Source organism: Tursiops truncatus, chromosome 1, assembly GCF_011762595.2.
Source record: "Tursiops truncatus isolate mTurTru1 chromosome 1, mTurTru1.mat.Y, whole genome shotgun sequence".
NCBI classification, from domain to species: Eukaryota; Metazoa; Chordata; class Mammalia; order Artiodactyla; family Delphinidae; genus Tursiops; species Tursiops truncatus.
Window position 1 is genome coordinate 303661 of NC_047034.1, and position 141130 is coordinate 444790.

Sequence of the window (141130 nt, forward strand, 5' to 3'; positions counted from 1 at the left end):
CCCCTCACTGGGGACTTCCCTGGCGATCCAGCGGTTAAGACACCGCGCTTCTAATGCAGAGGGCGAGGGTTCGATCCCTGGTCAGGGCACTGTGATCCCACATGCAGCGTGGCCGCAGCCAGAAAAAAAACCCCAAAAACCTCAATGGCGCCCCATCGCCGGTGCAATGATGTGCATACTCTCCCGACTAGCATCCAAGGCCCTTTCCATCTCCAGCCACGAGTCCTCTTGCATCTGCCTCAGGCAGCCTGGACCCCTCGCCCTTTGGGGGACTGAAGTCACCTGAACTGGAGCAGGGGCCCCAGTCAAAGGGCAGGTAAGGTTTTTTTTTTTTTTAATTAATTGATTTTTGGCTGCGTTGGGTCCTCGTTGCTGCGCAGGGGCTTTCTCTAGCTGTGGCGAGCGGGGGCTACCCTTCGTTGCTGTGCAGGGGCTTCTCATGTTGCCAAGAAGGGCTCTAGGCGCGCGGACTCAGTAGTTGTGGTGCGCGGGCTCTAGAGCGCAGGCTCAGTAGTTCTGGCACACGGGCTTAGTTGCTCCACTGCATGTGGGAATCATGCCGGACCAGGGCTCGAACTCATGTCCCCTGCATTGGCAGGCCTATTCTTAACCACTGCGCCACCAGGGAAGCCCCCAAGGGCAGGTAAGTTTCAGTCACCAGCACCTGCGATGCTCTCCCCACAGCTGTCTGCCACCCCTCCCCCAGCCACATTCTGTCCCGCCTTCGAACCTCCCCGCACCTGGTTCTCATCACAGCATCTCTCCCTCTCTGGTGGTTGCGCACCTCAAGTCTGCACCACCCTCCGGTTACGCACTTTTCCGACAGGTCTGCGGTGTTACCCTAAGATAAAAACGGAACGAAGGCTCTGGCCAGCGCTTCAAGCTCTCAGCCCAGCACACAGGCCACCGGGGAAGTGGGTCGAGCTGGCCAGAGGGACTCGACGCTCGCGGCTTTCCCTCCCTTGGGCTACAACCTGCCCAGTGACCGGCGGGGCGGGGCTCTTTCATAATCGGCCGCCCAATAGCGGCGCGAGGGGGCCTCGTGTGGGCGGGCAGCGCGAGAGCGCGGGGTAGGGGCGGCAAGGCGGCCGCTGCGGGGAGGTAGGCTCCTCTAGGCAGCCGGTGCCTGGGTTGGGGGCGCCGCTCGGGGTAGCGCGTCTGCTTTGAGGTTCTCGGAGTCCGCGGTGCGGGGCTGGGCACCGTCGGGCGTCCGCAGCGACTGCACGCTGCGCGGAAAGGCGTGTGGCGTGGGACGCACGCGCCGAGGAGCCCGGGCGCAGCGGCGGGAGTTCGCGGGACCTCTCCGCCCCCGGGTGGGCGGGGCTCCCGCGGGCTGTCCAGTTCCGAGCCGGCTCTTCTGCACTCCGGCCCGAGGTCAGAGGCGCCCGACCTTTGGCCCAGCTAACCAGGGTGTTCCCGGCGGCCCTCTCTCCGCCGTCGGTGCCCAGGACGCGAAGTCCCTCCGTGGAACGAAGAGCCCGGGTGTCTCCCCGGGTCCCGGCGCCTCTCGGGAACCTGTGATCCCACCCCGTGCCGAGCCCCTGCCAGGGCCCTGAGGCCGTCCTGAGGGAGCTCCTAACTAAACGGTTGAACGGCTGCGGGTGTAGACGATCCGACCAGCTCCAGCGGGCTGCGCGCAGGACCAGAAGCGGGAGTCCGCCGGGCTCCGGACTCGCTGGAGTGAGGAGAGCTGACATGGGGGGTGAGTCTTCTGCCTCCGCGGTGACCCCCGAGCAGTCCTCATCTGGATTAGCTCTTCTGCACTGCAGGGGACCGCGACAGGTGTCCAGAGTAGGGGCACAGCCCCCAAAAGAGGACCGTGTGGGCGAGCTTTCAAACCGGCTTCACTCCGGAGCCTCTGCCTCTGTTAGCCCACGGCCCTGAACTCAACCCTCTGCCCCTCGGGGTGTAGGGGTCACAGGGTGCCGGCGTGGAGACCCCTCTCCGAGGGACCCGGGGCTAGAAGCACGCAGGGCTCTGGGCCTCCCCAGCCGCTCCGACCCAGCAGACAGGGAGGGGGGCCAGGGGGTGCTGCTTGGTGTCGGTTTTCTCTAGTTCCTGCCCCTGGAGACCTCAAGCCCTGAGCGCATGAAGAGAAAACGAGGGCCTTAAAGCAGGGAGGGGGGCCTGGAAAGGGAGTCCAGTCTCTGGGTTTCAGACTAGGTAACGCACTAAGAGGCGTCAGACTCCTGGAGAATCTCAGGCCCCCCTCCTCTCCCCACGCCCTGCTCGGATTCCCCCGCCCCTACCTCCACCCGGGGGCGGGGCCAGGCGGGCAGTGCCAGCCCGAGGGCGCCATGCCCAGGCACACGACCTGGGGACCTAAGAGGCCCCTCACCACCCTGGCCAGCCCCGCACAAAGCTGCCTCCTCTGTGGACCTGGAGCCTGGAAACTCTCTCTCCTACCCTCAGACTCTTGAGCATAGCGTGGCCGAAGGAGAACATTCCCAGGGGCCCCTGCTCGGCCTGAACTGAGGCGGCCCTGGTAGAATGTGCCGCCAGCTCCCGGGGTCCTGGCCGTCTCCCTTCTGCATCTGGATCCTCCTCAGTTTCCTGTTCCTGGAAAACCCTCCCCGTCTTTCTAAAGACATGTTGTAGGTGTTAAGCTGTGGCCTGGGCTTTCTACATTAGCCTGTGTTCTTATCCCAATCAAAAGTCAAGTGAGGGGCTTCCCTGGTGGCGCAGTGGTTGAGAGTCCGCCTGCCGATTCAGGGGACGCGGGTTCGTGCCCCGGTCCGGGAAGATCCCACATGCCGCGGAGCGGCTGGGCCCGTGAGCCATGGCCGCTGAGCCTGCGCGTCCGGAGCCTGTGCTCCACAACGGGAGAGGCCACAACAGTGAGAGACCCGCATACGGTAAAAAAAAAAAAAAAGTCAAGTGAGATCTCCCTAAACACCCCGATTCCTCACCAAGCAGGATGAGGTGTCTGTGATCTGAGGGACGGCTGGTACGGGACCTCTGAGTCCCCCTCCCTGCCCAGGCAGGAGGCAGGACTGGCTGAGAAGTGGGCCTCGGGTCCCTCACGCCCTGTGGTGGGCTCCACCTGGGGGCTTAGCCGCACAGTCCTCGTGCCCCGTGTCCTTGTGGGGGATGGACCTCGCTTCGCCTCTGGATGGGGTAAAAATTGGCATTTACAGGCACCCACCCTGAGCCGCTGGCATCTTGTGAGGAAGATGCAGCCAGCAACTCTGCCCGAGGCCACCGCACACAGGGAAGGAGATGCTCCAGCCAGTGCTGGACCAACTGGACATTGGTGAGTGGACCATGTGCCCTGGGCACCTGCAGGAGATCAGCATGTCTGGAGCCTCCTCTCGGGCCCAGGAGGCTGGATGCATGTGGAAGCAGAGGAACCACAGGATGTGGGCTGTGGCCGGTGCCAGTGGCATCCACATGCTTCCTCTGGCCTGTCTGTCCACTCAGCTTCCCCTGGGGCTGCTGTGTGTCCCGGGTGTGGATCAGGGACAGAAGCCTGAGCTGCCAGCCCTGCCCTGAGACTGTGGACGCAGGCCGTGCCGGCTGGCTCCTGGCTTTGCCGTCTGACTGTCTGATCCGAGCCTCCTTTGAACTCTGGTCCGTGTCTAGCCCAGCAGGTGGGAGGAATTGGCCGTGATGCTCTGCTTGTTCTTAGACTCCTGAGCAGGGCTTTCCAGGTGGGAGGAGCTCCTGCTTACCTTCTAGCCCATTCTCCAGGTCACCCCATCCCCTGCCTGAGGCCTGGAGAGCCAGGGGTGGGGCCGGCTGGGAGCCAGCAGTTGGTACTGGACCTTTAGAGGCATGTCCAGATACTGTCTGCTGCTTGGTGACCTGAGGACATAACACACCCCTAGGCTTAGATCTTTCTTAAAAGGAGAATTTTCTTTTTTTTAGTCAACAGCTTGCATAAAACCTGCTTTTTCTTTCTTTCCTTTTGCTTTTCTTTTTTAAAATTTATGTTTACTGATATACAATAGGCAACGTTCTATTAGTTTCAGGTGCACAACATAATGACTTGGTACGTGTATGTATTATGAGTAAATGGAGAATTTTTATACCGTCACTACTGTGTGTCTGCTGTAGATTGGTGCTCTTCTAGTCCAGGGGGCACCAAGGGCGCTTGTTAAACCTGCAGGTTCCTGGGTTCCCATCTGAGGCGGGGCCTGGGAATCTGCATGCTCTACAAGGTACCCCCCCCACCCCCACTCTACCACAGCAGGGTGGGTGGCCAAGCTCTGACGACATGCCCTCTGTCCCCCAGCCCTCATCTCCCCTACCTCACCTCCCCCATCACACACACACGCACACACACACACACACACACACACACACACACGGCACGGCCTTCCACATCGTATGTCTCCCCAGGACTCCAAGCCCCTGTGGGCATTCTCTTGTCACCTCTGGACAGGTGAAGCAGCACAGCTCACCTGTGAGAGAGAGGGATGGGGATTTCTATATCTTCTCTGGCTTGTTCTCTAGGTCCATACATTTGTCGTATTGCTCACTGCACATATAGTAAAGCATATGTACTTAAGTGTAAAGTATGCTTCAAAGTCTTGTTTTTGACATACAGAAGTGGACACAGTTGTATTAGGTCACAGTAGTTTTCTAGACAGAAAAGGGCCCTGTCTGGAGAAGAGGGCTGGGCAGGTGATGTGCCGTCTGCATCCTTACGGTGTTGCTCCCGCCTTGAATGGACCGGGGCACTGGCTTCAGGGTTTCCTGTTTCCTGACAGCTCTGGGGGCGCTCAGGCCCCGAGTCCCTGCTGGTGGCAGTGGCTTTCTGCTGACAGGGCAGGAGGTCCAAGTTGAAGTTTGCTACTTACCGGCCCCCAAGTGTCTACAGCAGTTGTAGAACCCTTCCAGCTCCATCCCAAGCACCCAGACTCTGTCCTCATGGTGGGCAGTGAGATCATTCATGATGCCCTGACCTGGACACCGAGTTCCCCACCTACACCAGCCTCAACTGGCTCATCTCTGCCTCCCTGCTTTGAGGATGGCCTGACCTGGACCTCACGGAGCTCCAGGTGCCTCTGGTCACTGACTCACCCGTTGTCTTGGCTGCAGAGGCCGACTGGAGGAGCTCTCAGTGTCCGAGATCTCCAGTGCCTGCTTTGAACCCTCCAGCCAGAGGGTCGAGTGCGGCCCCCGCCATGGCAGATCCACAGTGGAGACCCGGTGCCCAGGATGGGAGCTGCCGTGGCTATGGTCAAGGGCAGGCACCTGTCCGGCTGGGCTGGTGTCCCACGGCTTTCAAGGCAAGTGGGAACGAAGGGAGGGATTGGCGGCGGCCTGTGGACCCCCTGAGCGGGGCAGGTCCTGCAGAGCTGGAGGCATGAAAACAAACACACTAGGGATGGGAGAGTCCTGCAAATTCAGCTTCAGAGGCTGTCTTTCACTTAACACATCCCACCGTGTCTGGAACCCAGGTCTTTGGCCTGTGCCACAGGGTCGAATCTATCTGAAAGTTTGCCTTTGTGAAAGGAAAAGTGTTTCGTGCCTGTTAGCCTGGCATAGAGGCACCCCCGGGCCTGCCAATCAGGCTGGGGCGAGGGCCTCACCGGCCACATGCCGGGGACACACCCGCTCACTGTGGCTCCCACAGGGGCTGGGGCGGGGCAGGGCGGCCGTGGGGGTAACAGAAAGGCCTCCCTTCAGATAACAGACAACACAGGGTCAGAGGTCTAAGAACACGTCTCTTCCTTTTGAGTAATTGGTTTCCCCTCCACCCTCTCGTCAGTTCACAGTCCCGGAGGGAACCTGGCGTTAAGACCTGGTGCAAGTTTTATGGGTTTTCTTCCAGGGTGAGACTCTAGCAGCTGTGGCGTTTAGGAAACAGGCAGCTTTGCCACCCTGTTACCCTGCTGCCCGCGTGAGCATATGAAGGGAGGGCAGGCAGGGCTCCTGATCACAAAGGTAACAATGAAGAGGTGTCTGTAGCTCAGCACGAGGGCAGCAGGGCAGCGTGTCTGGGAGGCTGCACGTTCGGAAAGCTGTGGCTTCTCGGGGCGGAGCAGCTGCCCTCAGGAAGTAGCACCCTTGCCGTCCTCAGAGGCTTTGAGGGGAAGATGCCCTTTTTTTTAAAAAAATTTTTTTTTATTGAAGTATAGTTGATTCACAAGGTTGTGTTAATTTATGCTGTACAGCAAGATGATTCAATTATACATATATCTATCCTTTTTCCGATTCTTTTCCCATATAGGTCATTACAGAGTGTTGACTGTAGTTCCCTGTGCTATACAGTAGGACCTTGTTGTTTATCTGTTTTATATACAGTAGTGTGTATCTGTTAATCCCAAACTCCTAATTTATCCCTTCCCCACCTTTCCCCTTTTGTAACCATGAGTTTGTTTTCTATGTCTGTGAGTCTGTTTCCGTTTCGCAGATAAGTTCATTTGGGTCATATTTTAGATTTCACATGTAAGTGACAGCATATGGTATTTGTCTTTCTCTGTCTGACTTGCTTCACTCAGTATGATAATCTCTAGGTCCATCCACGTTGCTGCAAATGGCATCATTTCATTCTTTTTTTATGGCTGAGTAATATTCCCTTGTGTGTATGTACCACATGAAGTTGCCCTTTTTTTTTTTTTTTTTTTTTTTTTGCTGTACGCAGGCCTCTTACTGTTGTGGCCTCTCCCGTTGTGGAGCATAGGCTCTGGACGCACAGGCTCAGCGGCCATGGCTCACGGGCGCAGCTGCTCCGCGGCATGTGGGATCTTCCCGGACCGGGGCAGGAACCCGTGTCCCCTGCATCGGCAGGCAGACTCTCAACCACTGCGCCACCAGGGAAGCCCGAAGTTGCCCTTTTTTAAAACACATTTCCTGAATAAGGAATGTATTTATATATTCTGAACAGAGCAGTGTTTAAAGTAGGTTAAGTTTAGATCCAATTGGAGATTGTCACAAGGTTTTATATTTTTTAAACTATTAATTTTCTAAACTACAGGAAAGTGGTGAGACTAGTGTAATTAATGCCCATATACCCACTACCTGGATTCAGTATGAGTCTACTGTGTTTATTTTGCTCTGCTGACCCACTTAAACTCACTGATAGCTATTACATAACACACAAATCTGTTTTTTGTGACTAACGAAACTAATAATACTTCCCCAAATAATACCTAATCAGTATTCAAACTTTCCCAGTTGCCACAAAATTTGAGTCAGTTTTTCAAAGTCAGCATATAATCAAGGACCAAGTGTTGTATTTATTTGTGTCTTAAATTTTTTGCCATAAAGCAGCCACCCTTTTTCTGGACTGTGATTTTGAAGGGACTCGTCTCACCGTCTTGAATGCCCCACGTTCTGGAGTTCTGTTCCCTGGTGGTGGGCAGCACGTTGCTCTGTGCCTCCGTTTCTTGCAGGCTGGCAGACCAACCGCAGGTGACCGCCCTTCCCAGTTATAAGAACCCTTATACAGACAACTTCCAGGGAACACAGACGCAGGCACTAGTGCTACTTGCTGGTTCTCCTTAGCTCGACATCAGCCACCAGCCCCGTGGTGGTGCCGGGAGACAGCGGAGTGGGGGGGGGGGGGTCTGCATGGTCGGCTGAGGCCCCAGCCACGCCCCCCCCGGTGCCCAGTGTGTGGGTGCCAGGGGGGAGGACAGGAGTCCCCTGAGGACCTGGCCGCCTTGGAAGACCGTGAAGAGGGGCACAGGGTGGGAGGATGGCGAGGACGAGAGTGAGGACCCGGATGTTAAGCCGTCTCTCCGCACTTCTGCATCCTCCGTCCGCTGTTCCCACGCCCCGGGCGGGCGGAACTGTGATGCGGGATTCCGCCGGGCAGTGGGCCGTCTCCAACCTTCCAACGCCCTTGCCCTCCTTCCAAAGTAGCGCAGGGTGGCCTCCGCCCGCAGCGGCGCCCGTGGTCCCGGGTGAGCCCCACGGGTGTTAGGACCGGCCTCAAGGAAAGGTGAGCCGCGCCGCCTAGGGGCTCCGGCTGGAGCTGCTGCGGATGCGCCTGCCCGGGAGTCCAGGGAGAGCGTCTCAGTCCCTGGGCCCAGGAGATTGTCCCCGCGAGGGCAGTGGAGGCCGAGGCCCTGTGCACTCGCAGGCCGGTCCGCGAGCGTCTTACCACGGCTCCACCCGACACCTTGTTAAGGCACGGCGTCCAAGAACCAGGATTCCAAAAGACGAGCCCCTGAAATGATTTACAAAGTGCCCATGAGCCTCTTACGCGAGGAGGTCTATAGCTTTTATTCTCAACGAGGTCCCCAAAGAGAAAGGAACTACTTTTCTAGGGTCTGTGGTCCGAGAGATCAGCGTGTTGTCAGTGCAAGCGCACGGGAGGAGGCAAGGGCTGGGCGACGCCCTGCCAGCGCAGCCCGGGGTCCAGGCGGCCTGAGAGGCCCCTTCGGCAAGGGGCGCGGGGTCCCGTGCTCTCGGCCTGGGGCTCCCTGCTCTGATTTTTGGACACCCACTTCTGGCCTATAGCTCAGGATGTGTGTCTGCGCCAGTGAGCCCTGGGGCTGCCTAGGAATGTCACTGGAGGCCTTGCCTTGGGTTCAGGGGACGAGATACTAGCGTTAACCTAGGAACTGACCCCAGCATCTGTGAGCCCTGCCTGATGGACCTCTGGGAGGGGTTTGCTGAGAGGATGGTGCCCAGCCCCACCCCGTGACCCCCACGGGGCCCGCACGTGCGTGTCATGGGGGCTGTCAGTCCCAGGCTGTGGCTCTGGCCCCCCAGCTTCCTCTGTCCCCACAGGTCTGGGGGCAGAGGTCTGACAGTCCCCGCTTGACCAGGCCCTCAGCCTATTCTACTGGTTTGTCTTAATCTTAAAAAGCCCAGCTCTGGCCCTGGCCTGGGTCTTCCTTACCTGCACCCCTTTCTTCCATTTTAGGGAACAGAGTCTCCCTTGCTAGAGGTGTTAACTTTTTTTTTTTTTTTTTTTAATCTTTGGCTGCGATGGGTCTTCGTTGCTGCGCGCAGGCTCTCTCTTGTTGTGGTGAGCGGGGGCTACTCTTCTCTGCTGTGCAGAGGCTTCTCATCGTGGTGGCTTCTCTTGTTGTGGAGCACGGGCTCTAGGTGCGTGGGCTTCAGTAGTTGTGGCGTGTGGGCTCGGTAGCTGTGGCTCGCAGGCTCTAGAGCGCAGGCTCGGTAGTTGTGGCGCACGGGCTTAGTTGCTCCTCAGCATGTGGGATCTTCCCGGATCAGGGCTCGAACCCTTGTCCCCTGCCTTGGCAGGCGGATTCTTAACCACTGTGGCACCAGGGAAGCCCCTAGAGCTGTTAACTTTCTACTTAAGAACCTTTTAACCTCCTGGTTCCTCTAGGACCCTGGGGGCTGGGATTGGAGGGGCAGTTAAGGAACAAGAGGAAAGGGGGGTGGTCAGAGAAACCTTCCCCGGGGACATGTCAAGGATCTGGGTCTATGATGGGTGGGTCCATCCAGCCTGCTCTGCTGGAATCTTACCTGGACACCAACAGCCGACATTCTCTCTCCTCTCTTCCTTTCTCTGCTTTTTCCCTTGCTGGGCACATGAATTCATACATGTCAATGTTAGCAGGCCTTCTGTTTGTTCAAAGCACCAAGGAGCGCGACCACCCCTCATCACACAGGAGCCCAGGCAACGGGAAGGAGGAAAGGCCAGGGAGGGTCAGACACGTCACCCTGCACCGAGCCCCTCGCCCCAGCCCCCGCGTGCGGTCCCGTACCAGATAGTGAGTCAGTCACTGGTGGGCAGAGCAAGCCGCGTGACTCACCTGGATAAAGTCCCAGCTGCCGTCTCCTCCTCTCGTGGCCCTAAACTGGAATAGATGTGAGTCATGCTCTTTTCCCACCTCCCATCCTTTTCAAAGTCTTTAAATAAGCAGGGAGGATCTTTGTTAAATCTGTGCTGGACCCCACCTCCAAGACCCAGCTGGAGCCAAGTCCCTCGGTCCCCAGGGAGAGCCTTGCCCGGGTTCCTTTCAAAGTAGGGAGCCCTTGGCAGGGTGAGGATGGAAGGAGAAAGCATTGCCTTCGGAGTTGTGGCCCGAACTAACTGGAGATACCTGAAGCCAGTAGGTGCTCTGCCTAACGCGTGAGCGTGAAGTGACCGCTTCCCCGGCGGGGCTGGGATTTTCTCAAAGCTGCTGTTACTGGGCTGCAGTTGGAGCTCTAGGACCGCAGTCCTGGCCACAGCAGAGGTCCGAACCCAGGAGGCTTCCTGCAGGCACCACCACCTCCCCTGACCCGGCCCCCGGGGGAAGCTGGTGGTTCTCCTAATGATGGCGCAGGGCAGAAGACGACAGGGAATTAGCCCCATACCTGCGGGAAGGCTAGAGCACCTGGCCCGTAGCCCAGGCAAAAGCGAAAATTCCTGCGCTGGGAGACCCTATGGATGGGGCGGGAGGCGGTTCCTCTCCGTGGTGCCCGGTTTCAGGCTGGCTCCGCACCTGAGCTGTGCCCGGGTGCCTGAGACCACAGCCTTTAAATCTGACCCCTCTCAGGGGTAAGTTTGTCTTCTGTCGGACGCGTTAACAGGTTTCCGCACGTATAAGGTGAAAGACAGGCTCCCGGGTGGAACTGTTCCTTTGTGAAGCTTTTAACAGTCTTCCTAGTCTCATTTCCCCGCCTCCTCCCCCGGGACAGCTGCGATGTGAGAACCTGCTGGCTCTGTCCATCCTTAGAGCTCCGGTGAATTGCATGAGAACTGTGTGGATGAGCCTGGAGGGCACGGGGGGCCCTGGCCCAGCCCAGGGGAGGCTTCCAGGAGCCGGGTGCTGAAGGTGGCAGAGGCGGGTGTAGGAAAAGGTGCAGGAAATGTGGGCACACTTATGCTCAGGTGATGCTGAGTCGTTTGTAGCTGAAACTCGAGGTGGAGGAAGAGGCAGCTAGAGAAAAGCTTACAGAGCTGGATGACCTTGGCTTTGCATTTCTTTCTCAAATATTTATCGAGCATTTCTACGTGCCATGGATTTTTCTAGACGCTATAGGGAACCAGTGGGGAACAAAAGAGTTTAACTTCCTCCTGTATGAAATCTTCAGGTGCCGCACTTGGGAAGAACCTGTCCTCAGGACAGTGGTTCTCAGCCTGCGGTGAAGCCGCGAGATGTTTTAGGTTGTCACCCTGTGGTAGGTAGAGACCAGGGGCGCTGTTCTACACCCTACAAAGCACAGGACAGGTCCCCACCACAAGAATGACCCCTCCCCCAAATGTCATTAGTGCTGAGCTGGGAAGACCTAGCCTCAAAGGATGGCTTGGTGTTTGCAGGAGGGGAGCTTTCGGGGTGGGCAGGTCTCCACGCACGGGCGGTGAAGGGACAGAGGCAGCTGTAGTGACCAAGGTGGTGAATAGGCTTCACTCGGAGCAGTGAGGTGGGGGAGGGAGGGGCTGGGGTCACGGCACTTGGTGGCCAGATGACGTGTCACGTGGAGCGGAGCGTGGTTGACTTTAGATTCCTGCCTCGGCCCTCACGCGATGCTGTCCCTGCCATGTGGTTGCATCTGGATTTGGAGATGGATTCAGCTCTGGACGTTGTATGACTCCCCTGAGGCTGCCGTAACAGAGTCCCACAGGCTGGGAGCCTTCAACCACAGAAGTTAATTTTCTCACCATTCTGGGGGCTGGACGTCCACCATCAAGGTGTCAGCAGGGTTGGATTCTTCTGAGGCCTTTCTCCTCGCTTCACAGACAGCCGTCTTCCTCCTGCATCTTCCCTCTGTGCCTACGTCCTAATTCTCTCTTCTGTAAGGACACCAGTCATACAGGGCTCACCCGATGACCTGTTTGTCCTCATCACCTCTTTAAAGGTCCTGTCTCCAAACAGTCCCATTCTGAGGTGCTGGGGCCAGGACTTCAGGGGCATAGTTCAGCCCCTAGTAGCTCGTTCAGCTCGAGGTGCCCAGGGGCTGCTCTGGAGCCTGAGGTCAGGACGAGGTCAGCTGTGGGGAGTGTGGAAGGACAGAGGGGACAGTCAGGGTGTGGCTGTCCACAGCGGGAGAGACGCCCAGCCACGAGAGGAGAGCCACGGACGGCTAGAGCACAGGATGTGTTCTGGTGCAGAGTACGAGGCTCAAAGACGCGGTGACAGCTGGGTGCTTGGACAGGTGCGTCTGAAGGTGGGAAGTTGGACTTCCTGGGAGAAAAATTCATTTTATTTATTCACATGAATGCAAGACACGAGTCAGACAGTCTTCAAGACTTTGGATCTTCTTGGGGGAGGGGAAGAAACACCTGCAGCGAGATGACCCCCCCAGCACCCTCAGGGCCCATGACGTCAGCTCCTCAAGCAGTCCACGTGGCCCTACCCCCCGAACCCTGGGGCCTCAACACAGCCACTACCAAGGGGTCCCTGGCACAGGGGCTGCGACACCTGCCGTTGGAGTCTAAGCTTAGGAGGGAAGAAACAAAGTCAGGGGAGGAAGCTCTGTGAACAGGCCACAGTACAATGTGACTGTGAACCTGGGCAGACAGTCCCCGTGGGGTTGACTGAATGGGTTTTCAAGGCTGCATAGGAGTTGACCAGGCCGATTGGAAGGAATGAGGCAGAGGGCACAGCCTGACATCTCAGAACTACACCCAGCTTTCCCTGGAGGAGCAGGGCAGAGTGGTGAAAAAAGGTGAAAACTACGGAGCAGGCAGTTCACGGGAGAGGGACCCCTGCCCAGACAGGAGCCCCCTGGTGAGGAATGAGGGCCCCGGAGGCAGGGCCTAGTTGCGGTGAGCGGGGGCTACTCTTCTTTGCGGTGCGCGGGCTTCTCATTGCAGTGGCTTCTCTTGTTGCGGAGCACAGGCTTCAGTAGTTGTGGCACACGGGCTCAGTAGTTGTGGCTTGTGGGCTCAGTAGCTATGGCTCGCAGGCTCTAGAGCACAGGCTCAGTAGCTGTGGCGCACGGGCTGTGGAGCACAGGCTCAGTAATTGTGGTGCACGGGCTTAGTTGCTCCGCGGCATGTGGGATCTTCCCGGACCAGGGCTCGAACCCATGTCCCCTGCATTGGCAGGCGGATTCTTAACCACTGCGCCACCAGGGTCCCTGTGTGGGTGCATCCCACGAGGCACGTGGCCAGCTCGGAGCCAGGTGAAAGGTCTCGGGGCAAGGTGAGGGGGAGCTGTGGTGCTCAGCTGTGGGCAGAGAAGGGCAGTGACCCCACCTGAGACCTCAGGAGTGCAGGAGTTAAGGTTCAAGGGGCGGTCATAAAGGTTGGTCCTCCCTGTGTCCCTGACACCTCAGCCCCACCTCACCGTGAGGCCAGCTCATCGCCTGGGGAGATGCAGCTGGTGACCTAAAACCTGCTCAGAAGGACCCGGCAGGACCCAGCCGAGGGGCGTTGTGGGCCCCCCTGGGGTTTCCTCCCCTCTGCACCCCCGTCCTCGGGAAGAAAGCCCGGTGAGTGTGCTGCTGGGAGGAGGAAGTCTTTCCTCGGGTCTCTCCTCCTCTGTAAACTGAGGGGTGTGGACTAGATCTCCAGCTGAGGACACCCCTGTGTCTCTCTGGACGAGGATGCAGAACCCAGGCAACGGGGGAGAAGTTGAAGGAGGGCTTGTCTGCGGTTCTTCCCAGCAAGTCCAGGCCACTGCCGGCCTCTCCCGGGAGGGGCGGCTTTCCTGCCATCGGAAGGGCAGCAGGCGAGTCCCACGCGGGATTTCATGCAGCAGCAGCTAGTGGGGAGGCGGCAGACCCTGGCCCGTTTGGCCGTCTTCTTCTAGAGAGCAGCTCGGGGGCAAGAGGCCCCACCCCTGGTGGCCGGGCCCCTCGGTGTGGATTTTATTAGCCCTGAGCACAAGTCACATCTACTTGTTGCGTTTAAGGCTCTGCAGAGGTGTGAGGGGCCACGTGGGAATCCAGCAGTGTTACTCGTGCTTGAGAGCACACACTCTGAGGCCGGACTGGCCAGATGTGAGTCCCAGCTTTGCTGCTCAAGAACTGCGTGTGGCCCCTGTCCAGTCGCTGGGCCTCAGTTTCCCATCTATAAACTGAGACCGAAACAGTAGGACCCGCGGCTGAGGGCTGTGGGGAGGATTAAATGCCTAGAACAGCACCTGGGGCACCTCGAGGGTCCCCGGTGTTGGCTGTGCTCAGCGTGGCCGTCAGCAGAAGCCCGCCCCCAACCCCCGGGACTGATCTGAGGGGTCACCTTCCATCGGTGCTCTGCACACAATGAGCCTCTGTTCTGATTCCAAGGACTCCCTTCTTTGTGCTTCCCTGTAGCTCTTCCTTTCCCCCAAATTAAGCGCTTTTGAAGACACTTGCTGTCTGGTTAATTATCCCGACTTGTGCAGCCGAGGCCTCTCGCCAGCCGTGCTCAGTGTCCGGAGCCGCGCAACTGGCCCCGAGCGTCCGGGCTCATGGCACGAAGTGGCTCCCGGCCCCTCCCGCTCGCGCTCTCACCGCCAGACACGCCGCCCGCCCCCGAGCTCCCAGCAGCTTGGACGTAGGTCAGAGGGGCCATTCATTAGGTACAGGCAGAGCTCTGTCCTCATTCCCAGCCACTCCGCCAGCAGTGAGACCCGAGTACTTTATCGGAGTGATGGGCCGGCGCTGGTTCCTGGCAGAGGGGCCTCCGACAGAAGGAATGCGCGTTAGTGACCAGGCTGCGGGCCTGAGGCTCGTGGCACTCGTCTCACGCCTTGTGACAAGCCACCCCAAATCTGGTGCCGGGCAACCACCACCGCGTATTCGCTCAGGACTGTGTGAGCGGGCAGGGCTTGTGGAGGTGGCCGCCGCCCCCCTGCCCCCCAGGTAGGGTGGGCGGGGCCACCTCCACTAAGGTGGCTGGACCGTGGCGTGGCCTGGGCCTCCCTCCCTCTGCCAAGCCTCTGGGTCCAGGGCCCCCCCCTCCAGCAGGGGGACACTTTGTTCACGGACGGCCGCTTCCAGGGGGTGCACGGAAACCAGGGGGACTCGAAGGACCCAGGCCCAAGGCCCAGGTTCAGCGGGACGTGTTACACGCCGAACACCATCCCCCCTCCCCGCGGCCAAACCGCATGCTGAGGTCCTAACCCTCAGTTCCTCAGGACCTGAACGTCACTGGAAGTAGGGTCTCTGCGGATGTAACTGGAGGAGGGTGGACCCCGAATCCGACCTGACTGGTGTCCATATGTAAGGGGGAGTTTGGACACAGACACGTACAAAGGAGAAGGTCCGTGAAGGTTGGAGTTATGCGCCCCCCGTTACCAGATCCTAGGAAAGGGGCCTGACAACCCCTCAACCTTGGAATTCCGGCCCCCAGAACTGTCAGACAATGAGTTTCTGTTGTGTAAGCCACTGGTTTGTGGCGCTTCGTGACCACAGCCCAGCAAGCTAATACCGAAGGGGAACGACGGCCACGCTTGATGGGAGGGGTGCCCTCCGCGTCCAGGCTGGGGCACTGCGGTGGCTATGTTTGCAGACCCCCTGCTGCCTCCCGAGGGCTTGCCGGCAGCCGTGGGGAAGCCGTCCCTCCTTCTCATCCTAGAGAAGACGTGCTTCTTCATTATCCAGCTTTAAAACTTTGTGCCTCCCTGAGGGTTCTTTCGCCTGGATCAGAATCTCCTGGAGGGCTTGTCCACACAGACTGCTGGTCCCACCGCCAACAACTGTCCGACCCAGCAGGTGGGGGCCTGACGCTCTGCCCTTCTGCCAGGTTCTCTCAGGAGCACACGGGGAGCGGCCTGGAGGGCCTGGCGTCAGGGTCACTGGGGCTCGCCTGGCGTGGTGTCCAGGCTCTGGTGTTGAGAGAGCTGAGCTGGGGGACAAGCGCTGCTCCCGGGGCCCCAGACCACGAGGGGCCTGCGCAACGGGACCAGGTCAGGGCACACCTTTTTAGAAAAACTTTCCTCAGTGACACACACAGCCCAAGCAAGACAGAGCTTTAATAAAACAAAGAGAAAAGTGTTGCCGGGAGTTCCCTGGTGGTCTGGTGGTTAGGACGCGGTGCTCTCACTGCCGAGGGCCCAGGTTTGATCCCTGGTGGGGGAACTAAGATCCTGCAAGCCACGTGGCAAGTGTTCCTGACTCCCCGAGGTTACAGACCTGACTGCCCTGCAAGTCCCTGTGTCCTCCTCCCAACACTCTGGACCTGCCTCCGGTCCCAGCCACCAACAGTTACAGGCCAAGAGAGGGCGGCGCTCACTCCTCGAAGCCAAGAAGAGGGTCCCTGCCTCGGACGCGGCCTCGCAGGGGCCCCATGTGGGCACCGGGCCGCGCCCTTCCCACTGCGTCAGTGCCTTGTGGGCCAGGATCAGAGTCACCTGAACCGACCCTGGCCTGACAGGGCCAGCGTGTGGGTGGGAAGGAGCCCCGAGGACGCCGATGGACTCTAAGGGAAACGGATCCATCGTGCTGACACACTGCCGAGGTGCTGGACGGCCTGACACGCAGGCAGTGATTGCGTCCCTCGAGGTTTCAGCTCCTTGGGGAAGTGGCATTCCTGTTCCTCAGGTGCGGAAACTGACTTCCAGCCAGGACAGGCCCTGCTCCTAGGTTGGCAGGGAGGGGAGGGAAAGCCTGGAGGTTGGCCGACGGGGCTAACCTGGCAGTGGGACCTGACGCGGTGTGTCTCTTGAGACTGACCCTTCACACGTGCCGCCTTCATTTTCTCCCTCCGCAGCCCTGAATGTCTTTGTCCTACAGATGAGACCACTTGGGATCACGGAGGTCCAGACCCCACCCCATGCTCCTGCCCCACAAGGGAGCTGCCCCAGTGCCCGGGGAGCAGGGAGCCCTGGCTGCCCTGTCAGCCCTCTGGGTGACGGTACTGCTTCCAGGGACCCAACCAGATCCTAAAGCAGCCCAACCAGAAAGAGGTGCGTGCCCTGAGGCCTTTTGGTGGGAAGTCTGCCCCTCCCCGCCCACCTGGGGTCAGGCAGGCAACACAGTGGAAACTCCTACCTGCCCGGGCCTGCTGAGGCTCCCAGGAGGGAGGGAAGGAGCTCAGACCTGTAGTAAGAGTCCCGGGATGCGCCAGCAGGGAGCCCCCCAGACACTGCCTGGGAGTGAGTGGAGGCCTGGAGTCCTCCTTCGTGGGGGTGGGGGGAGGGCTGGGGGCTCTACACGCTGAGCCTTGGCACCCAGAGTGAACGGGCAGACAAGCTGATGCACCTGGGGGTCTGGCACCTGCCTCACAGGTTTGATTCCCTTTAACCCTCGTGCCAACGCCGTGTGGCGGGTGGAATCCTCCGTCAGAATGGGGAGACGGCTCCGAGGGGTTAACGACGTTTTAAGATCTCTCAGCTCGGAAGTGGAGCTGGGACTAAAACCCAGGTTTGGTGACAACAAAGCCTCCGTCCGGGTTTTCCATTGAGGCTGGTTAACCCGTGGATAGAGCCCAAGGCTTCAGGAGAAGGGAAAGTTTGCACAGGTGCCTGGCACCCCTTGGGTACTCAGTAAAGGTTTGGATGAATGAAAAGCTGGAAGCAAAGGGTTGCCGCTGGGTCCTGGATTGGGGCCAGTGTGGGGGAATGGAGGCAGTGGGCTCTCCCCGGCTCCCTGGTGATGGGTGTCCAGGCCTCCCCAGTCTCACCGGGAAGCCAGGTCCTGTCCTGCCGGGCCAGCACTTGGGAGCAGGAGCCCAGCTCCCAAGACACAGAGGCAATCCATGAGGACGCAAAGCAGAGGATGTGGCAGGCGTGGAGGGAGGGAAAAGGTCAGCGGGGACTGACCTGAGGGGAGCCCGACAGGCTGCTGAGGGACCACTCGGAGGGCGTGGGGGGCTGGTGGGAACTTTGATTCCTCCCCACCCGCACCGAAGCCCCACCTAACGACCAAGATCCCCAAGAAGTGGGGAGCTTGGTGTGAAAATTAGCAGAAGCCTCAATGAAAAGAGAGTCAGGAGGCCATCAGGGGATTGCAAAGCCCAGGAGAAGAGAGCCTGAGCGGAGCACGGGCTCTAGGCATGTAGGCTTCAGTAGTTGCAGCCTGCGGGTTCAGTAGTTGTGGCTCGTGGGCTCTAGAGCGCAGGCTCACTGGCTGTGGCGCACGGGCTTCGTTGCTCCACGGCATGTGGGATCTTCCCGGACCAGGGCTCCAACCTGTGTCCCCTGCATTGGCAGGTGGATTCTTAACCACTGCACCACCAGGGAGCTTCCCGTCTGGCAGGAGCTCAGCCAGCGAGAGGCCTCCAGCCTTCCCGACCTCCCTGCCCCTGTAACAGAGCTCTCTCCCTGGTGTGGGGTCCTGCACGGGGCTCGCCAAGGTGGCAGACCCTTGGGCCCCAGAGACGCGGCGGGGAGGGGAGGCCCTGGTGGGACCTCAGGCCGCTTGCTCGCATGCTTCCTTCCATTTCCCTGTCTGAGGACACCGCACCTGTTGGCTGTCACCTCCTCTGGGAAGCCTCCCCTGATCCCTCTCCTCTGCCCCTTTTAATTAATTAATTAATTTATTTATTTATTTATTTTTGGCTGCATTGGGTCTTCGTTGCTGCGCGTGGGCTTTCTCTAGCTGCGGCGAGCAGGGGCTACTGTTTGTTGTGGTGTGCGAGCTTCTCATTGTCCTGGCTTCTCTTGTTATAGAGCATGGGCTCTAGGTGCAAGGACGTCCGTAGTTGTGGCACGCGGGCTCAATAGTTGTGGCTCACGAGCTCTAGAGCGCAGGCTCAGTAGTTGTGGCGCACGGGCTTAGTTGCTCCACGACATGTGGGATCTTCCCGGACTAGGGCTCGAACCTGTGTCCCCTGCATTGGCAGGCAGATTCTTAACCACTGCGCCACCAGGGAAGTCCCTTCTCTGCCCCTTTAATGCAGTATTTCACTTGTCTCTCTCTCTGGACTAGAAGCTCTTCAAGGCCAGAGTCCACAGGCTTTTACTCTGTCCCTGGGCCCGGGGCCTGACATGTAGTGGTCAGTCAGGAAAAGTTTGGACATGAGGCTAAGCGGCAGGCCTAGACTGGGGTGGATGGGAAAGTAGGAGCTTACAGCAGTTGAAGCACTTTGATGGGAGAATGAGCAAGGTTGAGTAAAAGCATTTTAAATAAGCAATTCCAGGGGATTCTGATGCAAGTGGTTCATAGACCATTTTTTCAAAGCACTGTTTTAGGATTTTGAGTTTATGTATGTAAGGTAACCATTGCCAGAAACACATACAAGCTAAAGAATTTGGTGTCAGACGTGCTGGGCTGAGGTGACAGTTAAACCCAAGTGGAGAGTGTCGTCATCAGCTGGACACGGGACTCGGAGGCTCAGATTGGACACCCCAGAGGGTGATGTCGACGTGGGTGGTGCCTCAAAGTTCATTCAGGTAAGGCTCTGACCGTGATTGAAAGTCATCAAAGAAAGAAGATACGGACAGAGTGAAAGACCTCGGAATTTTCCCACATTTAGGGATGGCGGAGATGAAGACCACGACTAGTCAGAGAGGTAGGTGGAAAAACAGGTTAGTTTATGATTGATTGGTGAGAAGAAAGCTGAGGGCTGGAAGGAGGAAGGGGAGGGAGTGCCTGTCCCGAGCCAAGTTCTCATCGGCTGCCTATCCTGACCCCCTGGCTGCCCCACCGGGATGCCTGGGGTGACCCCCCAAAGCACGAACAGTCACTCCGCTCTCCTGCTCAGAACTGCTCCGTGATTCTCTGTTGCCACCAGGGTGTTCTAAACCCTTTCATTTGCTTCTACAGCTTTTAAACAAACAGCTGCCTTACTGAGATATAATTCACATACCCTAAAATTCACTCTTCTTGAAGTATACAATTCGATAGTTTGTAGCATATTCGCAGAGTGCAACCATTACCACAATCAATTTTAGCACATTTTCATCACCCCCATATGAGTCCCTTTGGACCTGCTTATTGTGAACATTTCATACAAGCGGAATCATATACTATGTGACCTTTTGTGACTGATTTCTTTCACGTAGCCCAGTGTTTTGAAGGTTTGTGCGTGTTGTAGCGTGTATCAGTATTCCATTCCTTTTTGTAGCTGAGTAGTATTTCATTTTCATCATCTGATGTACCACATTTTGTTTATTCATCCATCAGTTGCTGGACATGTGGATTGTTTCCATATGTTGGTTATTATAATGCTGCTATGACCATTCATGTGTAAGTCTTTGTGTGGATATATGTGTTCATTTTTTCATTCATTTTCATTCCTACAGACCTAGGAGTGGAATTGCTGGATCATATGGTAACTCTATCTAACATTTTGAGGATTGTTCAGTGGTTTTCCAAAGTGGCTGCCCCATTTTACAACCCCACCATCATGTATGAGGCTCCAATTTCTCCACACCTCGCCAACACTTATTTTCTGTTAGTTATTTATTTATTTTATTGATTTATTTTGGCTGCATTCGGTCTTCGTTGCTGTGCGCGGGCTTTCTCTAGTTGCGGCGAGCAGGGGCTACTCTTCACTGCGGTGCACGAGTTTCTCATTGCGGTGGCTTCTCTTGTTGCAGAGCATGGGCTCTAGGTGCACGGGCTTCAATAGTTGTGGCACGTGGGCTCAGTAGTTGTGGCTCGCAGGCTCAGTAGTTGTGGCGCACGGGCTTAGTTGCTCCGCAGCATGTGGGATCTTCCTGGACCAGGGCTTGAACCCGTGTCCCCTGCGTTGGCAGGTGGATTCTTAATCACTGTGCCACCCGAGAAGCCCTTATTTTCTGTTTTTTAAATAGCTGTCCTAGTGAGTGTGAAGTGTTATTTCACCGTGGTTTTGATTTGCATTTCCCTAATGACTAATGATGAGTGTCTTTTCACCTGCTTATTGGCCATTTTTGTATCTTCTTTGGAGACATGTCTATTCAGATCCTTTGCCCATTTTTAATTGGGTTATTTGTCTTTTTATTATTGTGTGTAAGCTTGCTTTATATATTCTGGACACCAGTCTCTCATCAGACATATGATTTACAAATAATTTCTTCCATTCTGTGGGTTGTCTTTTCACTTTATTGATAGTGTCCTATGAACCACAAAAATTTTAAATTTTGATGAAGTCCAATTTATCTATTCTTTGATGGCTTGTGCTTTTGGTGTCATACCTAGTAATCTATTGCCTAATCCAAGGTCACAACGATTTACACCTGTGTTTTCTTCTAAGCGTTTTATAGCTTTTAGCTCTTACAACTAGGTCTGTGATCCATTCTGAGTTCACTTTTAATACAATGTGAGGTAGGAGTCACACTTCCTTCCTTTGCACATGGGTATTCAGCTGTTCCACCACCACTTGTTGAAAAGACTATTCTTTCCCCCACTGAACTGTCCATGGTCCTTTGTAAGCAGGTCTTTTCTTAGTCCTGTGGCCTCATCTTCTGTCCCACCACTACTCCAGCTTGCCTTCCATCGCCAGCCCCACTAAATGATTTTTTTCCCCAAACGAGCCAGGTTTCTTCTCACCTCTGGCCCACTTCTCTACATGCTGTTTCTTTTACTGGAAAATTTCCCTGACCTTCTTTCCTCATCACCTGGCTATCTTCCCCAATTATCTGGCAGGTCTAGGCTTACACGTCTTCCAAAAAGCCTTTCCTAAGCTCCCAATAAAGTTTCAACACAGGTCTGTACTCCCCCAAGGACCCTGTACTTCTTAACCCCAAGAGGAGCTTTTTTGTCCCTGGCACACAGTGGGGATTCAGTCATTCTGATGAATGGATGAAGCCCAGAAGTCAAGGAAGAAGACTGATTTGTACTGTGTACCTGCTGCAGCGAGTGAAGGAGAATGAGATCTGAAAACAAAAATGCCACTAGGTTTTGACTATTTTTGTCTTTACAGAGAGGAGTTTCAGCAGCGCTGGGATGCAGAAGCCAGAATGCAGAATGCGGAGGAGAAAGTGAAGCTTCGGTTACAAGCTGTTTGTGCCCGAGTTCGTTTGTGAGGGAAGAAGGGAACTAGATTGGCGCCACGGAACAGCTTAAAAGGACAGAGTCAGGGGCTTAGTTTTATTGGTACGCGTCCATCTGCTGCATTCCAGAGCCTCAGAGAGTTCGACTTCTGATGAGAGGCCCTTCCTTGGCTTCTTATGATGGAAATTCCAGGGCCTGGCCATGATTTCCCCTCCTGCTACCCCTCACCCCTGGCCTCTAACTGTGTGCGAACACACACACCAACACCCTGTATTTGTGCTGATCTCAGCATCCCAGGGATAGATTCTGGGAATGACCAAGGCCTTGTCCCAAACTAGGCTAAGCTATATCCAGCCCAGAAAAAGACAACCTATAAGAGTCACTTGTTTGGGTAGGAAAAGGAAGGAACAGGTCTAACATCTCGGCGGCACCAGAAGAATGACCACGTCTTCCCTCTCTGCCCCTCATTCCCTGGCATCCCCACCCCGCCCCCGGGTCACTCAGATAGGCTAGAATGACAGAGCTGCAAGACTTTAAGTTTTCTTCGCCTTATTGAGTTATCTTCCTCCTGAGCGGCCCCCATGTCCCCGGCATGTTCCTCCCAGAGGTCGATGTGCCGGATGCTGAGCCCACCCACCTGGTTAGCGTTCGCCACCAGCCTCACGCAGCTCACCTCGTGCCCCACGCTCTGTGGAACTACCTCCTGATCCGGCTGCCCTTCCAGGAGGTGGCCCAGCAAGGCGAGGCTGGTGCAGCGCTGCGGTGTCCCCTCGGGCTCGTAGCCCAGCTCCACCTGCCCCTTCTCCAGGGCGTGCTTGCCATCCACGATGGTGCCCGGCAGCACCTGCACCCTCCTCAGGTCCGCTGGGTGGTTCAGGATGACAGTCAGGTGGTTCCCTGCGCTGTGGGCCCAAAAGAAGGACTCGTCCAGACTGTAGGCCTGCCAGGGGAAATGGACCTCAAAAACCTTCATGTCTGTGAACACGGCTCCTGGTGGGTTGCCAGGGGCTTAGGGGCTCTTTTTCTGCGTGCCCGAGGCCTTCTGGCCGTGTCGTTCGGCGCATGGTAGGGGACTCGGTGGTAGAACAGGAACGGTCTGCAGAGGATCGGCTCCTTCTGGGCCAGGAGGGTGCGGAAGTGAGGGAGGAGCCTGGCGAGGGGCTTCTCCCCGTAGAAGAGGAGGAGGAAGTGGGCCAGCACCGGGGGTCCCCGCTGCGGAAGAGCCTGCCCTGGAAGCCCAGGTTGGAGAACTCCAGGAGCGCCCAGGGCTGGCACCCCAGGGTGTCCGCTTTCCACCGAACGTGGTGATGAAGTTGGGGGCGCATGAGGTGCCGTCCTCCAGCAGCAGGAAGTACTCCGAGAGCTTCGCGGCGCAGCTCAGGAGGAAGGCGTGGTCCGTGGTCCGCTGGGAGTAGGGCTCCTGGCGAGAGGCCCCGCCCCGACGCCGCCCTCGTGGGGATGGGCCTCCGGCGGGGCGGGAATTGGCGCTGCCCCGCCGAGACCTGTGGGCCGAAGAGGCTGGAAATGCGGAGGCCGGCCTCCCTGAGCCAGGCCAGGCCAGGCCAGCGCCCGCCAGGTGGGCAGCAGTGTGTACGGGAGGCCGCTGCGGTCCGACCGGGGCCTCGAGCAGGTGCCGACCGTCAGCCACGCTGGGGCGGCCAGCTGCGCGGTCAGCGTGCAGGCGGGCCGAGTGGATGCTCTGTGGCACCAGCAGATGCTCTTCCCGCAGATGCTCGTCCCGCCCTCGCTGCTCGGCTATTTCCCACCCCAGGGGGCAGGTTCAGATCCTCGCTACGCAAAGCGTGGGCGTTAGTCCAGCAACATCGCCCCGTTTGGAAGCTTATTAGACGTGCAGAATCTAGTGAAGCAGAGTCTGCATTTTAACAAGGTCGCCAGGTGCCTGAGCTGGGGTGCTGCGTCCTCACGGGCCTCTGAGGCTTCTTTGAACTGGAATTTTGTGGCACATGGTTTAAGTACTCAATAAATATTAGCTTTTTTTTTTTTTAATTTTTGTCTGTGCCACTCTGCTTGTGGAATCTTAGTTCCCCCACCAGGGATCAAATCTGTACCCTCGTCAGTGAACGCGCCGGGTCCTAACCACTGGACCGCCAGGGAACTGCCAATATTAGCAATTTTTATAGTCATTATCATTCCTTTTGGTTTTACCCAGCTCATCTTCCCAAAGCTCTCCTTTAAAGAAGATCTACTAGAAAAAGCCCTTCTCCTGGGAGTCAGGAGTCCAAGACTATTGTCTCAGCTCTGCCACTGACCATGTGGCCTCCAGCGGGTCCCTGTACCCCTGAGCTTAACACTGGGTGAACTGGACACGTGGCCTGAAGGCCCCCTCGCCCCCCAGGGTTCTCTCACGCCGTGATCCCACCCTCCTGGAGCGGCCGCGTTACCTCTTCCCTCCTTCCCCCTCCACACAAAGGCCTTGGCAGGGAGAGGACTGTCTGCCGGGCCCGATGCCCCCCACCTTCCCCCCTTCTTCCCTCTGAGCCCCTTCTTCTCCTGATGCTTCTTCCCCCCTGGGGAGCCCACTCCCCTCCTCGGAACGCACTCTTCTTTCTCTGCTGGATTTTTTCCAAATATTTGAAGGTGAGATTCTGCCAGTCTTCTAGTGGTTCCAGATCCTTCCTTCTCCTATAACGGCCCTCCTGCAGCCTGGGCAGAGGCAACTCCTGGTCCTCCTTTCATAAAAAGAACAGGGTTTAACCTCTACTGTTTCCCATGAGCCTTTCCAGGGAAATAGCAGGTCAGTCTCCCCAGGGCAAGCCCAGCACATTCTCAGGATGTCTGACCACCGGCCAGAGTACCCAGGGCTCAAGCAGTATTTGCTGTCTTCCTTGCCTTAACAGATATGGGGGGGAACGCGGGCCTCTCACTGTTGTGGCCTCTCTCGTTGCGGAGCACAGGCTCCGGACGCGCAGGCTCAGTGACCATGGCTCACGGGCCCAGCCGCTCCGCGGCATGTGGGATCCTCCCGGACCGGGGCACGAACCCGCGTCCCCTGCATGGGCAGGCGGACTCTCAACCACTGCCCCACCAGGGAAGCCCCCCCTACTTTTTTAAACAAAAGTCAAACAATTTATTAAAATAGCTGAACTTGAAGTGTTGCTAAGTGCTAAGCAATTTGGTGCCTTTCTTACTTCTTGTAAAGGGCGTCCTTAATTTATCCCAATCCTTAATCTCATTCACAGACCTTGATTAGAACATGATTCTGGGACTTCCCTGGTGGCGCAGTGGTTAAGAATCCATCTGCCAATGCAGGGGACACAGGTTCGAGCCCTGGTCCGGGAAGATCCCACATGCCGCGGAGCAACTAAGCCCGTGCACCACAACTACTGAGCCCACGCCCTAGAGCCTATGCTCCGCAACAAAAAAAGAACATGATTCTGTTAACTCAGAGTAAAAAAAAAAATCCTTTTGTGAGTGGTGGGCTGCTGGAATTCAGGCTGGCTCAGACTCAAAAGCACTTGTGGGCTGCTTTTTCCCTGTTAGTGTCTTTTCTCCGGAGAGAATGTGATTTTCTGATTGTTTCTAAATGATCAGAGGAAAGGCTCTGATACACCTTGTCGCCCACTCTTGGTCATTTGTCTGCCTAGTCAGGACACAAAAGGAAAGAAATCGTAGTAATTTCTATGCTCCCAAGGCTATACTATTCTCTAATTTCCCCATTTGCAATTTGCATGGTTCCCTGCCAGTTTAGTATTTTGGTAGAGGTTACCATGCTTCCCTCCCTTAACCATTTAGCCTTTTGATAAGAGTTACAAAAACAGTACTTATATATGGTGGGAAGGCTTAAACTTTCCTTACCTGGTTTCCTTAAGTCAGATAGGTCATTCAGATACAAACCACTACATGTAACAGAAATAGGCTTCTTTTTTCTAGAACATAAATACATGGACACAAATACTGACTGAATAAAAGGCTCTACAACTACAGCCGGAGGAGTTCACCCTCAAGGGAACAGCCCTGTCCCCTCTGCCCCTCCTGTGCGGTTTACCTGTCACACCAGCGGGAGCGCTGCCCTCGCCGAGCCCTGAGTTTGACAGGCTCCTGGGAGACCAGGAGAGAGAGAAAGAGGAGTTGGGGTGCTGAGGACCCGCACAGCGACTGGGCCCCTCCCCCCAGCTCTCCAGCCTTGAGCTAAGCTCCTCTGTGACGTTGCTCTGTGTCCTGCCACCTGTCCCATCATCAGGGCTACACTCGGCCAGGACTTACCTGTGGGCGGTGCTTACCTGAGAAGCACGGAACTGCCCCCCAGCACGCCCTCCCTCTGCCCCATCCCTCCCGCCCTCGGTGGTTGGCTGGCTGCCGACTCTCATTCCCTCTCACCTTCTGACTTTGTCACCCCTGCAGTTACCCTTTTTCACTTCTGCGACGTTGCCACTTCTCCCGGTCTCCTGGACCATTCCCGTCACTGTAAAAAGGACGTCTGCTATCTTCCGGTGGGTAAAAAAAGCAAAAAGCAAATCCCTCCCTGAATTCATGTTCTCTCCAAATCCTGCCCCGTCCCTCTGCAGCCCTCAAGAGCAACACCCCTGGAAAGCTGTGTCGTCATCATCAGTCTCACTTCGCCGCCATTTCCTCCTGCATCTCACTCAGCCCCTTCCTCCCTGAGACACCCTTCCCGCGCAGCGCTCGCCAGCCTGGCCTTCCTTCCCTGGTTCTTTCCCTGGCTTCTCCTCTTCCCAGCCAGTGACTGTCGAGCGTCCCAGGTTCTGACCCAGTCCCGTGGCTTTAAGTGCTGTGTACATTACAGGCGTGTGCATACACGTGTGTACATACATACACATATAAGGTGTGTGCATATCTACATATATCCTTTCATATATACGTGCACGCGCACACACACAGACGCGCACACACACATGCACACACTGAGAACTCCTAGGGCTGATCTTACCTCCAGCTTTGGCCTCTGTCCTGAGCTCCAAATTACCTGACTCTTCACCACCTCCTTTTGGATTACAGGTATCTCAATTTTAACAGAGCCAAATAGAATTATAGACTCTTCCTATTTCCCAAATCTCTTCCTCCCCAAGTTTTCCCCATCTCAGTAAATAGCACCACCATTTTTCCAGCTACTCATGGGAAAAATCCTCAATGCCTCTCTCTCCTTAACACTCCACGTTCCATCTACTCAGTCCTGTTATCTTTTCCTCCAAAATGCATCCGGAATACGACCCTTTCTCTCCATCTCTGCTGCTACAACCCGAGTCCACACCACCATCATCTGCTGCCTGGACCACTGCCACCACCCAACTGGTCCCTCCTCTCCACCCGTGTTCTCCTGCAACCTTCCCTCCACGCGGCAAAGAGGTCTTTTACACTGTAGACCGAGTGATATCCCTTCGCGAACTCCAGACCACAGCCTCCTGGGTCCTGCCTGACTGGCCATCTGTCTCTTTGACTCCATCTCCCGTTCCTCCCCACTCCCCGCCCCTCCTCCCCCTTGGGGGAGGGGGCATCCCTCGGACAAACCAAGGTGTTTCTCAACTCAGGCCTTTGCATTTGCTCTTCTTCTTAGAACTTTCCTCCGGAGACTTTCCGAGAGCCGACCCCTCCCAATACCCACATCGGAGCTCAGACGTTCTTTCTCCGGCCTCCAGTCATCGTGGCTAAAGTCGCCTCCTGCCACCTCTCCCGTCCTCCCGTTGCGCTACCACGCCTTCTATTTTCTTAGCATTTCTTGCTACCAGAAGCTATCCTCCTTGTGTGTGTCGCTGTCTGTCTCTATCCACTAGGCTGATGGCCCGGCCTTTGTTTTGCCCAATGCCACATCCACAGCACTTCGCACGGCACCTGGCCCAGAGAGCGAGCCCAACAGGTGTGTATTAAGTCACTAGTTATCGGGATGACGCGATACGGTGAGTGGTCATCTCCCTCTTCCACACACATGTGCTAGGTGCCAGGGACACAGCAGTGCCAGGAGGACCGGGCAGTACAACAGAGGAGGGCAATACGTGTGCGATGGTTAAGAGCTCAGATTCTCGACGTAGACCCCGACTCGGGCCAGAATGTGCTTCTGCTAAACTTCCTGGCCAGGTGACCTTGGCCGAATGACTCAGTCTTTCTGAGCCCCAGTTCCTCATCTAGAAGCTAAAGATAACGATGGCTACTCTCAGGTGTTCTTATGAGGATGAGAAGAAATCCTCCACAGGAAAATGCCCAGCATACGGCAAACACTCAATAAATGTCAGCACTTTTGTGCTAACAATGACTGTTTTTCGAACACGGAGACCAGCGATGCCTTCCTTTCTGTCATATTTGAGACGCCCATCTCCCTTTATTCCTAAATCCCCACCCAAATTTTTACTTTTAGACTCTTAAACAGACGCACAGCACTTTGAGAACACTTCTGCATCTTGGCACCTCATTCGCACTCCTCTGAGGGCCTTAGAGGGGGCAAACAGTGGAGGAAGAGGGGAAAATAGGTATTTTTTAATTGAAGCACAGTGGATGTAAAATGAAAATAAATACTAAACAAGCCCTGGCAGGTCCCTCGGCAGCAGCGCAGATCGGGGTGAGCCGTCTGAGATGCTGTGCCTGTTGCCATGGTGTGTCCCAGGTGTGGGCTCCAGACTTTGCTGCAAGTTAGAGCTCTCCTTCCAGCCTAGAAGCATGAACTTGAGCCCCGGCAGGGAGGTGGGGAGCTGGGCAGGAGCTCACTTCTAGCCCTCAGCATCTCTCTCTGGTGCTCCCTTGGTAACCATTGTTCTCCCTGAAGGTCAGCAAACTCATCATCCCACCAGCCTCTCCAGGGAGGTGGCTCCACGCAGAACACACTCGGACCACAAGCATGTCTGGTTGGGCCACACACTGTTTTTTAGAAATTTGATTGAAGATTGAACATCTAAAAATCAGGAGAGATTGCATAAATAATTGGACTTCTGGCTTCTCTGGAAAATTGCAACTTGCTGCCACCCTGGCCTGAGCAGTGATGGCCCCGGTCGCCGGACGTGCATTCTCTTCTTCAGAGTCCACCTGGCTGGTTTCTCTCATGTATTTCTGTCCCCTGAAGGCATTTGAGTCTTTGGCCTTTGCTCTAAGTCAGGTCTTGGGAGACTTGAAGACTATGCTAGGTCCTGGTCTTATACTGGGCACCTGAAAAGATGGGGCACAAAGTGACCCCTTGAGTTGAAGGGCTGTGGGCAGAGGTAGGAGGGAAATGAATAGAAGATTGCAGCCAAGTGAATGATAAACAGTACAAAACAGACTGAAGAGATAAGCAATAGGGATTGATCTTGTATGTGATGTGGACAGCGTTCTGGAGGATGTAGGGAAGACATGGCAAGGAGCAATGGCCAAACCTTGAGGTGAGGTGGGTGTGAAGAAACTACTGCAGCTACATCTTCTTGAAAGCTAGCAAACAACAGGAAAAACTAACCTCCAGGCAGCATTTCTCCAACTGAGGGTCAGAATCCATAACAGGTTACAAAGCCAACCTCATGAGTCTCAACCGGCACGTGCGTCACTGTATAAGGGCAAGTATTGTTTTGTGAATCCGTTAGAATGTAAGTGAAGGTATTATAGATGACAGTCCAGAAAGTGTGAAACCAGTGTGGCTTAGAGGGGAGAGAATGGACACATGTTGGCAGCTGCAGGGCCAGCTGGTGGTCAGATTTGGGGTGGGGTTTCCATGTTCTCTTTCCTCAGCTTGGTGTTTAGGGAAGATCACAGGCTCCAGTGTTCCCATTCCAGTCCTAGCTCTGTTGTTACCTGTGTGATTTTGCCTAATAAACTCTTCTGAGTCTCAGTTTCTCCATTTGAAAAATGGCGACAGTATCACCCATCTACTTCACGGGGTTGGTATGTCCCATAGACTATGAATTACTCCCCAGCCACTGGTGTGGTCCTATTCCTGGTCGCACAGTATCTCTAGGTGCGCAGATAGCATCCCTTCCTGCCAGCGGAGAGAAGAAAGGGACTCAGCGTTAGGATTTTGTGTCAGACCCTGTGCCGGACATGTGACAGGATTTGGTTGAACGCTGGATTTCAAACGAGCACGGTGGATTCGGGAGTGCTCTGGGAAGTTCAGATATAATTAGTGTAGAAGTCCTTTTATTCCTGTTGCAAGACTTTCATCCTGGATGCAGAGAATTTCAAACATTCCAACCATCCAAGGCCCTAGAGCATGCTGAGAGGGGTCCTCAGTCCAGAGACCTTCCTTAGGGGTGACGGTGGCGGCTGCAGTGTGAACAAGGAACTTGAGTTCTTCTCTCTGCCTCTCACCTTTTCCCAGCAGAGTCCAGAACCTCCAAAGTGGCCCAACCTGAATGGGAGGAAACACCCCGAAGGGAGTGTGGGTAACGCTGCTACCCTGCCCCAGCCCTATGGGCAGGGCTGGCGGCACCAGGACTGAGGCTCCCTGGGGAGGGACCCACACACCCAGGTAAACCAAAGTCTTGATCCTGGATCCCTTTGGGCTGAGCCAGAGAGAAGGGGTCCCATGACTGGAGAGGAAGAGAGGATGCTCCCAGGGACAGAAGCCCAGGGATGAGACCCTTGTCTCCGTGGGAGCTGATCTGCAAGGGCAGCCCCCATAGCTGCGGCTGGGGCAGAACCGGGAGCACAGAAGTCCCACCAAAGAGACGTGCAGCAGAGCAGGAGGGGTTGCTGGTTGCAGGGAAATAAGCAGGGCGGGGGAGCTGGGGAATGTCAGGGGCGCATCCCAGTGGGGGCCCCCCCCCCCCCCCCCACTGATCTGTTGTGAGACCTCTTCCTGCTTACCCTGGGCAACCAGATTCTTCTCCTTGTCCGGTCCAAAACTCCATCCTCGGCCAGACAGAGCCACAGACACTAAAGGCCATTTCCCTTCCCCTTCAACAAACGTGTGGAGCTCCTACCACGTGCCTGGTCCCGGGCTGGAGGCCGTGACTCCCTCCCTGCAGCGGTTTACAATCCGGTGGAGACCCTTGCCTGTGTACGGCACGAGGGCAGGGATGGCAGTGGAAAAAGACAAATGCCTGGTTAAAGGAACAGGAATAGAGAGACGCCGTGGGAGTGCACAAAATAAAGCAAAACACGGAGACCACCAAGGCGGCAGCTCATCCTGAGATCTCAAGGTCTGTGGGTCTGTCTCCACAGGGGACATCTGACACCAAGCATTCGGGCCCCAAAAGGGGTGGGAGAGGACGACAGTGGACTAGAGGGAGGGGCCGAGCTGGATCGTGAGGAGGCTAAGGAAAGGCCTGTGCGTCGGTGAAATTAGAGGAAAGGAGAGGAGAGAGGAGGTCCAGCAGCGTTGGGGAGGGATGAGCGCTGTGCAAAGGACGCTCGCAGAGACCGGGGGCCGCGCGGAGGGCAGACGCACGCCCACCCCGCGCGCCAGGAAAGCAGCCGGAGGCGGCGGCGGCCTCGGGGCGGGAGGTGCCCTCCACGTGCGCTACGTGCCGCGCGGGCCGCCCCCTTCGCGGCCGCCGGGGAGCCGGCCTCCCCACTCCTGGAGCCCAGTCCGGAGGTGGGCGCAGGACCAGGTCGCCCCCCCAGTTTGCAAGTCTGCGGCGCCCGGAAGGAACGCGGGGGCGCCCCATCACCGGGCGGCCGGCCCGGGGTGCAGGATGCAGAGCCAGGGGCGCGGGCCGGGTGGGGTCGGGCAGGCTGTTCGGGAGGCCTGGGGGCTGAGCGGGCAGGAGGAGGATAGAGACCCCAGGGACGTGTGCGAGGCTCCGGGGCCGCACACAGGCAGCGGCTGGAGACGGAGCCCGGCGGGGCGGGGTGTCGTCCCGGGTGAGGAGGGGTTCCTGGACACGTGGCACCCGGACAGGGCTCGGTTACGCTCCGGCCGCCGGGACTGCCACCCACCGGCCGCGGCACCGGACGCGGCCGCGACGCCGGCCCGCCCCTGCCTCGCGGCCAGCTGCCCAGAGACCCGGACCTCCGACCGAGAGCGCAGCACAGCCACTGGGGCGCCCTGCGGCCGCTGAGCAGACAATGAGGCGCGTGCCCCGCCCCCAAGCGCCGCGCCGGCCGGCCAATCAGCGCCCACGCCGGCCGGCCAATCAGCGCGCGCGGCCGGGCTCTTTAAAAAAAGAAGGACCGGCGCGGCGCCGCTGTCAGCTGGGTGGATCCCTCCGCGCATGTAAACACACATCATAAAGGGCCGGGAGCGTCTCCGCCTCCCCGCGGGAGGAGCGGCCGCGGGCGCAGCGCCTTTTTCCCGAGCAGCTCTATGGTCCCCTCGCCGCCCGGCGGCCGACCCTCTCTCAGCGTCACGACGCGTCCGCGGGGAGCCGACAGCCGCTGCGCCGTCAGGAGCCACGAAATCCCGTGGCTGGGGTTGCTACCGGAAGTTGGGGACGCGAGGCCGGGAGGGGCGGGGGCGGCCCGCGGGCAGCTGGGGACTGGAGAGTTTTCCGTGGGTTCGCTGTCCTGCATCACGGTCGTAATCCGTACGTGTCTAGAGTTTTCCTCAAAGTTATGCCTACCTGGCTTGGCGGATGCCAATGCTAAGTGTGAAAATAGTCTTAACGTTGCTCCTAGGAAAGAGCACATGACAGGAAATCAAGTCTAGCGAGACCCTCTAAAGCACAGACCGCCCAAGGCAAAGAGCAACAACGAGGATTTTTTCTCCCCAGCGTTTTACTGTGAAAAAATTTGAAAGATTCAGCAAAGTTAAAACCATCTTTTGCAGCCGACTCCTCTATCCCCCGCACCTAGATTCTAACTTGCTATCTCATATCCTTCTTACACCGATGACTTTTTCTCTACTAGGATGCCAGCTGCCCTTGGCCTCAGTCTCCATTGTCATGGCTTAGGTAGGTCCCAAAGCCCTAGACAAATAAGGCCTGCCTTCTCCAAGGACCTTTCGGTTTACTTAAGAGTTTACTGAAGAGGAGCTTTCTCCCCTCGCCGGCCTTTTAGTCGAAGAATCCTCAAGGATGAGATCTGTTTACTCCAGGTGAATCTAAAAGCAGGGCTAGAACTCTGTTGACACCTACCTACGAAGGAGGCCCTGGCAAACGGTCCTTCCATGGGTTTGGCTGCTTTCTGGATAAAAGAGGCCTTTTTAAATGTTGAAGTCCTACTTTTTGAGTTCTCTCCCCTTTTCTGGGGAAGGATATTACCTGACCCCCCCCCCCCCCAGCATGTGTCAAAATTGTTCTTACCTCTTAAAGTGCCTTCATGATCTGCTCTGCAAAATGGGGGTAATAGCAGTGCCTCCCAAGCGGGGTGGGAGTGAAGCTTCAAGGAGCGAATATACCACTACACACAAGGCATTTACAAGGATGTCTTACACACAGTAAGCATCAGATAAAGAAGGGCTCTCATTCAGGCTAATCACTCCCAGATTTACATCTCCACTTCTGATCTCTCCCCTTCTGATTTACACGCTGAGCCTGTTGGGTATCTCCAACTGTCCCAGACACCTCAGACTCAACATGGCCAGAAGTGGACCCACGAGCTCCCTCCCCAGACTGACTTCTTGTTCCCCAGCGATGCCAGTGGCCGCACCCACTCAGGCATGTACCTATACCCCTGAATCGCTCCTCCCCAATTTGTCACTTTTATGCCCTCCATTTGCATTCCTCCCTCCTAATGAATAGCACACTGCCTTAATTTAGGCCCCATCATTCCTCATCTGGATTATTTCAAGGCTCCCGCTCTTCTCATATCCAGCTTTGCCGTGTATTGCTCGCGGACCACACTTCCCTGCAACACCCTACCTTCCAATAAGTGAAGTCTCCACCACTTGTTAACCTAGGAATTTGGGCAAATTTCTTAATCAACCTATGCCTCTCTGTCGTTATTTGTAAAATGGAAACGAGTACCTGCCTCGTAGGGTTGCTGTGTATATTAAAGATTAATCATGAAAGCACGTGGCACAGGGCCTAGGAGATGAAGTGATCAGAGTGTTAGTTTATTATCCTCCTAACTGTTGTCTCACCTACAGGCTGTTGTCACGTTCAAGCTCTTCCCTCTACCTGGAAAAGCCTCCTCCGTCCCCGACACCCTGCGCCCCTCGGGGTCTGACCAGGTGTCCTTGCACTTCCACCACGGCGCTTCCCACGGGGCGGGACGGGACGGAGCGTACACCCGTGGGCCCGGCTTTTCCCCCAGACCTGTAACTTCCCGAGGGAGGGAAGGGGCTCTGGCACGTAGTCAGTGGTCAGTGGGTGCCGGCTGGGCTGGACCGTGAGGACGAGCTCCGTCCCCCGGGGGCCGCCCCGCCCGGCCCGGGGGCGGGCGCTCAGCACGGGCCGGGTGGGGGTGGGGTGGGACTCCTTTTCCTCGCCGTGGCGGCGGAGGCGCACGGCGTGGCTGGCGCGCCGCGGCGTCGTCGGTCGGTGTCGGAGTCGGAGTCGGAGTCGGAGGAGCCGGAGTCTGAGGAACCGGATCCGAGGCTGAGGAGAAGGAGGAGAAGAGGAGAAGGAAGAGGAGGAGAAGGAGGAGGAGAAGGATTAGGAGGAAGGCCAAGGAACCGGAGGAGGCCAAGAACCGTCGCTCAGCCGCGTCCGCGGCGCCGCGAGGATGGAGGCCCCCGGCCCGCGCCCCGCGCCGGCCCTCGGCGGCCCCGGCCCGCTGGGCGAGTTCCTGCCGCCGCCCGAGTGCCCGGTCTTCGAGCCCAGCTGGGAGGAGTTCGCCGACCCTTTCGCCTTCATCCACAAGATTCGGCCCATAGCCGAGCAGACAGGAATCTGCAAGGTGCGGCCGCCGCCGGTGAGTCTCGAGCGGGGCTCGCGGCCGGCCGGCGGGCGGCTGGGCCTCTGCGCGGGGCGAGGGGACAGCGGACGGAGCGCGGCCGGGGTTCGTATCCGGACGGAGAGGCGGCAGCACCACCACCGGCACCGGGGTCGTGGCCGTGCGCCGGAGCCCGCGGGGCGGAGGGCGGGCTGGCGCGGAGGCCCCCGGGCGCGGGTGCGGCGGGTGCGGGGCGCCGGGGGTGCGGGGTGCGCGCCCCGCGAGTTGTCGCGAGGAGGAAAGTTTTCAATATGGCGGCGGAGCCCCTGGTCCTTTGTGTGGAGGCGGCGGCGGCCCGGGCGGCTTCACCTGGCGCCCCACCCTCCGGCCCCGGACCCCCCGCCCCGGCCCGGACCCCTGGCGGGCCCCCCGGGCCGGGGACTAGGCGGGGCGACGGAGCCAGACGGGGGCACCGCGGGCCGGGCCGAGCGGACGTGCTGAGGGGGCGTGAGCGTGGGGTTCGGGGGGCGGCCGCCCAGAGGCTCCCCGGCCCCCGCCCCGAGAGCTGCACGCGGCGGGCGGTGTCAGCCCCGAAGGCGGAGGCCGCCCCGCGTCCCGACCCGGAGCGGAGGCCCCAGCGCAGCCCCCTGCCCGGGTGGGCGTGAGGGTGGGTGTTCCCGAAACGGTCACCAACGGCTGCAACGTCGGCGGAGAAGCCCTGCCGGCCCCTGCCCCCTCCCCTCCTCCTTTCCTCCCCTCCCCCCTCCCCTCCTCTCCCGTCACTTCCCCTCCCCCTCCCCCAGCCCCCGGCCGCAAACTCCGGACCCCTGGGCTGTGCCCACCTTTCGGACCGGTCGAGGCGGCCTCAGCAGTTGGATGGGCCGGGACCGTTGGCCGGAGGTTTAACTGCTTTTCCGACAGTTTGAGAAGCTTCTCCCCGCTCCGCCCCCGCTCCCTCGGAGGAAGCCCCCCCTCCCGCCCCTTTCTTTCTTAGGCTTGTTCTTTGTAATGACGTTGGAGTTGAGGGGTTCTGTGCGTAACCGCTCAGCCTGGAGAGCTGTGTCGAGGGAGATCCCGACTGAGTCTGTCTGATCCCAAGTCCCCCCTCCCCCCGAATTGAAATGCGGACTCTATATTGGAGTTTTTCTTGGACTAGTTTGAAATGGAGGTGAAATACCTGTCTCCGGGGATAACTGGTCAGTTAGGATGGGGGAGATGATTGAGAATAGATGCCTTTCTCTCAAGAAGTAGACAAGGTTGATTGTCGTTGCTCAAGGGAAGTGCGTGTCGGTTGGAGCGCAGAGGCCTGCAGAAGTTGTGCGGTGATTGGGGCCAGGGTTTTAGTTGTGGAAGAATAGGGCATGGACAGGTAGCAGCGGAGCTTTGTGTCAGCGTTAGGGACGGGGACTGTGAATAGTCCGCGTTCGCATCCATGGGCGTCCGTTCTGAAACTAGGCAACTTGAGCAAGTTCTCGGTAGCCCAAGTGTGCAGTCGGTTCCTGGGGGGGAGTTGTCCTCCATGTTGGTATTGTGGTGCACTAGGGCTGGGGTAAACCCTTTATCTACTTTCTTTTCCTATTCCTTTTGTCGGGTTCTTTTCCTAGAAAGATAGTGTTGCTCTGGTTAGGTTTGGCTACTCATTTCAGCATCTTGGCCAGAATATTAATGGTAAGCTCTGCAAAATGTGTGATCTTTCTGCCTTTCCCCATTCTGAATGTCAGACAGACGTGATGGCCACCATTTTGTATTGAGAGTGGTACTTACTACAGCCGAGGAAGGGTATTAAAGAGGCACAAATAAATAATCCACAAACATAACCAGTGCTCTGTTTTGGAGACCTCCTTTGTGTGGAGGAGGCTTCTTCCTCCTTTGTTTAACAAACTCCTGTGTCAATTGGAAAGAGTTTGGGAGTATTTCTAGTTGATATAACCGCAAAAAGGGAAACCTTTCCAGAAGTTGTAGCTCTTGAAGAAGGGTCTTGTTGGAACAAAGGGATCTTAAGAGATGGAGATGTAAACAAGTCTTTGTTTTAGAAACCGTTTTCTTTTAGAAAGCTAACTGTGAACAAGTGGTTTCATATAGTTGAAATAAAGCAACAACAAACCAAGAGATAAGAAATATTTTCCATGGCGATAGCTATATAATGCCCGTGTTTCTAGATGATTTGTTACCACTAAGTTTTTGGAATACAAGTGACTGTATTAAAATGGGGATTGGGTTTATTGGTATTTTATTTCTTGGAGATAAGGGAAAGAATTACAAAGCATTTCTATTTCCTTTTGTCCTTAACTTTGCATCTTTAATTAATGGTACTTAACGTAGCTTCAATTTATAGCTGCTTCTTAGTGATGGTCCTAAACTGCTTTGCTACTGAAACTTGAGGTTCACAGAAATTTGTTAATGAAAATATAGTAAGATAAGTATGATAAAAGGTAATAAAATCAAGAAGATGTTATTCAGATCCTGAGTTATAAGTTTAAAGAGGGTAGTAAACAAACCTATTTTCAAATTACATCAAGTATGTAGGATAACTAGGCTTGTTTCCTGGACTTTTTTTTTTTCCAATTTACAATTAATCTGACTTCTGGTTTGTTACCTTTAGATGCAAATTTTCATTTCCTTCTTGATGTACTTAGATTTCTCTTTAAGGACAAATTTTCCATGTTACTTTGTGGTATTTGCGGATGATTAATTTTAGGGGTATAACTATTAGGCAAAAATAGTGGACTGCTCAGTAAATACTTTTCTCAGTCTCTTGAGTTTGATAGGAATATATTTGATGGCTTCAGTAATTTACTCTGTTGCTCTCAAACATGTAACATTTGGCCATAGGTAGGCAGATTCCACAAATTTCTTCTCTGGAGGTGTCCAGACGTTAGAGATTTAAGTCAAACCCCAGATGGCACAATAGACACATTTTTCAACTTTAACTTCCTGTGGTCATTAGTTTGATCCCTTAGGCTTCATAGCCAAAGTGTAAAACTTTCAAATGTTCTAATACAGTCAGTGTCTTAATCCAGTCAGTGTCTTTGATTGAGCCTGTTGGTTCCGCCCTTAGAACATGAAGGAACTTAAATATACTTCTCTTTGTACGGGGGGGGGGGAGGTGTGAGTGATACAGAGCTCTTTTACTCTCATTCCAGCCCATCATTCTCCCTAATGTTACGTTTGCTTGACTGTGGCCTAATCCTCTCTGTTGTTTTTCCAGTTTCTTTGGTGTCATGAAATTTTTCTCTAGTTGTGATTCCTTGCCACCGTAAACCTTTTAATATTTGGGGGAAAAGCTTATCAATAGAAATATCCTTGAGCAAAGGAAGAACTTATAATTACTTTTTTAAAATAACAGTTTTGTTCAGACATAATATATTTACCATACAATTCATCAATTTAAAGTGTGCAATTCAGTAGTTTTTAGTATTTTCATGGAGTTTTACAACCATCATCACAATCAGTGTGTTAGAACATGTTTATCACCCGCAAAAGAAACCCTGTACCCAATTGTAACTAGTTTTTAAAGAGAAATTTAGAACTATACCTCTCAAAAGAAGAACTTTTTTTTCTCACTTGGTAGGAGGCTGGATTAAGTCCTGCAGTTTTAGTTTAAGTGCGTCTGCCTTAAAGTAAAAACAAACTTCATTTGTTGTAGCCTTTGAATGGGTGATTGGCTAAATTTGACTTTGCCAGTGGTAGATTGGTCACACTCACAGACATCCATCTAGCTGTAACTCTTAGTGAACTAATAAACAAGTTAATAATAGACTCTTAGAATGGAATGTGAGTGATATTGCAAATATATGAGACAGCTTTAGGTTTACATCCCCACCCCCACTGGCAAAGTTTCCTTTCCTGTGGTTGTAGGATTTGTTTTTAAACATGCAGTCTAAACCTTTTCTAAAGAGCAGAATGACTAGAGAATTGCCTTTGAAGAGTCTTAATAAATGTTCTGATTTAAAGCTGGGGTGTTGAGTTCATTATTGAGAGACACTGATAAGGAAAATTAGAGAAAATGATCAACCCTCGGTTTCATTCTTTGTCTCTAAGGTCCTTAATTTTTTTTATTTCCGATTGACAGATCAGTAGTAAACTCATTTACTTATTTGTTTAGTTTGGGAGACAATAACAAAGTTCAGGATGCTTACAATACTTTAATATAGGCAGACAGAAATCTGCCAGTGAGAGAATTTTCTTTTAGAAAGGCAAAAATATCATTGTGAACTATTCAATTTAAAATAAAAACAAAAAGGAATCTGGTTTATGTGCTGTAAATGGGAGCTTTTTGCAGGCTTTGGTAACCTCTTGTTGTTTTAATTGGGCCACATTAAAGTTTGGTTGTAGAAAAGGATAGAGGGAGACCTCATGCCCCCAAATGAAAGTGCTGATTAATTAGGTTCCTGGATTTAGGTTCCACGAAGCCTACTTGTGTATCTCTTGGCAAAGGCCATCTATGGGTTTAAAAACCAGTAACCTGGAAAGACCTTGCTTTCCTCATTGTACAGTCCTTGCATTGAGCTGGTGGTGTGATTTTTCCTTTCTAAGAGAATTAGATATTCTTTGGAGATTATGCTAATATACCTGTTTTATGTGTAGAAGATCACTGCAGTCTCAAAAAAATTTTTTTTAATAATGTGGAATAAATGTTGGGAACTGAAGGACTGACTATACTTTCAGAAAGTTCTAAGTTTGGGTCCCTTGAAGAGGAATCATCAGAAGCACACCAGTGAGTCTCTTTGGGGTGAGTGGGTCCGTGCCATATCACTGGGCCACTGTCATTTACTTTCGATTACTTAGGGTTTGAGAAACTAATAACTGGATTTTAAAATCTGAGTTGTGAGAAACTTGTCTAAGACATGAGAACTGTATGCAGCTTAACAAGGATTTCTTAAGTATTTATCAACTGCTGTGTCCTAGCATGGGATTAAAGAGAAAAATGAGACATTACCTTTGTACACCTAAAACAAATTCTTCTAAAAATGCTTTTTCTGTCATTAAATATTAGATGAGTTCAGTGGTGACTTCGCTTTTTCAGTCTCCAAGTTTATGAAGACTAATGGGGAGAAGCCGCCTCTAGGGCAGTGGGACATTTCTGTTTCGTAACTGTAAAATGGAAGAATTTGACTAAATGTATTCTTGCCTTTTAAAATTTTTTTTTAAACATTCAGAATTTTAATTGTAGACCATTCCTCTTAAAGCATTATTGCCATATTATGCCTTTGGACATGGCCTAGAGTCATCCCATCTGTTCCTCTGTTTTATTTCTTTTAATCATTTAAGTTTTCTTTCTGGACTTAAGACCAGTTACTTTGCTCTGCTAGAGGCTTCATTTCCAGGGTATAAATGACATTTTTTAAATTATGAAAATAATTCAAGCATACACAAAAGTGTAGAGAATATAGTCCCTTTACGTATTTTCCTGGGTGTAAGAGGACGGAAAGCAGAGCAGCAGTGTTGGAATTGAGAGCAAACTAGTGACCTCAGGTGTAGAGAACAACTTGGCTTAGCTTTTGTCTTATTCAGGGTGAGTGAGATTTGGGCAATTAGGAATGAGGTTTCTAGCCTTTAGTGAGAGATGGCCACTCTTTGCCTAATCAGGATGGGGATTGGATTTCTCAGTCTTTCCAGGGCCTTTGTTGCTTTGTGACACGTTTGTTGGAGCCTGTGTGGGAACCTGACCGCTGTCAGGCCAGCTCCTGGATGCAGAGGCGTGGTGGTCAGAGGTGGTGGTTGGAGGTGGTGCCTGTCGCTCCCTTTTCTGCCCTTGGTCCATTTTCCTGTCTGACGTCATCTCAGCAGCATAGAGCTGGGAGTCGGGGGTGACCAAGAAGTAGAACGAAGTCCCTTCTGGAAAAGGAGTTTGAAGGAAATGAGAGTCAAAGGGTCTAATGAGTGGCTGGTCAGGATGTCATTAGGTTCACTTTACTGTGAAGATGGTGGTTCCACTTCCAGCCTCGATGATGCAGTTCCTGTTTCAGCAGAATTGCTGATGAACACTTAGGTAGCCTCAGATGTTCAAAAGAAGTGAGTTAAAAGTCAAGCCATTGAAAAATATTTTCTATAAATAACCCCTTAACGTCTAAGCACTCTCCTCCCCAAAATAATAACTTCATTTTTCAGGAACTAAGTTAAACATCACTAGGCAGAAGGTGACATAATAAACAGGTTTTTTTTAAACTTGTTGATTCCATTTCATTTGGAAATGTTATTTTACAACTGATGTAAATTTTAAGAAATATTTTGCAGGGATAAAAATAAGCTTTATCAAGGGGAGTGTATGTGGATTTTTATTTTTTCTATTACGTAAAAGAAGGAGTCAGTGTTTCTAAATTTTTTTAAATGAGTGGGTAGAGTCTTGAATCTAATACCATCATGACCTTGGACAAAGTTATTTTTTTCCAGTGTATGCCTTCTTATCTGCTATAAGGAGATCTGACACTGACTTAGAGCTGTTGTCCAGATTAATTGATGGATTGCAAGGAGCTTAAATTCCAAAGCTTTTACTTGCTCGCTGCTAAGAAGGGTCTGGGGACAGATTTAGAGAGACGAGGGTTAGTGCCAAATACATATCCCTCACTTCTCCTACAGTGAAGGGATTTTTAAAAGTGAAACTTGAAAAGTCAAAAGCCCAACATCAAAACTAGAATATACAAAGTGTAAATTCTTCTGTTGGTTAAGATGAAGCTTTTCTGTACCTGGATGTTCTTTTAAATTAGTTGAAATAAAAAAGTTTTTTCAGGTAGAGCTGTTACAAATTATTTCAGAAATTTTGCAGTGTATGTGTGTTATACAGGCAGGAGGTTGGTAAGCTTTAAGAAGTGTTTAAAATTATTTAATTTTCCCTAGTGTGGGAAGGCTGTGATGCTGTGGAAGCCCTGCAGATGGAGAGTATTATATTTTGTCTAACATAATTTAAATAGTCCCAATTCTTGCCTGAAGGGTTAGTAGATTGAGTCTTTAATAAGTTGCTTGTAAAGTGAGGAGAAAAGTAGAAGAGGTGTCAGGGAAAAGGTTTATTTTGGTCTTCAGGACAGAGCCCGATTATATTTTATTCTTTTACTAAGAAGTAGGCAGACTTTTTTTTTTTTAAATCTAATTAGAGTTTCTATATGATCATACAGATTTGGATTCACCGTGGGGTTTTTTGGTTTTTTTTTGCGGTACGCGGGCGTCTCTCGGCTGTGGCCTCTCCCGTTGCGGAGCACAGGCTCCGGACGCGCAGGCTCAGCGGCCATGGCTCACGGGCCCAGCCGCTCCGCGGCATGTGGGATCTTCCTGGACCGGGGCACGACCCTGTGTCCCCTGCATCGGCAGGCGGACTCTCAACCACTGCACCACCAGGGAAGCCCTACCGTGTTTTTTTGTTCAAATATGTTATGGGATCTCATAACATTGCTTCTTAGGTGGACCCGTATATATTGTATTTCTACTATTGTGGCTTTTTTGTTTTTGTCTTGAATCAAGCAATTCACTCAATACGGTTTTCTGCATGTGTTAAAACACTGTCTAGTGGTGTACATACGAAGTTTTAAAATCTTTAAATGTTGAAAGTGTTTGTTTAATTGCGAGCACATAGCTAGGCTGAGCTTCTCTTCCCAGCTATGTTCCTTGTGTGGCCCTAGGCAGATTTTTGTGCATTCCTACATTAATTCTTGCCACCTCAGAGCTTGATCAGATTGTAGTGTTAGAGAACTAAGTTTACACCTGAGTGTGTTTTTAGCAGTTGGCTGAAGCTTTTGTTAAGCATGCGTTCCTATGAGGCATACAGATACCTGAACATGGCCATCTACTCCACTGCTAACTCCAGAGACAAAGGACAAATCCTGTCAAAACCACATAATTTCAAGGTCTTTAAGGCAAGATCCTCCCAATTTTCTGTGCGGTTGTACCAACTCATCATTTGGTGATATTTAAACCAGATGGGAACATGTCACCCTTGCCAGGCTTTAACTTGGACGGGGAGAGTGAGGATCTCTTAGGATTTGTACACTGGTGTCTTTTCATTTGTGGGACAGGGGGTGAGGCCATGGAGATGAGCAAGGTCTAGAAAGAATTTTGGGACTATAACCTCCATTTTGTAAAATTCCAGATATTCCAAGCTTTTTCCTCTCCCAGAGAGGCTCTTATGCAATATTTTGGACAAATTGAGAACAGCCACCAGATTTTCCAGCGGAAGGCTGGCTTCGGGGATTTGTGTAGGGTGTGAGTTTGGGGTTTTTAAAGATTGTACTTAATGGCAGCCCATTCTGCCATTCTTTCTATAAGTACTTTTTTTTTCTACTGCTAACCTTGTGGCTTTTCCTGTCTTCCAAGTGTAAAATACATCCTTGACTTATGTTAATAGATAATTGCTCATCAGATTTTTTTTTGAGGGGAACAGGGTTTAAAGTTTGATTTAGGATCCAAGGTAATTTGTTTTTGGCAGTTGGTATTAGCTAGCTAGGACGTGAAAACTTGCAGAGAATAGGGATTTCATGGAAAAATCGTGGAGCAGGAATCCAAACATTTGGCTTCTGATGTGTGTTCCATTATCTTCATGTTATCCTTGAGCTTCCAGCCTTGAGGTTGGAATTTCAAGGTTTTATTCCATTAACCTGCCTCTTTTTGTTTGTTTTAATAAATTTATTTATTTATTTATTTTTGGCTGCCTTGTGCTGTGCGTGGGCTTTCTCTGGTTGTGGCGAGCATGGCTACTCTTATGTGTGCAGGCTTCTCATTTTGGTGGCTTCTCTTGTTGCGGAGCACGGGCTCTAGGCGCGTGGGCTTCAGTAGCTGTGGCATGTGGGCTCAGTAGTTGTGGCTCACGGGCTCTAGAGTGCAGGCTCAGTAGTTGTGGCACACAGGCTTAGTTGCTCCGTGGCATGTGGTATCTTCCCAGACCAGGGCTCGAACCTGTGCCCACTGCATTGGCAGGCAGATTCTTAACCACTGCGCCACCAGGGAAGCCCTAACCTGCCTTTTAAAATGAGGATAATTCTGGCCCTGCTTTACATGATGAGGCATAAAGAGGTAAGTAAACATGCTCAAGGTCACCTGACTGCTAAGTGGAGGAGCCTGATAAGAGCCCACACAGTACTCTTAACCATTATTTATATTGCCTATATCCACATGAAATTGGGATTACATGAGACGGCAGATGGAAAATTATGAATCTTTTTATTCTTTTTTTTTAAATTGAAGTGTAGTTGATTTACAGTATTGTGTTAGTTTCAGGTGTACAGCAAAGTAGTTCAGTTATATATATGCTTTTTCATATAATTTTCCATTATAGGTTATTGCAGGCTATTGAATATTGCTCCCTGTGTTATGCAGTAAACCCTTGTTGCTTATCTATTCTATGTATAGTAGTTTGTATCTGTTGATCCCATACTCCTAGTTTATCCCTCCCCAACCCTCCCTTTCCCCCTTGGTGTCCCTAAGTTTGTTTTCTCTGTCTGTGCGTCTGTTTCTGTGTTGTACATAGATTCATTGCTGTTATCTTTTAGATTTCACATATAACTGATATCATGTATTTGTCTTTGATTTACTTCACTCAGTATGATAATTTCTAGGTCCATCCATGTTGCTGCAAATGGCATCATTTCGTTCTTTTTTATGGCTGAGTAATAATCCATTGTATATATGTACCACATCTTTATCCATTCATCTGTTGATGGACACTTAGTTTGCTTCCGTGTCTTGGCGGTTGTTAATAGTGCTGCTATGAACATTGGGGTGCATGTAGCTTTTCAAAGTGTGGTTTTCTCCAGATACAGGCCCAGGAGTGGGATTGCTGGATCCTATGGTAACTCTGTTTTTAGTTTTTAAGGAACGTCCATACTGTTCTCCATAGTGGCTGCACCAAGTTACATTCCTACCAGCAGCATAGGAGGGTTCCCTTTTCCCTTTTGTTAACTTAGTTCTTGCTGCTAAGGTAGGATTTTTTTCCCCCGCCTGTGCTGTGCGGCTTGCAGGATCTTAGTTTCCCGACCAGGGACTGAACTGAACCCGGGCCCATGGCATTGAAAGAGCCGAGTCCTAACCACTGGACTGCCAGTGAATTCCAAGGACAATTTTATAGATAAAGTTCAGTGTTCTTCTTTCTAATATGTGGTGGGCAGTGGCTCCTTTCGTAGATCCCAGAAATTAGCTGGGCTTTTGGGGAAGGAGAGTGTGATCTTCCTTTGCTTCTTTCTGGTTATCCTAACGCACTGAAGGAAAATCAGTACTAGAAAGCTGCCCTTATGTGATAACAAAGTACAGTACCATTTTATTTTGTCTGCTATAGTTGCCTGTAAAATGTAATTATAAAATTTTAAGTAAACCGTGTGTCCTTATTTTTTAACTAAACAATGTGTATGAGCTTGGCCATTCCATATACTTTTGGTTGGTTGGCTCATTTGTGTGGAAACTCCTGGCTCATCAGTTTCAGTGACCACTTAGCTTCAATTGGTAGAATATGGAAGAAGCTCCTTTGGCCGTTGGAAAGCTCAGCTAGGTTTGAGAACTACTAATTTAGGTAATTCCCTGATGAGGTTTAGGCAGCTGTTAATATAAGGAATTTTCTTACCTGTTGACTTTGAATTAATAGAAATTCTCAGCTCCACTACAAGAAACTAAGGAATCCTTTCCGTCAGCTCTGGTGAATGAAGAAATGGATTGGGTCCTTGGGGTTGGTTATGGGTTCAATTCAGTACATTTATTGATATGTCAGTAAGTGCCAGGAATTGTGTGAAGGTTCTGCAGTTTACAACTTTGACTTAAAGGAACTCATAATCTGCTGGTGAGAAAGATCAGTAATTAGATTATATAGTAGGATGTATGCAAGTAATGGAAACTGCATATAGAATGGTTGAAGATAATAGGGTTGGGGGAATATGGAGGTGGGTGGAGTATGGGGAGAGGGGGCTGCCTGGGGGCATCTGGGAAAGCATTGGGTTAGGGAGGAAATAGGAGTGTAGAATGAGAGTGAGGGTCATGAGAACTCGCAGAAACACCAACATTTAAGGAATAAAGAGGATCTAGTTGGAGGCCGCAGGAAATGTGCAGGGAAGCCAAGGAGAGAAAAAAGCTGGTTTGTTGAGCCTGTATTTCAGACTTACATGACTTTTTGGTGATGATTTTCTTAAGTCTCAACTGTAGACACAGCTGTAAAATCCTCTATTTAAAATCTGGGAAAGTAGGTAATAGAAGAGTTTTTATAGTGTGTCCCATTGATACCAGGCAGCCATTCAAATGAGGACCAGTTTTATCAGGCTGGAACTTCCTCATATTTTAGGTTAAAGTGGGTCATCTTTTAAGTCAAATTGATTATTATTATTTTTGGCCGTGCCGCATGGCTTGCAGGATCTTAGTTCCCCCACCAGGGATTGAACCTGGGCCCTGGCAATGAAAGCGCAGAGTCCTAACCACTGGACCTCCAGGGGATTCCCCAAATTGATTATTAAATGTGGCAATAAATGTGAAAGAAATAAGATAGTGCTCTCTCTAAAACAGTAACACTGAGATACATTATAAATTTTTTAAGAGTTTTGGACATGAGATTTATTTATCTACCATCCTAAATTGAGCTTGCCTGTGTAATAGTACACCCTTTTATCTTTCATACAGGAGATCTAGCCTTGAAGCATGGTCAGAATTAGAGTATACTGAATAGACTATCAGGTTGTCCTTGTGTAAATATTAGATGATCTGCAGTGGGATAAACAGAGCCGCTTCCTAGCAATTCCAGTTCAGGTTCAAGCTTCAGTCTTTTACTTCAGATATGGCTATTAGGGATCATATGTGTTCTAAAATTATTTCCACTTTTATTGCTAGACGTATAGTTAATATATCTTAATTGCAGCAGGACTGAAGAGCTGTTAAATATTTGCTTTTAGTGAAATGTATGGCTTACTATTTGTTTCTTTTTTGTTTGTTTTTTTAGTGCAGTTGCAAATGTGTCTTGAGATGGAACATCAAACAAAACAAAGATTTAGTATCTTCTCTGAGGCTCAGGCTGATTTTTAGTGTCACTACTGTCCCTTTCCTGACTCTGATTTTGAATCTCCAGGAGTGACCACCAGTTTGTAAAGTACTAAAGGTGTAGGGCAGCAAGTGTTTACAGATCTAATGAGGCCTTAAAGTTAGGGTGTGGGATGTTTAACTTTCCCTGCCCTTGGTGCCCAGGTGGGTTTGGGTGTTGCTGAGTGAAGGTTGAGGGGGCAGAGTTCAACCTTGTTCCTAAACCCCTTCCCCGACAAATCTTTTTTTTTTTTTTTTGACAAATCATTTTTAAAAAAAAATATTTATTTATTTTTGGCTGCATTGGGTCTTCTTTGCTGCGCGCAGGCTTTCTCCAGTTGTGGCAAGCGGGGCCTACTCTTCGTTGTGGTGCTCAGGCTTCTCGTTGCGGTGGCTTCTCTTGTTGTGGAGCATGGGCTCTAGGCATGCGGCCTTCAGTAGCTGTGGCATGTGGGCTCAGTAGTTGTGGCTCTTGGGCTCTAGAGCACAGGTTCAGTAGTTGTGGCACACGGGTTTAGTTGCTTCGTGGCATGTGGGATCTTCCTGGACCAGGGCTCAAACCCATGTTCCCTGCATTGGCAGGCAGATTCTTAACCACTGCGCCACCAAGGAAGCCTGACAAATCATTTCTTGAACCTTTCTGAAGTATGTAATCTTTTCTTAACTTTAGCAGTCTCAGTTTTCTGTCAGAAAACTGCCTTTTCCTCACTGGGATCCTAGGTATGAAAGAAAACAATCAAAACTACTTACTAACTAATTTCCTTGCAGGGGGGGAACCGTGGCACTGTAGCTACTTGATCATAATATGGTTTGGTGTAGGCATATTGAAGTAACGTTTGCACCAGTTATAATTGCTGTAAGGGAGAAGGATCTGAAATTTCTTCTGGACTCGTTCAGTGACCATAAGATGTCTGTGAATGGCCTGAAATGAATAATGCTTTCCTGTTAACTTTTCATGATTGACCATCATGTTGTCAGCCCATTTCAGTGGAAGATGATTTGTTCTAGGGATTTAGCTTTCTTAGAATCCTTCCTTGTGAATTTTATAATTTTTTTAAAAAATATATTTATTTGGCTGCATTGGGTCTTCGTTGCTGCGTGCAGGCTTTCTCTTGTGGCGAGCAGGGGCTACTCTTCATTGTGGTGCGTGGGCTTCTCATTGCGATGGCTTCTCTTGTTGCAGAGCACGGGCTCTAGGTGCGTGGTCTTCAGTAGTTGTGGCACGAGGGCTCAGTAGTTGTGGCTTGCAGGCTCTAAAGCGCAGGCTCAGTAGTTGTGGCGCACTGGTTTAGTTGCTCCGTGGCATGTGGGCTCTTCCTGGCCCAGGGCTGGAATCCGTGTCGCCTGCATTGGCAGGTGGATTTTTAACCACTGTGCCACTAGGGAAGCCCCCTCTGTGAATTTAAAAGGATACTTCCCTTATAGGCTTGATGAGACTTTTGGGATGTGCAAAAGTCTGTATGAATCACTCCAGGTAACTTTGGTAGCTATCTATTAAGGACATTTTGGAAGAGTAAGATGGCCTCCATGTGATCTAGTTATTCCCTCTTACTGTTTATAAACCAGATTATACTTAGCTTGTTCGTACAGAGGGGCCGGGGAGGAAACTATTTCTTTGAGGTTTGAGAAGCAGTATCAATGGGAGGACTGTTTTATATCAATGTTTTCATATGGCTTTAACAATAATAAATTTAAGTAATTTAGAGGCCGTATAAATACAGATTATCATTTCCAAGATTTATTAAAAGTGGTGGAAAAGGAACTTATTGGGACTAATGCTTAATAAGTAAACACCATGACATGCCTCTTATGTATTTATTTATTTATTTTTGGCCATGCTGGGTCATAGTTGCAGCACGCGGGATCTTTCATTGCAGCATGTGGGTTTAATTGCCCCACGGCATGTGGGGTCTTAGTTCCCCAACCAGGGATCGAACCCACATCCTTTGCATTGGAAGACGGATTCTTAACTACTGGACCACCAGGGAAGTCCCGACATGTCTCTCTTTTACTGGTGTATTTTCATTTACTAATAGATGGTCCATAGAAACAATGCTTTGCCTTCCCAAATACTTAATATTCAGAAATTAAAACACTCTTTTAAACAAGAAGTTGTGTAAAACTGAAAACTGGCTCTTACCAAGCCCCACCTATAGGAGTTAAAACTTTAACAAATGTTCTTATTCCTGGTACTTATTATCTTAGTACAACTATCAAAAGTCCGTGTATGTTTGCAAATGATTGCATTGGTATTTTCAGGTTCTTTTTGGTGGTAGGACTTTAGGGAAGAATGGGTTGCCATATGCTTTTCTAAAAACGTTGGCATTACACAAGCAGGTCAAGAAATCATTGTTAGTGAATGGAGAAAACACTTGAAGTGGCCGCTTTTAAAATCTGTGTGGACAGAGTTCTCTGGAGGGGCAGATTGGATGGGGAACCCTGTAGGGGTCTGTTAGTTGTTTCCAAGGTTTGGGCTGAGGACTTTTGGAGAGTTCACAGGACCTTTTCAGCAGGTCCGCGGGAACTTCCTCTTTTCAACAAAATGTTTATCTGTGACCAGCTTATCTTCATATATTTTAACCAAAACAACATATACAACAACTGATTGACAGCAGAAGATATGAAACTCCAGCTTATTTCTATTAAGCCAGACATTAAAGAGATTTGCAAAATAAAACTCTTCTCACCAATTCTTTGCTTATTATTAAATGAATTTTTTTAAATGTCTTTTAATTTCTAATGCAATAAAAATGAATGGATAGAACCCATCTGAAGTAAAACTCTTCGAAGCCGTCAATTTTTAAGAGTTTAAAGGGGACCTAAGGCCAAAAATTTGAGAGTTGCAGTACTAAAAAAGGAACTTAACTTCTGCAAAGGCTTGAATAGGAATAAATCTAGGACCTATGCATAAGCAGTTTCTCTTTGTGCTCAACCTTTGAAGAGGATATTATAACACCAGTAGAGGGTTTGGTAAAAACTTCCCTTATTCACCTATCTGTTGCTTCTGTGAAGTGAAAATTTTAAAGTGTTTTCAAAACGGCAAACAGTAAGTTTTTCCACATAGCCAGTAACAACTGAACTGTCGAAGTGGGCCTTTATGGTCTCATTTTGTCAAGTTTAAATTTTTTTATATTAAAGATATGATTGTGTTTCATTTTTTGAGAGCGCTCTATTGGAATCAGAAGAGTTTGGAACACAAAAGATAAAAATTGATCCAAATGATTGACTTTTTATTTTGAACTGTTTTAGATATACAGAAAAATTGAGAAGATAGTTGAGTTCCCATATACTTCTCACCTCATTTCCCAGTTTCTTACCATTCTGCATTATCAGTATGACACGTTTATTATAATCAGTGAACCACTGTTGTTATTAACCCAAGTCCATGAACTTACACAGATGAACTCAGGTTTTACCTAACGTCCTCTTCTGTTCCAGGATCTCATTCAGGACACCACATTGCGTTTGGTTGTCAGGGCTCTTTAGGCTCTTCTTAGCTGTGGCAGTTTCTCAGATTTCTTGGTTTTGATGACCTTGACCGTTTTGAGGAGGACTGACTGGGTATATGGGCAAATTTTTTTCTTTTTTTTAAAGGGACATTTATTCTTGCAGTCTTTTCTGTTGGCTGTGGAATGATTTAAACACTAAAGCTGTGGGAGTTTTTGTATTACACTTAACTAAAGTAAACCCTGTGCTACAGTATGAACCTCGCTTGATACAGTTGCCCGTATCTAAATAAGGAGCATGATGTGTTTTTTTGTGTGTGTGTGTTTTTTTGTTGTTGTTGTTGTTTTTTGCGGTACACGGGCCTCTCACTGTTGTGGCCTCTCCCGTTGTGGAGCACAGGCTCCGGACGCGCAGGCTCAGCGGCCATGGCTCACGGGCCCAGCCACTCCGCGGCATGTGGGATCTTCCTGGACCAGGGCACGAACCCATGTCCCCTGCATCGGCAGGCGGACCCTCGACCAGTGCACCACCAGGGAAGCCCGCATGATGTGTTTTTACTAAAACATTGTTCTCTTTGTTTCCAAATTCTTGTCACCGGGTTTCCTTCATTGGCAAATTTTTAGCAGAGCTTTTTTGATTTTATATTTTTTAATCTTTAGCTTTACAGAGACATTTAAAATTAATTAGACTTTTTACTTGTTCAGTAACATTTATTGAACATCCATAGCACTGTTCTAGGAAGGTAGTTTTCATTTTAGATTCTTCCTTAATAACCATTTTTACACTTCTCTATAGAGGCAGAACACGCCATCATTAATAAAAGGCAGTCTCAGGCAGGCATCTGCAATCACTGTGATCATGTTGATTTCTTTTTTCCTGTAACTGCAGTATGTAAAATGTGACCCTGAATGGAGCTGAAACAAGCTTCCTAGAAGGTATAGATATTTTGTTTATAATGAATAACATTGGAAAGTAAAGGAAATAGCCTAAATGTCAAATACTAAGAAATTTTTTAAGTATCAATACAATGAAATGTTAATGTTCCCAGTATAGTAATAAGTAGAAGGCAATATAATTTTTTTTGGTTTGAAATTATGAAGATAAGCATTTTGGAAAAAATACTGGAAGGACGTGTAACAAAATGTAACAGGTTTTTCTCTGAGATTTTGGCTCATTTTTTCTTCCTTATATGTTTTTTCTGCAATTTCATCAGTAAGCGTTACTTTTGTATTAGGAAAAAAGTATCAGGAAGTTTTATGTAGTGGATATACAGGAAATGGCTTGGTCAATATAAAATACTGATACGGGACCGTATGTAGGCTTGCCCACTAGAGTGTTGTTTTTTGTGTTACAGAAGCTGAATTCCATTGCCACCCTAGCAGCTCCTCTCTTGGCAGATCCATGCCTCTACCCTTGGATTAATAAACCTAAGACAATCTTATAGGAAGCTCTCTCTTTTTTTTTTTTTTTTTTTTTTTGCGGTACAATGGCTTCTCACTGTTGGGGCCCCTCCCGTTGCGGAGCACAGGCTCCAGACGTGCAGGCTCAGCAGCCATGGCTCACGGGCCTAGCCGCTCCGCGGCATGTGGGATCTTCCCGGACCGGGGCACGATCCCGTGTCCCCTGCATCGGCAGGTGGACTCTCAACCACTGCGCCACTAGGGAAGCCCTCTTTTTTCTTCCTTTTTTTTTTGGCCACACCACGCGGCATGTGGGATCTTATTTCCCCGACCAGGGATTGAACCTGGGCGTAGAGTCCTAACCACTGGACCGCCAGGGAATCCCCTAGGAAGCTCTTTAAGCATGGAAATATGACAGTACATTCTCTGACTTTAAAAAGCAAGATGCATGTATCTCAATGCTGGAAAAAGAGTACAGCAAAAAAATAGATTAATGGACCTTGAGTAGTATATATTAATGAATTCTATCTTATACAGATTTATAATGAAGATTAGAGAATCAAAACCACTGTGTTAAACATAACCAATCAAAAACAAAAACAAGGTTGCAGTAGGTTTCCTGGAAACTACAAAGCTTTGCAACATGAACATTCCCTAATCATTGTCTTTTTTTTTTTTTACCATTTACTTTGTAAATGCCAGGCACCTGTCTAAAGGCTTTGCCCCTATTATTTTATTTAAGCCTCCTGGTTTCCCCTTTTTACATGTACGTAAGGCACAGGAAGATGAACCTAGTTCAGACCCACACAGTAGAGTCAGGATTTGAACCCAGGCAATGTGACTGAGAGCCTACCCTCTTTAACATCTGTTCTACTGTACAGGAGGTGGTAAAGGGCACCACTGTGCCTTAAAACTCAGCACTGAAGAAATGACAGATGAGGATGATACAGGGGAGCCCTTTTTTGTTTTTGCTTTTAATTTTATATGTTTATTCTGATTTTATTGAGTTAAATGTATAAAATAGCAATGTGTACACAGAGGGATTTAATACATAATATATATAATTATCTTTAAAAAGTCAGGATGCAAGTTAAAACAAAAAGTTATTTTCTCTCCCAAATATACTGTTATTTCTTTTTTAAAAAATGTTGCTTTTGGGCTTCCCTGGTGGCACAGTGGTTGAGAATCTGCCTGCCAATGCAGGGGACACGGGTTCGAGCCCTGGTCTGGGACGATCCCATATGCCGCGGAGCAACTGGGCCTGTGAGCCACAACTACTGAGCCTGTGCATCTGGAGCCTGTGCTCCGCAACAAGAGAGGCCGTGACAGTGAGAGGCCCGCGCACTGTGATGAAGAATGGCCCCCGCTCGCCGCAACTAGAGAAAGCCCGCACGCAGCAACGAAGACCCAACACAACCAAAAATAAATAAATAAATAAATTTAATTAAAAAAATGTTGCTTTCTTCTTTTTTTAAAGGGAACTTTATTATATATTTATTTATTTTTGGCTACATTGGGTCTTTGTTGCTGTGCGCGGGCTTTCTTCAGTTGCGGTGAGCGGGGGCTACTCTTCCTTGCGGTGCGCGGGCTTCTCATTGCGGTGGCTTCTCATTGCAGAGCATAGGCTCTAGGCGCGTGGGCTTCAGTAGTTGTGCAGGCTTTGGTAGTTGTGGCATGCAGGCTCGCAGGCTCTTGAGCACAGGCTCAGTAGTTGTGGTGCACGGGCTTAGTTGCTCCCCGGCATGTGGGATCTTCCCGGACCAGGGCTTGAACCCTTGTCCCCTGCATTGGCAGGCTGATTCTTAACCACTGCGCTGCCAGGGAAGCTCTCTTCTTTTTTAAAGGTTATACTCCATTTATAGTTATTGTAAAATGTTTGCTTTATTTAGGGGAACTCTTTAACCTGTGTTGAAATTGCTATGATGAAAAGTGCTGGTTGGCCACTAGATGCTAACTAGAGTTAGGCTGAAAGGATGGGGTCCTTAAAGGTAAACTTCAGAGGTCAGTTGCTCCTTGAAAGTTGAGGTTGCATTCAGTTCTTGTTAGAGGAAAATTACATTTCAGTGGTCAGAACTTAATGTCATGTAATACTTGTTATTTTTGCTTTATAATAAAACAAACTTTACATTTGTAATTTCAGTTCTTACCATAGTCCTGAAAGTAGCTATTGTTCGTACTTTACAGATGGAAAAGTTGAGATTCCTGAAGTGGTGGTAAGAGAAACGAATCGCAGATTCTGGTCTTATGACTTTCAGTGCGTTGCTCTTTTTTTTTTGGTCCTATACTAATCGCCTGCTTACCTTCTGAGGAACAAGTGTCTTATCCATTATTAATATGCTTGGTTAAGTAAAAAGAGAAGGGATTGAAAGAAAGTGGGTTGGGGTAGTGAGATAAGAACCTGAAGGTGCAAAATTTTTAAAGGAAAGCCGGACATATTCTCAGGACCTTTGTTTGGTTACAGACCCCTTTGAGACCCTGGTGAAAGCTGTGAGCCTTCCCAGAAAAATCCACATACACTCAGTTCTATTTACAATTTAAATGCCTAGGCTTTAGGGTATAAAAGTGTGGTTCCATAGTCTAAAAAGGAAATCCTCAAAATAAAGTGTTTTTACTAGTGGCTCACTGAGGACCGGAGATCTTAAACAGGCTTTGAACAAATTGGTGGCTAATTAAAGCTGCTTGGGGCCAAGTCTGCCCGGAGGGAAGTAAGAAGCGGCACTAGCATTCTATTTACCTTTTTGGGAAGACTTGGAACGAGGCCTTTTGTATTGCAGAGCTTTCCTGACGGACACCGCCTTCAGTGTTGTCAGGAGCCGCATAGGTGCCTGGGGGTTCGTAAACAGTACGTCTGATCTTGTCATTTATAAGTGGGAATTTATACTGATTATGCTGTGCCGTGTACTACCTCTTCCATTTGTGCAGGTGTCTTAAGGATATCTTACTGACAGACCATTTAATTGATGAGAAAGTAGTCTTTTAAATTGTATTTCATATATGTGTTACTGAAATCTTTATTAAGGTTGATAAATCTTAGGCTCAACAGAAAGCTTTTCTAACTTGCCTTAAAATACTAAGATAAATTCTTTGTTTGGATCCTTAAAAGTTTCCCCGAAGTTCTGTGGTAATGTTGATAACACAGAAACTATAAGAACCTGTATTAACAACACTGAGTTTACCTCTGCTGGCATTGGATTAAAATCCTGTGAGTGCATTTATTCAGTGATGACTGGGTTTGATAGAATATACGCAATTAGAAAAATGCTTTGGTTCTTAATTCATGTTGTTATTTGTAAACTAACCAGAATGTGCTTTTGAGGCTGATTTTTAATTGGTTTTGTCTGCAGGGAATCAGAGAACTAACTTGTAGTGAGCTCTGTAGAGGGTATACTTTCTTGTTTTGCTGATCATTAGGTCTTAAAATGATGTCAGCCTCTAGAAAGATTAAAACAGTATTCCAGTATGTTAAGTATGTGGATGCTAACAGTGGATCATTTACAGAGTGAATTTTCATGGTGTTTTTGAAAAATCTTTAGCATTCGATGAAAGTTATTTTCATACTGGCCAATTTTATAATTTCAAACATTTCTCTCAGTTAAATGTGTGGTAACTTACTTTTGCTTGGTTAGTGCTAGGACTAAGGAAAATGTTTACCTGGTGTTTCTCAGGCCTCTCTGAGGGTTTTTAAGCGTCGATGGCCTACTTAACTGCTTTCCCAAGGAATATGTTTTTTAATGCTCAGGAAAATAATTGAGCTTTTAAATAATATAGCTGTACTTTTATTCTGAAAGGGTTAAAATAAAACCATTTTAAAGTTTTTAAAGGAAATTAAGATGAATTTTAGCAGGGAATTTACGTGGAACTCCTTGCAGTCTATTATCTTGTTTGTATGGAAATGCTGTTTTTTTTTTTTTTTTAAAATTATTAATTAATTAATTAATTTTTGGCTGCATTGGGTCTTCGTTGCTGAGTGTGGGCTTTCTCTAGTTGCGGTGAGCAGGGGCTACTCTTAGTGGCGGTGTGCGGGCTTCTCACCATGGTGGCTTCTCTTGTTGTGGAGCGTGGGCTCTAGATGTGCGGGCTTCAGGAGTTGTGGCATGCGGTCTCAGTAGTTGTGGCTTGTGGGCTCTAGCGTGCAGTCTCAGTAGTTGTGGCGCACGGGCTTAGTTGCTCCACAGCATGTGGGATCTTCCTGGACCAGGGCTCAAACGCATGTCCCCTGCATTGGCAGGCGGATTCTTAACTTGTGCGCCACCAGGGAAGCCCTGGAAATGCTATTTTTATGTTAGGAAAAAAATGATTTTATGAACCATTTTATTGGTAGAGGCTAAAAGTTTTGGTTAGATTACATGATATCCCTTTTAGATACTTAAGTGTCAAACCAAAAATTATCACGTTTCTAAATGGAGATTTTCATTATTTATTTGACTACTTAATTTGTTTTTTTGACTACTTAATTTGAGGATTATATTCCTGTTTGAAATTTTTCACTTCTTAGAGGCTTTAATATGGTCTCTTTCCTTCTCTGATGACTTTTTTTTGTTGTTACCTCTTTATTTACTTTTTTTTTTTTTTTTTTTTTTTTTACGGTACGTGGGCCTCTCACTGTTGTGGCCTCTCCCGTTGCGGAGCACAGGCTCCGGACGCGCAGGCTCAGCGGCCATGGCTCACGGGGCCCAGCCGCTCCGCGGCATGTGGGATCTTCACGGACCGGGGCACGAACCCGTGTCCCCTGCATCGGCACCGGACTCTCAACCACTGCGCCACCAGGGAAGCCCTGATGGCTTTTTTTTTTAATTAAAAATCTTTTTATTGAAATTAGTTGATTTACAGTGTTGTGTAAATGGCTTTTTTCTGCATGTAGAAGTCATGGCCCAAAGAGGCCAGACTTTGCCAAGAATATCTTTGTTCTAATATGACAGTGAGCATTGCAAATAATATGTAATCGTTTTATTGGAGTAGAGCTTTACAGCTGACAAAGTCTCAAAACCGAATGACATTTATTCCATTTTCTCTCATTCTTTGTAACCAGAGGAGGAGACAATTTGCAGTGATCTGTGTTTAATGAAGGAATGATCTACTGACACAGTTTTAGTTTTAAACGTATTATACCCACTGTGTGAACTTCCTTAGTGACAGATACATAGTGTTTTCACTTTGATGTTTGATTTTTAGGATTTATTTTATTTGAAAATGGGTTCAGGCTAAAACAAGTATAAATTAAATAACGTACATACATACAAAGACACAGCTCACCTTAATTTATAAAACTTTAATATGTAGACTTAAGATGAGATTAATTTTTGTATCGTATTTTGGGAGTAGAAGGCATATTTGATTCATTGGAGGATATCATTATACATTACTCATAAATCTTAATCTATAAAAATTGCAGGTCATTTGGACAGTATGTTAATCATTTACTTGTATATTCTGACACATTGTCTTTGGTATATTTTTGGTCTAACCTTCAACCCAGATCAATTCATTTCAGAAAGCCTACAGCTTCTATAAAGTATTAGAGAGCAAAGCTCTGAGCAATATCAAGTCTTCCATTAGCCTGCCACAGAATATTAAGAAGCGATGGGATTTCCTTCTGCTACGTTGTATTATGTATAATTAAACACATTGCTTTCTTTATCTTTAGTTATCAAGGTAAACAAAAATCACTGTAATCATTTTGACCCAGGATGGCGTAGGTAGTATTTTTTTAAGTTTATTAGCAGTACAGTATATCTTTAACTGGCATTTAAACATTGGCCATAGTCTTTGTTGAAGAGGCTGTATGACAGCATTAGGCACTTGAAGTCCTGATCTGTCATTGACTTCTTAAACAGTATTGCCATTTTTTCTTTTCTTTTTTTTCTTCCTATTCTTTTTTGGGGTGGTAGTAAATAGCTTTGTACCAATTTGTAATCCGCTTTTTTCCTTTGAAAAACAATTGTAAAATTTACTTTTTAACATAACATTTAATCAGGCATTGCTGGTGGGCATTTTTACTTAAGTGTTTGTATCACAAAAACAAAACCTGTTTTACTTTTAAACTAAAAGCAGTGATAAACTCCAGCAGTATAAATTTGCAGTAAATAACCTCTTTCCCCCTTCCTATTACAACAGTCTTTAAAATTTACATATGTTAACACAAATTTCCATGTTTCAGTTTTTTACTCATCCACTGTTGGCTATCTTTCCATGTTTATAACATCTAGGTATTCTTTATTACTGCTGTAGAGTATTTTATTGTTATTTACAGATGTACCAACATTTGTATTAACTTGTTCTCTTACTCTAAAATAATTTATTATTTAATAGGTATTACTTAGTGTATTTAATATATTTCCGATCGTATTTAAGATGGGTAAGGAAGCAAAAGAAAAATCACCTATAATCCTACCAAAGACAAACCGCTGTTAACCATTTTGCTGTCTCTTTCCAGTGTTTTATTTTTCTATTGCACAGCCTGTTTTTCTTTCTTTCATAAAATATATATAAGGAAAATTTTCAGTGTCAATAGAGCTATATAACAGCATGAACGTTTTTGTCTTAAAAAATTATGTTGAAATATTAAAATACTGAATAATATAAAATATACCATTGTAACCATTTTAAGGGTGCATGCAATTCAGTAACATTAAATACATTCACAGTGTTGTACAACCATCACCACTCTCCGTCTCCAGAACCTTTTCATTATTCCAAACTGAAACTCTACCTATTAACACAGCATAATTTTTATGCCTTTAAACTATTCTCTTATCATGAACATTTAAGTTGTTTCCAGTTTTCTCCACTTACAGACAACAGTCCATACACATTCTCCTTCCTGTCTGTTTTCTCCTGATAGCAATTCTTCCAAGAACCTGTATCAGTAGATATGTTAAGGGTGATTCTTAAAATTGGTTTTGGATGTCAGTTTTTTTCTTTTCCCCCCACAGAAGAACTTATCCTCAACTTTATAATAAAAGTTAATGTAGGGCTTCCCTGGTGGCGCAGTGGTTGAGGGTCCACCTGCCGGTGCGGGGGACGCGGGTTCGTGTCCCGATTCTGGAGGATCCCACGTGCCGCGGAGCGGCTGGGCCCGTGAGCCGTGGCCGCTGGGCCTGCGCGTCCAGAGCCTGTGCTCTGCAGCGGGAGGGGCCGCAGCAGTGAGCGGCCCGCGTACCACAAAAAAAAAAAAAGTTAATGTAACTGGGTTACATATATTAAAATACAGTCTGTAGATAATTTGACATTAATATAGCTATTTTGTAGGAGGAGAGATACTTATGGAATAGAGGAGTCAAAGTCTTTTTTTGCCTGAGTTGATGATTTTTCAACGGCAGTTGAGGCTCAGTGACGTTGTTGGTTGGAGGAGTGCTAGGCGGGGTGTGTGCAGAATGTGTCATTTGGAGAAGGATCGTCATACATATTCTGCTGTTCTGGTGGAAAAAGAGTTAAGAAACTACTGCCCTGTGTTCTGACTCATTAGAGATAACATGCTTTACTTAACCAGGGTTTTAACTTTAAAACCATTTTTTAAATGTCAGAATTATAAATTTTTCTAATGAAAACCTTTGCTTCTCCACTAGGATTGGCAGCCACCATTTGCATGTGATGTTGACAAACTTCATTTTACCCCACGTATCCAGAGGCTGAATGAATTGGAGGTAATGTCTTAACTACAATGCTGGTTGCCTGTATTCCAGCGGGGGCTTCTTTGAAAGAGGCTGTGTCACAAATCTAGTGGTTTCAGTGAAGCGAAAACATGGCTAGTAACTGATAATCATGGTAAAACAAATGGCGATAAGCCTTTGCAACCAACCCAGTTTCATTAAAAACACTGATTTTTGTCAGTAATTGCCAGCCTATTAATTAATAAATGCATTTAAATCCTTCTCAATCTAGGTGACAACCAATAGAGTTTAGGTTTTGAAAGGCATGTGCTTTCAGAACCATTTAATGGAAAAGATTCTCCAGCTCTGATATTCTTCCAAAATACATGTCTTCAGTTAGATTTAATAACACACTTCACTTTTCCTAGGAGGAGTGAATAGCACAGGGGATTCTCTAGAGAAGAGGTAGTATTTCTTCTTTAGTCTGTGGGCGACTTAAGCCCTAAAGTGCTGGGTGAATAAGGCTTGGGTATTGATAGCATAGAGGTTCATTGTTTATATGAATGTTTTGCTAATCTGATTTTCATATTGAACCATGTTTTGTTTTTCTATACTAAACCAAACATTCTTAACTTAAATGGCACATATGCCCACTGGAATTCTGTGGGCATTGGCAGTAGTAGCATCTAGTGTATGTATTTTCAAGTATTTCAATGTATTTTCATGTTGAGCTTGAAAGATGGGGAGGTGGGTATTAACTTTGACGTGGTTGGGAATTTCTGAATATTGATCTCAATTTTGGTCTTGTGCAAGATAAAAGTCTTAAAACTGTCTGACTTAATTTCACAATGAGAGGAAAGAAAAATGACAAAATTTTAAAAAATGACTTGTAGGTGACATTAATAATCTGTTAAGGGAATAACATTTAAGAAAGTTTCTGGTTTTCTGTTATCTTTAAGTTATCAGGACTTTAAAGATAAGTGGTTCTGTTGTAAATCTGCTTTTAGATTTGTGTTTGAGCAAATCAGAAAATTTGTATTCTTAGAGAACAAGGCTTTAAAATACCCAAACTGTAAAAGGACGAAAGGGGCATATAGAATCTTACTTATGATACTCCATAAATAAAGCACCTCTCAGGTCGCCTATTTATGTTACGAGAGGACTTACTGAGTGTGTAACTACTACTTACCTGGCACATGGTAGGGGCTGAATTAAATTTTTGTTGAGTTAACGTATAATTATTTAACCAGTTTTATTCTGTATATTTTGGGGAAGTTTCCCCTATTGAATTCATAAGTGGTATTGCACTTAAATAGTCTAAGGATGAAAATATCACATGCACAGGTAATAGACAGGAGCTTTATAATAAGCTAGGTAAAAGTAAAACTCAGTTCTTTGTCATTTAGGCTCAAACTCGTGTAAAATTAAATTTCTTGGACCAGATTGCAAAGTACTGGGAATTACAGGGAAGTACTCTGAAAATTCCACATGTGGAGAGGAAGATCTTGGACTTGTTTCAGCTTAATAAGGTAAAAGCCTAATGACCATCTTTCTCATTGAATAATTTTTCTGACAGCATGAATTTGATCTTCTTTGCCTTAAAATAAGAAACTTACTGCTTGAAATATGTAAAATAAATTCTTCATTTAGTTTTGTGATTAAATTGATCTCTGCTTGTCTGGTCTGAAAGCCTTATCTCGTGAAATATTTTGCTGCCACCTGTTTTTTGGTAATTTTTAAACTTCGTAATGGTCCTCTTAGATATTCCTGTCTGTTTTATTGTAGACAAGACAACAGAGGCTTTCAGTGTCCAAGTTGACCAACTGAAAAGGCTGAGTTATAATTCTATATCTTAAAGTTCATTTCAGTCTAAAGCCTGCATTATTTCCACCAGACATGCTGCCGTTCTTGCTACTCCTCAGTTTACTAGAACCTTTTCTTTATCAGAGATTTCATTGCTAATTTAATTCTTCCTCATGGAAAATCTTGGCTGCTTTGGGGAACTGAGAAGTAGCTTTTGGAGGGGTACAAAAAGTTTATGGAATATGCTGTTAAAAGCAGTGTTTAAAATTTCTAGTTTAAAATTAATAGTGCATATATATATATATATATTTTACTTGGAAAATGTATTTTTAAAAGATGACCACAGCCAAAAACTAATTTCCTTTGCGGTTTTATTTAACAGTTAGTTGCAGAGGAAGGTGGATTTGCAGTTGTTTGCAAGGATAGAAAATGGACCAAAATTGCCACCAAGATGGGGTTTGCTCCTGGCAAAGCTGTGGGCTCCCATATCAGAGGGCATTATGAGCGAATTCTCAACCCCTACAACTTATTCCTGTCTGGAGACAGTTTGAGGGTGAGTGGGGCTAGCCTTAACCTGTTTTATTTCACTGCTTATTGGCACATGATCTCTGGGAGGAATGAAAAAGCCTTGATTATGGGTGGAAGACTTGCTTGGAAGACTTTTGTTTTATGGATTTTTTTCCTTTAGTTCTGTTTTGAGAGCAACCATACTAAGAAGGTTTGGAGTGAATAAGGTTACAGAGGAAATACTCTTTTGTTATCAAAAACTGAAATCTGTATTAACTTTGCTATAGATGTTCCTTTCTTACAGCAGTTGGTTATTACCTACTTGTTGCGGCTTATGCTTTTGCATTCGCTTACTGTTTAAAGTGTATTCCTGGTTGTCACATGAAAACACAACATGTGAAATAACTTGCCTGCCTGCTCTCTTTTGCCAGCTGAGGTCTCTGAGGTCTCCAAGGAGATTTTCATAGAATGTTGACATTGGTAGAGAGTAGGGGACTCAGTAATGCTGGACAGCTCATGGAACCCTCTGCTAATAGTTCGTATGTAACTGTGTTTGTTTCCTTACAAAGGTGGTATTTGCCAAATTATTCAGATAAAAACATTTGTTCTAATTAAAAGCAAAACAATATTATAAAAACTTCCCACGTATTTTAGGCCCTGGTAGAAAGCAGAATGTCATAATTGTTTACACCCTTTGAAATATTCTACACTAGAGCAGTGAGCCCTGTAATTTTAGAAATTGTTACTGTGCTATAGAGAGGGAGGAAGATCACAGCATAGTTTCCGAGGGTAAACCTGCTAATCAAAACTCTGTCTTGATACAGACATACCATCTGGAATGCTTAAATCCTATAGGTTTTCGTAGCATTGTGTTTTTCTTTTCTCTCTCCCTTGATTCCAGGTGGGCTTTCTTCTTAGCCTAGAAAATGTGACTAATACTCAGAAACTTGTTTAAAGAAATGTGCACTGTGTGAATGTTTAGTGAACCCATGGATGAAATTGTTTAAAATGTTGTATATGGAGCCTTTATGTCTCTGTTTTATAGTCAGATCTACATACAGTTGCCCACAATAGATTTTCTCCTTTGAACCTTCTTATCTCGGTGTAGAAGTTAGAAGAATAAAGGGAGAGAGAGAGTCTCTCTGCTTTATGGGTTTAGAAATAGCTCGTCTGTATACTTAGAGAGGCCCTAAGTTTCATAGTTGAAAAGTGGGTAAGCATTTATACAATCATAGTCTGAAAGGAACAGGTATTCAAAGATACCGTTTACAAACATTACATCTACAACACAGATAAATATCTGTTGAAGGGCCTACTGATACATGTTCACTGTGGAAAGTATAAAAACAAAGGAAAGTATGATGAAAATAAATCCCTTCTAATCCTCTCATCTGTTTTTTCTTTCAAGGCTATTTTTATGCACATATACACAAATTGGAAGTGTATTCTTTACATATACAGTATTTTTCCTGCTTAACGTGTCACTGTATATTTTTGAAGATACAGGTCTTTTGGTTTTTTTTTTTCAATTTATTTATTTTTGGCTGTGTTGGGTCTTCGTTGCTGCGTGCAGGCTTTCTCTAGTTGTGAAGAGCTGGGGCTACTCTTCGTTGAGGTACTCAGGCTTCTGGTTGCGGTGGCTTCTCTTTTGCAGAGCATGGGCTCTAGGCATTCGGGCTTCAGTAGTGGCAGCACACGGGCTCAGTAGTTGTGGCTCGCAGGCTCTAGAGGGCAGACTCAGTAGTTGTGACGCACGGGCTTAGTTGCTCCACAGCATGTGGGATCTTCCCAGACCAGGGCTTGAACCCGTGTTCCCTGCATTGGCAGGCGGATTCTTAACCATTGTACCACCAGGGAAGCCTGAAGATACAGATTTTAATGACTCTGTGTCATTCCATTTTTATACCCAGAACTTGATTTGATTTCTCCTGTTGCTGAATTCTTTTTTTCTTTTTGGAATTTTATTTTATTTTTTATACAGTAGGTTCTCATTAGTTATCTATTTTATACATATTAGTGTATATATGTCAATCCTAATCTCCCAGTTCATCCCACCACCATCACCCTATCCCGCCACTTTCCCCCCTTGGTGTCCATACGTTTGTTCTCTACATCTGTATCTCAATTTCTGCCCTGCAAACTGGTTCATCCGTACCATTTTTCTAGGTTCCACATATATGCGTTAATATACGATATTTGTTTTTCTCTTTCTGACTCACTTCACTCTGTACGACAGTCTCTAGATCCATCCACGTCTCTACAAATGACCCAATTTCACTCCTTTTTATGGCTGGGTAATACTCCATTGTATATATGTACAACATCTTCTTTATCCATTCGTCTGTCAATGGGCATTTAGTTTGCTTCCATGACCTGGCTATTGTAAATAGTGCTACAATGAACATTGGGGTGTAATGAACATAGGGGTCTTTTTGAATTATGGTTTTCTCTGGGTATATGCCCAGTAGTGGGATTGCTGGGTAGTATGGTGATTCTGTTTTTAGTTTTTTAAGGAACCTCCATACTGTTCTACATAGTGGCTGTATCAATTTACTTTCCCACAACAGTGCAAGAGGGTTCCCTTTTCTCCACACCCTCTCCAGCATTTGTTATTTGTAGATTTTCTGATGATGCCCATTCTTAACTGGTGTGAGGTGATAACCACATTGTAATTATGATTTGCATTTCTCTAATAATTAGTGATGTTGAGCAGTTTTTATGTGCTTCTTGGCCATCTGTATGTCTTCTTTGGAGAAATGTCTATTTAGGTCCTCTGCCCATTTTTGGATTGGGTTGTTTGCTTTTTTAATATTGAGCTGCAAGAGCTGTTTATATATTTTGGAGATTAATCCTTTGTCCGTTGATTCGTTTGCAAATATTTTCTCCCATTCTGAGGGTTGTCTTTTTGTCTTGTTTGTAGTTTCCTTTGCTGTGCAAAAGCTTTTAAGTTTCATTAGGTCCCATTTGTTTCTTTTTGTTTTTATTTCCATTACTCTAGGAGGTGGATCACAAAAGATCTTGCTGTGATTTATGTCAAAGAGTGTTCCTCCTGTGTTTTCCTCTATGAGTTTTATAGTGTCTGGTCTTACATTTAGGTCTCTAATCCATTTTGAGTTTATTTTTGTGTACGGTGTTAGGGAGTGTTCTAATTTCATTCTTTTACATGTAGCTGTCCAGTTTTCCCAGCACCACTTATTGAAGAAACTGTCTTTTCTCCATTGTATATTCTTGCCTCCTTTGTCATAGATTAGTTAACCATAGGTGCATGTCTTTATCTCTGGGCTTTCTATCCTATTCCATTGATCTGTATTTCTGTTTTTATGCCAGTACCATATTGTCTTGATTACTGTAGCTTTGTAGTGTAGTCTGAAGTCAGGGAGTCTGATTCCTCCAGCTGCGTTTTTTCCCCTCAGGACTGCTTTGGCTATTCGGGGTCTTTTGTGTCTACATACAGATTTTAAGATTTTTTCTTCTAGCTGCGTAAAAACTGCCATTGGTAATTTGATAGGTATTGCATTGAATCTGTAGATTGCTTTGGGTAGTATAGTCATTTTTACAGTATCGTTTCTTCCAATCCAAGAACATGGTATATCTCTCCATCTGTTTGTGTCTTTTTTTTTTTTTTTTTTTTTTGCGGTACGCAGGCCTCTCACTGTTGTGGCCTCTCCCGTTGCGGAGCACAGGCTCCGGATGCGCAGGCTCAGCGGCCATGGCTCACGGGCCCAGCCACTCCGTGGCCCGTGGGATCTTCCCGGACCGGGACACAAACCCGTGTCCCCTGCATCGGCAGGCGGACTCTCAACTACTGCGCCACCAGGGAAGCCCTGTTTGTGTCATCTTTGATTTCTTTCATCAGTGTCTTACAGTTTTCTGAATGCAGGTCTTTTACCTCCTTAGGAAGGTTTATTCCTAGGTATTTTATTCTTTTTGTTACAGTGGTAAATGGGATTGTTTCCTTAATTTCTCTTCCTGATCTTTCGTTGTTAATGTATAGGAATGCAAGAGATTTCTGTGTACTTATTTTGTATCCTGCAACTTTACCAAATTCATTGATTAGCTCTAGTAGTTTTCTGGTGGCATTTTTAGGATTCTCTATGTATAGTATCATGTCATCTGCAAACAGTGACAGTTTTACTACTTCTTTTCCAATTTGTATTCCTTTTATTTCTTTTTCTTCTCTGATTGCCGTGGCTAGGACTTCCAAAACGATGTTGAATAATAGTGATGAGAGTGGACATCCTTGTCTTGTTTCTGATCTTAGAGGAAATGCTTTCAGTTTTTCACCATTGAGAATGATGTTTGCTGTGGGTTTGTCACATATGGCCTTTATTATGTTGAGGTAGGTTCCCTCTGTGCCCACTTTCTGGAGAATTTTTATCATAAATGGGTGTTGAATTTTGTCAAAACCTTTTTCTGTATCTATTGAGATGATCATATGGTTTTTCTTCTTTAGTTGGTTAATATGGTGTATCACATTGATTGACTTGTGTATACTGAAGAATCCTTGCATCCCTGGGATAAATCCCACTTGATCATGGTGTGTGATCCTTTTATTTTTTAATTTTTTTCCCAACTTCATTCATTTATTCTTTTATTCAGTGGTTGAACAAATATTTATTAAACATATATGTATGAAGACCCTGTTAAATAGTTTAAGCACTCTGGGGTGAATAGAGGCATCAACAGATACAATTCTGTCTTTATACAAGTTACAGTCCAAAGGGATGATTGTGCAATAACCAAACCATACAAATACATAATTACCAGCTGTGAGATCTTGTACCAGTTACTCAAGCATACTAAGGTTTAATTTCCTCATCTGTAAAATGTGTCATTAATAGTGTCAACATTATAGTGTTTTGTAGGGAAATGAAATGTTAAAATGCATATAAGATACAACACAGTGCCTGACATATAGGTAGTGAAAACTACCTGTAAGTTTTCAACGAACAGTCACTATAGCATTCTGCATGTGAACACTAATTGAGAGTAAAGATATGGGACAAATTTTCCTTTTCTAATTCTTGTAAGGCCACATATCACGCATCCAGAGGAGCGCTGGGGACCCTCGTGGAGCCTTGTGTGAAAGATGGTGTTCTTCAGTTCACCTGCTCTTCCTGACTTTTATTCTTTTATTTTCTGTTGTTTTTTTTTTTCACACACCACACTGTATTTTATTTTTACAAGAGATATATCAACTGATACCAAGCATTGTAAATGGATGACCACAACAGGAGTAACAGTGATTGCAATTACCAAACACGAAACACACTCACACTATGTCATAATATTGACATTCAGTTCAGGAATCCTCCACTGTAACAGCTCCTTTACTTTGCTGTGAAAATTGATTTGTATATTTTTTGTCTCTGAGTCCTTGTGGGATTTTTTTTTTATTCAAACAGAAAGTCATAAAAATTATAATCATCCTCATCAGTTCACTCAGTCCCATGTAATTAATTGTTTTTTCATATTGATCTTTTGTTAGCACTTTTATGAATTCATCAGTTTTCCGTTAGAGTTCTGAAAATGCTTATTCATTCAGTTCAGCAGTATAGTCAGTTACCAGAAACCTGTACTTGTCAGTCTCTTCCATGAATTCCTTGAAGGTGAAACCCTTTTATAGGAACATTTTTGCAAAAGCATCAGAGTACACCCAGAACTGTCTGTAAATGACAAAAGACTTAAAAATGACCACGGTTAAAGATTTGATGAAAGTTCATAATAATGCAATTGACAAGGAAATTTAGTTATTTGTGAGATGAACATTTTAAAGTAGTAACTAGAATTATGACTTATAACATTATACCAGAACATACAAGATTTTTAGAAATTTCATGTAATGTCTGAAACATTTATATTAACATATTTCCATACAAATAACCCAAAGAAAGTTTAGTATAAGTTGTTTCCTGTTTGTTTGTTTGTTTTCTTATACTGCAGGTTCTTATTAGTCATCAACTTTATACACATCAATGTATACATGTCAATCCCAATTGCCCAATTCAGCACACCACCATCCCCACCCCACTGTGGTTTTCCCCCCTTGGTGTCCATACGTTTGTTCTCTGCATCTGTGTCTCAACTTCTGCCCTGCAAACCGGTTCATCTGTACCATTTTTCTAGGTTCCACATACATGTGTTAATATATGGTATTTGTTTTTCTCTAACTGACTTACTTCACTCTGTATGACAGTCTCTAGGTCCATCCACGTCTCAACAAATGACTCAATTTCCTTTTTATGGCTGAGTAATATTCCATTGTATATATGTACCACAACTTCTTTATCCATTCATCTGTCGATGGGCATTTAGGTTGCTTCCATGACCTGGCTATTGTAAATAGTGCTGCAGTGAACATTGGGGTGCATGTGTCTCTGTTTTTTTTTTTTCTGTATGCAGGCCTCTCACTGTTGTGGCCTCTCCCGTTGAGGAGCACAGGCTCCAGACGCGCAGGCTCAGCGGCCATGGCTCACGGGCCCAGCCGCTCTGCGGCACGTGGGATCTTCCTGGACCAGGGCACGAACCCGTATCCCCTGCGTCGGCAGGCGGACTCTCAACCAGTGCGCCACCAGGGAAGCCTGCATGTGTCTTTTTGAATTATGGTTTTCTCTGGGTATATGCCCAGTAGTGGGATTGCTGGATTATATGGTAATTTTATTTTTAGTTTTTTAAGGAACCTCCATACTGTTCTCCAGAGTGGCTGTATCAGTTTACATTCCAACCAACAGTGCAAGAGGGTTCCCTTTTCTCCACACCCTCTCCAGCATTTGTTGTTTGTAGATTTTCTGATGATGCCCATTCTAACTGGTTTGAGGTGATAACCTCATTGTAATTTTGATTTGCATTTCTCTAATAATTAGTGATGTTGAGCAGCTTTTCATGTGCTTCTTGGCCATCTGTATGTCTTCTTTGGAGAAATGTCTATTTAGGTCCTCTGCCCATTTTTGGATTGGGTTGTTTGTTTCTTTAATATTGAGCTGCATGAGCTGTTTATATACTTTGAGATTAATCCTTTGTCCGTTGATTCATTTGCAAATATTTCTCCCATTCTGAGGGCTGTCTTTTCGTCTTGTTTATGGTTTCCTTTGCTGTGCAAAAGCTTTTACGTTTCATTAGGTCCCATTTGTTTCTTTTTGTTTTTATTTCCATTACTCTAGGAGGTGGATCACAAAAGATCTTGCTGTGATTTATGTCAAAGAGTGTTCTTCTATGTTTTCCTTTAAGAGTTTTATAGTATCTGGTCTTACATTTAGGTCTCTAATCCATTTTGAGTTTATTTTTGTGTATGGTGTTAGGGAGTGTTCTAATTTCATTCTTTTACATGTAGCTGTCCAGTTTTCCCATCACCACTTATTGAAGAGACTGTCTTTTCTCCATTATATATCTTTGCCTCCTTTGTCATAGATTAGTTGACCATGGGTGTGTGGGTTTATCTCTGGGCGCTCTATCTTGTTCCATTGATCTATGTTTCTGTTTTTGTGCTAGTACCATATTGTCTTGATTACTGTAGCTTTGTAGTATAGTCTGAAGTCAGGGAAACTGATTCCTCCAGCTCCATTTTTTTCCCTCAGGACTGCTTTGGCTATTCGAGGTCTTTTGTGTCTCCATACAAATTTTAAGATGATTTGTCTAGTTGCGTAAAAAATGCCGTTGGTAACTTGATAGGGATTTCATTGAATCTACTTTTGCAAAGCAAAGTAGATTGCTTTGGGTAGTATAGTCATTTTCACAATATTGATTCTTCCAATCCAGGAACATGGTATATCTCTCCATCTCTTGGTATCATCTTTAATTTCTTTGATCAATGTCTTATAGTTTTCTGCATACAGATCTTTTGTCTCCCTAGGTAGGTTTATTCCTAGGTATTTTATTCTTTTTGTTGCAGTGGTAAATGGGAGTGTTTCCTTAATTCCTCTTTCTGGTCTTTCGTAGTTAATGTATAGGAATGCAAGAAATTTCTGTGCAAAACCAAATTCATTGATTAGCTCTAGTAGTTTTCTGGTGGCATTTCAGGATTCTCTATGTATAGTATCATGTCATCTGCAAACAGTGACAGTTTTACTTCTTCTTTTCCAATTTGTATTCCTTTTATTTCTTTTTCTTCTCTGATTGCCGTGGCTAGGACTTCCAAAACGATGTTGAATAATAGTGGTGAGAGTGGGCATCCTTGTCTCGTTCCTGATCTTAGAGGAAATGCTTTCAGTTTTTCATCATTGAGAATGATGTTTGCTGTGGGTTTGTTGTATATGGCCTTTATTATGTTGAGGTAGGTTCCCTCTTTGCCCACGTCCTGGAGAGTTTTTATCATAAATGAGTGTTGAGTTTTGTCAGAAGCTTTTTCTGCATCTATTGAGATGATCATATGGTTTTTCTTCTTTAGTTGGTTAATATGGTGTATCACATTGATTGATTTGCGTATACTGAAGAATCCTTGCGTCCCTGGGATAAATCCCACTTGATCATGGTGTATGATCCTTTTAATGTGTTGTTGGATTCTGTTTGCTAGTATTTTGTTGAGGATTTTTGCATCGATATTCATCAGTGATATTGGTCTGTAATTTTCTTTTTTTGTAGTATCTTTGTCTGGTTTTGGTATCAGGGTGATGGTGGTCTCATAGAATGAGTTTGGGAGTGTTCCTTCCTCTGCAATATTTTGGAAGAGTTTGAGAAGGATGGATGATAGCTCTTCTCAAAATGTTTGATAGAATTCACCTGTGAAGCCATCTGGTCCTGGACTTTTGTTTGTTGGAAGATTTTTAATCACAGTTTCAATTTCGTTACTTGTGATTGGTCTGTTCATATTTTCTGTTTCTTCCTGGTTCAGTATTGGAAGGTTATACCTTTCTAAGAATTTGTCCATTTCTTCCAGGTTGTCCATTTTATTGGCATAGAGTTGCTTGTAGTAGTCTCTTAGGATGCTTTGTATTTCTGCGGTGTCTGTTGTAACTTCTCCTTTTCATTTCTAATTTTATTGATTTGAGTCCTCTCCCTCTTTTTCTTGATGAGTCTGGCTAATGGTTTATCAATTTTGTTTATCTTCTCAAAGAATAAGCTTTTAGTTTTATTGATCTTTGCTGTTGTTTTCTTTATTTCTATTTCATTTATTTCTGCTCTGATCTGTATGATTTCTTTTCTTCTGCTAACTTTGGGTTTTGTTTGTTCTTCTTTCTCTGATTCTTTAGATGTAAGCTTAGATTGTTTATTTGAGATTTTTCTTGTTTCTTGAGGTAGGCTTGTATTGCTATAAACTTCCCTCTTAGAACTGCTTTTGCTGCATCCCATAGGTTTTGGATCCTCATGTTTTCATTGTCATTTGTCTCTAGGTATTTTGTGATGTCCTCTTTGATTTCTTCAGTGATCTCTTGGTTATTTAGTAACGTATTATTTAGCCTCCATGTGTTTGTGTTTTTTACATCTTTTCCCCCTGTAATTGATTTTTTTAAAAAACAAATTTATTTATTTTATTTATTTAATTCTGGCTGCATTGGGTCTTCGTTGCTGGGCACGGGCTTTCTCTAGTTGCAGAGAGCTGGGGTTACTCTTCCTTGTGGTGCGTGGGCTTCTCACTGTGGTGGCTTCTCTTGTTGCAGAGCACAGGCTTTAGGCGTAAGCTTCAGTAGTTGTGGCGCGCAGCCTCAGTAGTTGTGGCTCACGGGATCTAGAGTGCAGGCTCATTAGTTGTGGCGCACGGGATTAGTTGCTCTGTGGCATGTGGGATCGTCCTGGCCAGGGCTCGAACCCATGTCCCCTGCATTGGCAGGCAGATTCTTAACCACTGTGCCACCAGGGAAACCCGCCTCTAATTGATTTCTAATCTCATAGCATTGTGGTCGGAAAACATGCTTGATATGATTTCAATTTTCTTAAATTTACCGAGCTTGATTTGTGACCCAAGATGTGACCTATCCTGGAGAATGTTCTGTGTGCACCTGAGAAGAAAGTGTAATCTGCTGTTTTGGGATGGAATGTCCTATAAATACCAATTAAATCTATCTGGTCTATTGTGTCAATTCAAGCTTGTGTTTTCTTAGTAACTTTTTGTCTGGATGATCTGTCCATTGGTGTAAGTAAGGTGTTAAAAGTCCCCCACTATTACTGTGTTACTGTTGATATCCTCTTTTTTTAAAAATTTTTTTATTTTTTTTTTTAAAGTTATTTATTTATTTATTTTGGGCTGTGTTGGGTCTTTGTTGCTGTGCGCAGGCAACGAAGTTGTGGTGAGCAGGGGCTGCTCTTTGTTGAGGTGTGCATGCTTATTGCAGTGGCTTCTCTTGTTGCGGAGCAGAAGCTCTAGGCGTGAGAGCTTCAGTAGTTGTGGCTCACGGGCTCTAGAGTGCAGGGTCAGTAGTTGTGGTGCATGGGCTTAGTTGCTCCGCGGCATGTGGGATCTTCCGGACCAGGGCTCGAACCCGTGTCCCCTGCATTGGCAGGCGGATTCTTGACCACTGTGCCACCGGGGAAGTCCCTCCATTTCCTCTGTTATAGCTGTTAGCAGTTGTCTTATGCATTGAGGTGCTCCTATGCTGGGTGCATATATATTTATAATTGTTATATCTTCTTGGATTGATCCCTTGATCATTATGTAGTGTCCCTCCTTGTCTCTTATAACATTCTTTATTTGAAAGTCTATTTTATCTGATATGAGTATTGCTACTCCACTTTTCTTTTGATTTCCATTTGCCTGGAATATCTTTTTCCATCTGCTCACTTTCAGTCTGTATGTGTCCCTAGGTCTGAAGTGGGTCTCTTGTAGACAGCATATATATGGGTCTTGTTTTTGTATCCATTCAGCAAGCCTGTGTTTTTTGGTTGGAGCACTTAATCCATTAACGTTTAAGGTAATTATCGATATGTATGTTCCTGTTACCATTTTCTTAATTGTTATGGGTTTGTTTTTGTAGGTCCTTTTCTTCTCTTGTGTTTCCCACTTAGAGAAGTTCCTTTAGCATTTGTTGTAGAGCTGGTTTGGTGGTGCTGAATTCTCTTAGCATTTGCTTGTCTGTAAAACTTTTGATTTCTCTGTCAAATCTGAATGAGATCCTTGGCAGGTAAAGTAATCTTGGTTTTATGTTCTTCCCTTTCATCACTTTAAATATATCATGCCACTCCCTTCTGGCTGGTAGAGTTTCTGCTGAGGCATCACCTGTTAACCGTTCCCTTGTATGTTATTTGTCATTTTTTCCTTGTTGCTTTCAATAATTTTTCTTTGCCTTTAATTTTTGTCAATTTGATTACTATGTGCCTCGGCGTGTTTCTCCTTGGGTTTATCCTGCCTGGGACTCGCTGCACTTCCTGGACTTGGGTGGCTATTTCCTTTCCCATGTCAGGGAATTTTTTGACTACAATCTCTTCAAATGTTTCTTGGGTCCCTTCTCTCTCTCTTCTCCTTCTGGGACCCCCTATAATGCAAATGTTGGTGCGATTAATGTTGTCCTAGAGGTCTCTTAGGCTGTCTTCATTTCTTTCCATTCTTTTTTCTTCATTCTGTTCCACAGCAGTGAATTCCACCATTCTGTTTTCCAGGTCATTTATCCATTCTTCTGCCTCAGTTATTCTGATATTGATTCCTTCTAGTGTATTTTTCATTTCAATTATTGTATTGTTCATCTCTGTTTGTTCTTTAATTCTTCTAGGTGTTTGTTCTTTAATTCTTCTAGGTCTTTGTTAAACATTTCTTGCATCTTCTTGATCTTTGCCTCCATTCTTTTTCCAAGGTCCTGGATCATCTTCACTATCATTATTCTGAATTCTTTTTCTGGAAGGTTGCCTATCTCCACTTCATTTAATTGTTTTTCTGCGGTTTTATTAGTTCCTTCATCTGGTACAAAGTACTCTGCCTTTTCATTTTGTTGATCCTTCTGTGAATGTCTCTTCTTGCTGAATTATTTGTGCATAAATTTTTATGCCCATTTCTGATTTTTGAAAATAATCCTTAGAGGAAAGGAGAATTAAAATACATATTTTTTTTAAAAAAGAATGGAAAACAGCAATGAGACACCACTACACACCATTAGAATGACCGATATTCAGAACATGACACCACCAAATGCTGGCGAGGATGTGGAGCAACAGGAACGTTTTTCCATTGCTGGTTGAATACAAAATGGAACTGCCACTTTGGAAGACAGTTGGACAATTTCTTAGAAAACTAATAAACGTGCTTTTATCATACAATGCAGCAATCACACTCCTTGGTATTTACCCAAAGGAGTTGCAAACTTATATCCACACAGAAACCTGCACCTGGATATTTGTAGCAGGTTTGTTATTCATAATTGTCAAAAGTTGGAAGTAAGCAAGATGTCCTTTAGTAGGTGAATGGATAAACAAATTATGGTACAGCCAGATGATGGAGGCTAAAAAACAATGAGCTGTCAAGTCATGAGAGGACAAGAAGGAACCTTAAGTGCATTTTTTTTTTTTAGGATTTATTTATTTGTTTTATTTATTTTTGGCTGCGTTGGGTCTTAGTTGTGGCATGCGGAATCCTTCGTTGTGGTGCGTGGGCTTCCCTCTAGTTGTGGTGTGCAGGTTTTTTTCTCTTCTCTAGTTGTGGCATGTGGGCTCTAGAGCGCGTGGGCTCTGTAGTTTGTGGCCCGCAGGCTCTAGTTGAGGTGTGTGAGCTCAGGAGTTGTGGCGCATGGGCTTAGTTGCCCCGCAGCATGTGGGATCTTGGTTCCCTGACCACTGATTGAGCCCGCGTTCCCTGCATTGTAAGGTGGATTCTTTACCACTGGACCATCAGGGAAGTCCCAAGTGCATATTTTTATGAAAGTTAAAGAAGCCAATGTGAAAGGACTGCATGTACTGTATGATTCCAACTCAGTGGTATTCTGGAAAAGAACTATGGAGACGGTAAAAAGATCAGTGGTTGCAAGGGGCTGAGGGCAGGAGTGTAAGATGAATAGGCAGAGCACAGAGGATTGATAGGGCAGTGAAAGTACTCTAGATGATCCTCCACCTTTGTCCAAACTCATAGAATGTCCAGCACCAAGAGTGAATCCTGATGTGTGAACTGTGGACTTTGGGTGATGTGTGAATGTAGGTTCATCAGTTGTAGCTAATCAGTTGCTACATCAGTTGTAGCAAATTCTACTACTCTGGTGGGGGATGTTGATGATGGGAGAGGCTGTACATGTGTGGGGACAGCTGGTGTATGGTAAATCTAGGTACCTTCCTCTCAACTAGGCTGTAAACCTAAAACTGCTCTTAAAGAATAAACCCGTAATAAAGGGGGCAGGGGTAGAGTGCACAATGAAGGAACTGTTGCAAAAGGGTAAACTTAGGCCTAAAGTAAGTTTCGGGAAACTTGAGAGAAGTTGTGTGGTGATGTGCTGGATAACGGGACAGAAGCCTCAGTCTTGTATCCCTGTGTTTTCTAAATGTCTTAAGGGATTGCTCTGCCCCTGTAGGGTGATGTCATTACGGTGTGATGATATAAATCACCTCTAAATTCCAGTTTCTCAAACAAAGGTTTAAGAGTTGGCATGCGATAGCATTAAATATAAAACAAACACATCAAGTGTATGTTTTGAATCCTGGTTTGAAACAAAATAATCTCTTCATATATATTCTAAAGAGCTTCTGAGCTTGATTTTATCTTTGTTCTTCAAAGTCCTTATACAGCCAGGCAGGCCATGGATTACAGAACCATTTAGACTAGTGGGAGATGAGAACCACATATATAACATCTGAATTTCTGACCATCCACTTAATAAAATGTCTGTGATTCAGCTCAGTTCATATCTCCACAATCACACATACTTTCAGGTCTCAATAGAAAGTGTATATAATACACGAAGGAGGTTAATTTAGATGGAGGACAGGTTTTTTTCCCATCTGCATGTTTTCATTGAACATACTCTAAACGCTCAATTGAGGACTTGTTGTGGAGTGGGCAGTGATATTCCATACTAGTGGAGTTGATGTTTCTAGATCAGATCAGTGTGTAGGTTTAATTAGAAGGAGCAGAATATTTAATATTATAGGTTGTGCTCCCAGTGGTAGATTCGTTCTTGTTTAGAGTATCAAGAAATCTATTCTAGTATTTTTTTAATAGTACATATTACTTAAATGTCAGAAATAGATTGTGTTAGATGGTTGCTCTGTATTTTCTTTTGTCCTTCTCCCCATTCTCTGGATTCTTTCTGCAAATGTCAGGAGGAAGGAGCCAAGCATGTTAGTGACACTGCATGGTTGTAATGGTGCTCGCAGAGCCAAGAGTTGTAGAAGGTTATAGTTTCAGTGTATCTTATTACAAGTATGGATAATACAGTAGACCTTCAGTGGTTACATTTTGGAGCCTGCTTTTAAAAATGCTTCCTGTGGCATTTGTAGGACCTCTTATAAAGGAGTGGTATTTACTTGAAATTCATATTAGATTCAGTGGTAATATTTTGTGGTCACTGTGTTTTGTTGTATTGGCATTAAATACTCTTTTTCGGTGAGCTTAGAATCAAACTAAAAAGAAAAATCAAAGCAAGAAGAGATTCTTGTATGATCAGAACCAAAGTTATTGCTGTGGGCTATCAACCTTTTTCTTGTGAGTTAGACTTTGTAGGAATATATTGAAGAAAAGGAAAGCTTTAATAAGGGATAATAGTCACATGATCTGTTTTCTCAATTCAAATGATATCTTTTTGATAATAGAAGGTTGCTAATTATGTTTAAACCTACAGGATTGTAAAATTTAGAAAAATTACTGGATTCCATATTTTATTACTGTAAACATTTTAAAAATGAGATATTCTGATTATGGAAAGCTATTTGGGGAACATACAGGGGGCCTTTCTAGCAGTTTGGGCCTTCACTTAATTTACAGTTGCAAGCAGGGATAATTGTTGGCTCATGGAGACTGCCTCGAGCCTGCTGTGGCCTGTTGTAACCTGATGAGGTGATAGCAACAATTAAATGAATTGAAGCAACACCATTCACCTCCTGAAAAAAAGTCAAGCTGTTAATATAACTATATGTGTGTGTATATGGTTGGTAACTGCAGACTTGTCTTTGTGTTTATTTAGATTTTAAAAATTGCACACCTGTTATGTATTTCCATAAATCATTGTAAAATATACCCTGCAAAAATCCAGTGAAATTCTCTTAAGATTAAAAAAGGGGGAAGGGACTTCCCTGGTGGCGCCGTGGTTAAGAATCCTCCTGCCAATGCAGAGGACACAGGTTCGAGCCCTGCTCTGGGAAGATCCCACATGCTGCAGAGCAACTAAGCCTGTGCGCCACAACTACTGAGGCTTCACTCTAGAGCCCGCGAGCCACAACTACTGAGCCTGCGAGCCACAGCTACTGAGCCCGCGTGCCACAACTGCTGAAGCCCACGCGCCCAGAGCCTGTGCTCCTCAACAAGAGAAGCCACCGCAATGAGAAGCCCGCATACCGCAATGAAGAGTAGCCCCCGCTCACCGCAACTAGAGAAAGCCCATGCGCAGCAACGAAGACCTAACACAGCCAAAATTAAAAATAAATAAATTTATTTTTTTAAAAAAGGGGTGGGGGAGAATTCATCAGTACAGTTGTGTTTTATTTCCAGTGTCTGCAGAAGCCAAACCTGACCACAGACACAAAGGACAAGGAGTACAAACCCCATGATATTCCCCAGAGGCAGTCTGTGCAGCCCTTGGAAACGTGTCCCCCAGCTCGACGAGCAAAACGCATGAGAGCGGAGGTGAGAGCCTCGTGAGGTTGATCAGACAGGCCTCAAGTCCCGGTGCTAACGTGTGTCTGACCCTGGATTTCTCTCATGCACGTGCTCTTCATAGATTGAACTTTACTAACCTCACAGAGGGATGCTGTTTATACTCTGGCTTTTACACTTGGGGGAATTGCACTGTCAGAGGGGTGAGGAATTGAAATCTTTCTAGGTTTATGCTGCCTGGACAGTCAGCTGCTGCATGGTTAATGGTCAGAGGCTAGGAAGAATAGGTGAATAGGCGTTCATTGTGACCCTTGTGATGTTGGGCAAGATTTATTGGGAATTAAGGTTAGTAGGAGTGAAGTTGGAGATTTTTGCTGAAAAGTACTGTTTTTGAGAGGTTACGAAGAAGGTAGTGAAAGCGATTTTTCTCAGACTTCCTGAAGAGGAGTATGGAATCTGTGGCAAACATTTATGCTAAGCCAGAAAATATTCAGGGAGCAAGGGGGGCTGGTGATGTAACACACAGATAACATGAGAGTGAAGCCTGAGGGAAGATGAGGAGTGAAAGACTTAAGAAAGACAAGTTGCTCTTAGATTTTTCTGCTCTGAGAGGTTTCTCCTGGAAAGGGAGAAGAGTGTTCTCCCAGTTACCTTGTTCCCACACAGAGCTGGGTAGGTTTCGGGTTCCTTGATGGACATATGAGTATGAAGAGTCAGTGATTAATATATTAGGAACAGTTTAGAACTGGGAAGCCTCATGGCATTAGTTAGGTTTCTGAATCAGTAGTTGGGTTATTTAATAATTATTGGTGAGGATGAAAAAATTCAGCCATTTTGGTTTCTGAGGAAATGGATAAATAAGAGAATTACTTTTCACTTAGGTAAGTTGGAGATATGAAAAAATTTAGCGACTCCATTTTTTTGAAGTGAGAATCCCTCAGAATAGGAACATATATGGTTATTTGAAGCCCACAAGCAGGCTGCAGGTTTATTCATCTTAAAGTCAGTTCTTGTTTGAGCACATCTTGATCTTTAAATGTGTAAGACATGCCCAGTGCTGTGGATGCCTAGGTCTGTCTTGATGACACATCATGGTGATGGTATGGCCCTGGAAGAAATCGTGTTAGCAGTAGATACCCTGATTGTGCATGAGTGAACACAGGCACAGTTCCACAATGTCACTTGTGTCCCAGAGCAGACAAGGCTTTGCTTATCAACCAGTATGAGCACTTCGTGGACACCAGGTACTGAGACTGGCTCACAGGCTCTCACTGATGAGGGAGCCGTGACTCAGCGGTGTTAGGGGAGCAGTTTGTAGTGACAGTTCACTACAAGAATTAATAGAAACTTGTTGTGGAAGCTGAGTTTTCCTTGAATGCTGTCATACTTTGGAAGAGCCAGCAAACTCTTCTAGGCTGATGAAATTACGTTATTTATGTAACTGTTCAGGATTTGGCTAAGTTTTGTAAGTTGTGAGTAGATGAGAACTGAGGGGCTTCTAGTAGGAAATACACACTGTTCCCAATTTGGGTGGTAACACTTCCTATAAGTCATCCCTGATCCTTTGACTTTTTCCTAAATTTTTGACCTGTTGAAGTGGAGAATACTCCTAACTTCTAAGTTTCCTCATTCATTCCTTAAGTAATAATAATATTAAGGGTGGAATCTCTGCTCTAAGGGAGAGAGTTTTGAATGTCCTGTTAATAGAGAGAATTTATAAGATTATAGGCACTTTGTGATTCCAATTGGATTTTAGAAGATTTCTGTCTTTTTAAAGGAAATATTCATGCATATGACAAATTTTTTTAAGGCCATGAATATTAAAATAGAACCAGAAGAGACAGCAGAAGCCAGAACTCATAACCTGAGACGTCGAATGGGATGTCCAGCTCCAAAGTGTGAAAATGGTAAGAAAGTTCATCCATGAATAGGAAGGAAGAGTGAATAAGTAAAAACAATCATTCATCTGGTAGTTAAGAAAATATTGGAGCAACTTTACATACTAGTCACTGGGTTGTGCCTTGAGAAATAAAATCTTATTAATATCCTTGTTTTCATAATTAGATGACTGGAAAGAGAGATAAACAAATGAATATATGCATATTAGAAATGTGATTGAATTTCTCAACTGTAACTAGTTGCTTTTGAGGTGGCCAAAAAGTTCATTCGGTCAGTGAATATGTTGTTCCATGCAGTTCTTGGTGAAAATGAAAAATGTGTCTTATTTTTACTTAAAACCAAGCAAACTTTTTGGCCAACCCAATACTTTGAAATTTGGTTCAGTAGCATTAATTGTAAAGAAGTGATTTGTGAGAAGCATAGGTGCCTTTGACTGAATATCTGATAGGCTTGTTTCAGGCATGGCAGGCAGGCAGGCTTTCTTAATCTGAGTTTTAATTGACAGATGCTCGCCTGGTCACTGCTTGATGTCAGCCACTGAAAGGTAGGTTTGACACTGTCTTGAGAGAAATTCTATATAGGCAGGCACTTAGTAATGAAGAAGTAGTTATTGAAATGGGCTTTTCTTAGTGACTGGTGAGTTAGTGGGAAAGGCAGCACAATGTAATGGAAAGTAGATGGAGTTGTAAAAATACAGATCTGAATCTGAATCCTGGCTCAGCCACTAACTAGTTGTATGACCTTAGAGATACTTCTTGACTTCTTTTAATGTCAGTTTTCTTGTCTTTGAAACAGATTGGTTGCAAAGGGTTATATGATTGATACAATAACAATTGATGGAAAGCATTTAGCGCAATACCTTCCGCAGAATAGCTCATTAATTGATAGCTAGTGTTTTAGAAAATTCTCAGTCTTTGAAACCAGGAAGCTAGAGAGGCTAGTAATCTTAGATCATGGAGGGATAATCTGTAACGTGGAGGGGGTGCTGTTGGTGAACGGTCAGTGTCTTATGGTCAAGATCAAGAGGAATTTGCTTTCACCAGCATATGTTATGTCTTAGTCTTTAGAAGAGCATATCTTCGGCTCCCAATTTGAAAGCATACAGACCTGAGCAACATCTGGTATCATATCTTGTGCTTGTATATTGGAATTTGAATGGTGTGAGAGTTATACGTCACCCTAAAGTAGGCAGCACGGAGCTCCTGAACGTAGTAACTCTGGGTGCTGCTGCGCTGGAGCGAGCAGAGAACTGTGTCCGGGGCACCCCAGCAGCAGGAGGGATGAGCACGGGAGGGAGCTGACGGGACAGAGCAGAGGGAGTGCTGACCTGGACTGCCTCCTACAGAGAAAGACGGGAAAAGCAGCCTCAAGCAAGAACCTGCTGAGAGGAAGGAGTGTATTACAGAGAGCGAGAAGGAGAAACCCAGGAGTCGAGCGAAAAAAACCACCAGTGCTGTGAGTCGACATCTTTAAACACTTTTACAGCCCGGTTTATACTTAGTGCCTTACCTGGGACTGCTGGCTCAGTGTCTCACAATGAAGAGACCTTTAGAGGTGGTTTGTAGTATCAGTTTATAAACAGGGAAACACAGATGCGTCGTGAAATCAGTAGTAACAGCTGGGGGCGTTGACAGCCATTTTTCTGGAGGACGTTCAGTTTAGCACTGAATATTGGTGAGCTCAATCCTATGGAGAATTGTCGATAACCGACTAGCCCACCTCCAAGCGAGCTGAAGGTAGATCAGAAATCAAGATGATGTTTTCCAACTTTACAGCAAGGAAGGATAAGGGAAGGAGTGCGCAGGTAGGAGGGAGGCTAGGGCCTAGCAGGGTCAGAGGCCTGGGGAGCTGTTCACTCAGGTGGAAACAAAAAGCCAAGCTCTCTTCCTCAGCCCCCTTCTGAGCACCTGGGAGCAGCTTGATGACAGTGCTTTTGATCTTGGAATTGGAAGTTATTCCAATTAAATGTTCTGTTCATAAATATCATCTCCCTCTGCCCCAGCACAGAAACAAACAAAGCAGTCAGAAAGCTAGCAGAGCCCAGGTTTCTATTTGCTACAACAAAAAAGTCTGCTCCGACTGCCATAATGAAATATCACAGACCGAGTGGCTCAAACAAGCGAAGTTTATTTTCCCACGGTTCTGGAGGCTACAAGTCTGAGATCAAGGTGTTTGAAGACTTGGGTTTTTCCTGAGGCCTCTGTCCTTGGCTTGTAGATGGTCATGTCCCTGTGTCCTCATGGTTTTCCTCTGTGTGTGTCTGTGTCCTAGTCTCTTCTTACAAGGACACCAGTCATACTGGATTAGGGCCCACCCATATGACCTTTTTAACGACCTCTTTTAAGACCCTGTCTTCAAATACAGTCACATTCTGAGGTACTGGGGGTTAGGACTTCAACATAGGAATTTTGGGGAAACATGATACAACGCATAGTAGGTAATGACTGTGTCGTTTTATTACTGTGTATTTGGGGGAACTTCTTAACTATCACTAATTAGAATGTAAAATGGTAATTTAATGTGGTCAGTTAACTTCAGTTTTGCCATGTTAAAAGGAAACTAAGTTTTGTAAAAACTGTAAAATCTTTGCCTTTTAACATGGCAAAATTGAACTTTTCCTTTATTAGTTCTGTTTTTGGTTAGGTGGATAATTTATTGCCTAACATGTTATTCTTCTAGAAGACTATCTTTCTGTAAGCTACTAAAAGCTGGATATTTAAGTAACAAACTTTAATTAAAACACACAATTGAGAAATCTTGGAGATCACTCTTCAGAGTTGGGAATGCATGAGATATTTTGAAATATCCCATAATAGAAGGTGAAACATTTTTATTTAACATGTCCCTTATAGAGGGTGAAACATTTTCACTTGCAGCATATTGGAGAGACTAGATTATGCCTCAGATCCATTTCATTCCTAGAGTTTCACAGAATCAAACAGCAGCTCATGCCCCTGTGTTCTGTGCCCATTTTCATGCTGCAGGTTGACCTGTATGTCTGCCTCTTGTGTGGCAGTGGCAACGATGAGGACCGGCTTCTCTTGTGTGATGGGTGTGATGACAGTTACCACACCTTCTGCCTGATCCCGCCGCTCCATGATGTTCCCAAGGGAGACTGGAGGTGTCCTAAGTGTTTGGCTCAGGTCAGAATTAATAGCAGAGGTGGCATTAGAAAATTTCCTTAAGAAGGTGTTTTCTTCACCTTCCGGTTTTAGATTTGGCAATTGATAATAAGGAGTATCATGACAAAAATTGGGGTGGGCCTGAATAGGAAAGAGGTCTTGGAAGTGAGCTACACAGCAGCTATGCAGCAAGCTGAGAGTCAGAAAAACATTTTAATAACTACATTTTTAAAAATTTCATTTAAAAAAAGCATTGCATGCTCTTTGCAAAAATTCTTAGGCACTGAACAACTTAAAAAATAGATAATTTCATAGTCCATAGATAATCACTGTTAATATTTCGATGTATATTCATCCAAGTGGAAATTGCACAAATGGAATTACACAAGTAATTTTAGTAAACATATATAATTTCTCATATATACATATATATGTGAACCAAAAGTAAATATACATATAAATAAATATCTTTCCTTTTTCTTTCTTTGTGTTTTGACAGGAGTGCAGTAAGCCACAAGAAGCATTTGGCTTTGAACAGGCAGCCAGGGACTATACCCTCCGTACTTTCGGGGAAATGGCAGATGCGTTCAAATCTGATTACTTCAACATGCCAGTCCATGTATGTACATATATAACTGCTTCAATTTAGGATTTTAATAACTTTTGGGGAAAGGTATATCTGAAGACGTTTGAGTTGGCCCTTATCTCTGATAGTCAGTCATTGTCTTGCACAATGAAACCTTTAATTTGTTCGGTAGTATTAACATTCCACAGTACTTCAAAATGCATTCTAATTTTTCATTTGATTAAAGATAGGCTTTTTGAGACAAATCATATAACGACAGTAACAGAATACCAATGAAAGGAAATCACCAGCAATCCTTTCAGCTCAACAAATAAAATTCAAAGAAAACTTTGCAAAATTTATTGAATGACTCCTGTGTGCCAATCCATGTGCTGTGCCCTGGGGGCACATTTACCTCTTGTTATGTTGTCATAAGTTAGCACTGTAAACTTTAGGATTTTATATTTATTTATTTATTTGGCTTCGTCGGGTCTTAGTTGCAGTGCATGGGCTCTTTGGAGCACGGGGCTCTCTCTAGTTGTGGCACGCGGGCTTAGTTGCTCTGCGGCATGTGGGATTTTAGTTCCCCGACCAGGGATCGAACCCACGTCCCCTGCATTGGAAGGCAGATTCTTAACCACTGGACCGCCAGGGAAGTCCCTAAACGTTAGTATTTTAAATTCTCCTTTATTCCCTTAGAAGCATAAGCATGCTTCATTCAGCATTTACTATTCCATCAAATGAGTACACTAAAATGAATGGTTTCCTACCATACTTCTGGATATTTAAGCTGTTTTTCCTCACTACCAACAAAGTGCTATAGCAGACATTGTATGCATCTCCTTTTGGGGGGGGCGGGGGCTGTGTTGGGTCTTCATTGCTGCGCGTGAGCTTTCTGTAGTTGCGGCGAACAGGCACTATTCTTTTTTACGGTGCATGGGCCTTGCATTGTGGTGGCTTCTCTCGTTGAGGAGCACAGGCTCTAGGCTTCAGTAGTTGCGGCACGTGGGCCCTAGGGCACACGGGCTATAGTAGCTGTGACGCGAGGGCTCTAGAGCGCAGGCTCAGTAGTTGTGGCACACAGGCTTAGTTGCTCCACGGCATGTGGGATCTTCCCGGACCAGGGATCCGGGAACCAGTCGGGATCTGGTTGTTGAGACCACCTGTGTCCCCTGCATTGGCAGACGGATTCTTAACCACTGCGCCACCAGGGAAGTCCTGTATGCGTCTATTTAATTGGATTATTTTCTTAATATTTATCCATTTTTTTCCCATCTAATAGCTGTATCATTTACGGGACCATAGCAGTGTATGAGTGAACCTGCTTTGCCTCACATCACTAACATTAACTGTTAAGTTACTTAAAATGTCCCCTTATTTAACAGACTTATAAATTCAAGTAATATTCCCTTTGAATTTTCAGTTCTTTTTACCCCTCCTGCATTACATATTATTTCCCCATATGTTCGCTTAACCAGTCCTGGTGCCTCTTGTATTTGTGGTTGGCTTTTTGCACTTTGAGGGACAGGCCTCTGGCCTCGTATCAGATTAGTGCAGATCCTAAGCACTCAGCCTGGCCAGCCCTTTACACTCGGGCCTGCAGCCGCAGAGTTGTTGCACCCTGCCTTTTCCTGGTGACTGCCCACACTACTCTCCGCAAGGTCTAGTGGAAAGAGTGAGAGGGTGGACTCAGGTGATGTGTTTGAACGCATTTCAGAGGATAAAGCATTGTTCAAATACAGCTAAGCTAACTACTGTTACTAAACAGAAGTCAACCAGGTTGTATATTAGATTCCTCAAAACAGAAAAACATCTCCAGTTCTTAAATCTTAGCACTTTGCTTTCCTTGAGTCCTTTTACAGTAGTGGCCAGGTTGTTGATAGAGGAACATGAATTCTTAGTCAGCTCTTGGTTATAAAATTCCTTTTAGAAAATGAGGTTCATGTCTGAGTTGTCGGAGGCCAGTTGAGGAACACTTGGGACGTCATGTACAATTCTTCCTCAGGCTGCTATCCTGGGATTCCTGTCACTTAGCCTGTCTAGTCAGATTGGTCACCGGCAGTTTGTGAGTGTCTGAGGAGAGTCAATCTCTTTACTTCCTTGTTTTGTATGCAGATGGTTCCCACAGAATTGGTTGAGAAAGAATTTTGGCGACTGGTGAGCACTATTGAAGAGGATGTTACCGTGGAATATGGAGCTGATATCGCCTCGAAGGAGTTCGGCAGTGGCTTCCCGGTTAGAGACGGGAAAGTGAAGCTCTCGCCTGAGGAGGAGGTAGGTGTGGCTGTGAGCATGTGGACTTGCGGGGGCACCGGCGGGACGGGCAGGGGGCGCCTTTAGAGCGAGCCCACTGTTGATCCAGAGGTCATCACGCTGGGCTAGTAGCAGCTGTGCTACAACACGTATGTCACTTGGAACTTGAGATAGTCATGGAAATTTGTTGGTTGGCTTGAAGTAATTTATGATACTTTCAGCAAATCCTTAATTACCAGATTTTTAATGATTTCAAGAATAGCAGAAAGAACCCATAGAAGAATTCTAGTCCCAACTAGATGATAAGGGAGAATCACTTACCTCCCTTCGACTTCCGATTCTGTAACTTTGGTTGCTCGTTCTGAAGAAAGTCTGAGGGATTGGAACCAGATACACACACATAATATAGACACACACACACAGACACACACACACTAGTCCATTTATGTAAAGCGCAGAGCTGGGCAGAAGTAATCTATGGGCATCCAGGAGGTAAGCATAGTGGCCCCCCCCCCCCGCCATTCTTTTTATTTTGAAGGAGACTTTTCAGCTTGCTTTTTGAAACCAGCAGAGTTCCAAAATGTTAGCATGATAAAGAATTTAAGTATAAAGTATAAACCTTTATTTATACTTTATTTATAATGTCAAGATATTCTCCTTATTTTTAGGAATATCTTGACAGTGGCTGGAATTTGAACAACATGCCAGTGATGGAGCAGTCTGTCCTCGCTCACATCACCGCTGACATATGCGGCATGAAGCTTCCTTGGTTGTACGTGGGAATGTGCTTTTCTTCCTTCTGTTGGCATATTGAAGACCACTGGAGCTATTCCATTAACTACCTGCACTGGTAAGGGGTTCCAGAGAACCTACAGATGGTATGCACGCTGAGTTGGAAAACTTACCCACCTCTTAGTTGTGACACATCTCTTAACTGAGTCTGAAGAGTGATGAGGTTTTTTTTACCATAGGTTTTTTTTTTTATTTTATTACTATGGGGCAGGTATCCTAACAATTTAAGACAAAGGTTCTTAAGAATCCATAGGAAATCCATGAAACCCTGCACTTGCACATGAGTTTTCAAGTATAACAGGCTTCTGGGGAGAAGATAAGACAGCTTTTCACTAATTGTCAAAGAAGTCTTTACTCGCAGAAAGGTTAGAAAGCACCAAGTTGCTTTTACTGCGGAAACCCCTTCCCGTTCTGTGGGCTTGGTGGCCCAGATAGCCCTTTGGGCGAGGAGTGGGGCATGGGGCGTGTGGGGCCTCCAGGACCTCGGGACTGACTGCTCCTGACGGCCTGCTGAGTTCTAGCATCACTGTGCACCGTAGGTAGAATGCGCCCCATCCGCGCGTGTCTGTGTGTGTGTGTGTGTGGTGGGCTGGGGCAGATATTTGGGCTTTCTAAGCTTTTATTTCACATCTGTTTCCCTCCCCTCCATTTCCCTTGCTTTCTGAGTACAAAAATATTTGAAGATCTGTAACTCACTTAAATTCCCACACAGGGAATTTGAGGATGTACCACAAGAAAGAGGGAGCTGGCCTTTTACGTGCCGAGAGTCAGTCCTGCTTCCCCAGGCAATTGCTCCCAGCTGTGAAATGATGTTTACCATACCTCACAGGGATGTTACAGATTAATTGGTTGACAGTTAAATGTGCTTTGAAGAGGAGCTCTTTAGAAATGCTAATCGCCTTACTTAGAGTTTGGTTTAACTCGCTGTCAGGGCGGAGAGTTGCCATCCCTTGCTAGTTGCTGTAGGAAATTGTGGTGACCACATACCCTGTAGCTAACATAATACCTTATATTCTTAGAAATGCTAGATATCTACATTTTCTGAAGGGTCAAGGGTCAGGGAAAATGGGAGGGAAAAGAGGGACCTCAGATGGGAAGTCTCATGTTTAAACTTTATCCTTGAAGAGGGAAAATGTATTACATATGTTCAGATCATATTTCTGGTGATACTTCTTCAGTTTGAACATTGCCTTACAAAGCAGGATCTAAAAAATAGGAACTGGTTAACCATCTTGTTTGCATTGGTGTTTGCTGGTTGATTTTGTGTATGAGTTGAAGAAGCTACTGAAATTTCATGTAAATTTTGAGATTGATCTGCTTTTACAATCTATTTTAGGGGTGAGCCAAAGACCTGGTATGGAGTCCCAGGGTACGCTGCCGAGCAGCTGGAGACGGTGATGAAAAGGCTGGCCCCGGAGCTCTTCATCTCCCAGCCCGACCTCCTCCACCAGCTCGTCACCATCATGAACCCCAATACCCTGATGACTCACGAAGTGCCTGTATGTTTTGGGTCAATCCTCCTGCCACCCAGGCTTAACTCCCCACTTCTCTTTTTCCCTGTTGCTCACGTTTTTATGAAGCTGATTTGGCTGTGTAGAAACAGCTGTTTGGTGTCATTTAGTACAATATTGCATTAAGCCAGTGGGACTGGATCCTCAGACACCATAGAAAGCTGAGTTGTTGCAGCTGATGACTAGATTGCTGAGCAGCCTTACTTTGCAATAGTGACTGTGAGGCTGTCTCTTCCTTTCCTTTCTGGTGTTCAGTTCAGAGTACATTTACAGGTTGTACACCATCACCATTCCTGCTTTCTAAACTATAACTTTTGTTTATAACTTCAGACCTTCAACACAGCAAAACAAAAACCGTAAAAAATAAGTGTTGTTAGTATAAATTAGTTTACTCTGAAAATGGCTAGGTTCTGTTATTGATATAATTAGATCTAAACTCTTGTGTCAGAATCCTTCATACTCCATCCCCACTTTAGAAAATAACTCATTGAATTTACATGGTGACATGCTTGGTGGATCTTACATTCTCCCTGCTGCCCCTAATTAAGCTTAAGAGAAAATTTATTTCAGTGTCTTGAGCTTGGATTTCAGGGTTCCCACTCTAGACTGAAAGATGCTATTGGTGCTTTTTCCTATGAGGTTTTTCTACGAAGTAACAGTTATTTTTGCTTAGTGGCTTCCTTTCGGAGGAAACTCTGAAGGCATTTTGGGAGGCCAGATTGAGATGTATGAAGTTGAAGAATCCATCTTAGTTAGCTCAACCAAATGTAAATGATACATTTACAATGTTAAGAGGAATTCTTGATCTTGCGACCTTCATTTTATGCTTTTGGGTTCACAGGCCAGTAAATGGGGGCAGATGGAAAGGAATTTTCTTTGAGGGATCATAAAATATTCATGGGCCAAAGCTTAGAAAATAAGGACCAATAGTCATCAAAATACCACCATCTCCTCGTTGTTGGCATTTTCCATCTTGACCCCCCCCACCCCCGCCCTACGTTGATGGGTCTTTCTGATCTGTTATGAGTCGCTGGCTTTAGAAGAGACCTCTCGCCCTGTTCTTTAATAGTTGAGCAAACCACGTGGGGCTAGACTCTGGACCTAGAGAGGTAGGTGAATGAACTCGTGCATTCGGGAACTCACAGTGTAAGGGAAAGACAGCGTTTACACAGATCACGGAAGAGTCGTGTGGTTTGACAGTGGTGTTGACTCGGGGGCTGAGCCATTAAGTCTGAAAGGGCTGGAAAGGGCTCCTAATGGCGTTTGAACCAAGGCGTGGGCTCTGAAGGGGAGTTCGTGTGGCAGAGAGTTGAGGAGGAGGCCCTCCCGTTGGAGGGCTGGAGGGCTGTGCTCCTGCCGCTGTTGCCGACTGCAGACTTGGCCTGTCAGAGCCCGGAAGGGCGTGTTCCAGCACAGGGCGGAGCCTCAGCCCGAGTTGCACGGCCTTGTGGCCTGGGTGCTGCTTGAGAATTGGCATTTCCAACAAGTTCCCAGTTGCTGTTGCTGCTTTTGGAATGGGAACTACATTTTGGAGAACCGCTGGTGGAGAGATATGTATTGAAAAGACATCTAATGTTATTACTATTATGTAGTAGTTCGTTCAGTCTGAGGATTTTGTGCCTAGAGCAATATAGGTGTTTTTCGGGTAGAGGGAAAAGGGGAATTGCTGGTGGGAGGTAAGTTTGAGGCCCAAATGAAGAAGATCTCTGTGTGGAATGAGATCCTTGAAATAGAGTGGAATTTCTTCAATTGGTGGTAGGAGATCCTATTTCAGTATGATAATATTTGGAAAGATGTGTCCTGATCCTGGATGTAGCCAGATTTTTGTGGTGTAAGCTGTTTTCTCTTGAGATACTTTTCAACCTGGCAGTCTGGGGAACTACTCCATCTTGTGGCAGAAATGAATATCTTTAGGTAATATTCAGCCATACTTTTTTCCCTACCCTTTCTGGAGAATCATCTGATAGTCTATGTCTAGATTGTCTTTCGTGAGGATGTCGCTGAAAATCTCCAATTTCTGTCTCCTTAGGTTTACCGAACTAATCAGTGTGCTGGGGAGTTTGTGATCACATTTCCAAGAGCCTACCACAGCGGTTTCAATCAAGGTTTTAATTTCGCTGAGGCCGTTAACTTCTGCACTGTCGATTGGGTGTGTAATTAGGACCTAGCAAGCCTTTTCACATTTACCGTTTTTCCTGCAGAAATGGTATAGAATGCTTAGAAACTGTCATGTGTCTAGTTGCTTAAACCAGTTGCTGCTGAAATGGCAGGTCAGCCAGCTGTGTACCTTCCCAGCAGGAGAGGCCCTGGCCCTGCAGTGTCAGCCAAGACCTGGTGAAGAGTCTGCTGAGCGACGTTTTGGCTGAAGCTTAGTATCTCATTGCAAACTGATAACAACCAGTTCCAGTCTTAAGACTGTACTTTATGCAGCACTGGCTTAAATTATCCAAACACAGTAAATTTTAATGACATTTGATTTCAGGTAGTTGTAAAGTGGAGTTTTTATATTAGTATTAATACTTTTCATTTGCCTAAGAACTACTTAGTTTAAGTGGGTGTGGTGTTAAATCTAATAAATTATGACCTTCAGTGCCTTTTTTTTTTTTTTTAATAATACTGGGTTGGCCAAAAAGTTCCTTCAGGTTTTTCCGTAACATGTCAGGGAAAAACCCAAATGAACTTTTTGGCCAACCCAAAATAGTTGGCCCAATAAAATAATACCCAGTAGTAATACCTACATCTATAATTATTTTCTGTTCTATAGTTTTTAGAGCATTATTGTTCCCTGAAGTAGATTAACCACACCAGTTCCACACAGTTGTTTCAGGAAATGTGTAAATTCATATTTCCAATTAGATTCTACATTGTTGTAGACATTACTGCATTATTAATACATTGGGTTTTTAAACCAGATTTTAATCAATGTACCTAATTTGCCAGATCCTTGAGGTGCAAAGATTTTAAAAGGTCCAAGGCTTGTTAGAGTCTAGTTTTAGGATTGATATATGATATCAATATATGACCCAAGATGTGATATTTGGTAATTGATAATAAAGGTCAGGAGTCTTTGGAAACAGGAAGGAGAGAGATGAATGTCACGTGTCCTCCCTGTCTTTTGGCGCAGCTGCCCTTAGGCCGACAGTGCGTAGAGCATTACCGCCTGCTGCACCGCTACTGTGTATTTTCCCACGACGAGATGATTTGCAAGATGGCCTCCAAGGCGGACGTACTAGACGTTGTAGTGGCATCAACTGTTCAGAAAGACATGGCCATTATGATTGAGGACGAGAAGGCTCTAAGGGAAACTGTTCGTAAATTGGTAAGGTTTCTGGAACCCCAACTGCATGTCATTGGGTGTTACTTAGTAAAGTTCTTATGCACTTTGAAACCATTTTAAGGAAACTTTTCCTTCATTGCCTTTAAGACCATTCTAATAGATGTATATTGACGTCTCATTGTGCTTTTACTTTTCATTTTTCTAATGGCTAATGATATATTGAACATCTTATCATGTATTTATTTACTACCTGCATATGTATCTCTTTGGTGAAGTGTCTGCTCACATGTCTTGCTCTACCCCTTTTTCATTGGATTGTTGGGAGACTTCTCTTTATTCTAGACACCAGTCCTTTATCAGATAAATGTTCTGCAAGTATTTTCTTCCAGCTAGTGGCTTGTCTTTTCATTCTCTTAGCAGTGTCTTTCAAAGAGCAGAAGTTTTTCATTTTGATGAAGTTCAGTTTATCAGTGTTTTCTTTTATGGATCTTTCTTGGTGTGTCCTTCTTAAGAAATCTTTGCCTAACCAAAGGTTTTCTCATGTGTAGTCATCTAGATTTTCTAGGTTTAGATTTTACATTTAAGTGTTTAATCCTCTTAAGTAATTTTTGTTTATGGCAAGGTGTGGGTTGAGATCATTGTTTTTGCATATGGCTGTCTAACTGTTCCAGCAACATTTCTTGAAAAGACTCCTTTTTCCATTGAATTGCCCTGGCACCTTTGTTGAAAATTAATTCACACATGTGTGGAGCTACTTCTGGACTCTGTTCTAGTCTGTTAGTCTGTGCATTTGTCCTATTGCTAATACCATATGGTCTTGATTACTGTAACTTTCTAATAAGTTTTGAAATGAGGTAGTGTGAGTCCTCCAACTTTGTTCCTTTTAAAAATTGTTTTGCCTATTTTAGTTCCTTTGCTTTTCCATATAAAGTTTAGAATCAGCTTACTGATTTCTATCAAAAAGCCTGTTGGCGTTTTGATTGGAACTGCATTAAACCTATGGATAGTTTGGGGGAGAATTGACATCTTAACAATACTGAGTCTTCCAATCCATGGACATAGTCTATCCCCTCATTTATTTAGGTGTTCTTGATTTCTTTCAGTATTTTGTAGACTGCAGCACACAGATTTTACACATATTTTCTTGGATTTGTAATTAGGTATTTCTTATTCTTTGGTACTATTATGAATGGTACTTTAAATTTTTTTTTGATTTCCAATTGTTTATTGCTAGTATTTAAAAATACAATTGAGGGCTTCCCTGGTGGCGCAGTGGTTGAGAGTCCGCCTGCCGATGCAGGGGATGTGGGTTTGTGCCCCGGTCCGGGAGGATCCCACATGCCGCAGAGCGGCTGGGCCCGTGAGCCGTGGCCGCTGAGCCTGTGCATCCAGGGCCTGTGCTCCGCGACGGGAGAGGCTACAACAGATACAGTTGACTTTCCAAAATTGACTCTGTATCCTACCTCCTTGCTAAATCCAGTAGTTTTTTGTAGATTCTTTTGGGACAGTCATATCCACAAATAGTCACATTGATTTTTTTTTTCTTCTTTTATGTGCCTCTTTAGAATGTTGGCTCCGTGGAGCTCACCTTGAACCAACAGCTCACCTTCCCCTGATATTGTACAATTGGGAAAACAATGCCCAGAGGGTTTAAGCGTCTTACCAAGGTCTTTGGAACTTTGAGCACGCATAATTTTTTTCCCAGATGTAGAAATTTACAAATTAAAATTGGGTGAACTGGGGCTTCCCTGGTGGCGCAGTGGTTGAGAGTCCGCCTGCCGATGCAAGGGACACAGGTTCGTGCCCTGGTCCTGGAAGATCCCACATGCCGCAGCGGCTGGGCCCGTGAGCCATGGCCACTGAGCCTGCGCATCCGGAGCCTGTGCTCCACAACGGGAGAGGCCCGCGTACTGCAAAAAAAAAAAAAAAAAGAAAAATTGGGTGAACTAATATGATTCATTCTCAACCAAAATCCATGGAGTTGATCCTTAATCTTTAAACAAAATTTTAGCCATCTGCATCACAAAGTCCTTTTTAACGACTAATTCCAGATTAAAACCAAAATTCTTTTGTTAGGTTTTCCTTACTTTACTGATTAGCAGGAAGTGAAATGGTCAAAAGGTTGAAATACAGAATAAAAGAGTAAAACAAAGGAGCCTTGATGGTTTATAAACTGATTTAATCAGACTCTGGCATTCTCAGAGTTAGATCTGGATTCAGTTCCAGATAAGGAGAGAAAGTGGTACAAGTTTGATTTTTCCATAACAAAAGGTATATCCTAGAAGGGCTAGATGTCAGGTGGTACAAAGTACAGTAGAAACTTCCTGATTCGGGCTTCCCTGGTGGCGCAGTGGGACAAGGGTTCGTGCCCCGGTCTGGGAGGATCCCACACGCCACGGAGCAGCTGGGCCCGTGAGCCATGGCCGCTGAGCCTGCGCGTCCAGAGCCTGTGCTCCGCAACGGGAGAGGCCACAACAGTGAGAAGCCCGCGTACTGCAAAAAAAAAAAAAAAAAAAAGAAACTTCCTGGTTCAAGACCTCATTTATCTTGACAGTATCAATTGGGAAATTCCTTGTTACGATTACAGTCTCTGTTGCACAGATTGTCGAACCTTTCCCAAGAACTTTCCATATAAGAGGCTAATAGACCACTCAGCGTCTTCACATTGACAGTTCCTGCACGGTAGTCTTTTTTACCTGCCCCATCTTCTTTCCTTTCATTTATATTTGTTCTTTTTGTGGATTCTCCAGCAACATTACTCTGAAGCCCTGTATAGCATGTTCGCTGTAGTAGAAAGTATATGCATTTCTTTTGCTCTTATCTAGACCCAAAATATGGACAAGGCCAATTTGGAGTAGAATAAACAGCTAATCTCCGTAGTTTTATGGGCCTGTTAATAACTGTTCTCATACTCAGATCAAAATGGCCAAACATAAGGACCTACAGTGTCCAGAAGGGGTTCTCCCTAGATGGGTGAAATAGATTAACTTGCCCACATTTGCTAGGTCCACACACATTTTTAAAAATTTATTTATTTTTGGCTGTGTTGAGTCTTTGTTGCTGTGCGCGGGCTTTTCTCTAGTTGCGGCGAGTGGGGGCTACTCTTCGTTGTGGTGCATGTACTTCTCACTGCGGTGGCTTCTCTTGTTGCGGAGCACGGGCTCTAGGCGCGCGGGCTTCAGTAGTTGTGGCTCGCAGGCTCAGTAGTTGTGGCTCCCAGACTTAGTTGCTCCGCGGCATGTGGCATCTTCCTGGACCAGGGACGAACCCATGTGCCCTGCATTGGCGGGCGGATTCTTAACCACTGCGCCACCAGGGAATTCCCCCACACATTTTTAATCACGCACTCTCTACTCTCTACTTTGGTAAGGCTCTTTTTTTTTTTTTTTTTTAATTTAAGCTCAACTATTACATGTTTGTCTTGGGGGCTGATGGATTGTATTATCCTTTGGAGATCTCTAAAGTACACACTTTATTCTAGGGAGTAATTGATTCAGAAAGAATGGATTTTGAGCTGTTGCCAGATGATGAGCGTCAGTGTGTAAAATGCAAAACCACATGCTTCATGTCTGCCATCTCCTGTTCTTGTAAACCTGGCCTGCTTGTTTGCCTGCATCATGTAAAGGAATTATGTTCCTGTCCTTCTTATAAATATAAACTGCGGTGAGTAGGAAGAATGATTTTTTTTCTATGGAAAACACTAAATCCTTAGTGTAAAACATCTGATTTCCTCCAAACCCCCATATCTCAGAGCTAAGCCTGCTATTCTGTTTCCAGGTATAGATACACTCTGGATGATCTCTACCCCATGATGAATGCACTGAAGCTTCGAGCAGAATCTTACAACGAATGGGCCTTGAATGTGAACGAAGCTTTGGAGGCGAAGATTAATAAGAAGAAAAGTATGTGGTATATAGAAAGTGTGACTTAGTGATTGGCAAATTGGGACTGATTGTAACATAGCCAACTTAAAGTTATCAGCAAATGGATTACTTGAAGCAGCCTGACTTAGCCCATCTGTCCAGCCAGGTTTGGACATTTAGCAGAGGTTTTAAAGCCAAGAGTGAATGAGGCATATGTCCTTACATCAAAGTGAAGTCTTGATACATGAGTTTTGCAGGATCGTGTATTTAACAAATATCGTATTGTTACCAAATAACCTTTACACCTCTTTGTCTCAGAAATAAAAGTATTTCACATTTTATATGGACCTTTAGAAAAGGTTTTTGTTTGTTTTGCTTGTTTTTGAACTAGATCTCAGGACAAAGACAGCATATCATTAAATTAAGAGTCTGTGAAATGCTGGTTTATTACTTCTTAGTTCTAGTCAAAGTCTCTGTCTCTTGTTATTACATTTGAAAGTTACTGCTTCCCTTCAAAGCGTTTTCATTTGCTTTCCTTTCTGTCGCTCAGCAGGTGACTCTTCCCTCTCCTGTTTAGGGGTGGGTGCAGGTCACTGTCTCTGAGCCCACCAGTTCCCTGCCAGGTGCAGAGTAAAATGCAGGAGGAAAAGGTGGTTCCAGCCACAAGAAGAATTGCATTTGCTCTGTTTTGACAAGGCAGGGGTTCTTTGTTTCTTAAACATTTTCACATTGAAGGGCAGCTCTAGGCACTTTTTAAAGTATTCCACTCTCAGCCAAAAAAAAAGAATAAATTTATTAGAGGTAAAGCATTGCAAATATCCATAGGTAAGAACTGATCAAATCGAACCTCCCCCTCTATATTTCATACCAGTATTTCATACATAATGATCACAGAAAAGGTGATCTTTTCTTTATTCCTAGGCCTCGTCAGCTTTAAGGCTTTGATTGAGGAATCTGAGATGAAGAAATTCCCGGACAACGATCTTTTACGTCACCTCCGCTTAGTGACACAGGACGCGGAGAAATGTGCCTCTGTCGCCCAGCAGCTGCTTAACGGCAAGAGGCAGACGAGGTGGGCACTGTGCACGCCCTGGCTTGGGCTCTTTGGCAGCCTGTTGTGGCTGGTTTTACCCATGACATTGGAGTCTGGGGCTGGTGGGGAACCTGCTCTCATGCAGTCTCCTTGGGCCTTTGTCTGTCTAGGTATCGATCTGGTGGAGGGAAATCCCACAATCAGTTGACAGTGAATGAGCTCCGACAGTTCGTGAGCCAGCTGCACGCCCTGCCCTGTGTCCTCAGTCAGACGCCACTGCTGAAGGTACCTGGATGGGGAGGTGGGGGTGCCCGCCTTCCTGTGTTTTGTACACAAGCCCAGGTCACATGATCAAGTTGTCTTCCCCTGTGGTTAATTTGTACATTTATTTGCAAATGCTTTTAGTAACCCGTTGAGTGGTACGTGTATATAAAGAGATTGTAACAGGCCTGCAGAGGAGAGAGAAGGTTGGAAATTTTTACCTTTCACAGTGACCACCAGCTACTATAGTTGGTACAAGTCTCTCTTAGAGTCACTTGTGTAACTGTCAGTTGGCTTATGTATTCATTACCTTGTTTACCTGTATTGTTGCTAGAATCAAGTGAAATGGCAGAGGGTCATGTTGAACATGCACTGAAGATTCTGAGTTTTCAAGAAGCCAGTTACTGAAAATATTGTTTTGATGCAACAATCTGTGTTTTTTAAGGATCTCTTGAATCGTGTAGAAGATTTCCAACAGCATAGCCAGAAATTGCTCTCTGAAGAGATGCCCAGTGCCGCTGAGCTGCAAGACTTGCTAGACGTCAGCTTTGAATTTGATGTTGAGCTTCCCCAGCTTGCTGAGATGCGTGTCCGGCTGGAGCAGGCCCATTGGCTGGAGGAGGTGCAGCAGGCTTGCCTAGACCCCAGCTCCCTCACCTTAGATGATATGAGACGTCTCATAGACCTGGGGGTGGGTCTGGCCCCATATTCAGCTGTGGAGAAGGCTATGGCACGGCTTCAAGAACTGCTCACGGTATCAGAGCACTGGGATGACAAAGCCAGGAGTCTCCTCAAGGCCAGGTAAACAAGCACGCCCATGCCTCTGCCCGGGGAAGGCTGGCACTGCGTCCGTCCAGGAGCACGGAGCATGGGGAGTAGGGCGGCATGTGGGCACAGTAACTGAGCTGTGTGTGCAGAAATAGCTGAGCTGTTCGGAGCTGCTTTGGAGCTTGGGCAAAAGAATATTAATTTCTTTCCTTGCGTAACCGATTGTGAAATGAATGGTTCAAATGGAAATACCTTTTCTAGAGTTGGTTTAATGAAATTTCCCTGGACCTCGAGGATAACATCTTTGAGAGAAGAAAGCATTTACAAATAAGTGGAACTGTTTAAACCCACAGTTAATGAAAAAGATCCCAAGGAGTCTTAAAGAGAAACATCTGAGAGTCAGTGTGCGCTGTCTTTAAGATGAAAATGGTGCCGTAATTCTCCACATTAGTGCTGTTGCTTTGTGACCTTATCTATACGCGAGAGATGGGTTGGATTCAAGCTAACCATCTGAGGGGAGAAGATGATTCCCTCCCTATTCTTGCTTTCTGTCTGACAGATCTTTACTATTCCAACTGACAAGATAAAGTACAAGAAATACCTAGGTTCCAGACATTATTTTGTAATCCTAAAATAGTGGTCATTGAGCAGAGAGTACAAAAGTTTTGGGTTCTGTGCTTTTGGTATGTTGATATCCTGGAGATTTTTCATTTTCTTAGTGAAGCTGTGTGAGTCTTGATAGCGTATCTAGTTTAACGTAACGTAAATTATCCCTAAGTTATCTTTTGCAAGTGGAAGTTTATGGTTATTCCAATGTCAAATCAGAAATAAGTAGAACTTAAATGCTTCACTGAGTTATTTGCTATTCTGAATTTCCTTTGAGGTGATTTTTCTTTTTTGTGGCAAGCGGGGGCTATTCTTCGTTGAGGTGCGCGGGCTTCTCATTGCAGTGGCTTCTCTTGTTGCAAAGCATGGGCTCTAGGCGCACGAGCTTCCGTAGCTGTGGCGTGCAGTCTCAGTAGTTGTGGCTCACGGGCTCTAGAGCACAGGCTCAGTAGTTGTGGCGCAGGAGCTTTGTTGCTCCGCAGCATGTGGGATCTTCCTAGACCAGGGCTCGAACCCATGTCCCCTGCATTGGCAGGTGGATTCTTAACCACTGTGCCACCAGGGAAGTCCCTGAAGTGATTTTCCTATTTTCTCTGGTAAGTAAACCACGAGAAAAGTGAGCCACAGTGTAAAAGCTGAGTAGTGTCATTTGCTTTTGTAGGCCTCGGCATTCATTGAACAGCCTTGCTACGGTGGTTAAGGAGATCGAGGAGATCCCCGCGTACCTGCCCAATGGTGCGGCTCTGAAAGACTCTGTGCAGAGAGCCAGAGACTGGCTTCAGGACGTAGAGGCCCTGCAGGTAGGTTTACAAAACGTCCCGTGTGTGTAAGTGCATCTGTCAAGAGCAGTAATGTAAACACTTGCAAAGGGGAATATGTTGGATCTCACTACACAGGTTCAGTGTTTGGGTTGGCCGGATTACTGATTCTCTTCAACCTTGTGTAGATGCACTTAACCCACCCCATCTACTGTCCTGACTAGTTGACTCAGTATTTAAAGCTTAGGTAATTTAACCAACCTTTTCTGGGAGCTTGGGACCCTCCCATAACAGACTTAATTACTTGGTTGGGGTTGAAGAAAAAGAGCTAAAAATGAAGTTGTGGGAGAAACACAGTTTCTAACGTCTGACAAGTACAGCTATCTCTTGCTGGCTTGCCAACTACTTGGAGTTTACATAATGAAGAGTAGCAGATTCAGTGAGTCTTGATACATGATTACATGGCCAAACTAGGCCCTCAGGCCCAGGACTTTCACCAAGTAATGACTTAAATGTGCTCCATACCTACAAAAGCAGTGAGATGAGCACGTTCTAAAGTAACTGTCCAAAGTAATCAGCACTGAGCGTCTGTGCCCCTGTGCTAGATGTTGTACTTGCTAAGACTTACTTATAAGTTAAAATAGAAAATTAAATTCACTTGTAACGTTATTAAGGTATAGACAGAATATATTCTATGTTCTTCCCAATTTTCAGCTGGATAACTTCATTTGAAAAGTGGTTGGTGGGAGTGTCTTCCTTTTTCTAACGATCATAAACCAGGGGGTCTTACGGGCCTATTGAGAAAAAAGATCTTGGAATTATTTAATGGGATAGGTTTTTAAAATTTTAATTTATATTGTTCTTGAGGCTCAAATTCTGTTTTGTTGAAGCCATCAGATTCTAGGAATAAAATACCATCTGGTCTTCTGAATATCTATGTAATTTTAAGTGGTGCGAATTAACCAATTGCTAATGAGAAATGCCAAACAGGACAGTTTTAGCCACGTGTTTTCAACAAAACATCTGGACATCTATTCTTGTTAATAGGGAAGAGAAGATACATTGTTTGATAAATATTACATAATTAAGGGGTGACCCCAGCCCGCCAAAGAAAAAACCAAGGAAAGTGTTTGCTGTGTACATAAACTTCCCCAGTGAGGTTTTTGATGCAGGCTCTTGTCTGTGGTTGTTGGAACTGTAGCGGGTACAGTCACGGTCCCCCCTTCCACTCATGGTTGCTGGCAGCCAGAAGGTGAGGTCATGACGACGAGGAGAGATGAGCATATGAAATCAGAAGCAAGGACACATGTCTGGGTGGGTTTGCTCCCTTCATGTGCTGTAATGTATGCACTACTTAGTACGGTGTTTGCAACAATGTCCATAAGGACGAAAAGCAAGTTTTGCTCCATTCCTGAAATAATAGCCTGGTCTTTCCTTGCGTCATATATTTAAGGACTAGTAGAGAGGTGTGACCAACAACAAGGAACCTCTTCGTGTTTAGTGGATTATTTATTTTAAAAGGTCATCCAGTATTCTGCTGTTCACTTAGGGAGTACTCCATATGTTTCTAAATGGAATACCATAGGCATAGCATATAATTTGTGAGTCACCTTTTTACGCATCCAGCAGAATACCTATGCCCTTACAGTTTCAATCCTGTGAGAATAAATAGAAGGCCCCCAGGTGATTCTTAATGAATAATAAAGTTGGAGAGCCAGTGGGCTTTCACAACTCATTTTTTGTTTCCTCAATAATCTATACTGAGTTACTGTAATTCATCATTGGTGAGTGAATTGGAGTAAAATATTTGTTTTGTTGCTTTTCTTTCTCTAAGTCAGTATGGAAATCCTTTGAGTTATTACAAATTTACATTTCTGTTGAATTTTTTTCACACCATCCATAGGGACCAAAATGACAAGTGAATTGACAAGGGCATAAACAGTCTGAACAAAGGGAGCACAGTATATGCCAGGTCCAAAGTTGTATCCATGGGCCCAGCACAAAGTAGGTTCTTCCTTGTCGAGTGGAAGAACCCACACTGCTCCACCTCCACCACCATCGGTCAGCTGGCAGGTTTTGTCAGCACCCGTCCGTGAATTTAATATGTTGAAATCATGGGGTAGGCCCGGTCCGACTGGTACTTTTCCCACTTACATAGAAGTAATTTTTTTCGCCTTGATTTGTTAGGCTGGAGGACGTGTGCCAGTGTTAGACACACTGATAGAGCTTGTTACACGAGGACGATCTATCCCGGTGCATCTGAATTCTTTACCGAGACTGGAGTCACTAGTAGCTGAGGTTCACGTTTGGAAAGAATGTGCTGCTAATACATTCCTGACTGAGAATTCGTCCTATTCTCTCTTGGAGGTAAGTTTGCAGTTAGCCCCCCTACAAGACCTTGGGTCCCCTAGCCTGGCAAAACATGTAGTCCCTCACACACAGAGGTGGCATCACTGACTGATCTATGCTCTAGGAGTTACTTTTCTCAGTGGAGCCAGGGAGATTCTTCTAAGTTTCTACTGAAACTTTCAATTGAAACTTAGAAGAATCTTAAAATGTTTTCTGCATATGTTTAGGGATAGCATTCACTGTCTAAGGAAGAAATTTTCCTCCTTGAAGTTCCTCAGTTTGTTGAAATTGGACGTTTAACCTTGGCCATGCTTCACCACTTGCTTTTAACAAGCTCAATAAACGATCTCATCCACCTCTCAAAGTACTATAGTTGCACTTCTTGTGTTTTTTTGTAAGCTGATGCTGGTCACACATTATGACTGGGATCATTCTGTATCACATTTTTTTACTTACTGTTTGATTGAATCTGGAATCAAAGTCTGTCTTTTTGTGAGATTTCCTTCTTTCTTTCCTCCCTCTCTTCCTTTCTTCCTTCCTTTGTAGAAGAGAGTTTCTGGCTTCAGGGAGGCATGTTACACAGAAAATACTAAGAAGCTCACATCCTTCCCACTCCTTAGGCTTTTATTTGGTGACTTCCTAATGCTTCATCTGAAATCCATTTTACCAGCGGTGGTGCTTTGTCCACATTAGGTGCTGTGTCCTCGATGTGATATTGGCCTTTTGGGATTGAAGAGGAAGCAGAGAAAGTTAAAGGAGCCCTTGCCAAGTGGCAAGAAGAGAAGCCCCAGAGTAGAGAGTCTGAGTGACCTGGAGAGAGCTCTGACTGAAAGCAGAGAGACTGCTTCAGCTGTACGTACTGGGGTTTTTCCTCCTCTTTTCTCCATGGGGGAGGATAATTTCTAACTCTTCTCTTACTTACTGGTCATATTGGGAAGGCAAGTAGAAGAATAACTTTAAAAGTACTCTGTTTTACCAAAACGACTTTGGGAGAATTGTCATTTGTAAAAGTTTTGAATGGAAGGTGCATAGAGGTGCAGAGGATTCAGGGAAGGCCTCCCAGATTCAGAAATAGTCTTTCCAGTGCCCAAGGCTTGGTCCAGGGATGCAGACTCAGGACACCCAGGCTAACGGATATGTGAACTGCAATGCCAACTTACTAGTTTACAACAAGAAATACACCTAAAAGGGTACTGGATACTTGAGTCTGACCTGCATTTAGCATAAGCCCTGTTGATTCAAAGATTGTATCATCTTCAGGAAGGTGAAGCAGTATCTAGCTAATGTTTAGTGAGCAGAGTATCAGAACAGAAGAAGATAGCTATGTGATCTGGATGCTTTTTGAAAACTAAAAAAAAAATTTTTTTTTAATTGAGCTATAGTTGATCTGTAATATTATATTAGTTTCAGGTGTATAGTACAATGGTTCAGTATATGTATATATTGCAGAATGAGCACTGTAAATCTAGTTAATATCCATCACTACACATGGTTGCAGTTTTTTTTTCTTGTGATGAGAAGTTTTAAGATCTACTCTCTTGGCAACTTTCAAATATATAACATAGTATTAATGACTATAGTCATACCATGCTGTACATCACATCCTCAGGACTTATTTTGACCTTTTGATCCTCTTCACCCATCTCCCCCACCAGTTGCCTTTGGCAACTGCCAGTCTGCTCTCTGTATCTGTGGAGTTGTTTTTGTTTTGTTTTGTTTTGTTTTTGTAGATTCCACATATAAGTGAGATCATGCAGTACTTGTCTTTCTCTGACTTATTTCACTTAGCATGATGGTCTCAGAGTTCATGTTCTTGCAAATGGCAGGATTTTCTTCTTTTCTGTGGCTGATAATATTCCATTGTATATACATACCACATTTTCTTTATCCATTCATCCATCAGTGGACATGTAGGTTGTTTCCATATCTTGGCTATTGTGAATAATGCTGCACTGGACATGGGGGTACAGATAATCTTTTCAAGTTAGTGTTTTCGTTGCCTTTAGATGTATACCCAGAAGTGGAATTGCTGGGTCATATGGTAGTTCTATTTTTAGTTTTTAAGGACCCTCCATAGTGTTTTCCACAGTGGCTGCGCCAGGTTACATTCCCACCAATGGTGCACGAGGGTTCCCTTGTTTCCACATCCTGACCAACACTTGTTATTTCTTGTCTTGTTGATGACAGTCATTTTAACAGGTGTGAGGTGATAATCTCAGTGTGGTTTTGATTTGCATATCCCTGATGATTAGCGATGTTGAGCATCTTATCACATACCTGTTGTCCATCTGTATATCTGCTTTGGAAAAATGTCTACTGGATCCTCTGCCCATTTTAATTGGATTTTTGTTTTTAGTAGTGGTGATGCTGTCTTGTTTGTTCTATTGAGATGTATGAGTTCTTCATTGATTTGGGGTATTGACCCCTATCAAATTATAATTTGCCAATATTTTCTGCCATCCTGTAAGTTGTCTTTTCATTTTGCTGATGATTTCCTTCCCTGTGCAGAAGCTTTTTGGTTTGATGAAGTCAGACTTTCAGGATGGTTTTGAAGGCACAAAGCATTGTCCATCCCAGAGCAGGAACATAGCTGCTACTGGGCCTGGGCTCGTCCTTGGTCCAGGCACCTTCCTTATGGTCTGATCCTTCGTAGCTGCCTGACCTCTCTTGTGATTGACATGGGATTGCCCTGATGTGTTTGTGTATTTTGACACAGACTTTCTTTGGCATGTTTGTCCCTTACTTCAGGCTCTAATCAGATGCGGCTGCCTGAGCATAATTCTGGTGTTTTCAAGGTGCTACTTTCCACTGTTATGTGGTTCGTTTTTGTAAAGACACTGTCTTGATCTTTGCTTGTCTGGTCTTGCTGATCTAGTCTGTGAACCTCTGTACATTACCTGTTGATCACTTTGTGATCACATAACCCGTATATGCCGCCTGTACATTGTTTTTAGCTAGAAAAATAAGTAGGTTTCTTAAATATACCAAAGGTTTGTTAGGTGGTTTACTTCTAGATCTGTTTCTTCCCTAATCCATCATTCATACATTTTCTTCTCTCATCCAGAAGAGTCGATCTGGCCTTAGGACTCAGCTTCCTCTTCTGGTGAATCGGGATGGATCTGGTGGTGGCTGGATCCGATCATCGAGAATGGTTTAACTATGACAAATTAACGTTTTAAGGACTTGCTTATAGGAATAGACTTGGGAAGGGAATGGTTCCTGCAGCCTGTAGTTTTTATTTCTAAAGGGGAAGGCTCAGTTTTAAAGGCCTATGTTTACCCCCTGTTGCTCTGTATTTCTCCTTCAGTGAAGTATTAGGATTTTGGTGGTCCAGCCTTCCGCTGTGGAAGATGGATGTGTTAAGTTCGAGGGGGTAGTGACTAACTCTGACATAGCTAGTGATTTGAATTGGTCACCCTTAGGCAGCTTTTACTTCATGGTGCGAGGTGAATAAGTCTGTAATGCCTGGACTGGTTTATGTAGTGGGCGCCTGGTCTGTCCACGTAGAAGTCCCTTGTGTGGACAGCTTGCACGTACTGGTCAGAAACATGTTCAGTGTCACTTCAGCTTTTTGTTGTGAAGCTGATTATGTTTGTGTTTTCAAGTCGCTTATACAGATAAACTGAACTCAGAACTTTGCTGAGACGTGGCTCTCGTTTTAACAGAGAGAAAAGACTTTATAATGAGTATACTTGCCACTTTCTGCAGGAAAGCGGCTTGCTTTTATCTCTGCCCTAGTGATCTTACAGCGTGTGTGTGTGTGTGTGTGCATGTGTGTAAGGGAAGTCTGGTGAAGTGGTTCTGTTTCTTTCGTGAGGGACCCAGCTTCACTACACACAGTTCCGGTGTCCAGCACACATGTAAGGTGTAATGTTAAAGGCAGTAAGAGGCACAGGTTACTACGGCTGTTTAACAGACTTTCTCATCTAAAGTGCCTTTCTGGAAGAACTCAAAAGCTACTGGAACTGAAAACAAATCGAAAACCTCAGAAATTAGTACACCCAGACTGTGAAAAGCCTGTATCTTTCAAGAGAGGTACATTTGCTAAGAGAGAAATGTGTGAGGAATTTGGACTTGGAAGAATGGTGTGTGTTAGGTAGCTGCTCACACTGAGGGTTTGCTGGGTGCCAGTCAGAGCGTCTGTCACACAGCCCGTGTCATCGTCGTGGCGGCCCTGTGAGGTGGGCACTGTTACCGACTCTATACGTCTGGAAATTTAGCCACAGTGGGATGTTGTTGCCCACCTGACTTAGTGAGGCAGGCAGAGTCTACTCTGGAGCCCGGTGTTCTTAGCCACCAGGACCCTAGTTTTAGGGGAAGGCTGAGTTCTCTGTGACATTGTCCCTGATTGTTTTCTCCTTTCTAGATGGCAACGCTTGGGGAAGCCCGCTTCCGAGAAATGGAAGCCTTGCAGTCTCTCAGACAAGCCAATGAGGGGAAATTGCTGTCGCCAGTCCAGGATGTGGAGATGAAGGTCTGCCTGTGTCAGAAGGCCCCAGCTGCCCCCATGATCCAGTGTGAACTCTGCAGGGATGCTTTCCACACCGGCTGTGTGGCAGTACCCAGTATTGCGCAGAGCCCCCGGATCTGGCTGTGTCCCCATTGTCGGAGGTCAGAGAAACCTCCATTAGAGAAAATTCTGCCCCTGCTGGCCTCCCTCCAGCGTATCCGAGTTCGCCTTCCCGAGGGAGATGCGCTGCGGTATATGATTGAAAGAACCGTGAACTGGCAGCACAGAGCCCGACAGCTGCTCTCGTCAGGTAACCTCCAGCCCACGCAGGAGCGGACGGGCTCAGGACTGTTATGTGGCAGACGGCAGGCCGCAGCAGGACAGGCGCCAGAGACAAGCAAGGTGAGCCGCAACGCTCCTTCGCTGGTTATCGGACTCAGCTCTGTGCCTTCTTCCGGAGCCGGTAGCTCTGGTGGTGCCGCCGGTACCAGCGCCCGCTTTACCTTCGAGGGTTGCGCGCACCTGCCGCGTTGCCTCAGTTCCCTCTGCTCCCGATAGCCGGGCACGCGTCCTGTGGAGCAGATTTCACCTCTTCGTATGCGCGTGGGATTTTTCCATTGATGTGTGGGAACCAGATGTGTTTCTTTGTTTTTGTTTTCGTCTTTTTTTGCGGTACACGGGCCTCTCGCTGTTGTGGCCTCTCCCATTGCGGAGCACAGGCTCCGGACGCGCAGGCTCAGCGGCCATGGCTCACGGGCCCAGCTGCTCTGCGGCATGTGGGATCCTCCCGGACCGGGGCACGAACCCGCGTCCCCTGCATCTGCAGGCGGACTCTCAACCGCTGCGCCACCAGGGAAGCCCCAGATGTATTTTTAATATACGTGTATTTTAAAATTCTTTGCTTGGCTGTTTTTTTCCTGCTTCCTCTCGTGTAAGTCACCGAGGAGAAAGGGAAAGTGCCTCCTCCTGTCTCTGGTTGCCTTTTGAGGAAGAAGAGCTTTTGATGTGTCTTGAGTGTTAGTAAGTTGCTTCAGAGCAGAGGCGGTGGGTTTCATACCATCTGTGGTCTTTCTGCCAAAGCCAGATTCCCCTGAGTGTCACTGGGACGGCCGGGCTTCTGTCTTCTTCCGTGGGAGACAAGGAGTGCAGCCAGGCAGGCAGTACTCAGGCCTCTCATAATGTTAACCTGGTGACTTCCAAGTCTGGCAGATTCTCTTGCAGATACTACGCGTCCCTTGTGCTGCACCAGCAGAGATGTGTGAAGTGTAGGAGTTGAAGGTCATACAGATTAGGGACAAGGACAGAAGATTGGTCTCTGTTTTATTTGTTTCCTTGTCTTTTTAAGTTCTCCCCAGGCTTCTGAAATACAGTGCCTGGCACTTAGCAAACGATGTGTTACATTTCTGTCTCATGGTTGAGTTGTGGGTATTTGGGCAGCCTACGCTGGAGACATTTGTGTTCCTTACACACGATGTGCTAGGAGTTCACCTATGTTAATAAAAGGGAAAGGCACAGCTGTTATTTACTTAGTAATTTGTGGTCAAAGGACTGTTTCTCCCAGCTCCTCTCATAAGCTCTGGTGAAGGTGGTGACGTGGGTGTGAATGCTTTCTGGCAGTTCCTCAGTTGGTTTACCCAGAGCGGGTACACGTCTGTGTCAGTCGGGTTATAATCTTCAGAAGGAGGATTACCTAGAGATTAAAAGGCTGTGTGATCTGTTGCCACGCAGAGAAAATGACTTATTTCCCAGTGGTGCTCTTCACCTCTGCAGTCAGTCCAGGTACAACCAGGAAGACCAAAGGCTTGGTGGATATGAGTTGGTTTGGCCAAATCTGAGATGCCAGGAGACTTCTTTCAGTTTGGGAAAATCAAACCTTTCTCTTTGCTGGTTGCTGCCTGATAACCCAAGCTACTTCTCTTGGGGTGGTGGGAGTGGCTTCAGCCCTGGAGAAGCCTCACTGTGCGATGTTCTCCTTCCGCCAGCTATCTCAGCCTCCTGCCTCCACGTCCTTCTCCTTGCCCGGTGCCTGGGACGGCAGAACCTCATATTTACACTCTCCCTTCTCTGCTGGACGGAGCTGTATCCCCCTCCATGGTCTGTATTTATTATTATCATCACCATTATTATTGTTATGATTTTGAGGGCTGAAGAGTAAAAAGTGATGGTGCAGTAGGTTTTTGTTGCAGATAAACTAGGAACCATTAAAAAGGATTTTATCCTCATATGTAGGATATGGATTACTATGTATTTGCAAGGTAGGAGAAGACTCGTAGTTAAAGGCTCATAAATGCAAAAGAAACAGAAAGGAAGTCTTTATATCCGTTGCTTTCAGGGATGAAAGGGTTCGTCCCATGCCAACTGATAATTAAACACCAAGCATCTTGGTCATCAGATGCTAAGCCATGGGTTCCCTTGTTGCTTCATTACTTAGGAGACTTGAGGGGGCTCTAGAGACCCTGCCTCCTTCCTCCTGTCCTTCCCTGAGGGCAACTCTCCCCCATGAGTTGTGCCTGGAACCTTGGGCCCACTCAGAGTGCCCAGGCCCTGGCTCTTCTGTGCTTCTGTGAAAGCAGAGGTATCTCCCTCCTGCATCAGCGGGAGTCCTCCTAGTCACTGATGGACTTACACAGTCCAGTTTGGGCCTGCTATGCTGTGGCTCTGGGCCTGTGGAGGGAACCTCACTTGAAGGGAAAGGGTGGTAATGGGAGCGGTGGTCTTCCTCCACTCATGTCTCAGGTGGGTGTCACCGTGATCTGGTCTTGTCTCCGACAGGTCTAAGCCCAGAAGTGAGTGAGCTGTTGATGGAGGCCCAGCTGCTCCAGGTGTCCCTTCCTGAAATTCAGGAGCTCTACCAGATGCTACTCGCAAAGCCCAGCCCCGCGCAGCAAGCTGACCGCAGCTCTCCAGTGAGACCCAGCAGTGAGAAGGTGGGCGTCGGGGTCTGGGCGGCAGCGTGCTTCGGAGTGTCATCATCCTTCAATAGCTCGGGGACGAGATGCTGTCTTTGGTCCAGGAAAGGATGCAGACCACCTGCCCCACAGCCCTGCTCCAACGGCTGTCACTGAGCACTTTGGGCTCACAACCTGGATTTTGATGCTGGTTTTTAAGCCACTGTGTGAAATTGTGTTTTCTTTTTAGCAAGGTGTGCTTCTCATCATTTCCATGTGATAATAGCTAGAAGCAGGATTATTTTTCTTCAGTAAGAGAATTACTGTAGAGATGAAAATGTAATTATAGCTGGAAAGGCCTTTGGGATAAAGCCTTCATTCTTGGAGTCAACATGTAACAAATGCTTTAACTCTTCTAAACCAAACCCAGCAGCTGGTGTGAGGACCAGGTGACTAGACCAAGGGTACCCTTTTTTTGTTTGTTTGTTTTTTGGGTATTTTTTGGCCACACCACACGGCATACGGAATCTTTAGTTCTCTGACTAGGGATTGAACCCATGCCCCCTGCAGTGGAAGCAAGGAGTCTTAACCACTGGACCGCCAGGGAAGTCCCAAGGGTGCCCGTTTTGAGTGCTGACTTACTTGAAGGGGATAACTAATAATGTCCTGTTTCTTAGCAGCGTAAGATGCTGCTGCTGCTGCTTCCTGTGAGTGAACTTGCTGACCTGTAACATTTAATGCCCCTGAGAATGTAGTCAGATAGGGAGGAATCTCACTGAAAACAGCATGAGGGCAGACGCTGGCATTTAGGATTTGTTTTTCATTATGACACCAAATAGCGTAGCACTGTTATCAGTTGTGTTCAGTTAATGCACCTTCCTCCTATAAGGGGTGGAGATGTGCATAAAGAAGCAAGGTATTGCCTTGGTTCCTTAGCTGTCTGTGGGTTAACACCTAGATAGAAAACACTCTGTGGACGTCAAGGGACTTCCTCGTGGGTTTGGCCAAAAGAATGTGGCACCTCCCCTCTCCCGGAGCTGGTTGGCTAATTTGAAACGAATTGTGTCTGTGACATTTCTGTTTTCCAGTGTTGCTTTGGTAGACTAAACAGTGAAGTTAGGTGGTCCTGTAGGATGTGAAGGGGGGGGCGGTGCAGCACGTGTCGGTGTCGATGGGGAGCACCCGCTTCTCGTGCAGCCGGTTCTTGGCATCACTGGTTTTGGCGAGGGGCTAAATGGAGTTTGCCATCTTCCACCCAGAGTGACGGCTGCCGTGGGAAGCGAGACGGAGTCAGCGGCCTCGAGAGCAAACTGAAGAGACGCCTGGAAAGAGAAGGTCTCTCCAGTGAGCGGTGGGATCGAGTCGCCAAAACGCGGACCCCTAAAAAGAAGAGGATCAAACTGAGCCACCGCAAGGACACGAACAGTTTCAAGTTAGAGCGGGCACGTGGCCATGAGCTGGTCCCTTCTGCCGACGCTCAGTCCCTGCCCGCAGACGCGTCCTGCTCGGAGCACGAGGACTCTGGGGACGAGGACGCCGTCTGCCCGGCCGTGAGCTGCCTGCAGCCGGAGGGAGACGAGGTCAGTGAGGTTTGGGCCGCGGAGGACGTGCGTTCCCTTAACTCAGAAACCCTGTAAGCTGCAGCTCGCCTGGCCGGGTCTCTCCTGCTTACCTGCCTTGAGCCCATCTGAGTGGATTGCTCACCCTCCCCCACTGGTACCTCTGCTCTCACATCGCTCCTGGGTCTTCTCCCTTTTCTTGAAGAAACTCTTCCTCTGCCCTTTTTCCTTTTCCTGCTCCTCCAGCTTTCACCGCCCAGCGCTAAGAAGGTGGGAGGGATGCTGCTGCCACGCCCTTTGCTTCCTTGTCACAGGGCGGCGCTGTCTTAGCCCCAGAGCAGTCACCACTTGAAGACTGGCTTTGACTCGGTCGCTTGGGCTGCTGTGCCCGAGGTCCCAGTGCTGGGGCAGTTGCCTGCCTGGTGTCTGTCGGGCCTGTTCTCCCCCTGAAAACCCCGTCTCCCTGCTCTCTGTAACCAGGTGGACTGGGTCCAGTGTGATGGCAGCTGCAATCGGTGGTTCCATCAGGTCTGTGTTGGCGTCTGTCCCGAGACGGCCGAGGAGGAGGACTACGTGTGCGCGTGCTGTGCGGCGCCGGGCGCGCCAGGCCGGAGCTAGAGCAACGGACCCTGACTGTAACTCAGGACCCGGCCAGAGGACTCCTCCAGGGTCGCAGCAAAGCTGCAGGCCTGGCACTCAAACCAGCCTGTGAACGGTGCTATTTCTATTCCTTACGGGATCATTTTTCCAGAACTCTTTGAAAAAAAGAAAAAAACGACTAAAAAAATTTTTTGACACTTTTTGTATTTTTTTCCTTAAGAGCCGTTTGTGATTGTTGAGGTTTGAAATGCTGACTGTTTTTTGCAGGGGTTCCCACCAATGTGGAAGGATTGGAGCTTGCACCTTTCATGTACAGCATTAAAATCTTACCTCTTTCTGGGATTTACCGGCTTAAGAGTCCAACTCAGTTTCAGTGCCCAGAAGAGCACCAGAAATTCCAGTAAATCCTCATTTGAGGAATTTCTCTCTTGTTTACTCTGTTACCATATTGGGGAGCTTAAGTTTTTCACTTTCGGGGGTCTTGTTTGTTTCTTTTATCCACTTTTCTTTTTTCCTGGTAGACTAGGTTTATTTATCTAAGCAATAACTTCCATGTTGGTTTCAGTGGCTGGAATTAAAACAAAACAAACTTCCAAACAGTGTGTTGGTGCTTTAGCATCTGGTTGATGTCAGAACGCAAACGTCTAGTTTCTAGTGTCACTGGTGACCTAGTGACATAGAAAAGAGGCTGCTCTGTAAGTACCTGCCACAGCTGTATTTTGGCTTTCTCCTTGCTCCTTCCCTCCTCGCCTGTTTTTTTGGTAGCTTGTATCAAATGTTGCAGTTTATATTGTGGAATAAATCCTTGGTCCTAATATAACACTAAATGCTGGTTATTTAGAGCCATTAGCCTACATCTGCTTCTGCCCCTCCACCTGTGGGCTTTGAAGAGCGGCGGGGTTGCTTGCTTTTGCCTCTGCCCAGCCAGGCTACAGTAGCGGTGGCTGGTAGCCTGCAGACATTAGGGGATTCTTTTGTATCCTGCTCTGTTCGGTGGGCCATATGCCTCCAGTCCCCACTCACAAAGACCCCTCTTTCCTCCCGTCTTCAAGGAATAGAACCTGTCTTAAAAGCCATGCTATTTTTAAATAAGCTTTCTCAGAATGTTGGCAAATCATTCCAGTCCTCAGATCGGCCCTCCTCGTGGGAATGATGTCTTTATTATATTTGAATTGACAGGGAAACTTAGGTTAGGGTTGAGATGTCAGAAGGGGAGATGTAAGGAGAGTGCACCCTCACACAGAGCTAGGAGGGTGTGGGTCGAGGAAACACTTCTGAACACCCAGGCTCTGCCCTCTCACTTTCCTTGCTATATCTCGCTCTCTCTCTCACTGTTGTTACTGGTCATGGATGGCTCACAGCCTTTCTCTGCCTTTTCTTTTAAAGGACTCTGTTCTGCAGTGGAGAAGACATTCTGGTGAACAGACTCTTGCTTGCTGTTTGCTATCCTGTTGCTAATAATACCTGTTTTCCCTCCATTATATAGCCATAAACCTGAAGATGGGTAGAAACAGTGGGTCTTTAATAAAACAACAAAAACAGCAGTTTGTGATGTAGCAGAGATTTAAATGTGTACTGCCCCCTTTTATGCAATTCAGATAATTAAACCTCTTTAAGAATGACTTTGAATCGTCTGCAGTTTTCCCAGAGTTGTCATATTTCTCCTTGTCTGATGGGCTTCTGGGGCCAGTGGAGAAGAGCAATCTCCAGAGTCCGATCTGGAGTGGCAGGGGTTTTGGCCTTTGTTTTTTCATTGACGTGTAGTTGATTCACAACGTTGTGCCAATCTCTGCTGGTTTCTGGCCTTTTTAAGCACCCCGATTCTTAGACTCCCCGACATTGGGGCACGATGCTGACTCTCCCAGTTCCACGGAGAACATAAGGTTAAAGGGGACTTTGCTCCTGGAATAAAGCCTTTGCCTGTAGGGAGGGAGCTTCTGCCCATCTGTTGTGCACCTCCCCTGCCCCACGAGCTTTTCTTCTTCACCTGGAGGGTCCCTGACAGTAGCACCCTTGTGCTGAAGAGTCTCTGCCCCGGTTGGGGGGGGTGGGCAGGAGTGTGTATATGTAAACCACCTCCCACCCAGGTGGGGCCATGGTCTGTTACACACGTCGATACTGAAGTTAAAGGCCTGTCACGTGCCAACAGTTATCCTGCTAGTGAATGGTGACGGCTCTCCTGGAGCCTCCATCCTACCTGCACGCCAGCACGATGTGGAAACACGGACCCCCGATGGACGCCTTCTGTGAGGGACCCACCGAGACCCCGGAGTGGGGTGTGTTATCTACAAACCGTGCTTGTGCGTGTGAGCTGTGAGGCTGACCTGTACCCTCGTGGAAGCACGAGGCAACACGTGCGAGACGGTACCACACGCAAGCTGACACTGTTCCGTCCCGGGTCTTGCAGCTGCGTGAGGTGTGAGGAAGAAAGGGCTGAGTGAGATTGGAGCCTAAGCCAGGAGGGCACGTGGGTGAAGAATCTGGTGCCCCCACCTCAGTGCCGTGACTGCTGTGTTTGTTTTTCCTCCCAAATCAGGCTGTAGGATTTCTCACCGAGCGCAAAGGGCTTGCCTGTGTGTCGCCTCTGTCCTGCAGGAAGCCTGGGATTTGGACGCGCTGTAAAAGGAAGGTCTGCTGCTTTACCGCTTCGTTTCAGCATCCTGGGAGGAGGGGCTTGTTTACCCCTCTCAGAGCGAATCTGAAGCCAGAGATGCCACCTGAGGTTGTGGCAGTTGGTAGAAACCTGCTTTGTTCTGCCTGCACGCTCTAGTAACGAGAGGCAGAGGTGTTCATGAGACTTGAGGTCTTCGGTGGAAGCATGGGTCCCTGGGCAGGGGTAAGCCTGCGGACAGGATGGGTGTCTCCTGGAGGGCTGAAGCCCGGCCCCCCTGTCCCTCTGGTTGGGCTCTCATCATGGGCCCCGCCGCTCCTTTAATCTCACCGCCCTCTCAAATGGAGACCCGCTTTCGGCTTGCACCAGGCCTTCGTGCCTGTGGGTGTTTTTCTGGGCTCAGCCCCACCTGGGGTTCCTGCCACGTGACACAGACTGGGGTGGACTGTCGATGCCACGTACCTGGGACAAGAGGCGGAATGGCACAGCAGGGATTTTAACCGTCGTTGCCTGTTGTTGTTCAGTACCTGTGCCTAGTCTGTGCTGCGCGTTGGCCTCTGTTAGAATGGTCCTTCCTCGGCGTAAAGATGCAGAGAACACAGTTCCTTTCTGCTGAACTTCACCTGCTGGGAGGAAGAGCCGAGGAAAAGGATGAAGAGCCCGGTGCCTTTCCTTGAGCACCGGGGCGATGGCTCCCATCTTCCACCCTCTCCAGCCCAGCACATGGATCCTTTGAGGCCCTCAACTTCTCTGGGCGGTTCCGTGGGACAGAGAAGCTGCCTGGACCTCGTATGAAGTCGTACCATTATAAATCCACTTGCAAAGCATAATGTGTCCATCTGTAAAGTGTACCTTTCACTTCTTCCAAATTTTTGTAAACATTTTCGTGTTTCAAGATTGCTTACATAGGAATACATCTTCACCTTTTTATCAGTTAGGATGGAACCTTTAGATGGTGACCCAGCTCCCTCTTCTGTTCTGGGCTACTTGTACTAGGATGAAGGGTGGCGAGCGATGTGCTCTTAACTTTCAGGAGGACCCGCTGCGTTGGATGGAAGAATGGGATTGCGAGGTCGTTGGAGCTGCTGCAGGTGAGTGGAGGCCAAAGGACTCTTCTTTCTGTTTCCCTTGAATGGGAGCACAGAGAAATTTTAAATGGCCTTTATCAGGGAACAATGTTATTTGCTCTGTTGAAAAGAAATGCCCAAGACACCCTCTCCCCGCAAGGAAATGTGGGGCTCCTGCAAGCTCCCCTAGCCGGATGTTGGGGTCGGGGGGAGTGCGGGTTCAAAAGCACTGGCTCCTGTCTGCCGGTGATCCTGGTAGGAACATACACAGGAGGAGGCCCCTTCTGCATAGGGCCGGAACAGGTCGTTGGACAGTTCATCAAAGAGTCAGTTAACAGATGAAAAAAGATATGCTTACCTAAGTTGTATGTCCATCCACTTAAACTAAAATTGAGAAAAATTAGTTTGGAGAGGCAAGGGCTTTTCTTTACAGTAATCACATGCATTGTGTATGATTTTTCAGTTTCGGCTTCCTTTAAAATGGATAAAGAATTTAGACATTGTGAAGGAATTTGACTTTAGAATTCAAGATACTTACGTTCTCCAATCTTTTGTTAGAGTTTTCACCTGTACCTAATTTAACAGCAACTTTTTAAAGCAACTCAATCTAGTTTTTATAAAAACAGCTCTTCACACTCATAGGTTTATGTAATAATCAAAACATAATGGCTACAACAGACTGACTCGTGGGCAACTAGGAACAGGTGAGACCGGAAGAGGGCCGACTTCGGGCCAGGGAAGACCCGAGCCGGGAAGAAGCTGCCGTTGGCCAGTCGGGCATCTGCTGTGTTCACAGCTACCCGGTCCAGCTCTTGCAAGACTTCATAAGCTCCTGGGAGATAGCTCGGTGTCCTCTGGGCGGGGCCGTCCTGACCTGCTGGCCGGGTGCGGCCCACCGGGGCTTCTGTTCTCAGCGCGGGTGGCGAGCATCCCTGTCTCACGGGTGTGAGAGCTGAGGGGCGGCAGTCCTAGGAGCGTGGGCTTTGGAATTGGATGAGCCTGGTCTGGCTCTATGCCTACTCTAAGTGAGAGCCAGCCTCGGGGCTCTCAAAGATCGGAGCGTGCTGCCCGGGGCCGGCGAGCCTGTTGCACCCCTCTGCCCGTGCCCCACTGTTTTCTGTTCCTAGACAGCAGGGACTAGAGGGGGCAAGTGTGATGATCTAGGTCACTGCCATCGATGAGTCATCTGTGCCTTTGTGGCCCTGGTTGTGAGGGGCTTTTACGTTACAGAGATGCCTTGAAATCTAGCCGCCCCCCAAATTCCTCACTAAGTTTCCTTTTCCCCACAGATATCAAGGACAGCGGTGTGTCTGTGATGGTGCTTGCCTTACTGTGCCTCTGCGTGTTCCCCGTGAGGCCAGGGTCTGTTGGGCACGGGCCTCCCAACCTTGTTGTGCTCGAGACATTGACTAGCTGAGGTCGTAGTGGACGTGGGTGCCCAGCCCGTTTCCTGCTCTCTTCATTCCCACCCCCACCCCCCGCCCTCCAAGAAACTTCTCAAGGAGGGAGAGTGAGCAAGTTAGAGGGCACTTGTTGCTGCATGAAGGGCAAGCAGTTCCCAGAAAGCAGAGCAGACGGAGGCGGGAATGAGGCAGCGTGCCTGGGAACGGGGCTCTCGGCTCAGCGAGACCCTACCGCCGCCCAAGGCTCTGCCCCTGGAGCCCTGCTCGTGGGTGCGGGCGGAGGTTTCCCTGGTCGGATCGGCCAGGAGAGGAGCAGAGTGGGCTCAGGCAGTCTCTGGCCGCCTTAGACGTTACCAAGGCTCCAGCCCTGCCTCGCATGCCCCCTTCCCCAACTTCAGTCTTCGGGAAATGGGGAGGGAGGGATTGGGGACCGAGGCCCTCGGTGCAGGGATCACAGTTTACGGGATGACCACAGGGAAAGGCTGGGCCGGCAGAGGACTGAGCTGTGCTGACTGGGAGCCTCCCAGCTGGTTCCGGACTCCAGAGCCCCGAGCAAGCATCGTGGGGGTGTGGCCTGAGCAGGACTGCGGGGGCACTCATGAGCCGGACCCCAAGCCTGTGTCCTAGAAATAACGCAGCCAGGCCTTCCCACTGTGCCGAGACCGCTGCACGGCACAGCGCTTTACGGCGGCCGGGTGCCGTTCTTAAGGCTTTACCCCCGCTCCGGAGCTGACATTCCCCCTTGGGTGTGCGGCCATGGCCGGAATTTTGATGGCAAATTGTGCCCTTAATCCTGAGCTTCAGAATTGGAAATAGGGAGCAGGTGGGTATCAGTCGAGGGAGGGACGTCCAGGTAGGTTCCTGAGGAGATTGTGCCTCCGGCCCGGCTTTTCTGTCCTAGCCTGAGCTCATGGCAATCACAGTTCTGGCCGACGACCGCAGTCTCTGAATGCGCCGACACAGTCGGGTGGCCCTCGGGACAATCCTGCAGGAGCGTCTCGCGAGCGGCAGAGGGCAGCAGAGGGCCGGCGCCGGGCCGCTTTCCTAACAGGTCCCTGAGCCGGGCCTCTGCGGCCCCTGCTGGAGCCCTGCCTGGGCCTCTCCGTCCTGCCTCTACGCCAGCGGCTGCAACGTGGAGCATCTTAGAGGTTCTACTCCGTTTAGGGGAGACTGAGTCGTGGACTTCAGATGGGAAGTCAGGCCTTCTACCCAAGCTGCTGCTGGTCCCAGTTCTGTGCCCCGCGCGAATCTTGTAGATTCGGGGCCCACAGAACGTGGTTGCTGTCCCCGAGCACCTCAAGTCCAGTGGGGGAGGGGCCTGTGTAAACAGATCTTTGGGATTTCTTGCTCTCATGGGCGTCACAACTGTGACGGGGTCAGAGAAGAGCTGCCCTTGGGTTATCTCACTACAAACTGGCCGTGTGGCCATGCTGAGGATGAAGGCCTGGCCCACTTGACTCCCTTCCCCGCCCCCCCACCCCCGACCCAATTGCCACCCAGTTCCCACCTAAGGGAATCAGAGATGCTGACTGCACGTTGTTCTGGGGAAGGGGCAGGCCTTGCCTCCGAGTGGGACCCTTGGGTACAAACTCTGCTCATGTGAGTAGAGAAAACACCTTCAAGGACGCCCGGTGTGGCCAGAACAAGATGTATGTGTGGGGCGAGCAACGACGAGAAATAATAAAAGCCGACACTTCATACATGCTGGGCACTCTCTGAAAGCCTTGCATAAAGTGACTCAATCTCCGCAGCCTCCCAATGAGGTCAGTACTCTCGTACCCATTTCACAGATGGGCAACTGGATTTCAGAGAGGTTAAGGCTGAAGGCCATCTAGCTGGTATAGAGGAGCCAGCATTCAAACCCAGACAGTCTGATTCAAGAGTCTGAACCCGTACAAACAAGATGGAAGGCCTCTGTGTATCCTTGAGCCTAGCGTTTGGGATGTGTGGCTCCCCAGAGCAATAAAGAATTCCTAAAAACTCCACAGCAAAGTTTCTGATGCCCTTAAAGGCTGTGGGTTTTCTTCCACCACCAGTAGGGTGCAGCTCACAGAAGCCTTACTTTTAGAGAACTGAGTGACCTTTTGTTTTTCGCCTTAAACTTGTTTGGCTAATTCAAGTTGGAAATGCATTTCAGCTGCCTCGTTAAGGTCTGGGTATCGGCTGCTTCAGGATGCAGGCCTGGGTTCCGGCACCCTGCCCTTAGGGGCTCCTGGGGTGGGCAGAGGCACATCACTTGGGATGGAGGCCAGGCATAGCCGTTGAGATCCTGGCAACGAGAGCAAGTCAGCGCCAGGGAACAAGGCCTTTAGCGATGGGAGGGCCGTGGCTTCCAGGTGACTGGCCTGACTGGCCCGGCCTGAAGCAAGGGCTCTGTGGTAGCAGGGCCTTATCTGGGCAGAAGTCCACAGTCAACACCCGCAGCCCAGATAAAGGACCCATCAGGCCGTGCCGCTTGTGAGCTTACACACGCACGCACACATACACACACACGAGAATGACATAAGAGTGACGTACTCCCTGGCTCCGATGGAGCCCCTTCTGGGCCGGGTGTTTGGACCCCCTCCATTGATCTTCCCCTCATTCGCATGAAGTGAACTCACTTGCTAAGGACCCAGGCCTGTGGGAGGCAAGCTGAGATTTGAACCCAGGCGGCTGGGCTTCAGAACCCAAACTGGCCGGCAACACACATGCGGCCCCCTTTGATAAGCCAGCAGGGGAGGGGACCAGCCTGGGCCTCCAACCACCTGACATGAGTGGCTTTTCTAAACCACAAACTTGACCAGGTTCCTCCTGTGTGTAGACGCCTTCAGTGGTCTCCGTTCTCTTCTGAAGAAAATCCTAACAGCCTGGTGTAGAGCCCAACCACCGTGGTCTTGCCCTCGCGTCTGACCTTGCACAACCCCCCAGTCCCAGCACACGTGGCCCCGGTGGGGCTATTTTCCTGTCCCTAAAGCATCAGAACAGTAGTTGCCTGTTGTCAAGGTCCTGCTCAGGGTTTCTGAAGTCTTTTCTCAGTGGTGACAGCAGTGCCTCGGTAGGTGCTGGAGTCTCCATCTGACAGACTCGGGGGCTGAGCTTCAGAGAGTTAGGAGACGCGCCCCTGGCCATGCGGCTTCCTGTCCGACCCCCCAGTTTAACTGTCCACCTGACCCACTGCTGCCATCTGGCCTGGAGGCACTGGAAAGTCACTTGGTCAGTCACTGCGGGACCCTTGCCGTCCCCCTGGGGGTCTCTCTCGGGTTCCAGTTGGTGCACGTGGCTTCCACCGTCTTCTCTAAGGAGGCCATGAGCCCTGGGCGGCGTGCAAGTGTTGGCCTCCGTGCCGCCAGCCCCTGGCGGGTGCCTGATAGACAACATCCTCAGTGATGGGAGAGCTCTGACTGGACAAGATGAGGCACGCGAATGAGGCTGAAGTCGAGGTTTTGCTCCAGATTTGCACCCGAGGCCCGGAGAAGGGTGGCTGGTGGCCCTGGGACACCCAAGCCGGCCCTGTGTCCATCGAGGCCTCTCCCCCTGCTGTCCTCTCCTCTAGCTTCCGGTGCTCACCTCGCCGGGCCCCACCAGGCCGCTCTGAGACACGACCTCAACACAGAGAGAGTTCATGGACGCGGGCATGGTAAAGGGCCCGGGTGAGTTATTCAGAAAATGTCTCAACTGATTTGCTTTTCACCCCCTCGATGGTCAGTGTCCTGAGAGCCATGGTTGCCCTTGGGAAAGAGGAGTCGTCCTGCCCGCTGTGGTTTCCAGCTCGGAGCACGTGCCCTGCACACGCCGGGGGGCATGCCCCTCTGTGCAGAGCCCCTCCTGCATTTCTGGATTCACTGGAAGAGGGCTGGGGGGTCTGGGGAAGGGGCAGCCTAGTCCAGGAGAAACCTCTCCTCTCCTGGGGGAGTGAGAACCCGGGCTCAGAGGATTTACCTGGGACACAGGACTGACTGGAGCTTCACCGAGGAAGGAGGAAATACAGTGATAAAATCCGGTGTTTAAAATTATTACTCCCTTTGACTCTGAGAAAGAAGAGAAATCACGTTCACTTTCAGCCAAGTTAGGGGATGGAAGAATGTGAAAAGAGGAAGGCCCCATGATGTTCGCTAGGTCCTTCGATCTGATGAGAATCTGAGATCGTTATCTTTGTGACTTAGTTTCTTCTCTATGCCAGGTATGGTCCTGAAAACCGTAAGATGCCCCCTCTCTGGCAGTGTGAAATTAGAGATGAGAAGGCCTCCTCCACCCTCCCCATTCTGTAGTATTTAAAAGTTTCATTGGACTCACTTTTAAAAATTGTTTTTATTTTGTTCATTGCATGGGGAATAAACAATTATAGTTCACTTAATCAGCTTCCTGGAGGAGTTGGCCTTCACCGGCTTTTTTGGGTTTTTGGGGTTTTTTAAATTAAAATGTTAGATATTATGTGAATTGTATGATATTTAACTTTATCCATGTTTCATTTTTTGGCCCCATCTAATGAGTTAATGTCTTCTGTATTAAAAGCATTTTTATGCAATAGCTAAAATTAAGTGGACTTTAGTGTGATATATGTTGATGTAAGTAAATTCAAAATACATTTAAGCTTGGTATGTCTACGAAATCAGATTAGATGAAGGTCGCCAAGACCTGAGTGGCAGGAATTGCACAGAAGTGTTAGAAGCCTTCACTCTCTTACAAGCAGGAAAGCAGGTGTCTCAGTGGAGAGCTTCACCAAGGTCTGCCGAATTGTCAGGAACAATGCAAACTGCTCCCGAGAGTGACAGGATGGGCGGGGCGGGCGGGGGTGCCGCGGGAGGATGGGAAGGGCAGGGTTGGGAGCGGTTTATGTTGGGAGGGGTGTGAAGAGAAAGCAGAGCCCGGGAGCTGCCCAGGCCCTGCGGTGTTATGGCGGCTCTGGCTGTGTTCTCTCTGCTCTGATGGCAACAGCAGAGCTTTGACAGCTTCGTGAGGACAAAGACATCACCAGAACAGAGGGCGGGAGCAATCCAAGTGCCAGCAGACCTGTAAGAGAAGGAGATGGGCAAAAATGGGATTATTTAAGCAGATCAGCGGCCGGTGGACATTGGGGCAGGGAGTCTGGGTCCCCGGGGAGAGCCTTGATGGGGGAGATGCTGCTCTTCCCTCTGTGCCCTGTCTCCGACCTGGGAACAACCAGAAATGAAACAGCAGGAAGCTCTTGTCCAGTAGAAAGTGGAGAAGCCGCGTAACCGGGGGCTTATGGGCTCTTTCTCCCTGGAGAACTCTCAAAGCTAGGCAGCCCTCCCCCATCTTCATGGGTTCAAATGGTACTGCACGGAGACAGAGGGATTGCCTTGGTGGCCTAGTTGAGCAGCAGTTCAGAGACGGTGGTCTAGGACGACCACGGACTCTTCTTTCAAAGGATAAACAGTTGAAAAGGAAGTATCTAATAACTGGCGGGTGGGTGGTGGACGTCCCTCCCACCCTTTCCTTTTCTAGCCCCTGAGCCCCGGGGAGTGGACGCCAGGGGTGCTGAGCTCCCAGTCAGGTTTGTGGCCGACACTGCTGGTCCTGATGAAGTAAAAGAACATGGAGGCCGTGGCCAGGGACACCACATTTTTCGTGTAACTAGATTGACCATAGCCTTGACTCTCTAAATAGTCTGGGAGGCAGGCTGGCTCCCTCTGCCCCTAGGTCCCCGGGCTCATTTAACAGATGCGGGGCCAGCAGGCGACACAGGTTTTGAGTGGAGTGGTGGGCGGCAAGGCGGCCCAGTTGGCCTGGCCGGGTTCTGTGGCGGAAGACCGCAGCCCTCTCTCTGGCCTGCGTCCTGCAGATTCACCATCAGCTGGGAAGAGCAGGAAGGAGTGACCTGAGCCTTTTAGGGAAGCAGCGGGGTCCTGGGACGCACTGGCTGAGGTGGGTAGCCTGATGACACCCTCCCTCGTGGCCGCGGATTCAGACTCCACTCCCGGCTTCGTCCTCTGCCCCTTGCCCGGTGAGTGGGGGTGACCTCCAGGCCTTGGGCGGGCACAGCTTCAGTTTCATTTAGGATCCCCCAGGCCTTCCATCCCCTTGAGGCAAGCTGGCTGGGATGGCCTCCATGTTCTACCTCGTATTATCGGCCAAGTGATCTGGAAAAGCCCTGCTTCTCTCCCCGCCTTCCCCCTCCCCTCTCCACGAAGCTTACCTTCTCTTTGCTTCCCGCCTACTGCGGTATTCCATCCCTCACTCAGTAAGTATGTACTGAGGACTGACGTCAGGTCAGGCGCATTCTGGCGGGAACCTCTCTGGGCATCCCTGGGAGAGGCAGGTGCCCGTAGTCCTGTTGTAAAGTTGACTGGAAATGAGCTCGTGAATATTCAGATAGTCGCACCGTGCTGCCAGGAGCTCCTGGCGCGGGCTCCTTCCCGCTGCCCGGGAAGGAAGAGCTCCACTTGGCGCTTGCCACCCCTGCCCCTTCTATCCACCACGGACAGTCTGCGGCTCCTTGGCCAAAGTACCATCGCGGGCCGTTTCCTCCCTGCGAACCGCCCTCGTACCCACCTAGAGGGCTGTCCTTGGCACTGAGAGGCCAGCGCGTGTGGAAACCCCTGTCATGTGGTGAATGGTCATCCGCACTCCCTCTGGGTCCTCCTCCTGCCCACCCTCCCCGTTCTCTCACCTGCCCCAGGCACCTTTAACTTCTCCCAAGCATCCTCCCCTTCCTCCCCAACCCTTTAGGCTCAGAAGCCCCTCCCTCCAGGTGACAACTGCAGGTAGAGGTGGCCTTACGAAGAGGAGGAGGAGGACGGCGAGGAGAGGGGCTTAGAGATCCCAAATGGCTACGGGGCTCCTGAGGCCAATAATGGAGCCTCGAGCTGCAGTGGGCTGGGGAGGCTGGGGCGAAGGAGCTGGCCCTACGGAGACAGCCCATCTCGGGCGGGGACTACGAGACCCGGTTCCGGTTCGACTCTCCCTGACCCTGAGCAGCAGCCGTGACCTTGAGCAGGAAGTGGGGAGGGGGCGGGCTCAGAGGGACTGCGCGAAGGGGTACCCGGGTCTGCTCAGAGCAGGCCCGCCCCTGCACCTCCTCCAGACCGCCCCGCTCCTCCTCGTCCTCCGCCCCTCCTCCCGGACTCCGCCCCTCCTCCCGGACTCCTCCCCCTCCTGTCAGGTCTGCCCCTCCTCCCGGGCTCCGCCCCCTCCTGTCAGGTCTCCACCTCCTCCCCGGACCCCGCCCCCTCCTCCTGGTCCCCTCTCCCTCCTCCCCTTCCCTTCCCCCTCCTCTGGGACCCCGCCCCCTCCTCCGACCCCGCCCCCAGCCTCCTCCCCGCACTGCAGCGCGCACCACGGGTCGCGCGCCTCCCTGGCAGCGGCGCAGGCTGCAAGCTCAGCAAGTCTTGCGGCAAAGACACTCGGGCCGAGTTGGGGCCGGGGCGCAGCGGGACTCCGGGCCGGGAGCGGACGCCCCCTCGGCCGTCGTCTGCAGCCCGCCGCGCCTCACTTCGGGGATCCGGGTCTCTCCTGGCTGGCCACCCCGGTGAGTCGTACCCCCGCGCCGTGGGGGGCACCGGCCTCCGCCTCCGAAGTTTCTGCTACTGAGGCGAGGGGCCTCGGGTGGGGTCTGCTCCCGTCGGTGGGTGGGGTCGGGGAACTTTGAGGCCAAGGGGGCCTGGCGCCCGCCCCGTCCTTTGGGGGGAGTTTGCACGCGTCCGGATGAAGCTTCGTTTGGGGAGCTGGACCCGAGCGGCGAGCAGTCGGCTGCGCTGCCGGTTTGGGGCGGGAGGAGGGGGCAGGTTTCTGCCCTGGGCACCCCGGGGCGAGCTGCAGGGCAAAGGGGCGGCCGACGTCCCTTGAACCCCCGGCCTCTGCGCCCCCCGCCCTTCCCGCGTCTCCGGGACACCCTCACTCGCGTCTCGCCCACCCCTGCCGCCTGAGCGGTCTCCAACGGAGGTTCTCTTGCCCCCGCCTCAAGATTCGGGGACCGCCGGCCCCGCCGTCGTGGGGGAGGGGGGCGGGCGGGGAGCGTCCTAGAGCTCCGGGAGGCGGAGACCCTGGATGGGGAGAAGGCGAGGAGGCAAAGTACGGGAATTGTCTGGAAGTGAGGGTCCGGAGGAGCTGGGACAAGGGCCGCGAAAGGGATGGAGGCGCCCCTCACCTCCTCCAAATCTCATGACTCAGCAGACCTAGGACGTCCCGTCCCACGGCAGCCCTCCGCCCCCGCTGGGCGCCCAGACCCACCCGCCTCCTGGGCTCCTTCATTTACTCTCCCGCTTGGGGTTCCCCCTTCCCCTGCCTCTATTCCCTCCCCGTCTCAGGACACCGGGTGCTTATTTTTTAACTAAAAAGATAGGTGATTTATCGTTTCTCCTTCCCCCTTTTCATTCCCACATTCCACAGGTGCCTCCAGGACACCCCCAGCCCATGGTGTGTGTGTGTGAGGGGGGCCGCCAAAGCCCCATCTCTCCCCTCTGCAGCATCCTCCCCCCGCCGCTGTTAGGGTAGAGGATTAAGTACTCACTGCTGCTTTCTCCTGTGGTGGCCGAGAGAAAGCGGCACAAGGACAGAGGAGGCGGCGGCCCAGAAGGGGACACTGCAGTGGGGAGAGAGGGCTGCCCAGATTGGAGTGGGGTGGGCTCAAGGCCCAGGAAGTCCTTAGGATCCAGGGCTACCCAGAAAGACGGGAGGGTGGGCTAGGGTCTGACCTGGAGAGCTGGGGGGCCCCCTCCCCCCTCCCCCCACCCCACCCCTGCTTCGGCCCTGGGGGGAGGCTCCCATGTATAATAGATGGTCCTCGACCCACCCATCCAGCTCCCCATAACCTGGGCACTTCATCAGAGGGTGTGACCGTAAGAACAGGGCAGCCTTAATCCTCCCAAGTCATCTCCCCCTGCTTAGGTCCGACAAGTCCAGTCTCCAGGCTGCTAGAAGCATCTCTGTTACCACCAGAGAAGCCAAAGAGCCGTGCCCAGTGCCCCTGCAACCCAGGCACAGGGGCCGGTGGGAGGGGCAGGGCAGCTCTGATGCAGTGGGACGTGCCTGGCGTCCTGGTGAGCAGCGGCCTGGCAGGCACTGCAAGCTGCGGCCTGTGTCTGGGCTCTGGGGGTGAGTCAGCGCCAGGGGTCCTGGCCCGGCACGCTGCAGCCTGGCCCAGAGAACCTGGCCCCAGCCCTTCTCCTCTCCACGGCCCCAGGGAATGACCAGTGCTACCTGGGTCCTCACCCCAGGCTCCGCGCTGCGGGTGAACTTCCCCTGCCCTGCTGGCTCTTGGACAGATGACCCTGGGGGGCCCGGCTTTTTCTGGGCACCTCTTGGGCTTGAGGTTCGCCCCCTCCCCTCCCTGCCTTGTCCAAGGAGGAGCTGACGCAGAGGTAAGCGTTCCACTTCTAGCCTCACGTGGACCGGGCCCTCCTTCCCCGGGAAGTAGAGCCCAGCCTGCTGTACTGAGAGTCTGTTTTGTTCCACAGTCCAGGACTTTTTTCCAGGCAACAGTTTTTAGGTGGGGGGGATTATGCAAATACAATTTTCATTTTTTCAGCTTTGGGACTTGATACCCACCGATCAGGACCAGGGAAAGAGAAAGGTGTTAGTGTTTGTAAACATTGCCCTTTCCCTACAGAAGAGCTTGCAACTGGCTTCATCTCATAACTGGTGTTGGTTTTATCCCTGGGCAAAGCGCGCCCCTAGTTGCAGACCTGGCAGGGGCAGGGAGACCCTTTCTGGAGCTGGGCCAGGCTCTCCTGACTTTGTACTGCAGCCGGAGGGCATCCTCCCTTTCACCCTCAGGCGGCTTCCAGGCAGATGCCACAGGGCTGTCCCTGGCACAGCAGAGACCTGCAGAAGCCTCTTCCCTGTCCTCTCCAAGCCAATCAATATTCCCCAGCCCCAGGCAAGTGCGACCTCTACTGGCCCCTCTGTCTCCCGCTGGGCGCTCAGCTGGGTCCCCTCAGGTAGAGGGCAGCAGGTGTGTGGGCTGGGAGCGGGTGTGGGGACGGTGGGGATGGGGGGGGGAGGAGGCTGGGGCTCCTGGGCTGGGACAGTGGGACTCGCCGCCCCCTCCCTGGACAGAGCGTCCTCACGGGTGGTCCAAGGCTGTAGATGAGGAGGGACTGTTTCACCTGGCGCTGCGGTTGGGTAGTTGGACTTTCATGATGTAGGTTCTAGCTGAAGCTGGGCTCACTTTTCTTGAGCCGGACAACACAGGGTCCAGGGTGATGGGGACACTCTTTCAGAACCGGAATGGCAGCCAGAAGGAATAGTAGCAGGTGCTCACTCAGTACGGGGGCGGTGTGGTTGACATAGGAGGCAGCGAAGCATAGAGGCTGGGAGCCCTGCAGGCCTGGGTTCAAATCTCCTGGCCACTAATTACAGAGTGTGACTTTATGAATTCAACAAGTGCTTGTTGGTGAGCCCTGCTATGTGCCAGGCTCTGTTCTAGTCACTGTGGATGCCACGGTGAGCACAGCAGATGGAATCCCTGGCATTTTGGATTTTGCGTTCCTTGGGGCCCGAGGCAAGTTACTTAGGTGCTCTGAGCATCACTCAGCCGTTAGTTTCTGAGAGTCAGCTATCTGCCAGGGGCTATGCTAGGCAATGGAGATTCAGTGGGAACGAAACAGACCTGCTTCCTGTCTTCATGGCACTTACGGTCTAGTGAGTAACACAATTAAACAGATAATTACATAGGTAATTAATCACGGCTGTGACAGGTGTTAGGCGCACGTACAGGATGCTTGGAGAGCACATAATGGGCTAACCTGACCAGGTCTGGTGAGCTCCATCCATAAAACAGAGTTGGTAACACTCACTCCACAGTAACTGGTAACTGTTAACATAGCCCGCTGGACAGATAAAATTCTAAATTCTCCACGTGAACAATCACTGCACAGACAGCGGGTTGATATCCATCATCCACTCGGTCAGAGGAGCTGGGGTCCAGTCCTGCGCTCTCAGTGAGGAGGAAGCCCGCGCGGAGCTACGGGGCTTCCTGGAGGAGTGTCACAGTGGATGTTTATTTGAGGCCGGGTGGTGACTGGAGCCAGATCGCCTGGGTTCCCTCGGGCTCTGCCACTCACCCCGACTGTGGGCAAGTTAACCAAACTCTGTTTCTCAGTCTCCCCATCAGTAAAATGGAGATAAAACTCACACGTGTGACACAGGTTCTTGGTGAGGATTCAATGAATTAATTCCAGGAACGTGCTTGGAGCAGTGCACAGCGCTGGGAGCACCGTGGAAGCGCTTTTATCATTATTGTGTTGCCTCCTAGCGCTTAGATGGCTCCTTCTGGGTTCCGCAGCTGGACTGGGCACTTCCCCCTTGGCTTTTCTTAAAAACTCAAGGGAAGGAGCAGCTATAGCTTCCTTGGGCGCTCTTCCAGCGTTTCATCCATCTGACTTGCAGGTAGCTATTTATGCCTCCCCAGCCGTGTCTTACCAAAGCTTAATTTTGGGGAAGAATGTGTCCCAGAATTCTTCATTTTCATCCCTGCAACTGAGAGTTCAGGGTAGTGGCCAGAGTGATGGGTAGATTTGGATCCTGGCCAGTCATTGTGAGTCCGGACTGCAGGGAGCCCCTGGCCACCAGGCCCTCCCCGAAAGACGTCTGAACTTCAGCCAGGGGTCCAAAGTTACACACCAAGGAGGATCCCCAAACGCATGGGACGCAGAGGTGTCCTGAAAGCCCCCTCTCCGGATACTCACCACCAGAGTTCCTCACCTATCTGGCCGTGGGACCTTCTGACCAAACACCAGGGTCCGGAGGTTGGATGCTAGGTCCCTTCCAGACCTGGCCGCTTAGGAAGGTGGGGTACGAGTTGCCGGGGCCATTATAATGGTTACTGAACCTCAGAGGGTTTGGTGCTACTGGGCAGCCCCCAGATTGGGGGTCGGGCAAAAGGAGAAGAAGGAGCCTGACTGCCGTTTTGAAGTCAGGACAGACTCATCTCTGGCTACTTGTCTGGGGCCTTGGAGCTCAGCGTTCACCGTGGGCAGAGCCACAGTGGCCGGCGTGGCCGGGGGGACACGGAGCTGGGTGCCGACCCGCTGCTTCATCAAGCCCTCCTCTCCCTCAGTCCATCCCCTGTGACGAAGCCTTTGCATCTCTCGTCACTGCGGTCCTCAGAACAGCCATCCCTGTCCCGTTTCACCATGAGGAGGCAAAGGCCCAGGGAAGTTATCTGACTTGTTCAGAATCTCACACCACCGAGGGGCGTCCTGGGGGCTCTCCTCCCCTCCCTGCCCCTTCCCACCAACTCCGCCTGTGGAGCCCTCGACAAACACGCTCATGGGTCCTCAGGGATGAGGCCATTCATACTCTGAGCACGAGCAACAGATGTTTACCAGATGAGGGGGTGCCCCCTTGGCAAAGTTGAGTCGGCCTCCTTTGCTGGTGCTGGGTTTTCGTGGGACTTGCCATGGGGCTTGGGCAACCTCAGGAGCGCCTGCCCTGAAGGGGGCGGGGGGAGCCGTGGTGGGTGCGCCAGAGAGACGGTGGGGCCCCGGCCTCAGTAGCCTCGTCTGAGTGGGATGCTGCCTTGGCACCAGAAGCCTCCGCAAGGTCCAAATTCTCTAATTGCAGGCTTCCTCTGCCTCCCAGCAGCAGCAGGACATAGGCCTGTGTACACGTGTGTGTATACACGTGTGTGCACGCATACGTGTGTGCGCATGCATGTTGGGGGCCGTGGGGACCGACTGGATAGAGAGGGGCTCCTTGGAAAGCAGAGGGAAATGGGATCTAGTTGGTGTCTGACTGCTCGTCCTTCACGTGCGGGCTTGAGAAGGCAGGATCCTCGAGGAACTCACAGCCCTGCTCCCGGCCTGGCCGGCGAGGGTGGCTAGAGCCACCCACAGGCTCTGCTTTGCTCCCTTCCTTCCACTCCCAGTGCAGATGGGCTAAGACCTACTCCTAAAAGGTGCCAGCGCAGAAGGGAGCAGCGTGGGAGCGCCTCCGCGGGGCAGGGCGTGGCACCTGGGGGCTGGGCCTCCAGGCGCTCCTGGCCCAGGACAGCTGCCCCCCAAGGCCGGGTTTCCTCTGACTGTGGAGCCCTCTGTGCCCTCCACCAAGAAGCTGGGAAGCCTGAACCCCATCGCTGGGCACCCCGGGACCGGGCTAGGACCGTGGCCGGGCATGGGGAGGCTCCCCTGAGGTCTTTGTGGGGACCAGGCGCCTCTGAGTGGGACAGGGCGTCCTCAGCCCACGGAGCGCCCTAGAAGGGCTTCCCATAACTGGCTGATGCCGTGGCCCTGGAATTTAGCACTTAGGGAATATTGCAATTAGAGCATAATTCACCCATGCCACGCACTTAGTACCGAGGATAGCGGCTGTAACTGTGAGCCTGGCGCTAGGGGGATGGGAGCAGAGATGAATGGAGGAGTGGGAGGGGCTCTGAGACTGAGGATGGGGGGCCGGAGGCACTTAACCCTCCCCACAGCCCAGCAGAGGCAGGGGGACGGAGGCCAAGTCACGGAAGCACACCCCAGGCTCCTGCATGCCCTTTAGCTCAGGCTGCCCGGCAGGGGCAGGGGGGTGACAGCGGCAGCTGGTCGCTGGGGAGGCGGGGGGCAGATGGCCCTGCACCCAGCTTCCTGCTCGGTGTGGAGAAAGAGCAGACTTGGCACCGACTGCGGCGGGTGTGCGAGCGAGAGGGGCTGCCTTGCACCTTCAGCTCTCAGCCCCTGTCTTCCGCTTTCTCCTTGTAGCCCCTTCCTCACGCCCGCTCCTAGGTTCGGGCTCCTCTGAAGCGCAGATGCTGTGCTGTCGGCCCCAGGTGGGGTGGGCACGCGTGTGTGGCCTGGGGCCCGTGGGGCTGCCTGTCTGTCCCCTCCCGGAGCAGAGGTGACATCCCCAGGTCAGCCTTGGACTGCAAGGACCCTCCCCGAGGGCGGGAAGGTGTGCGTGGAGTGTCTCCTCCTGACCTTGACTCTGGTCTGAACTGATGGCCCCGAGTCTCGGGCGTGTCCTTCTTTTGGAAAGTGACCAAGGGAGCAACTTTCCTGCTGTTTGCAAAAATGAAGCCCTTTGTGACCTTTGTGACCTCCTGTGTGTGTTTGCACAAAAGCCAGCACACCGTCCTGCATCTCTGTCCTCCTGGGGCTGCCTGGCTCCCCCTTCACTGTCAGCTGTGGTCCCTTGTGCCCACTGACGTGAGCCCACCTCAGGCCCAGTGATGGGGTCAGAGGTCAGAGGCCAGGCCCTTGGGTTCCCTGTACGCACCTGGAGGGAGGGGTGCAGGGAGGGTAAACAAGAACCTGGGGGCCGAGTGCTTGGGCTCCCAGGAAGGAGGGCTGGGGGCTGACGCCCAGCCCCACCACCAGGACCCAAGGAAGGTGGAGGTGTGGCCGGCTCGCTGTGAGCAGAAAGCGCGGGGTTAAGTGACGAGAGGGGACAGGGCTGGCTCTCCCAGTGTGACTCTCCCACGGGGAGGAAAAGGCATCCCTTTAATGAGGCTGCCCTGGCCCTGCAGGGAGGGAGCACAGATCCATCCTGGCCCTGTGAGAGGAGCACAGCTAAGATTGGATTAGCTTTTTGATGCTGGGACCTGGGTGCTGCTGGGGGCAGGGAGGGGACAGGGCCCAGCCCGCGGTCGGCAGCCGCCCTGAGGTCTGAGGCTTCCTGGGGAGACCCGGGCCCACCCTCAGCCAAGCAGGGCTCCCGCTGGAGGAGCAGCAGGGGCGCCCAGGGGTCACGGTGACAGAAGCCAGGTCCCCCCCCTGCAGAGGCTGGGAGGCGTCCCCAGGCTCCCCCCAGGGGTAGGTGGCGAGCGGGGGTGCAGGGGGGTATGGGAAGGCAGATCCAGCGCCGTGGTCTCCGGGGTGGGAAGGACAGGAAGTCTTGCTGTCTGTTCCACGGCTTCCGGGCTCTGGCTCTGAGAGGCTGGGGTCAGATCATCCCGGGAGGGTGAGCAGAGGGCGGGGAGGCCTGGAGGCTGCTGGAAGGGCTGCCTCGGGCAAGGGTAGGTGTCTGCACCCGCGCACTGGGCCGTGTGGGGCCCCACGTCCTGCTCTTCGCGGCCACACCAGGTGAGTGACGCGCTGGCACGTGGCTGCTTCCGACTGAGCCATCCTGGGCTGCACCCGCCGTAGTCCAGGAGTGGGGAAAGACCAAGACAGGAAAAGATGGGTTCCGCCAGCCCCGGATGAGAAGGGTCACTGGAGTAGTTGGTCCTTTCCTGAGGAGGGTGGTGGGCGTTCAGACCCTGGCCGTGTCCCGTGGGGTCTTCCAGCTGCAGCGGGAGTTCTTTGCTCTCCAGTTCTCCTCCCCTCCGACTCATCCTCCTTGTACCCAGGAGCTGACGGTGGGCCCTGGGCTGGCACTAGTGGGCAGAGAACTCAAGAGTGACTGGAGGTGCTCAGAGGATGGCAGGGCCTCCCTAGGGCGGGTTGGGACTCCCAGGACTCTCGGTTCTGGGGCCCTGGGCTCTGGCCCTTAATGAACGAGAGAGATCCGAAGCGGCCCCCTTTCCAGAGAGCAGTTCCTTCTTGTCTGGGGTTTGCGGCACTTCCGGGCATGTGGCTCAGGGTAGGAAGGAGCCACGATTTCACACAAACACTCAAGGCACACCTGCTGTGCACACACGGCTGGCAGCCTGCCCGTGGGCACGGGTTCCTCTCTCTCACATCCTTTGGAAATTGAGGACGAAATTGACCCTGAGGCCGTATGTCCAGGCTGCAGCTCCTCCTGGAGGGCGTCGCTCAGGGGCTGCAGGGGCTTGGTGCGGGGTGGGTGAGATGATGTGTCTGCGTCAGGACCTGGCGCCCTGCCCCGGTGACAGAGGTGTTTGGGGAAGGATGAGGGGGGAAAGGCACGTACAAAAGCGTGTAGACTCATTCCCTCCTTCCAGCAGCTTGAAGCCTCGCCTGCAGCAGGGGCCTCTCAAACCAGCCCCCAGTGTCAAGCATCCTTTCTGTGCTTGAGTTCTCCAGGGAAGGAAAGTCACGACGTTGCCTGTCCTCCGTCCTCAGTGTTGGAGCTGGTAGAGAAGCAGGGCCCCCGGCCTCACAGCCCCTCCCTGTGTGTCCCTGGCCAGGCCTGCAGCCCCTCCAGCCTCCCACTCACTCGTTCATTCCACCCACGAGCAGGCACTCTGCTGGAACAGAGCCTACGGGTCCCTGCCCTCGCGGCCCTTACAGTCTGAGGAGGCAGGACAGTAAACAAAAGATGGGGGGAGGTGTCAGGTCCTCTTGGAAATGAGTTTTTGAGCATGAACTGTCCCTAGTTCTTGTCTCTTGATGACACATATGGCTAACTGTGCAGTTGTCACACTCAGTCACATGGAGCCCAATCACACCTTTGCTCTCTTGTCCTGCTGTAATAGAAATATGGCTTCTGAGAAGTGTATTAGTTGCTGGTGATGTGATTGCTGGGGTGGGGGGGGGCTGGGCTTGGGGGTTAAGGGAGGCCAGGGTGTTTCACGTTTCAGACCCAGAAACAAGGGTGGGAGATAGGCTCCTCCAGGGCTTCTCCTCAGGGGACCCTGGGGCAGTGCTGTCCCTGGAAATGGGAGGATCAGATGCGCTCTCGAGGGGCCTTTGTGTCCTTGGACTTTTTTGTTGTCGTTACCCGTGGCCACAGGTTCTCCGTGTGTATGTGGGTCGGGGGGGTCCGTGCCCCACTTCCAACGAGGGAGACTCTCCACATCTTTAAAAATGATTCACGATGTCAGAAAGGCAATAGGATTAACCTAAAGTGTGAAGTATTTCAAGTGGATGCAAGAGGAGTTTCTGAACAATAAATGTTGTTAGACATTGTGACAGAAGACCGAGCAGGTGGTGAGTCCTCCCTCCCAGAGGAGAGTCTGGGCCAGGGTAGGTTCAGGAGAGGGTAGACTGACCACCACAACTGCCTCCCTCCTAGGGTCTGTGTGGGGAGAGCTACGTGCCGGTGTCACCGTGTTCAGTGGGTGCATCTCAGTGTGTGTGTGGGGAGAACAGCGTTGGGTGAGAGGGGCTTAGCAGGGTGAAAGCCCCCTTCATCCGTGCCGTGACGCTATCTCCAGGGTAAGGGGTGGTGTGCGTGGGTGTGTGTGTGTCTGTGTGTGTGTGTGTCTGTGTGTGGACTCAGTATCAGGAGACTTCAGTTGTGAGAGTCAAACCTGCAGGAGAACTCGCAGATGCTCCCACCACCTGTTCTGCCCATTTAAATCCAGGAGGCTGTGCATGAAACGGCTCTTTTGTATGTGGTCCATTCACACATGCGGAATGTTTGCCCTGCAACAGGCCACCATCACTCAACCTCAGTAGTGAAGGGACAGTGGAGAACCAGGTCCCTGAGGAATACAGCTTCTCGGTTTTTCAGCAAGGACTCCAGGCTGGGGCTCAGGATAGACTCAGCCCCTTCTTTTCAACACAACCCTGATGTTGTTCCAAATGTTCCCAACGAGTCTCAGGGTTTATGCTAGAAACACATAAACCTAATCTGAAGTTACTTTGCCACCAACAGAGGACGGGTGGACAGTGCATTAATGTTTTGACACTCTGCCCACTAGACTTCAAGGACCGCACCCCAGAAGGGTCACGGTCACGGTTCTGGACTTTGGACGTGTGACATTGAAAGATCCTGACACCTGACCTCCAGCTTCTTGGCAGGACCCTTCAGAATCCCCCCACACCCTTGAAAGGTTCTCCTGTTGCATATCCTCCACATTTCTCTTGTGAATTCCTTCTTTGAAAGTTTCCCCTTGGGAACCCTGGGACTCACCAGATCAGTCCTGTTTTCTCACTTTTAACTTCTCTGAACGGACCATATCTCAGCATCTCCGCTCAGGTGCGCACGCCCAGTTCAGGTGACGAGCAGAGGTGGGTGTTGGAGTGCTGCGCTTCCCCGTTCCCATGCTCTGGGACATCTGCCTGTTTATCCCCCCTCCTTGCAGAAGGATGGACCCGCCCCCGGCGCCCGCAATGCCAAGGCCCGCGCGGCGCGGGGCGGCGGCGGTTCAGCACCACGGACAGAGCCCCGCGCGCCTCAGTTGATGGAGGGTCCCGGCTGCGTCCTAACCTTCGGGGGAGACAGAGGCGGGGGCGAGGGGACAACCAGTGTGGTGGATACTGTTCCCTCCCTTTGAGACCGTGGCCGAGCCGCCTTTTCCCCCTGGGTCCCACTTCTTACGATAAGATGGGGGCACGGGCTCCAAGCACCTCTGCCGTGAGCCCGTGTCTGGGACTCCTTTAGCAGGAGGCCTTCAGGAGCAGTTTCACGCGCGTGGCCTGGGTTGGGACGGTTAGCTTGTGGGCGTTAGGGACACACGACACACGACCTCAGGCCCTGGAATCCGGCTGCGGCCTCCCAGTGTCAGCGACTCGGTCCCTCTGGCCCTTATCCTGACGCCTCACTGCCCACTCCTCTCGTGCGGACACCAGCCTGGGCTGGTGGGAGGGGCAGGCTTTTGCGGGGACCCAGCAGGAAGCGAGGCTGGGGTGGGCCTCCCTGGAGCGGGGGCTGCACCAGGATTCGAGACTGGTGGGTCAGAGCGGGCGTGAGGGCTGAGCTGGGGGCCGCCTGCAGACGGGGTGGGGCGTGGCCGGGTAGGAGGGGGCGGGACCAGCTGCCGGGGCAGGTGGGCAGGGGCTGGCGGCTCTCCAGAGCTCTAAGGGCCCTGTAGCTGGGCAGCGCTGCTTTCCGGCCTCTCGATTCATCTGAACAGGCTCATTCCTCTGCTTCCAGAGCTCAGGATGCCCTGAAGGTGGAGGAGGTCTCTTCCGCCTCTGTTCCTTCCCTTTCTCTCCTTCCCCACCCACAGCTCCACCTGGACCACCACATACCTTCCAAAATGGATAATCCACGCCCTCCCGTGTCCCTGTCTAGTGCACATGGCCAGGGCAGAAGGTGTAACTGTCATCCCTTGAGTCATGAGAGGCAGGCAGCCCAGGTGCCACCCTCCTCATGGGGTCACTAGGACCCTCCAGGACTCGCCTAACAAAAGGGAGAATCCACGCAATAGTCCGGTTACCTGCTGTCTCCCCTTTGGTGCCTTTCCCTGCAAACTCCGCTCAGATATGCCAGTGCCTCCTTGGTGTCCCTGCCACCCAGGCCTCCCCTCCCCTGCGCCCCCCGGGCTGTATTTGGGGCAGTGCTTCCTCGTGCCATTCATAACACCGGGTGGACGGCTGCCTTCCTTACCTGTGGGCAGAACCAGGTCCGGGAGTAGGGCAGGGCAGGGACAGTGAGGCAGATCCTGGCAGAGAAGACAGCTGGGTGCACGCATGGGTACAGTGTTCTTGTGGGCGGGGGCCCTGGGGGAGCAAGCTGGGCGCCTCGGCCTCACTGCTGCGAGCTCCAGGCTCTGGTCCAAAGGAGAACTGATTCCCCGTCTCATCTCCTGCTGGGCCAGTGAACAGCAGCTGATCCACAAAGACTGACCATGACCCACTCTTAGGAAGGCGGTCAGCAAGGACTTGCGCTGTGCTGGGTGTAAACTAGTGTCGTGTTTGGCGCCTGGCCCTTGGAAGATGCCGAGTAAATGTTTACTGGGCGAATGCTGACGGGAGGGCCTTGTCCGCGGGTGGGTTCAGTGGTTGCGCTGTTGGAGGGCCTTGCAGCACTGCTGGCTCGGTCCTGAGGGCCTGTCCTTTTTGACTTTTATTTTATTTATTTTTTAAAGATCTTTTTTTTGATGTGGACCATTTTTAAAGTCTTTATTGAGTCTGTTACAATATCGCTTCTGTTTTATGTTTCGGTTTTTGGCCACGAGGCATGTGGGATCTCAGCACCACCCCCTCCTCCACCGACCAGGGATCGAACCCGCACCCCCTGCATTGGAAGGCGCAGTCCCAACCACTGGACCAGCAGGGAAGTCCCTCCTCTTTGACTTTTGGAGTCCAGGATCCTGTGACCTCTCCTTGCGGAAAGGAGACCTTCAGGATGGGGCCGGGGCTGGGCTGGCAGTGGGCGTCTTTCTGGGGACACGGAGCCTGGGACCTTTTGTGCAGGCACCTCTGCCACTAGACATGCCTGTCAACCTTGACAGAGAGCAGGTCTCTCTGCTTCTTGGTTCTTGGAAATCCTTGCTGTGAGGCTCCTGTGTGCCGGCCTTAGCTTGGCCTGTGACGTGCTGGCCATGTGTTCAGCGGGGTGATAGCCATCTGACTATCGTGTACACGTTCCAGAGGTGGGCGCTCGTGAGACCCCGGGTGGGCGGGGCGGGGGGGGGCGGGATGGGAGAGGTGATCGACTGCCTTTGGGGGAGTGGAGGTAGGGTGGCGGTGGGACCCGCTCCAGCGGCTCCCGGGCTGCGTGCCTGGCTCTGGCCCTGACATGGATGAATAATTGATGGTGACTGATGGACCACTGCTCCTGTATGAAAGACTGAGCGGGGCTGGAGCAGGCTGGGGTAATCAGATGTTTCCCGCTGCCCTCCTGGGACGTGTGGGACTCCTGGCTTTCCCTGACTCTCAGAGCCCTGGGGTGGGGGGTTCTTCCACGGGGGGAACGGGGTTTTGTGCAAGGGGGCCGGTGGGGCAGCCTTCTCAGGGTGAACTTTGCGGGGGAGGGGCAGGGCCCAGAGTCCTTAATTCTGGGGACAGGACTTGCCTGCTTTGTGGGGTGTCTCTGCTGCCCAGTGTTTGGAATGTCAGTGAACTGGCGGGCAGCGGGGCAGGGGGCAGGCAGGCAGCCCCTGGGGTGTCTGCGAGGCAGTGGGACACTGAGGGTGGACAGTCCTGGAGAATGGCCTTCTCTACAGATGAGGAAGGACACTCAGAGGATTTAAGTGATTTGCCTAAGGTCATATGGCTGGTGGGTAGTAAATGATGTCATTGGGATCCCGGGATAGAATTACAGCCACAGCGACTGAGAAGGCTGGCTGGTCCCTGTGGGGGATGGGAGGATGGGAATGTGTGTGTGTGTGTGTGTGTGTGCGTGTGTGTGTGTGTGTGTGTGTGTGTGTGTGTGTGTGTGTCGGGCAGAGTCTGCTGTGCTCGGGGTGTGTGCTCAGGGGTCGGCACCAGCCTCCTCCCCCCGCCCCCCGCCCCGCCGCTGCTGATCAGCTCTGCAGGGTGCACAGTACAGCAGAGACCGTGTTTAGGGAGGAGCCTGGGCCAGGATTTGCGCGGGGCCTGGCTCCATGGTGGGGATGAGGGACAGCCTTCCCCGGCGGAGCCTCCACGGCCCCCCGCTCTGTCGGTGTGGGGTCGGCCCCCTTGGAGCTGCTCCCATGAGCGTTTAACCCTCCACGGAGTTGCAGGCCACAACCAGGGCCTGCACACCCTGACTCCCCGTTTGATCTTCCCTGCGTCGCGCTGTCCCGGCTCTCCCATCGCTGCCGGAGGCGGGCGAGGGCTGCCTGCGGACACTGCTTCAGGCGCAAAGACTAACTCGGCCCACACTCGCCAGTTCTGAAATACTCTGAGAGATGGGCCGGTTCCTCTGGCCATCTGTTTCCATGTCCTGCAAGCTCCTTCCGTGGTCGAGAAGTTTTTCCCGGGCTCCAGCCCGCGCCCCCTGTTGCAGCCGCCTGGGTCTGCACTTCCCCCACCCCCCGCAAGCTCTCCTGTAACGTGGCGGGCAGGGGAGACCGTGAGTGATGCTTGCTCGGCAGAGAGGAACATGTGATTGGGGATTTGGGTGCAGAGCCAGATCCCTCGGTAGCTCTCTCATTGCCAGCCTGACGCACGTCTGCCCTTGCTACCTGGGCGCCGTCCAGTAGAAGGTCTCCCAGGACTGTGCCCTGCTTGTGCCTGTGTCCTCCGTCAGGGTGGGCAGAGTGTTTTAGTGACAGGGTCCTCCTCGCTGGTGCCAGGGGTGGAGGAGGAGGGTGCAGGCAGTGCATCAGCCCACTTTACAGACGGGGCGACCGAGACTCACAGCAGCGTGGCCGGAGTTCACGATGCAGGTGGGGGGGGGGGGGTGGACGCACGTTGGTGTTGTGCCCTGAAGTCCAGCCCGGGGTCCGAGGGGTGACGGGGACCAGAGGCTGTGGCCACGAGCTCTTGCCCACGATGGCATCTCTGTTGTCCCAGCCTCTGCCGCAGCAGGAGGGGCACTGACTGACCGGCGGCCGTCTGGGGCGCTGTCCCCCCTCCGTGAATGTGCCCTCAGGGTTGTGATGGCTGAAGAGACGGCCGTTCTCCTTATTTCAGCTTCAGTTCAGTGTCTGGTGCAAAGGACTTGGCAAATAGGAAGGCACGGGAGTGGGAAGAAAGCATAGCTTTGATGTCTCAGGTTCCCAAAGGGAAGAATTAATGGCATGGAAGAGGAGCTATTCTTTAAAAACAAGCCAGCGAGGCTGTTTCTCAGAGGTGAGCCCTTCCTGTCTGTGCAGGCAGGCCGGGATGTCACCACCCTCAGGCTCTCTCTCCAGTGTCCGGTGGGGGGCCCCCCTCACAGCCCCCTTCTCTGCCCACCAGTCACTCAGCCCCCAGTCCAGCTGCAGGCCCACAAGCCGCCCAGCGGGGCCGCACTCTGAGCTCCTCTCTGCTCCAGGCAGGAGGGCGTGACGGGGCGGCATCTCACACCCGGCACGTGCGGGACTGCGGGGGCCGGGGACCTTCTCGAGGACACGCAGCCGGCGGGCGGGGTCCTTGCCAGCCTCGCTCATTCGTGTGGCCGACGTTTTAGTGGGGACTCGGCAGGGGGCAGGCACTGCCAGGCGCTGCGTGTGTGGAGGTGTCAGACACGGTCCCTGCCCCGCGCCACGTCAGGACGGTGTGTTGAGATGAACTCCTACGGTAAAGTGGTGAAAGGAGGGGCTGTCAGTTCTGCCCAAGGAAGTCAGGAAGGCGTCCTGAAGGAGAGCCGGAGGGGGTCACGGAACGAAGACTGCAGGGGCTGGGGGCGCAGCTGGGCCGCGTGCGGGGCCGGGGAGTGGCTGGGGGGTGTGCGAGCGGAGGGCCAGGGCCGGCGGTCAGGGCTGGTGGGCCTCCGCCTGCCCCGCCCGGCAGAGTGTCGGGAATGGGTTTCAGGGTAACTTGTCCTCGGCCTCGTGGGGGACCTGGTAGTGGGGAGCCCCTGCCCCAGACCTTGGCTCCTCTTTCTTTGGCCGTTGGAGACCCAGGTGGCAGGGACTCCACCCTCGAGAAGGAGAGAAGTTGTCTGTTTTCCCTGAGACCCTGTCTGTCCGAGGTTAGCATGGGAGGTGGGGTGACAAGGAGAAGCCAGGCTGAAGCAGGAGGGCGAGAAGCGAGGACCCGGGGAGCACGTGCTAACGGGGACCACGGCCACGTCCCCCGAGCTGGTCCTCTCTCCGGCCCCAGGGGCACCCGGCACTCGCCTCGGACCCCGTGAGACTGTTTCCCGATGACCTCATTCCCTCACCTGACCTGCAGGGAGCATGCTTTCTGCCATGAGCCTGTTTCCCTAGGTGGTGGAGCTGGGAAACGTGCGTTCATTTTTCCCCTGAGCTGTGACAGGCGATAGGAAATTTGCCCTGGAATGTGCTTCAGTGTGGACTGAAATAAAACACCTGGTGCATTTTGCAACAGAGCATTAAAAAGGAGAAACGCAGGCCCCTCACCCAGACACCAGCTTCCAAGGGTACGTTTCCCCGAACTTTCCTCTCTCCCTCACGTGGCATCCCTGCCTGCGGGTGAGGTGGGGCAGTGGGGTGAAGTACATGGGAAAGACTGTGGATGTTTAAGAAAGGCTGATTCCAGAGGGCCCTCGGGGGCAGAGACACCGGGGGACCTGGGCCTCGAATTTCCAGAATGATGGCGGCATTGGGAGTATGGAAGCATGGGGTGCTGAATGCCTGGACCTGGATAGGTGGGCGCTGGTGACTCCCCGCGTCGCTGGTGGATTAATCGCTAGTGGACTTCCTGTTGGCGTGAGCAGCGGCGGTGAGGATGGGGGTCTGGGGTGGAGGGGGTCACTAGTGAGATCAGTCTCTCTCAACACGTACCCCCAGCCCCACCTCTCATAACCTCTAGACACACTTTGCCCAGAGAGTGAGTGATGCCACCAGGTGAGCAGAAACGGCTCTATTCTCGTTTACTTCACGCTTTAGGAGGTAAAAGTGCTGTTTGTCCCACAGTTACTTCCTGGACAGGCGGTTTGCTGGGAGAGGGTGGGATCCCAGGAGCCGATGGCGCCAGGGCTCTGTGTTCCTCCTGTGCAGGCTGGGCCCCTGGGCACCGCCCCCAGCCCCCAGCCCACTGCTGCGTTAACGCGGCAGGTCACCCCCCCCCAACCAAGTGCTCTTTCCTGGAGGGTGTCAGGGCTGGAGGGAGGGGTCCAGCTAAGATGCTGGGAGCTGGAGAGGGAGTTGGAGGCTCTGCCACACGTGTGAAGAAACGTGTGACGCTCAGGAGGGGCCGTACGTCCAGGGCCGGGGGACGCCGGAGAGAAGGTGCCCCGGACAAGCTTCTGCACGTGCTCTCCTTTGAGAGACATTTGCCTGACCTACAACATCAGTCCAGGAGAGCGCACAGACTGCCAGCCCGGTTGGGTCACAAACGGAACACGCCTGCGCCACCTGCACAGACCAGGGGACAGAGCATCCCCGGCGCCCCACGGTGGGCAGGGATTCCGGGCATCTCCCCAGCCTCACTCTGGCACCATCGACTAGTTCTGCCTGGTTTTGATCTGGAATAACGCGGCCCCCAACGCCCTCACCTGTGACGGTCTTCTTTCACGCAGAGCTTCGCCTGCGACATTCACGGTCTCGCTGCCCGTCATCCGGTTTATTTCTTCACACGGCAGAGTCGTGTTTCGTCGTGACCATGCACCTCCACTTACCCGTCTGTCTACTGTTGATGACCTTTAGGTAGTTTCCAGTCTGGTGCTGTCATTAACCTGCTTTCTATGTTTTTAAAAAACATTTATTTATTTATTATTTATTTGTCTTTGGCTGCGTTGGGTCTTCGGTGCTGTGCACGGGCTTTCTCTAGTTGCGGTGCGTGGGCTTCTCATCGCGGTGGCTTCTGTTGTTGCGGAGCACGGGCTCTAGGTGCCTGGGCTTCAGTAGTTGTGGCGTGTGGGCTCACGGGCTTGGTTGCATCTGCGGCATGTGGGATCTTCCCGGACCAGGGCTCGAACCTGTGTCCCCTGCATTGGCAGGCGGATTCTTAACCACTGCGCCACCAGGGGAGTCCCTCAGTATCTTGTAACAACCTATAACCTGAATTTAGAAGGGAAAACTCAACACTGCCGAATGATATCCCAGTTTCACAGGGTAGCTCCCTTGACTTTGTAATGAGCAGTATTTTCATTCATCATTATTATGGTGACTCATTTTCTCATCTAATAGATGATGGCTCTCTCATCGCCTTCATAAACGTTGATAAATTTGTTTCAGTATTATCATCAGTACTTACTCTTGTAAAAGTCTGTTCGGCAGTTCTAAAGGAAGCACATTCTGCTGGAACACGTGGTCCTTCACGCTCGGGAGCCCCCACTGCAGAGGCCCTCCTTTCCGCGTGCTGCGGCTCCCCTTCCGCGCAGGCGCTAAGCAGAGGCCCCGCCCAGGCCCCGCTGGCCAAGGCCTTTTCTGGCTGCGTGGGTCCTGAGCCTGGGCCCCGCCCCACGCTCAAAGCGCTTGCTATGCTTTTGATAAATGCCTTCCTCTTGCTGCGACCCGGCTGTGTGCGTCTTGTGTTTCATGGGCGGTTATGCATTTTCCCCGAATACTCTTGCCAGTTTTTCCTCCTGTCCCGCATTCTTGCCAACCCTTGGTGTCTTCGATTCAGCCGTCTTCGGGTGGGTGTGTGTGGTCTCTCCTTTGATTTGCTGGTGACTGAGCGGTGGAGCCCCTTTCCACGCACTTGCTGGCCTTCCTTGGAGTGCCTCTTGCCCCCCCAAGTCTTCTCCTCGTTTCGCTACGGGGTCACCTGTCTTTTCCTTACTGATTCGTGGACGGCGTCCCTACGTCTCCTGAAGGCGGGGGCTGTGATCCTTCACGTGTGCTTTTCTTCCTGAGGCGGAAGGGCTGGGAAGTCCGGAGGCCAGGATCTGCCTGGTTACTTGAGTTTTCCCTGGTTCCTGCCCTCGCCTGCTGGGTCAGGTTCCTGCCTGTCCTGTGTGTGGGCTGGTCCCTGCTCGCCGGTCTTCCCCCCCACCTGCCCCCCGTTGAACCGTGGGGGTCCGCTGAGGCCACCCAGACCCGCCCCCCGCAGGCTTTCCCACTTCTGGGCCGTCGCTCACTAGGAGCCGTTTTGGGTTTGCACATCCCCGCCCCACCTTCAAGGCTCAGACGAAAGCCCGCTTCTCCTTGAAGCCTTTTCTAACGCTGACACAGCTCCCTCGGCCCTTCCTGTCTGTTTGCGTCCTTTAGCAGCTCACCCTCTTCTGCCGTGACCCCTGTGGCTGTGTGTCCCACTGTTTGACTTTCTGTACTTGCGCCCAGTCTCCCGAGTTGGTGGTGCCTCTCTGGGAGCCTGTTTGGGCCGGGAAGGGTGGGGCAGCCGGAGTCAGGCCACAGGGCAGCTTCTGCTCCTCCTGCCCTCCCTGTGCGTGCCCCCAGGTAGCCAGCACGCCCTGCTTGTCACCTACTGTGCGCCAGCTCTGTGCGAGCGGCCGGGCTGATGCAGCGGGAAGTGGTTCCTGCCCTGAACGGGGGCCGTCTCAGTGGGGAGATGGGATGGGGGCCCAGAGAGCCAGGGGGTGGTGTCAGAGCCTGAGGGGCCCCCCGGCTGCAGCCCCTGCCGCGTCAGGGATGCTGCACCCAGAAGGCCCCTGGTTGGCTGGTCGATGGGCCACTGACGAGGGCACCATCTGAGATGTGACTCTTCAGCCAGGCTCACAGCTGCCCTCCAGAGAGCTCGGCACCAAGGACCCCACTTCCCACTCCACGTCAGGCAGTGCTAGGAGATGGGGCGTAGCTCAGCCCTCACGTTGCCCACCGCTGGACGGAAGCAGTCCCCCAATCAGCCACCTGAGGCCTGCCGTCCATACCCGAGGTCAGGGTGGCATCCCTGCCCCCGCTCTGGGGAGGGCCCATCCTGCTCTGGGGACCCTACCCCGGCTTTGCCCTCGTGGCCAAGGTCCTGTGGTCT

At 49.2% G+C, this 141130-nt stretch overlaps 2 protein-coding genes, 2 long non-coding RNA genes and 1 pseudogene across 9 annotated transcripts in view; 2 read left to right on the forward strand and 3 right to left on the reverse strand.

Annotated features, from left to right (window-relative positions):
- Window positions 1-5982: 5982 nt before the first annotated feature.
- LOC117308557 (uncharacterized) lies at window positions 5983-11980 on the reverse strand. Its single transcript, XR_012329185.1, has 3 exons — window positions 10234-11980; window positions 8801-9731; window positions 5983-8122 (listed from the first exon to the last, which is right to left on the reverse strand). It is a non-coding gene; the product is annotated as an uncharacterized lncRNA (long non-coding RNA).
- A 3761-nt stretch (window positions 11981-15741) lies between these two features.
- Window positions 15742-24433, reverse strand: LOC101321052 (alpha-1,3-mannosyl-glycoprotein 4-beta-N-acetylglucosaminyltransferase-like protein MGAT4E; annotated as a pseudogene).
- A 3639-nt stretch (window positions 24434-28072) lies between these two features.
- LOC117308635 (uncharacterized) lies at window positions 28073-35231 on the reverse strand. 2 transcript variants are annotated; one of them, XR_012329175.1, is made up of 4 exons: window positions 35118-35231; window positions 31532-33998; window positions 30385-30573; window positions 28073-29926 (listed from the first exon to the last, which is right to left on the reverse strand). It is a non-coding gene; the product is annotated as an uncharacterized lncRNA (long non-coding RNA). The 2 variants fall into 2 exon arrangements; XR_012329163.1 differs by having other exon boundaries at window positions 31459-33998.
- Window positions 33970-110822, forward strand: KDM5B (lysine demethylase 5B). Of its 5 annotated transcripts, XM_033842610.2 has the most exons (27): window positions 33970-34314; window positions 58661-58738; window positions 60091-60213; window positions 60870-61040; window positions 76542-76676; window positions 78457-78553; window positions 79891-80000; window positions 81530-81688; window positions 82167-82286; window positions 84348-84506; window positions 85154-85335; window positions 86614-86776; window positions 88818-88937; window positions 89913-90107; window positions 93547-93728; window positions 93843-93967; window positions 94850-95000; window positions 95132-95246; window positions 95668-96023; window positions 97258-97396; window positions 99542-99721; window positions 100397-100555; window positions 104070-104555; window positions 106136-106247; window positions 106926-107080; window positions 108301-108621; window positions 109081-110822. In XM_033842610.2, the coding sequence occupies exons 1-27, from the start codon at window positions 34126-34128 to the stop codon at window positions 109216-109218; spliced, it is 4620 nt and encodes a 1539-aa protein (XP_033698501.1). In that variant the 5' UTR covers window positions 33970-34125; the 3' UTR covers window positions 109219-110822. The 5 variants fall into 5 exon arrangements, with proteins under 5 accessions (XP_033698501.1, XP_033698583.1, XP_033698551.1 ...); XM_033842692.2 differs by lacking the exon at window positions 100397-100555; XM_033842660.2 differs by lacking the exon at window positions 81530-81688.
- A 10481-nt stretch (window positions 110823-121303) lies between these two features.
- SYT2 (synaptotagmin 2) overlaps window positions 121304-141130 on the forward strand; it is a 137122-nt gene continuing 117295 nt past the window's right edge. The window contains exon 1 of the mRNA XM_033843510.2: window positions 121304-121752. The gene's annotated coding sequence lies outside the window, so the exon portion shown is untranslated. The remainder of the gene's footprint in view (window positions 121753-141130) is intronic.

What these genes read in the sequence shown, in the direction of transcription:
- KDM5B (XM_033842610.2), top strand. Translation starts at nt 34,126, where the DNA reads ATGGAGGCCCCCGGCCCGCGCCCCGCGCCGGCCCTCGGCGGCCCCGGC. An exon ending in TCCATTAACTACCTGCACTG is followed by an intron (nt 85,336 to 86,613) that starts GTAAGGGGTTCC and finishes AATCTATTTTAG; the next exon opens with GGGTGAGCCAAAGACCTGGT. An exon ending in GCAGAGAGACTGCTTCAGCT is followed by an intron (nt 100,556 to 104,069) that starts GTACGTACTGGG and finishes TCTCCTTTCTAG; the next exon opens with ATGGCAACGCTTGGGGAAGC.